The sequence below is a fragment of the Dreissena polymorpha genome, chromosome 3 (assembly GCF_020536995.1).
Source record: "Dreissena polymorpha isolate Duluth1 chromosome 3, UMN_Dpol_1.0, whole genome shotgun sequence".
Lineage (NCBI taxonomy): Eukaryota > Metazoa > Mollusca > Bivalvia > Myida > Dreissenidae > Dreissena > Dreissena polymorpha.
Window position 1 is genome coordinate 8,928,454 of NC_068357.1, and position 121,896 is coordinate 9,050,349.

Genomic DNA, 121,896 nt, shown 5'->3' on the forward strand with positions numbered 1-121,896 from the left:
CACAGATTCGAAACAGAAAACATTAGCTTGTGATGTATTATACGCTATGCTTGTGCATTGATGTGTCATGTAATTGGCTATACGGATGGTAGATCAGATTGACGTACATGTATTAGTGTATAAACCGTTTGTAATACATGGCAAAAGAAGGGATGAATACTGGTTTCACTGTTAGAAGGAAAATTGAAAACCAATACTTTATCAACTAAATATGTGTAATGAATATTAGTTTGCTTGAATATTTGCATTACAAATGAAGACGATCAAAGACATGTAAGCGACTAAATTCCCTTGGAGATAATATCTTTCATAAAGACTTACCATAAATGATCGAAAAAGTACCACGAACTTTTGCACATGCAAATCGTCCGCATAAGTCTTAAAAATAAGAATGAACGGGTAAAGAATTCCATGCATATTGCTGTGAAACGCAACAGTTTACTCACAAACGTAATAATCGCTAACGGAAATGTTAGAATATTTATCAATTGCATACATCATGAAAATTAACACGTTAACTAAAGCATGTTAGAATACTTCATGTTTTTTGTATTTTCATAATTCTATAAGCTCCCACAATATCTAAGTGCCAGCAGATATACTTTTCATGTTTTAATGTAAACACCTCTTCTTCTGTTGGTGTATAAACACGTGTTGGTTATTACGCTGATTTTGTCAGGCAGAAAATATAGCAAAACTGCGAATTATTTGAGAAATATTCATGTTCTTCAAAACTGTGAAATTATCAAATTTAAAGTTGTGCCTTTATTTTTTGACCAAATATACTGATAAACAGGTTTAGTTGCCATAGCACGCAATGTCACATAAGTGGTGCATTATCGCATGTAGTTTTCGTTATTTCCGTTAATAATAATTGATGTGTGTTTAACGATTTTGTTCAATTTTATGAACTTTAAATTCCGTCGAATTCCAGTTCAAACGCAGGCATCTATTACAGGTGATGAAGTATATAACGCTGTAAAATAATCCTAGTTAAAGGTGTGATAATAATCATGTGTTGCTGCTTTGATAGATAAGCGACACATTGAAAACATGTGTATAAGTTTGCGATTGTCTTGTTGTGTAACAGCATTTTTATCTGATGTAACAGATAACATATATAATATTCAAATTACAATTAATGTAATGATTCGTGTTTCGGTTCATAAAACGCACTAATGCTTTTGGTCTACTTTGCAAACTTTAAGGTAAGTGTTTTCTTGTATACGGAAATCAGCATGCGTATAGCCTGTGAAAGCTCTGGGCTTAACTTTCCCTATTTTTCACATTTTTGTTTTATTTCACCATTCCACAAGCACAGTATACTAAAAACGATACGTAGAAATATGGGTTATGTTTTCGGTAAATGTGTAAATTTAAACTAAATATAAGCTTCGATTTTTTTAATTTTGAGTTAATTTCTCTTGATCTGACGAAAACAAATATGTGTAAATATAGGCATGTTGATCGCCAAACTGTTGACACTCAGACAATTTGTATTACCAATTTATTGTTCAAAACTATCTATTTATGTATAATTACGTTATTCTGCGATTGAAAATGCCTCTTTATCCCACTTTTACAGCGAAATCGGTTGATCAAAGCCCCGTTGATTAAATTTCATCTATAATCAACGGCAAGGCTATAATCAATGGCACGAAATGACGTCATCAACTGCCGAACCGGGACTACTTTTTCCCACGCACCTCGTCACCTGTATTTGCCAAGTGCATCAATAATAAAAACAATCTCAAAAGTTTGTCAACCTTAATGACCTTAAAACCAAGAAAAGTAGCAATAAAAACGTGTTTTTTGTCATTTATTTTTATAAAAACCTATAGTACTAGGTAAATTTAACACTATGCAAAGAGGTTCTGTTGTTGTTGCTCCCCTTTGAAGAAGTCAGTTCGAGTTGCTCCCCTTTGACCGTAGAAAACAATCGTCTGGACCAAGAAATCCTGTGTTAATTTACAAGCTGTACTCGGATATGCGTCCATCTGATTTTTCTTCAAAGCATCTTTTCAACCTGGCAAATGACACTGCATCCCAGTGGTTCTTGCGTCGACAATTGGGTGTCAACAAGCTAGGTCAGATTCTGAAGGCCATGGCAAAAGACGCCGGCTTTCTCAAGCACAAGAGAATAACGAACCACTCAGTTCGCAAATTCCTGGTCCAAAAACTTCGAAATGCAAACATTCCACCCACTGAAACCATGGCCATAACAGGGCACAAAAATGTCCAGTCCATAACCAATTATTCCAACATATCTGTTGAACGGCAGCAAAAGTGTTCATTCTTGCTCAGTCCAGCCAGTAAATGCAACAATCCAACAGATTCCTCTTGTTCACCTTCATGCACCGAAACTATGGCCGAAATGCAGCCTAGACAACCACTGTCTACCGTCGAACAAGTTGATCTTGATGTTCGCCCCACCCAGTCACTTCACCAGCAAATGTCTTTCTCTAGTTCGTACAACCTTGCCTCACAATTCTTTGGTGCCACTTTAAACATTCAAAATGTATATTATTAGCTTAAATCCAAGTAATCTTTGTTATTTCGTCACGAAATAACCACCTATTATAACAAAGAAGCAAATATTGTGCACCTCGTGATCGACTTGATAGTTTGATATCGAAAGTGAATTGTGTGTGGTGTTAGGCTACGTTGTAAACAAATGTAGTTCCTTGTATATAACAACGTAATGTCATATTGATATCATAAAACTTTAAGATTTGCAATTCAATATGATTAAAATTGTAATTAATAACGCTCGACACTTTGTTACAGAACGATATTCTGATTAAAAAAATATATTATTTGATCAGCGGTTATTTTTGGAACGCGGAGTAATACACTGACCTTGGTTACACTACAGTCATTATCAAAGTACGACAAACACTCATGAAAACTTATTTTGTTTAAATAAAAAAAGTTTACTGAATAAAAAGTGGGATAAATAGAATAATAGGTCGCCAAGGCTCGTGCTTTTTGTTTTCTAAGCCTCGCATGATAAACCTGATCTATAATCAACACTAACCTATTATTCTCTATTTAATCGTACGTAAATATTAAAATTCCATATAAATTGGAATTTTACCTATGAATTATCCACCAACAATAATTGAATTGTGATGTTTTACTATTGAAAATGACGCAATATACGGTATACGCGTGAATTTTGTCAAATCATTATCTTAAACCATAAAATATTGTTAGAATAGACATTTCCTACATGAATAAACCTTTTTTTCAACTAAGTTATTATTCTTTCCTTTATACGAGTTTTTTTTCTATTTTGAACGCTAAAACCATTAAAACATACACCACAAACTACAACATAGAAAATTGTCAATATGGCCTGTAGTCGAGGTCTCCGCCTACCTTGAGCCATATCTGGAAGCAATAAACTATTCCGTGAACAAGCATACGATCTCATGATTTAAATATTTAATGACCATGGGGATGTGTCATACTTTGCGGAGCTATCTTGAGATCGTTATCAATCCGTAGGTCGGATTTGAGTCACTCATACCTCAGCACATATTTCTGCTGAAGCGAGAAAATGCTTCATACGGTGTAACCAGAATGTGAACATGAGCGCGCGTTTTTATTTGGTGTGAATGTATTTGACAAACCTCAGATACCAATTAGCAGCAAACAGCATTAACACTGAATATACTGCGAGTTACTCGAAGGCGTTTCTGGTGTTAGGATGTTTGCACACAGCCATTTTAACTTTGCTTCTGAGTGGGGCAGGGTTAAAAAAGAAAACTGCATCGATTTAACAAAACATTGAACATTGCATTATATATGCACTTTCTAATGTCAACCAATACATTTTATTTACAATTTAAAGCATTTAGCATGTATTCCAGACAAGCCACATAGCTTAGCATGTATCTGTCCGGAATCTGAACACGAATAATTATTTTTCTTACACAATGTAGTATATGTTTTATCTAAAACCCCAAGTAAAAAACTATTAAAACCTTTAAACATTGACTCAGTATGAAAATACAAGTACTTGTTTCATAAGATACCTTTTATCTGTAATTACAAGCATACAAAATATAGTTCACTTACTAATAGGCATTTGTGCACTCAATTATCAGTAATTCACGCTTAATCATTCAAATTATCAAATGTTGCATAATGTAACACAACAAAGTAAATTAAATCCAATATGTGACTACATTTTATTCACAATGAAAATCTTAACCATTTTCTCCATAGCGATGAAACCTGATTCGATTTTTAATACCAGAATCACAAATTCCGCATAATAGCACATGTATAACAATAATAAATACTGGTGTGTTTTTTTTACATACATTTGCTCCTATAATCAAACAAACATTTTGTTAACACAACTTCTACATATTTACAAAAACACACCACAAATATAAGATAGAGATATCAGCGCAGCTGATGCAAACTCTGTTAGCATAGTGCAGTGAACTTTTTGACGAACTGACGTTTAAACACGCCACCAAGATGTAGCTTTAACTTTAATTCAAACAGCATGAAACTTATTTGATAATAATAATTGGGGCAATAAACAAATACTATCAAACCATATCCTCCCTATATACTCGATTACTTATGCTTCTATAAAGCCTTTTAACGCCGTGCCTAAAATTTTGGTTATAGAAACAATAAATAATCGGATTGACTGCACTGTTAATCAGGTAAAACCTTAGGAAGAAATTGAAAGCCATTTTTCCAGCATTGTTCAGACCATCCTCAAAGCCGGGATCATATTGTCTTATACTGACTATCACTAAATATGGTATAAAACTTATTTCAAACACCGACGTCACTAAAAATAGCATACAGGTCATGCGTTTTGTTCGAAATGCTGCACCTCCATGACGACGCGTGAGACTCATTTCGTGACTAGAGAGTGTGCTCATAGACCGATTCAGTTTTATATTCGTTTTGCAATAATTGTTCATATCCGACTCGAACGATATATGGTATATTAGTTTGTACGACGTTGTCGTCAACTAAACACGTTTTCCCGTAAATTGTCACTTCGTCTTGTTGAAATCTGTAGGTAAACGGTCCATAACCAATAAACATGGGAATGGCAGAACAAACTGCGCACAAAGCTATAATAACACATATTACTTTGGCTTTGAGTGTAGAAATGCGAGGTTTAAGCGGCAAACATATTGAGCGGAAACGGTCAAACGCAATTGCTGCCAGTATAAAGGACGACGTGTTATTCATTGCGGCCGTAAGAAATCTAGAAAACTTGCACACAACTGGATGGTCAAATGTCCAAAACTGTGTAATCAACGCTATCTCAATCGGTAGACTTATGCAACAATTTATTAAATCGCTCATAGCAAGGGTGATGATGAAATACGCAGCAGTACTTCGCTTCATTTTTATTTGCGTACACTATGAGCGCAATTAAATTTCCTGGTATACCCAAAACCATTAAAACGACCACTAACACAAGTGACGGCAACAGTATATGAAACTGAGTAGAATTTAAGTCTTTAAGGAATGCACGAGAAATAATTTCTTCGTCCAAAGACACGTTTCCTGTTGTAACCAAAGGCCTACCCGTAGCTGCATGTTCACTGGTCATGTCGTTCGTTCCAATAAAGTTTGAAGGAGACACTATCGATTGCATCATGTTTAGATACGAATATGAGTAATTGTTCGATGTGTGAACAGCGGCGGATGAATTGTCAGTATGCTGGCCAATATATGGAGTCATGTCTTGATCTCGATGGCTAAATGAGTAATTTTGTATCGATTCTTACAGACGAAGGAGATTATTAACGCATTCTTCAGACTAGATGATTTTTGCTAATAAGTCGATGATTTTAAGTCCATTTTTCCTGAAATAAATGCCAACTATATGATTATGTGAATGTCCTTAAGTTAGACTACACATATTTATGACACGAAACAAATGCATAGGAATAACTCATTAATTTATTATTTACTCAGGAAAGTTATACATTTCCCTCATATGTTCGACACATTTGTGTTATTTTGCATATGTATGCAGCTTTCTTAAAGAGTACAAAAGATATATCATGAATAAAGACACACACTTGACATCAAAACATGTAATATATAGTAATTGTCTTAATAACCCGTGTTTGTATCACACACCCACCTATCCTCACGGCGAGTTGTAAATTTCCACTTCCTTTCTTCTGATGCAGTTCCCGAATTGATCTGAAAAATAGAAGGTAAACACGTGGAATTTAACAAAACAACTAACAAGATCAGCATAAGTTTTTTCAAATTGCAAAACATTGGTTAACTGGTAAATAGCCCTCCAGACAGAACTATCCACACATATCATGCAGTGGCCCTGCTGTGCTCTTTTGGTTTGATTGTTAAACCAGACATTTAAAGAAAATAAAACGATACTCTGATCACCTGGTTAATGTTATAGCAAATACACATTAAACACCATCATATTTTCAAACAGAATACTTATCGACTAGTTGTATATTGAATGCTAAATAATTGATATTTGTTCATGAAATGGATCATCGGGTTATCTCACAAATGTAGCCTGTTTTGAACTTTTATCGGTTTAACAGGATATCGTTTTGTTACATTCTAACATGATAAACAAAGAAACTCATCATGGTTGTAAAACTACTTATCCACAACAAGAACACTCATATTTCGGGAACCATACTTCAAGTGTAGAAGTCGGGTCGATCAGTTCTTGAAATATTGCTGATATAGTTCGACTTTTTACATACATTTATTAAAATTGTATCAAGGATTGTGTTTGGTATTTAAAATGCATTGGTGTCACTTTTAACTTTACAATGGTATAGTTTATTGCATTTTGCATTTCTTCCTTTTAATAACGAAGAGTTTTATATATGTGAAATATACGTAAAATATGTGAAATCGTAACTGAAATTTTCAGATACCCCATGGTTTCCATGCATTTATGTAATTTATGTGATTTTTAAATATATAGCTAAACCTGACAGTGAGTTGTTTTCTTTTCTTCCATTATACCTGAACGGAACATAATCCTAGATCTGTGTATAGTATACAGATGATTCGAGATTGAATAGGATCACTTGCGCCGATCCTAATAAAAAGACAGTTTCGCTCGGCTTAGAGGAGTGAGACAGTAATCTAAAATATCGAATAAAATACATATTTTTATAAACAACTGGTATAAAGGTGAGTTGCAGATAAATGGTCAGTAACCACATTTTAACTAACTGTTTTGAACTGTTAATTCTTTTCATCTTAATTCAACAGTGAAAGATTCCCATAATATCACTTTGATAAAAACAAAGACAGCAGGGAAGTAATTTAATAATTATTTTCATTACACAAACAAAGACTATTAAACCGTTTACTCCTAAATAGGGCTGTAACGATACATTCGAATATTCGAATTACTCTAATACGGCTGTGGACGAATCGTATTCGTTATTCGCCACCTCCAGAACCGAATATTTCACGAATACAACAACGTAGTTTCGAGTTTGAAAGTTTATGTTTAATCATCTTATCTTACCTTACTAATGAAGGTTCATACAATAAACCCCTATATTTAAATGTTGTTCTCCTTATTCTGGCGGTGTTCATCATGTCTACCCCACCTCTATGTTACACAGTGAGATTATAAACAAAAATGGCGGGCACCGGTTGAATATTTACGACATTGAATTTAAAAATATTTCGATGGTTGTTTATTGCAGTTTTTTTTCCTTCTTGGGACGGGTCCGGTAAACGGACCCGTTCCCAATGACTTACGGAGATGTTCCCATAATGAACCGGGCCCGTCCCAATTTCCGAAAAAATACAAAAAATCCCAATCAAAATAGAGTAAACAATCCCCGAAAACGCCATCGGCTTATATGGCCTTTTAAATGAGAAAAGCGAAATCCATTTCGCCCTCATTTTAAAGTAAATCCACAAACAATACCTGTAAAGCAACCTTCCATTTAAATTCCAGCAAAACACACAGTTGACTCTTAATTGTTCTACTCAAGGATTTAATTGGTACTAGTCATGTTTTCTCAAAAGTTTCAAAACTGTGTTCAAAGTTTAAGCAGTGCTAGTCAGTGTTTTGTTATTGCACAGTGTTATATTTCATATTTTCGGTTTGCAATTATACTAAATTAATCAAATTGACAGAAACTCATAGTTTCATACTATATAATGTCATGTCAAGTTGTCTGTTTTACTTGTGTTCATTTAAATTCATATTCGCGAATAAATATTTGTAATCGCCATCCTGTATTCGTGATACGTATCGTATTCGTCACCTAGTGTATTCGTTACATCCCTACTCTTAATATACTCGAGTGCATATGCTACTGAATAACTTTTTCACAACGTGCCTAAAATCGTGTTATATGAATAATAAATAATCGGATAAAGTGCAAAGCCAATCAGGTAAGAAATTTGGAAGAAATTGAAAGCAATTTTTCTCGCTGTTATCTGTCTTGTCCAATGACAGTGCCGTATGCTGTCACTAAATATGGTGTCAATCTTATTCCAAACACCGACATAACTAAAAATAACATAAATGCTAGAAATGGCCTTGCAGAGGCCGACGCGTATCCCCATGCCGCATAGATGTTATATCAACAGGCAATTTCGGGTGGGCAAAGCCTTTGTTTGTCGGGCCCCGCGGTGGGAAATGCGGACATTGATGGTCGAGATAGACCGTGCTGTCACCAGAAATGTTCAGTACTAATTTGAAGTCAATTGGTGAATAAATGAAGAAGTTATGTTTTAAACCAAGTTTACGGTGGGCGTGATCTATGTGGTTTTGGCGCCCAAGGGTTGGTAATGGGGACATGCATAGTTGAGATTGACCGTATTTTCAAAAGACATGTTCAGTATCAATTTGAAGTATATCGGTGGAGAAATGAAGAAGTTAATGTAAAATAACCTTAAAAAATGAGTGAAAATCTCTGACCCGGCCCCATCCAACCCCCATTGGCCACTATCTCCTTCTACACTGTTAGCAATCGAACCTTAAAACTTACACACACGTTAGCTATGAGCAGTTTATACCAGGTTGTTCATTAAGTAGATGATTATTCGGGCAGAAATTATATAGAAAACTTTGAAAACTCAGGAGAACTCAAAAACAGTATTGTTCCCCAAATCTATGAAATTGTTAATTTGAAATGATTGCATTCTTTTTTATTTGACCGAGGTACAAATAAACATACTAATTTTCTGTAAATGGTAATGCCAAAATCGCGATCCATAATAATTTGCAAACTTAAAATTAAAGTGCACAATTTGCGCGCAGCTGCACTCCGTATCAAAAATTAAAACACGTTTCAATGACTCGAGAAACATATACAAATATAACAAACAAAACGGTAGCAATATCAAAAACGTACAATAACATGAGGTAAAAATGACTTCATACATTTGAAACTAAATAATCACAAAAACAAATCAATTTTTTTAAACAGACCACAAACACACCTAACGCATAGACTTAGGATTAAAGTCCTACAAATGTTTATGAATGAATTGGGAATGAATTTGATGTTCTTTCATTGAGGACTAAACGCTCCCATATTGATCAGAGATAATAACGAACAGTTAGTTGTACATCAAGAAGACAAGAATAAAAGAGAATCCGATTGACCAATAAGCAATTACTCCTTATTTGTTAGATACAATTAAGAATAACATAATTCTATCTAACATTCTGAGACATACTGAACTGAAACAAAACAATAACTGTTCTTATATGATGTTTGTTAAGAGTTCTGCCTTTCATATCAGGAAAACGAGATATGCGTCCTTACATTTATTCACGACGGTTCTCTAAAACAAATTTAATACATATATAATGTAAACAGTCAATCAAACAAAACATTTTAAATGTGATGCAAATAAAATAATTCAAATAATCGCGCTCACATAATAATAATACATACAGAAATTCATATACAAAATAAATACCAACAATATACAAACCAACATATATCCTTCCATACTCGCTAAGGCACTCTTAAAAACAATTTCAATCTTAACGTTTATTTTCCTACATAGACAATAACAATAAATGACGTCAAAGTCAAACGTAAAAGTATTTTGCGCAAACGTTATAATTAACTTTCGCGTACATTAATGTCGTATTTAAATATGATTTATAACGGCGTTAACAATGTTCTTTTTTCATTTAGGTGCGTAAACTTATGTGTAACTATATTTAAATAACCACGCAGAATATTACTCATCATACGCAAAATAATGTTTAGATATCCATACATATAATTAATGCTTTACTATTTCCAGTCTTCAGGTGATGTCATCGAAAGAGTAATGTTTATTGTGTTACCGATGTCATTGTCCAGTTGGTCACTTGCAATATATAAAAAAAATCTACAGTGTATGATAATGTTTTCCCTCCTTCCGTTGCGGTTTAGGTTTCTATATTTTTCTAGTTGATTTCTAATTCAGTTTGATTTGTTCCTTGTTGATGCAGTAGTTTGTATACCCGTGCATAACATCAAAGTTGTCATATGTCCCGTCGTCAGAGACTGCAACCATCAGAATAACGTCTTATTGTGTTTTCGGTCCTTGTATTCTGTTAAGGACCGCATTGTATAATATGGGTTTTCTCAACTACAGTTGAAGATAAAGTTTCACCGTATGCGTGTTTGTATAGATCGATACGGAAATCGCAATGGTTATATTCAGAGATATCTGAATTAAAGTTTCCATTGCAATGTTAGCTAATATCCACCATTACACACAACAAAATAATGTACAACAATTCCAAGCAAGCTCTGTTATATTGTTCGGTACCACATATTTAGTGTGTATTATTTTAATTTAAGTTATTTGAGTATGTATTAATATTGTATTGAAAACTCGAAAATATTTTTTCTTTATATTTCTTTATTATTTGCAAAACAGTTGGCATTTGGAAACAAACAATACCCGTGTGTTATTATAAATTATATCTTATTAATAAGAAAAAAATAATGTATGTACGTTTGTCAAAGAAGATGCTTATTTGATTACTTGTGTATATTAAAGTTTCGTATTAATTGTGAATTATTTAGCAACAACATGACATATGTGATGTTTCAATATATGAAATGAGACCTTCTACATAGGAAACGTGTATCGTATTGCAGCATTCCAGTCTAAACAGTTTCTTAATGTTACACTTTGCCCTGCTTGCATGCAGCATTGTTCATGCTTAAAACACGGACTCCTACGCCACAAAATATATGATATGACTTTTTTTGTCTAGGTCCGCGCCTTGTAGAGGTCATATGTGGGAGCGAGTATTCACTGAACAAGCATGAAACGCACTACTTTAATAATTTCATGCCCATGGGCATTACTGGTTAGGCTCTCTTGAGAACATTTCCAATTTCCATTAGTCGGATTCTAGTTTCGCGCGTACCATGGCAAGTTTTGCTGCTTGAATGACAACACTTTGCAAACGTAACAACAGGCATGTTGACAATCATGCGCACGTCAATAACTTGTCTGGCATGTGTTCGAAATATTCGAACAAATTGTCCAATTGTTAGAAAAGTACATGAACAGTTGAACTTTTGTAATGCGAAACAAAATTTATTGCTGCTTAAGGGAAACACTACAAACACACTGTAGACCGGATTGAGAAATTGCGCGCCTGCATAGTTGTAGTCAAATTTCATTTAGACACTACCGGAGCTATGGATACGTTTTTAGAACAATTTACGATATGGTTTAATATGTTTGGCATGTAACTGAAACACGATTGCAACACCAATGATGACACTATATACGTTAGCATTAACAAATTTACCTAAAATTAATCTTGAGAGAGACTTAGGGTAATCCGTGTATCCGTGTATCCATATATTCAAATAATTATAACTTGTCTAGTGTTTAATCTAGCAGCGGGAATTACGATCGACTTAGATAGGGCTTGATACATTTAATTCGCCGATTAATATTTGATAATGATTTCACAAAATACATGTTCATTCGGTATACATTTAAATATTTACGATGAGAGGATTTAACAAAAATACACACTACTTATATATTACTATATTGACTGTTGGTGCAACATGTCCGTTCACTGAAGACGATATGGACACTATCATAACCGAATGTCAAGACGACCAGAACGAATTACAGCGCTATTTTGGTAACGTGAAAATAACAGAAATGACTCAAAATATAATAGGAGATGACGTAAATCGACTCATCACATTTTATTTCTCTATCGGAATAAATATTTGCAATATTGTTGTTTTGAGCACGACAATATTAAGATTGTATTGGTGGGGCAATGTTACGACGATATAAGCACTATAATGAAAAAATAATATTAACAAAACATTAATGACGGCATTGCAAGAAGAGTCTGCCTGTTGAGCAATGAAACTGAGAATTGTATCGAATGCAGGAATAATACTACTGGTTCGGGTACAAAGCATATATATTTTGAAAATAATAATGTATAAACCTGGATTAGGTTTCGCTATCCTAGTACTTTATTGCGCGCAATTTATTAAAGGACTGAAGCTTTCAATGATATATACGAAACTATATTCAATTCAAATCCGAAGTAATCACAACCTATACTTATAAAATTGTAATGCTGAAAAGTCGATAAGATTAGAATATATTAGACCGTAATTTGGGCATGAATAATGCATTTGCTAAAGAACATATTAGTATGTGTCTACTCTATACAAATACGTGCTTATAGTATATCCAAAAACAGTGGCAAATAATGCTCATTCATTTATTTTTTTCATACTATAATTGGCTTGATTACTTTCTGTCATATAACTCTGCCCTGCAAAAAAATTATATTTCAGTTGGACATCCTGGATTACATTTATGTCAGTTTGGAAGCTCTCATTTATCAGTAATGCAATCTTAATTTTTGGCTGATGATCACATGTTACAAAATTAAATTAAAAAAATAATGTTTGAGAACTTGATAATTAGTTTAAATCAGTATGGCATGTTTTATGTCGTTCTACTGCATATTTCGGCAATGCAAAATTCAAAACAAAGTGTAATATGCCATTTTCAAGGATGACACTAAGTAATTGATACTTGATTTGTTAAATGTTTACTTCCCATGTAACGTGTTGTTATTTATATTCTGCAATACACTATCTTTTATTGTAACACATTAAAGCAGATTTAAATTTAATTAAAAATTAGTGTAATTTCGTTATACTAATTACTACACTAACACAATCATAGCAAATCAGATCCTCCCTTTTTTATTCGATTTCCTATACTTATATATAAACTTTTCATATCGTGGACAAAATTCTGTTATAGAAACAGAAACAATAAACAACCGGATTGAGCACACTGTTAATCAAGAATAACATTGTGAAAAAATTGAAGTCAATTTTCCTATGTGTAGTCCACACTGCCTCAAAACCGGGATCATATTGTCGCATGACGACCATAAGTCAATATGGTAAAAATGTCAAAACGCTGCATTTCCACGACAACGTGGCAGACTTGTTTCTTGACAAGAGAGTGTGTTCATAGACCGATTCAGTTAAATATATATTTGCAAAAATTACAACCTTACGACTCCAACGACATATTTTATGATGACGTCGTAAATTGCACTCTACGTGACGTCATTTCATATATGCTTTGTTCCGTTGAACCAACCTTTTTTGAAGACACATGCCCTTGAAAGTAGATTTTCTAGCCAGACTATAATTTAAACACGAGTAGAGTAAAGCTAGAATCAAGAATCATTATAATAAATGATATATTTCTATTTACAACGCTTTCCGCGTACAATCATATCGTGGTGTCGAACAGTATATGTACATGCTCCAACGCAAATAATATTTTAACACATTTCGCAAATAGCTTTAAAACCGCAAATTAATTTGGCTTCTTATGTTGAAATCAGAGGCTTAAGTGGCAGACGTATTGACCGAAAGCTATAAGACGCAATGGTGTCAAGCATAAACACATATTTTTTTGTAATTGCAGCCGGCGGTAATTCAGAAACTGTGAATAACACGGGGATGTCGACAGTCCAAAACTGCGTTATCAACGCCATCTCTATTGTTAGAAAACAATTTATCACAACGTTAATGCCTAAGTGATAATGAAATACGCAGCAGTGTTGTTCTTAATTTTAGTCGCGAATGCGTTTTTCGTAAGCACGATGGAATTTCCAGGATTTAATATGACCATCTGAAATTTTACACACGTGACGAAACCAGTATATGGAACTTCATGGAATAAATGTATTTTACGAATGCACGAGAAAAAAGTCTCCATCAAGAGGCATGTTTACTGCTGTTACTTAGTCACAACCCGTAGCTGGATGTTCACTTGTAACGCCATTCGTTCTGTAACAGTTTGAAACCGCCATACTTCATACAAACATCGTTAGGTTCAATTATGAGTAATTGCACAATGTGTTAAAGGTTGGTATGCATTTTCGCATCATTACCATTGCATTGAGTATTTATTGATATCGATGGCATTGGCGACGTGAAGTCGCTTATTAATCATCGATCCATAAAGAAAGATTAGGTTATTTCCGGGTTCGTCTGAATGATGTAGATGAAGAAAAAAAATCTATAAGACCTGAAAATCATGTGTATCGAAGTCAAAACAGAAATCCATTAAGACGACTATGCTACATGTATTTAATTGATTAATTATTTGCTCTGAAAAGGAAAACCTTTCACTTATCTTTAGTAAAGGATCACGATATATTTGTATTTGTGTTTTTAAAGACTTGATTAAAACACATAAGGAATACACTTAAAATAAAATATATGTTAAGGAAATGTATTGCACGAACATACTGTCACTCATATTGCTTTAATAAAACCGTTCTCTTTCCTTTATTATGTGTGTTTGCATTAAAGCTTGAAAATAAGGGTATACACATTTGTGTTAAACAAAACACTTGCTTAAAGTCGATGACATATGTCCCTAAATAAGTTTCGTTAATTTGCTTGTTAGTAAAGTACACCCCCTTAACCGTCTACACCTTAATGTCATGCTCTGTTTGATGGGTTTAAGGGGAAAACAGGCATTTGTGAGCGTCAAAGATTCTCTGATCACCAGGTGAACGTTATTTCAGATACAAATAAATCGACGTTTCAAAATATATAACAAGGTCATCAAAGAGAATAATTTACTCCTAATTTCTACATGGAAGGACATCATTTGTTTGTTCCATCCGTTTCTTCCTGGATGGATCTTTCGCGTAATGTCTCTAAATGTACACTTTTAAAGGTTTAAGAGAAACTATTTTTGTTTTCAATACTCTGTGATCATTTGTAATTGACTTTTGATGATCCGCATTACAACGATCATAATAATGGTCGTCATAAAATTTGATGAAAAGCAGTTCAACCTAAAGTGTCCGAAAGCAGAAAGATTCTTGCAAATTATAGTTTTTATTATAATTCAACACACATATATATCGTCATATATAATTAAAAAACAAATACTTTTCATACCATTGTTATGACCGGTCGTTTAACAACTCTTTGTCCTTTAAAACGTGTCTTCCTCCTTGAAGTATATATTCATGCGTGATAGATTGACTGAAAAAAACGCAAAAGACCGAGAAAAAAAGTTATTTAATTTACAACTATTATTGAATGCAATTACGATTACACGCGCTTATTTCCTGTTTTGCTTTTTGTTCTCTATACAATTATTATAAATCGACGCATTTTTGTAATAAAATATTAACACGTATGGTCGATCAAGAGATTTTTCAGTAAATATAAAAGAAACACTAATTCACCATTAATAATTTAGTTTTCTTCAATAAAAGTACAAGAGAAACAAGTATACGGATTTGTCCTGAACGTGCGCAGTCTATAGTATAGCTTTGCCAAACAACAAAACCAACTCAATAAGAGATTCAAGACGGACCAGTGTTTTATCTACTTTTCATATAAAACACATTTGCTTCCCAATATACAGTACAATTGACGTGGGTATCTGCGAACAACATCTTAATTACACGAAACAAATAAGTCCATCTTTGGAAAAGTGTTGCTCGTGAAATGTGACATACAAACTATGAAATACCAGAAAACAACAAATAATGTACTAAACACAGTTACTGCAAATGTCTTAAGATGACATCAAATATTGTCATTTTTAAGTATGCAGTGTGGGACAAATTCCTCCTTATAACGCTTAAGTAAACACATTAATCGCGGTGTGTCCATTTTGACATGTAACAAACGTAATATTCATTGGAGGCAAATAAACGCAATCTGACACAATCTGATAAAATAAGACCACCCATCCAGTGTGCATGACATCGTATATTATTACCGCCCCGTTATATTCGGGATGATCTTCAATGGGTCTCTAACGTTTTATTACATTTTGTATGACAAACTGGATAAGTTCATCGACCACTCTTTGGAGGATTTATGAATGCAACATATATGTCTATCGCTATTATTATGATTCAATCATTCATTCAGAACGCACATACCAATTGCGCATAACAGGAGTCAATATCTTATAAAGGTTATCAAATCATTTGGATTTTATCCGATTCTGTTTTATGGAGCTCCAAACCACACAATATGAGATAGAGATAATTACAAACTATATACTAGTTAATGAAAAAATGAAAGAGGAATCGATTTGTCATATGCCCTAAAGTCAGAATTTGCTAGATGCGATCAAAAGTAACATAAATGTAACATTTTGAGACAAAATGAACTTACACAAATTAATTTGAACTGTGTAAACGCATGCGGGCCAACAACGTTTAAAATATAAATAAAATAACCACGTTACAAATAAAACAACTATGCCAAAATTGTCACAACCCAAAACATCAGTTCAAACATGGTCATTTTGAAAACAAAGTAGTAAATATGACTTTTTTAATATAAATATTTCCTTTATACCTAATGATAAAATATGACTGCAGTGAAATAACAGCAGTGAAAATAAACAAATTGTTATTGTCACCGGAGAAAATAACGTATTTCGGAACTACTTTTTCTATTTTTAGATAATCATATCAAGATCTACTTCAAGATTTATATATATATATATATATAATTACTCAGACGTGTACGATTACATGAGTTTAGTACAATGCTGCAAACAACAGCTGACGTTTTCTGTGAACAGTCGCACATTGGTGCCAAAATATGTATGTTGACATTCCAAAGCTAATGCACATGGAATACGTTGAACAAAGTAAAAGGCTATTATTGTGGTGTAAATTACTTAAAGTAACATTGCTAATCAAAATATACGGATATTTCGTAAACTATTTTGTTAAATAACGTTACCCAATAAAAAAGCATTGTTCCTTATAGCAATAGCCAAAATTTCAACGCTAGATGTGGTATGGTAACACAAATTTATCGACATAGAAAATGCTGGCTTAATATTTATTCCATTTTAATTTCCCCCAAAGATAACTATTTATACGACACACGAACACTAACTTGGTACGTGAACATGTTTTGTGCATATATTGTCCCACAAAAAGGAAAGATCAGCATGTTGTACCGTTTTAAATCTGTTATCAGACCACATCTAGTGTTGAAATTGTGGCTGTGGCTATAAGGACCATTGAGGTTTAATTGGTCAACTTTATTTTACGAAAATAATGTACGCATTATTCGTTAAAGTTGAGTGTGTATGGGCTTTTAAGCTTCTATTGTGGAAATCCGCGACTTATGTGACAGGCATATTGCTCGGTAGCGATCAATCGCAACGGTGTAAAGGATAAACAAGGACGTTTTGTCAATTTAAGCCAACGGAAATTTAGAAAGTTTGAATTCAAAATGTCAAAGTTCGAATCTGCTCTATCTGTATTGGTAAATTTTAGCAACGATTAATTACATTTTTATCACATCTCCATTTGCGTTGACTTATACAGCAATGGATAACATAATTTATGCCAGAGTGATCATGAAATACGCTGCAATACTGCGCGTACACTGTTAAACATGTATTGCTGAAATATCCATCACATCCCATGACCATCCATATTAACACTTGTATTGCTGAAATATCCATCACATCCCATGACCATCAATATTGACACTTGTATTGCTGAAATATCCATCGTATCCCATGACAATCAATATTAACACTTGTATTGCTGAAATATCCATCACATCCAATGACCATCAATATTAACACTTGTATTGCTGAAATATCCATCACATCCCATGACCATCAATATTAACACTTGTATTGCTGAAATATCCATCACATCCCATGACCATCAATATTAACACATGTATTGCTGAAATATCCATCACATCCCATGACCATCAATATTAACACTTGTCTTGCTGAAATATACATCACATCCCATGACCATCAATATTAACACTTGTATTGCTGAAATATCCATCACATCCCATGACCATCAATATTAACACTTGTCTTGCTGAAATATACATCACATCCCATGACCATCAATATTAACACGTGTATTGCTGAAATATCCATCACATCCCATGACCATCAATATTAACACTTACACACACGACAGTATTAGTGTGCGGAGCTTAGTGAAATTCAAGTATTTTATAGCTGCATAAAAAATAATCCCTTCGTCCAGAGACACGTTTAGTTTTTTTATCAAGCTCCAAGCCGTATTCTCATTTTCATTCCATATTAATTCCAATCGTTCCACAAACGACTGAAACGGTCAAAATCGATAAAATCATGATTAGATATGCGTATGATTAAATGTGTGCAAAGTGGCGGATAAATTGTAAGTATCATACAATAATATAGTGTCATGACTCAATATTGATGGAGTTGACAACGTTCATTATTTAAATAACTTATTGATCCATACAAACGATTGAAGATCAATTCCGAACTTTTAATCCTGGCTCATGTCTGTTAGTTAGTAGATGAACTCATTTTGACCTGAATACATACGGGCGCTTACATACAGTATTACATTTAATTCATGCAATGCATGTATTCAATGAAGTTGAAAGATGCGTATTTATAAGTAGCAGACGAATAAAATGGAATCACTTCATAATTAATTATGGACGAAAAATATTTCCTTTCACTCATCATCAATAAATGTTCGACATACTTTGGTGATTTATTATATATGTATATATATATATATATATATATATATATATATATATATATATATATATATATATATATATATATATATATAGATATATATATATATATATATATATATATATATATATATATATATATATATATATATATATATATATATATATATATTAAAGAACGAACTTCAAACGATGCCACTATAACGACACACACTTGCAATAAATACATGATATGGGAAACCAATCATCGTTAAGTTTTGTTTAGTATCCCACTTTCTCAATTTCTCTCACAGTGGTTAGTTAATTTCCTGCTTCTTGCTTCTGATGATGTTTGTTCATTTATCTGGAACATGAAAGGTGAAACATTGTATTGAACAACAAACTGATTGAAAACCAACAAAATATGCCCTTACATTAGTTGCAAAACAGTCATTGCCTGGTAAAACAACCTTTCATAAAAAACGTTTACATATATTATGCGAAAGGCCTGCTAAGCTTGATTGGCTAAAAGGAGGGCGAATCGAGGCATTTTGTGGATGTCAAATTACTTGGTAAACTTGTAAATGTTATACCAAAACCTTATACATAAACTAAAAAATGCTATAAGGTATTCAAAGATAATACTTGACTTCTATTATGTACATAAAACGATAAATAATTAATATGTTCTTCACATATTGGTTATTTGGTTATTTAACAGATTTGGTTGATTGAGCACTGATTTATTTCAATTAGTTTATTGTGTTTTTTCAAAGGTTTGATATTATAACAGTATTTAGTTTGTATTACTGAATGTTCATTATTATATGATTCTCGAACACAAAAATAAATAAGGCTTGTGAAAATTGCTGATACAATGACAGCTTTTACTTAATTGCAATTACCACCGACGATTTGTGTTGTGCTTTCTTATGTGTTTTTTTCGGTTATTATTACAAGGATTATTAATCAACACTTGTTTGTGTCAGGAATATGAACACTGAGAGTCAAACCGGCTATCTCCTCAAATTTAAAGTAAAAATAGTCTATCACATTCAATTCAGAAATAAGTACAACAGAAAGCTGTCTACGAATTCGTTCAATGCTTAGCTGTTCCAAACAATGCAAACAAGACCAAAAACGAGCTGTAAGTGAGAAGTGTTATTATGATAAATGTACCATGAAATAGTGTTTACAACGTTTGGGACAAAATTCTGCCTCTCCTGCTATTATAGACATTAATCTGTTTGTGTCCGTAGTTCTATGTCAGAAAGGTAATATTCCTAGGAGACAAACTAATGCTTTCTAAGACAGTAAGACCACTCATCCAATTTGCATAGCATAGTATATTATTACTGCCAAATAATGGTCTTCAACGTGTATCTAATTGTGTGGTAGCCGATGGGATAATGACGTTGTTATTGTTTTTGTAATATGAATTGGATGTGTTCAATAGCAGCCAATTTTTCTTACTTTTGCCACATATGAAATAAATGTTTGCTTCATCCCTATAATTATTATCTTGCAATTCAAATAGTGTGTTCACTTGAATTTATCTGATATAAATCTTGGTAAGTGACTTCGCCACAAGTTGCTGCTCACGAATAATTTCTATTTTAATAAACCGAAGATTTTAAAATGCAAAGCAATAAAATATTTTTTTTTTATTTAATATCACTAACAAAACAAACATTATACATGTATATACCTTGTAAACATGTTTTCCTTCAAGAAGAAAACAATTCAATTTATTGATGTATATGCATGTACAATAGAATGTTGTTGTTTTTTTTTTCTTTAAAATATACCTAACTTGCATGGATAATTAGTTATAATTGTGTTTAAACAATGGGTTATTATTTATGTTTTTTTGCAATATGAAAAGAAAACATAAAAATTAAAAGTAAAAAAAAAAGCTGGCAGCCAAAAACTGACCGTCAAGTAATCTCTGATAAATTGTATTAAATTGTTCGAGATTATCGTTTTTTAGGGTTATTTCTTGTTCTATATCTAAGCGTACTTTTAGGAATGTAAGGACTATTTTAAAATCAGAAGGTTGGTGCATTCTTTTCAATTTAAATATATAATATTTCATTAAATAAATGACGAAATTAATAGTCTGCATGTTTTTATTATCTCCCACCTGTCGAAAACAAATTAATTCGTAGTTAAAATATAATAAAATGCCTTTATCATACATGTAGTCCGCTATCTGTTCCATAAATGTTGTGCTTCCCGGCATTTCCAGAACAAGTGTTCAATATCTTCATCGTATTCATTGCACAGCTCACATAAGTTAGAGCTCGTTAGTTTGCACCGAAAGAGATATGTATTCGTAGCAGTTAGACGCATAATAAATTTATATTGGAAGCATCTTATTTGTATCCGAACAAGTTTTGAACACTAGCGTGTATATCTTTGCCCAATTTAACTCTTTATTTTGTTAACTATTTTGCCATCTATTTTCCGCATTCTACTTCGTATTTTTTATTTCAGACAGCTGAAGATTGTATAAAATTTAGTTGGTTTGTACGATGTTTTGATTATATCTAGTTCCTTGATCCTGTTCAAAAACGCTCGTCCACAAGTTCCAATATGTCTTTAAATATGTTATTTATAAGACTTTTGTATTTAAGAAAGTCATTGTCTGATGAATTATAGATATATTTGAAATCAGTAAAGCTATAAAATTTCTTCACGCGAAAGTCAATTAACTGATCAACAAATACGATTCCTTTGTCGTGCCAATCATTCCAGTGCAAAGTTTTATTTTCTATTTTTATTTTACTTTTATTCCATATAATATGTTTGCTGAAGTTGTGTTTATAGCAATTTTTGCACGTATTCCATCATTGAATTGTGTTTTTTAGAAATTCGTTGTCTTTACATATACGTTTAATATCTTGTGTTTGTAAATTTGATTCAAATAGTAATTCTCCTCCGTATTTTTGTAGGATTGTATCATGTATACACTTCCACATACTATTATTTTCTGTAAGTAGTCGTTTAACCCATGATCCCTTTATAGAATTTAGGAACATTTCAATGTCGTTTAATTTAAGGCATTCATTTGTATAATTCATTATTATTTTGCTACGTTTTATTTTGTCGGGTTTACCGTCCCATAAGAAGTTAAAAATGTCCTTAGTTATTTTTTGTATGGTTTGTTTAGGAGGGTTCGGTAATACAGTAAATGTATATACTAGTTTTGGTAAGGCGAATGTTTTCATTACTATAATTTTCCCTAGTAAGATCAATTTTCTGTGGTGCCATTGTTTAAGAAAATTACTGAATGCACATAATTTGGGTTCTAAGTTTATGCACATATTTTTTATTTTACAAATATAAAAGGATAACCCAAGAGTGTTTGCAGATTCCGATATCCAAATAAATTTGTGATCATTGCAAAACCGGAGTGTAGTATTCTTGAAAAGCCCTACTCTTAAAACTGTTGATTTTGAATTGTTAAGGGTTAATCCAGAAGTATGCCCCAATTGTGTTATTACATGGACCAAACTTTCAAAAGAATTGTGTGCACCGTTGTTGAAAAAGGTTGCGTCGTCTACGAAGAGCGACTGTTTTTTTTTTCTTCATTATTCACAACAATACCCCTAATGTTCTAGTCGTTTTCAAAATAATTAGACAGTATTTCGATACATATTACAAACAGTGACGATGAGAGAGGACAGCCTTGCCTAACGCCATTTTTTTTTAACTTTCCGACATTTAGCCATTGTTCATAATAATACTACTTATATCATGGTAAAACAGCTTTACCCAACGGATAAGATCATCGCCGAAATTAAAATGTTGTAAACACTTAAACATAAATTCATGACTTAAAGTAGCATATGCCTTTTCAAAATCTGAAAAAAATAAAGACCGGGCATTTGTTTGTTTTCAAGGTATTCGATTATTTCAAACGTTAGTCTGACATTCTCCCAAATATATCTCCCTTTTATGAAACTTGTTTGTGAAGGTGCTATTATTGAAGATATAGTTTTTTTTATTCTATTAGCGATGGCTTTTGCAGCTATTTTGTAGTCTACATTAAGTAGTGATATTGGTCGCCAATTTGTTAAAATGGTGGTATCCTTGTTAGGTTTAGGGATTAATGATATAATGCTTTGTTTTTGAAAGTCAGTAAGATATCCGTGTATAAATGAATAGTTTATTGATTCGATGAAGGTTTTTTTAAATGTCATCCCAAAAGGTTTTTATAAAATTCTACTGTAAGTCCATCTGAGCCAGGGCTCTTGTCATTTTTAATTTCTTTTAAGGCACCATAACATTCTTCTTCGGTTAAGATACCTTCACATATATTTTTATTGTTTTCACTAAGGCGTTTTATCGATGTGTTAAAAAATCAATATTTGATGTTTTATCATACTGTTTTTGAAATGTATTGATAGAATTTCACTTCTTCTGCTAATATTTATTTTTGATTTGTTATAAATTTGTCATTTACTTTTATACATTTAATTGTTTTCTTCTCTGCGTGTCTTTTTTCTAAGTTTGCGAAAAAAGCACTGTTTTTTCATTACTTTCAACGTTTATTGCCTTTGATCTCAGTAATATACCGTTGATTTGTTTGTCTCTTAAATTATCCAATAACATTTTTTTATTTGATGATTATTCTGTGTCTATATTATCCTTACATATCAAGTTTTGTTCAAGAGCTTCTATTTCTTAAATTAGTTCTTTTTCTTGTTGATTATCTTCTTTTTTCTTTTGACTAGCAAATTTTATAGTTACATTTCTAATATTTCCTTTTACCAATACCCATTTAGTGATTTCGTTTGAGTGCTTATTGATGTTTAAAACTTCTTGCGATGTTTTTTTAATTAGAGTTTTAAATTCTGTATTTAACAGAAGGCTGTTGTTTATTTTAAAGTAACCAGGTCCCCGTTTCTGTGATATGAAGTTCATTTTTAATATAACACTTGAATGATCTGTTTTATATCCTGTTTGAATATGACAACTTTGTGTTATATTGCATAATGTATCTGTGATCAGAAAAAAGTCAAGTCATCTGAAAATTGGTGGTTTACCGTTAGAAGAATTCTTAGAAGGATTATTAAATTACTATGCATTAAAGTTTATTTGATTTGGCTGTTGTTCTTTTGTGTTTTAACCTTTGGTGTTTTCCCATTGCATTAAAAGTTCAACGCCGCATTTATTCCAAATATATATTTACGCGTGCTTTTTTATATTAGTTTTTATATTGTGCTTTGTTTGATCATTGTATAATGACTGTTTCTGTTACTTTTGTGTCGTCGTTGTTTTTGGCTAAAGTTTTTGTCTTTCTTGTCTTTTGTTTGATTTTTGGATCAGGGTGGTATTTCAATTCCAGGAGATACGAATTCTGGTCTATGCTATCGCAATTGTTGGTTCACTGGTATTCCATGTAGAGATAAAATAACTGGATCTAATGTTTGTGTTAAATTAATTGCCGACGATGGTCTCTTTAACCGTTGCTCAAATGTATTTAGTTAGAATTAAAATACAACACAAAGATATATTTATTGTGATTTATTATATTAATCTTCATATCATCAGTACTTGAACAACAATTCTGATAACAAGTTGCGCTATTGCAAGTACTTTTTGTCCTTGTACTTATTGTTTTACCACAACTTCTATTACTGCTGCTCATTATACTGCTACTTCAACAAACAAACTTCTACTGCTACTTAAACAACTACTGAACGCTGGCGGAGGTCCTCTGTGTCGTCGTCTTTCATTTCCCCAAAGGGCAAGACCGGTAAAGGGGATGATGCCAATTACGATGAGGATTAAATTGTATGTCTCATGCTCATTAATTTTCGCATGTGAGAGATCGCCAATGGTCATAATCGCTATCGCATAAATGGGTATGTTCTAAATATAAACGCATTATCTCCTATTCCAAGCACGCCTGGGATCTGCGGATGTTGATATTAATCTTTAAAACTTCCATAATTTAGATAGTGTGTGACCAAAGGCGCGATTTACTGCCCCCGCGTGGAGCATATTGTGCTACGAAATGACATCAAAATATATTATATTAAATGTCTTCATCTAGATTGTATATGGGCCTCGCTCTGTGAAAAAGGGGTTAATGCATTTGCGTACAGTGTCGTCATAGATTAGCCTGTGCAATCCGCACAGGCTAATCAAGTACGACACTTTCCGCTTTAATGATATTTTTCGTGTAAAGAAAATCCCTTCTTAGCAAAAATTTAGTTAAGGCGGAATGTTTTGTCCCTGATTAGGCTGTGTGAACTGCAAAAGCTTATGTGGGAAAATACTTTACGCACATGCATTAAACCCCCTTTTCACAGAGCGAGGCTCGAATATCAATTTTATATATTTTTAACAATATTATTTTATTGATGAAGTCTTATCTAGCAACTGTTAACGTGCAACCACGTGGTACTATACATATTACAATAATAGCGACAACAAAAATATATCGTGATATCTTGAATGCGGATGATATTTCATATTAAGCTTACTTGCATTTTTTCAATACAAATTGTTGCGTGTGTCGTTTGTACTATATAGTCTCCATATTGTATGCTGAAATCACAGATTCAAAATAGAAAACATTAGCTTGTGATGTTTTATACGCTATGCTTGTGTATTGATGTGTCATGTAATTGGCCATACGGATGGTAGACCAGATGGACGTACAGGTATTAGTGTATGAAACGTTTGTAATACATGGCAAAAGAAGGCATGGATACTGGTTTAACTGTTGGAAGGAAAATTGAAAGCCAATACTTTATCATCTAAATATGTGCAATCAATATTAGCTTGCTTTAATAATTGCATAGCAAATGCAAACGATCAAAGAAATGTGAGCGACTAAATCCCTCGGAAAAATATATCGCATAAAGACTTACCATGAATTACCGAAATAGAACCACGAACTATTGCACATGAAAAACGTCCGCATAAATAAGAATCAATGGCTATTAGAATTTCGTGCATATTGCTGCGAAACGCAACAGTGTACTCACAAACGTACGGATCGTTTACGTCAATGTGAGAATATTGCTCAATTGCACGCAAAATTAAAATTAACACTACAGCTAAAGCATGTTGGAACACTTCATGTTTTTTGTTATTGCACATTTCTATAAGCTCACACGCGGCTCCCGCCATATCCTGGTGCCAGCAGAAATACTATGCCATTTTTAATGTACACGCCTCTGACTCGGTCGTTTTCTTAACACACGTTGTTAATTACGCTGTTTTGTTCAGACAGAAAGATAGCAAAACAACAAATTATTTGAGAAAAAATTATGTTCTTCAAAAATATGAAAATATCGAATAGAAAATTGCACCTTTATTTTTTTACCAACAATACAGATAAACGGATTTAGTTGCCATAGCACGCAATATCACATCACAAGTAGTGCATAATCGCATGTAGTTTTCGATATTTCTGTTTATAACAATTGATGTGTTTTTTACGATTTCGTTTATGAAAGTGTAATTCCGTCAAATTCAAGTTCAAACACAGGCTTCTAGTATCGATCATGAAGTAGATATAAAATAGTTTAAGGTGTGATTATAAGCATAGGTTGCTGCTTTGCTAGTTTAGCAAACACAGAAAGACATATATACATATTTTTATGTTTGCGATTGTCTCCATGTGTTACAGCATGTTTATCTGGTGTCACAGATAACAGATATATATATATAACGCACCTTGCTCTATTCATGGTTATTGAACTCAAAGTATACCCAGCGGACAATTTCTAGTTATATGTTCAAGGATCCAACGGTAATTTATTGGTTGCTTCAAATTACAATTAATATAATTATTCGTGTTTTGGTTCATGAAACGTACTAATGCTTTCGGTCTTTTTTGCAAACTTTAAGTTTAGTGAGTTTTTTTGGATACGAAAAGCAGCATGCTTATAGCCTATAAAAGCTCTGGGTTTAACTTTCCCACTTGTTCACAGTTTTGATTTATTTCACCATTCCGCAAGAATAGTATACTTTAAATGATACGTACAAATCTGGGTTATATTTTTCGGGAAAATGTTGCAATTAAAACAAAATATGTTCTTCGATTTTTTATATTATGAGTAAAATTCATCTTGATCTGACAGAAAAAAAATATGTGTAAATATAGGCATTTCGATTTCCATTCAAAACGTGTAGTGAAATAGACGACTGTTAGCACTCGAACAAGATTTATTACCTCTTTGTTGTTCAAAACTATCCATCATTGTATAATTCTGTTATTCTGCGATAAAAATGATTCTATACAGGCACGTTAATATTAAAATTCCATATTAATTGGAATTTTACCTATGAATTATTCGACAACAATATTGAATTGTGTTGTTTTACCATTGGAAATGACGCAATGTAAGGTATAAGCGTGAAGTTTCTAGAATCATTCTCTTGAAAACAGTGTTTTATTCTTAGAAGTGATATTTCATGCATAAAACATCTCTTTTTCCAATTCAGCTATTATTCTTTTTATTTATAAGAGTGTTTTTTATTTTGCACGCTAAAACCATTAAAACAAACGCTACAAACAATCAAATAGGACATTTCCATTATGGCCTGTAGTCGAGGTCTCCGCCTACCAGGAGCCATATGTGGGATCAATACACTAGTCCGTGAACAGGCATACAACATCATGATTTAAATATTTAATGACCATGGGGATGTGTCATACTTTCCGGAGCTATCTTAAGATCATGTTTTAATTCCGTAAGTCGGATTGGCGTCACGCGTACCTCAGCAAATATTTCTGCTGGAGACAAAAATGCTTCATACGTTGAATTCAGACGTCGATGTCGAAATGTCACGTTGCGTGCAGCATAACCGTGTAGAACACAACGAATTGTTTAACAAGAACACAAGTTTATTAAATAAAGTCATTCTTATGTTTTTCAAATTGCCATAGGTAGCATACAATTCTGTCTTTTATGCAACTAGTTGAAATTCTTAAGAAATTTGTATTTTAAAGTTATTTGAAAAAAGCACCACTCACTGGTGAGTTACATCCATTAACGTTTAATTGGGAACCCAATAAAGTCACGTGATCCTGAACCCTGTAGAAAATATTTAAAACAACAGTGCAAAGAAGGGCCATCCGTATGTTGTTGTCACTGCAAAATGAAAATCACAACAACTGTTCCCATAGCGATGAAACTTGATTCGATAAAAAATACCAGAACATCACATTCATTATTACAACACCAGTATAACAAATACAAATACTGGTGATTTGTTTACTTACATGTGCTCCTATAATCAAGCAAACATTTTGTATAAACAACTTTTACATGTTTACAAAAGCACACCACAAAGATGAAATAGCGAGATTAGTGAACGCACCTGATGCAAACACTGTAAGAATAGTCAAGTGGACATTTTTTCGGTTAAACGCGCCATCAATATGTAGCTTAAACTTTAATGCAAAACAGCAAGAAACTAATTTGATAATAACAATCGGAGCACTAAACAAATACTATCAAACCATATCCTCCCTATATACTCGATTACTTATGCTTCTATATAGCCTTTTAACACCGTGCCTAAAATTTTGGTTATAGAAACAATAAATAACCGGATTGACTGCACTGTTAATCAGGTAAAACCTTAGGAAGAAATTGAAAGCCATTTTGCCAGCATTGTTCAGTCCAGCCTCAAAGCCGGGATCATATTGTCGTATACTAACTATCACTAAATATGGTATGAAGCTTATTTCAAACACCGACGTGACTAAAAATAGCATACAGGTCATGCGTTTTGTTCGAAATGCTGCACCTCCATGACGACGCGTGAGACTCATTTCGTGGCTAGAAAGTGTGCTCATAGACCGATTCAGTTTTATATTCGTTTTGCAATAATTGTTCATATCCGACTCTAACGACATATTCCGTGATGGCGTCGTAAACTGCACAATAAATGACGTCATGGAATACGTGCTGTTGTTTCTCTGGAGCAACCCTTTCTTAAGAACTATTTCATTGCGTAAAAAATTTGATCCTCTAGTAAGACTATATCCAATGCATGAGTAAAGTACTACCAGAATGAAGAACACTGTGAGATGGCCTGTGAAAAAGTAAATCAGAATAATAAATGGTATATTAGTTTGTACGACGTTGTCATCAACTAAACACGTTTTCCCGTAAATTGTCACTTCGTCTTGTTGAAATCTGTAGGTAAACGTTCCATAGCCTATAAACATGGGAATTGCCGAACAAACTGCGCACAAAGTTATAATAATACATATTACTTTGGCTTTGAGCGTAGAAATGCGAGGTTTAAGCGGCAAACATATTGAGCGGAAACGGTCATACGCAATGGCTGCCAGTATAAAGGACGACGTGTTGTTCATTGCGGCCGTAAGAAATCTAGAAAACTTGCACACAACTGGATGGTCAAATGTCCAAAACTGTGAAATCAACGCTATTTCAATCGGTAGACTTATGCAACAATTTATTAAATCGCTCATCGCAAGGGTGATGATGAAATACGCCGCAGTACTTCGCTTCATTTTAGTTGCGTACACCATGAGCGCAATTAAATTTCCTGGTATACCCAAGACCATTAAGACGACCACTAACACAAGTGACGGCACCAGTATATGAAACTGTGTAGAATTTAAGTCTTTAAGGAATGCACGAGAAATAATTTCTTCGTCCAGAGACACGTTTCCTGTTGTAACTAAGTGCCAACCCGCAGCTGTATGTTCACTGGTCATGTCGTTCGTTCCAATAAAGTTTGAAGGAGACACCATCGATGGCATCATTTTTAGATTCGAATATGAGTAATTGTTCGATGTGTGAATAGCGGTGGATGAATTGTCAGTATGCTGGCCAATATATTGAGTCATGTCTTGATCTCGATGGCTGAATACGTAATTTTTTATCGATTCTTACAGACGAAGGCAGATTATTAACGCGTTCTTCCGACTAGATGATTTTTGCTAATAAGTCGATGATCCATTTTTCCTGAAATATATTACAACCATATGATTATGTGAATTTCCTTACGTAAGACTACACATATTTATGACGTGAAACATAGGGATATCTCATTAATTTACTATTTACTCAGGAAAATTATACATTTCCCTCATATTTAAAGAATATTCAACACATTTGTGTTATTTAGCATATGTATGTATCTTTCTAAAAGAGTACAAAAGACAAAACATGTATCAAGACACACACTAGACATCAATATATGTAATATATGTTACATAGTAATTATCTTAATAAACCGTGCTTGTATCGCACACCCACCTCTATTCACGACGAGTTGTAAATATCCACTCCTTTCTTCGTTTGCAGTTTCCTAATTGATCTGAAAATAGATGGTTAACACGTGGAATTTAACAATAAATCGTTTGAACAAGATCAGCATAAATAGTTTCAAATTGCAAAACATCGGTAAACTGGTAAATAATCCTCAACTCAGAACTATCCACACATATCATGCAGTTTCCCTGCCGTGCCTTTTGGTTTGATTGTTAAACCAGACATTTAATGGAAATAAAACGATACTTTCATCACCTGCGTTATGTTATAGCAAACACAAATAAAACACCATCATGTTTTCGAACAGAGTACTTATCGACTAGTTTTATATAGAATGCTAAATAATTTATGTTTCGTTCATGAAATAGATCATCGGGTTATCCCACAAATGTAGCTTGTTGTGAACTTGTATCGGTTTAACAGGATATCGTTTTGTTTTCGTTAAGTTGTTTCATTCTAATATGATAAACGAAGAAAAGCATCAAGGTTATAAAACCTACGTATCCACAGCAATAACAAACATATTTCAGGAACCATGATTCAAGTGTTGAAGTCGGGTCAAATATTGCTGACACAGTCTATTTTACATTTTTACATAAATTTATTTATACTAATCTCAAATGATTGTGATTGATATTTTAAATCCATTTGCGTCATTATTGTCTTTAAACTGGTATCGTGTATTGCATTTGCATTTCGTCTATTTAATAACGAAGATTTTTGTTAAAATATGTGAATTCGTAACTGAAATATTCAGATACCCCATTATTCTGGCTCCCATGCATTTATGTGATTTTGAAATTCATAGCTAAATCTGACATTTTGTTTTTGCTTTTCTAAAATTTTCAATGAACGGCACATAATCCTAGATCTGCGTTTAGTATACAGGTGATTCGAGATCGAATAGGACTATATACTAGTTGTTCACGTCGAGTCGCATATGGAAAAAACACGTTATTTAATAACAACATATTACCCACGTCTAGTTATCTAAGGCGACACAATATTTGTTAAACACTATAATTCACGACGAATTTATATGAACATAGAACTTTATTGCTATACAGTGGCTAGCTATTTACCAAAATTACAAACGTCGTGTTGCCTATAGACACATTTGCGGGCTAATGTTCGTCCACATAATTACCTAAGTGTAATCGTCAAAAATGAAAATTAAATCTACATTTACAGTGGCCAAAGACAACCAGACAAGTGTGTGTAGCACACCGGTTTTCTCCATATGGTGATCGCTCAAAGAAAAATTGTTGCTATGTTTACAAGAGACCCTTTGTATTTAAATGCCAGATGGGAAGCATCTAGAATTATGACAATTGACATATCCACTCAAACAAAACACGAGTTAGGGGAAAATGAAGATCAGGCGTCAGTGTGTGGGCTCTTACGTATACATAGGTTGTGCCTTAAGGTCATAATACACCAAATAGTTTCCCTATATAATTCAATGTAAAAGCGACAACTTTGAGCGAAAATAAATGCAACATTTTGCACATAGAGACCCCCATAACCATACCTTTTCTTAAAGGCCATTCTAAACGGAATCGATATATGCAATAAAAAAGAAATGGCATGTACAAAGCAAGAAAGAACTTGACACAAATCAAAATCGACTGTTTTTGCAACTTTTTTTTTTCGGCCGTTTTATAGTGAAATGTAACCTTTTCTACTGCAATGGTTTACTTTAGTCTTCAAGTGTATCATATTTCAGGGATTCAGTTGTGAACACCTATTCATGCCCTACCATTATCTCCGCAAGATAACACCCGAATAATGGTAAAAAGTGTAAAACATGCCTTCCTGTCAACTATGATATTTTTTTAGAGAGTACAGCACTACATGAAGCGATCATTTAGTGTATTGTAACCTTAACCCTTTGCATGCTGGGAAATTTGTCGTCTGCTAAAATGTCGTCTGCTGAATTTCTAAAATTAGCAGTTTCTTCGATTTTTTTTTCAAAGAATACTATCAGAATAGCAAACAGTTTGAATCCTGATGAGACGCCACAAAGGCCTTCAAAATCCGGTTCCAGCGCTCAAAGACACCCAACTACTGCAACCACAGATAACAAGCAATTGTGGATTTTGTGGTTATTTGAATATCCAACTTATGTCGCCTGCGAGGACTAGACGTGGTACAATAACGCTATTTCATAAGCCAACTTTAGCATAACAACGCCTACAATATCCATGGCACCATTTATTGTACGCTTATTGCAGTAATAACACTAGAAATGAAAAGAGTCCGCATTATCGAATTAAAATTGATTGTGTCAAATAGAATCATTATCTGTAACCATTAACACAAATCATTTATTGATACTGAGCAATTTTTATTCAGAGTCAATATTTTTTTATTAGTTGTGTAATTTTAATATGGTGTATTGCAGTTACGAATTAAAAGTTCATAGTTTATATTTAAATGAAACATAAAACATCTTGCGTATCAAATAGTCGACATGTCGAAAACGGAAAAGCAATTTAGTACAATAGAAACTATAACTAGTTGTTTTTAAGAAAGACATAGTTATTATACTAAGAATTAAATATCAATATTAACTGCATACTAATGGTAATACATTTTATTTTAATCGTTGTTAATTCACAATAATGGACTTTACACCCCTAAATAGAGAACGGTATTTCAAAAATTAAATATTTCAATTGAACAAATATATATCAAAACTTTTCAGTATTAAAATGCTTTATACAGAATTTGTATGTATTGGTCGTTGGATAAATGTTTGTCTTCCGCTAGTGAAGTGTATTTTTATTTGTATCAAAGGTAGTTGATGGTCAAACGAACATTAAAAGTAAAACCAAACATATCATTTCTGGCAATATGAAACAAAATAACTTTGTCAACCCAATAAAATGTTTTCTGTGCTTATTAACGTGCGGTAATATATATTGCTTCGTCTTTGCCGCTTTTATACAAAACTGATTCGTGTCTTTTATGCAATTTCCCGGCGAAATCAGAGAAACTGCAACTCATCTAATTGTTATGGCGTCGTATAGCATTATTACCAGATACTAATTGGAGGGTTTAGAATGTGATTCTTATTGTGCGGAATCCATGGCATATTATAACAATGTGATTTTTCTCCTATTAATGACAAATACTTCAATTAGTTTAACAGCCGCACTGTTCAGTCTTTACTTTTTTAAAAGACACTGCCATTTTCCTTTACACTCATTTTAATAAAGCACACTTATTTATACATGATGAGCGTTGGTTCTGCTGCAGCTACTACTACTACATCTTCTTCTTCATCAACAATAACAACAACTACTACTACTACTTCTACAACTACTACTACTACTTCTACTACTACTACTACAACTACTACTACTACTACTTCTACTACTACTACTACTACTACTACTACTACTACTACTACTACTACTACTACTACTACTACTACTACTTCTACTACTACTACTACTTCTTCTACTACGACGGACGACGACGACGACTACTACGACCGACGACCACGACGGCTACAGCGACGACGACGACGAGGACTACGAGTGACGATTCCTACGACGTCGACGACTTCTACTTCGCTGCGGCTTCGACGACTACGACTACGACTACGGCGACTACCTACTACTACTACTTCTTTTACTACTACTACACCTACTACAACTACTACTACTACTACTAATACTACTACTACTACTACTACTACTACTACTACTACTACTACTACTACGTCTTCTACTACTACTACTACTACTACTACTTCTACTACTACTACTACTACTACTTCTACTACTACAACTTGTTTTAATTGTATTTAAACATAATAAATACTATCAAAATATAATGTAGCTATTGAATTGCTTGTGCATGTTCGAGTTAGCCCATATATATTTAAAATAAACGAATAAAGAGAAGTCAAACCTCAACAAGAAATTGCTGCTTTTTTCAAATTTAATTAATCATAAAATCATTAAATCATTTAATCTGGTTATTTCATTAAAATTAATCTTCCTCTATAAAGCTACTGTCATAACTTAGCATATTCGAATTCAATTGCGAATACAAAATGCAAACCAAAATAGACATATATGTATCATGAAAACGTTTAAAATTGTAATGTTTATAATATTTTAGTATGTCTCATGAAGTAATTATTCATAAAAAAAATAAACCAAAAAATATAAGATTCGATATTACATTAAACCAAATTTTTAATAAAGCACAACGTTTAAATATAGTTTTAATTAAATTACAATTACTTTGATACATGAATATTGCATTTATGCACAAATCGTTCGGTTACCTTGCTTAGTTCGCTGGCTGTTATTCTATGAATTTTAATATTCAAACAGCGAATTGTTGAACGCATCTGACATAAAAATATAATTAATCCTCACTGAAAAATCTGAAATAAGACGTTCTTGTTTCCATACAATCACGAACTGCACAACACGTTTAATGACAAATTCACGAGACCACTTTTAAGAGTCCTGCTTATTTTAAATTAGGTAATTTAATCTTAATATTGACACACAAATAGATTTGTAAAATTGCAGGGCTTTCGCAATTCATTAATTTCAAAGATTTTTCAATTCATACGCATATTCCAGAACAGTTTGTACCATACTCAAACTTGTGTACACCGTTTATAACCGCAGCCCGCATGTGGCTTTTATACAGCGTGTTAATATCGGCTGTTATGAAGACTTATTCGGACTGGAAGTTATTAACGCTCCTGCGGTAACTTTATATCCTTCGAGACGACGATGCCCTTGGATATCGCTGAGACAATTCGACTCGAATGAGTAACTTGGCTGACGGTTACTTCTTTTTACGTCATATCATCGATATATTGGTATGAGGAACTTAGCATGAATGTTCATTGCAGTGCAACACAATGTTAACAGGTTGGTGTTAATAGAAAGCCCGGTAAGTTTAAAAACAAATTTAACCTTTCACTATCTGGCGTTAAAACATGCAGCACACTTTACACTCGTACCATTTTAATTATGATTCAATAATACAACGTAATTATATTAACGTGAGCATTATTGTGTCCGTTTTAAAACAAGTTTGTGTAAAGTCTTCGTTTTTCGCTAATTTACAAAAGGTTATGTATTCTCACGGATAGGTTTTGCGTTCGGAATTATATTGCATAACGAGGGGACGGCTAAACACGCTAGCAAACGTATGCACAACAGGCTAGATGGACTCGGCTTATCTACGCTACTGTGAGAGTCGCCGTTTTATTATTTTGACTGTAATTGTGTAATCGTCTTGCACAAATGAGATGATATATATATATTATTTGTATCTTGTCTTTACACATCTTTACATATATAAAGTACTTATTATATACCAATCGCCGATCAACGTACATGCCATCACAGGCATTATAATGCTAAGACGTAAACAAAAAGCATATTCTCCGAACCAAGACATCCCGTGTGTTGTTAAATTTCGTATGTCTCTCTCAGAGGACTGCAAAGTCAGTTAAAGGTTGATTTGTTTAATCCTCATAATCAACATCTTATTGCGTATAGACGCATTTGCAGTTATATATGTATGCGAAATTGGCACATGTTAATGTCCAACTTCAGTGTCAATCGAACACCAGAGAAGTGAGTGAAGTGGGATTCGTCCAAATGGTTATCGCCCCCATATTGTTCAAGGAAATCCTCAAATTACACATGACAAATCATTCGTTTTACCAAGGTCGCCTCTTTCAATTATCCAGTGTGACAACTAGCTTATTCTTGGACTTAACGGCGAAAAACAAATGAATCATTCGGATACTGTTTCACCTCTAATTTCACACTGATTTTGTGTCAATTGATAATAATCGTTGTCCCAATATGACGTCCATTGCTTAGAAACTGTTCATTTGCGGTCAATTATCATTATACATATTACGAAAATGATAACAAACAAGATAAGCTCGTAAAGCATAAAACCTCACTACACGAACATTCGCTGACACGCTTTTAATGCATATTCATGAAGTTTTAGATAGTTCAATTACGATAAACCCGAACGATAAATGTATCTCAGCACACAAGCGTTAATCAAAGTACAAAAAGTACTGGTGTGACGATGCTTTTGAAGAGGATGGATATAAAAGCCTCAATTAAAGTTCATCTACATTACTACCAGTGTGCATGTGGGTACGAAAGTTTTGATACGAAAACAAATTTGGGTACGAACATTTTGGGTACGAAACAGATATGCAAAAATCAATATGGGTTCGAAACAAAAATTGAGTACGAAAACAATTTTGGCAGGAAAAAAAATTGTTCGAATGTTTTTTTAAAGAATGTGTTAAAAATATGTTGTTCTTTAAATACAGGTGTATTTATGAGAAATGCGATTTTTGCCTAATTTTGTTTTAATAAGCTATTCAAACAAACATTAATAAAAAGACTTTCTTTCTCAGCTTTTCACTGTTCGTCTCATTCACTGCTTGAAAATAATTGATGGCATTTGCTTAGTTTGGTTAAACAGATTGCATTCTGGTTAGTATGGCTGTTTACAAAAACGAACTCATTAGGAATGATACGCTTATCAAAGTCGAATGATTGTTAGATCAACAATGACGCATCTAGCAAATTCTCAAAAGTAGCTTTTACACGAATAACAAGAATAATACGCTGAAAAACGATTTTTAGGAAAACACAAATTGAAGCCTCCGGCATGGAAGGATCTCCCAAACCTCGAACAGGTTGGCCTTCTCGAGTCCATACTTAACTATCTCCAGATCATTCCAAAAGACACCAAATACTGTAGTTTTCCAGAAGAAGGACTTAACAGTGTATAATTGATACATCGTTATATGACTTGGATCTTTAATACCAATGTTAACTGACAGTACATGTACATGCAAAATAATAAACAAACATCAGTAGTGTGTAAAGTTATGAGTACTGAAAATACACCGATACGAATAATTCGAGTTTATTATTTTAGAATCAGGTAATATCTTATGGGATATTGTTTAAAACAAAAATGTATGGATCGGCGTTTATATGGTAATAATTTTTGCATCAACAATATGTAATATAAAATAAGATCTAAATCTTCGATACTATAATATGTAAATACATATCGAAGCAATTGATGTTTGCACTGAATGACTTCCACTAGTGAGCACCGATCAGACCAATACAGATTCTGATGTAATCAATATGCAATAAAACAGCGTTGTTTTTCTCGAAATAAGAAAGCACATAAGTGCAATGCATTTTCTCATCCAAACAAACAGTACTGAAGGCTTAATTGGTTGTTCGAATGCGTTTTATGTCATTTATAATACATTCATCTGCCAAAGCATTTCATTACTAATAGTGCAATTGCATTTTATTTGTATTTATTTAGTATTATTAATATTTGCTCAAATAGGTTAGACATCATTTAATCACAAACATTATGCTTTTACTCGTTTGGTCGAAATAATTTAACTACTAGAAACGTTCGCATATTGCAAACATATGTAGAAAGAACCTCACTACTTGAACTACTTATGTTGTTTTGGTACATGCATGTTTTCACCTTGTTTAGATATCCGTCTTTGGACATAGGTTTAACTGTAAGATATTGCTATTGAACAAATATTCTCACACACTGTTGATCTTACATTGAATACGTCGACATTTCTTATTAAGAGCATATTCTCATAGTCTTAATTTCCCAAAGGAGGTATTTGATGTAATTATGCGCTACACTCCTTCACTTCTTATGACGTCTTCGAGTATCATGTGTCATAAATAGGGCATCAAAAAGTATACCAAAATGCCAATTATTGGTTTCCGTTGAGATACTGTCTAAACTGTCATTTCAAACGGTATTTATACATTAAAAATGTTAAAAACTACTTCTAACTGTCCATTCTGTTGTCGAGTGGTCGAAAGAGATATATCGTGCAAGAATGGTACGTTTTTGTGCTGTGTCGTTTTATGTATTTCGATTTTGTAAGATTATGTGCAATTTTCGTATCTTTAAATGAATATATAAACGTGCTCGGTGTATTAGTACATAGGACTTAAAGATTTTCATTTTGCACTAAACAAGCAGTTTTGCGTTAAGAATATCGATTAAATGTTAATGTAAACATGCACTGGTCGGTAATAAACATGTGTTTAATAATCTTCATTATATATAATAATAATAATAAAATGTATATTATGATTGGCAAGTTTAATCCGACACCAAACAAACTTATTTATAAGTCCATTTTTTAATGTTTTGAGTCTAGAATCATTCGCGTAAAGTTGCTTTTTATCAATATGCTTAAATTGCTGCATACAATTCCAAACAAATGTTTTCTTAATCCCATGCACCTGTCTACAAATAAAAGCATCAAATTAAATCGAAATAAAGAAAAACTGGAAATTAACGTGTATCAATGTGTGTTGATTAGATGGTTCAAATAAGAACACATGTGTACAACCACTCTTGTTCCTTGTAAATAATGAAGAAGTCTAAATCAATATCTCTTTTTTCATATCACAATTGGTAGCGTCATTGACTCATGGTTTTGTATATAACAAGCCTGTGATATAAAGAGTAAAGTGCATCTACCCTTGTTAAATTGTAAAACTTCTCTTGCAATTGAAAGTATACCCCAAAGGATTTTCAGATAATTGTCACGTGACGTTGTTATAGCGATATTGTTAGGATTCGTGTCGCATAGAAGCCATTCTAAAATTAAGAAGTTTAAACATGGAAAATTATGAAATTTTAGAAACGTCTTATAAAATTGTTTTTATATTAAACGATAACATAATTTCAAACAATGTGCAAGAAATGCACACCTGTTCGCCGATTTCGTTATTACTTAGGAAATACACCATCAATACCCCATCCAGACATGGCCATCACGATATTACTTTAACATTTTATATATGATTATATGTGTTTACATGCCTTTCAGGTTGATGATAATTGCATCACATGTTTAACACAGTTGAATGTTTTAACAATATATGTATCGATATGTCCATATACTTGTATATCAACATCAGCATAGCAATATGATGACATATTTCTTGATGACACAAACTAAAACAACGTTGTTTCAACAGACGACGTCAAATAATTAACTTAAATGACATATTGTACATTTGTTCGGATTATTATCAGTGTCTGTACCAGCCTCCCAGGAGTATTATGCTGTTAGTATAACTTCTCACCGACGCTCTGGCATATAATATTCAACCCACACGACGCCTATTCAGTTATCTATAATTCACAAATGGCATTGGCAACTTCAGGAAAAAATACTCATTAGTCTAATGCCTGCTGAAGGTTTGGTGCACAGTCATTGATACGCTATCAGCCGTTTATAAATAAAAATGCAAAATATGAGTGCATACGGTTTCACTCAAACTTCACAATATGTTTGTTCGTTGAAACATGCTTTTTTCAGTATTAACCCATTTTACAAGTACGGTTAGAGTAAATTTGAACAGCCCTCAATATAAACACATGTACTGGAAATGTTTCGAAAATGAAACAAGTTTTAAACGAACCAAATAATGACAAATCCATTATTTTATATAGTTTAATCACCCAGTAGTGCTTGAGTTGCCCTGAATTGCTCCGCACGAAAGATGTAAGTATTATTTCACCAAATGTACCCAGTGAATATAAAAGTCGCATCTAACAACGGAAACATTTCACAATGAATTGTGTTGCATCAAATAAATACTGTAAACAATAGTATTAACACATACCTAATAACAAAAACATCTTATTACTACACCTCATAGACTCGCTGCAAGTTGTCAGGATAGGTTATGTTACGATTAAGCTATTTTATTGTATTCTCATCCATGTGTTCTTTTATGATTGTTTACATCATGTTTTTAAATAATGATGCGCTGCAATTGCTTAAGTCGAGATAATATTATTATCATTTCAACATTCAACATTTGAAGTTTAATATTGTTTATACACATCAAGTATTAATCATAAAATTAAATAAATTATGAGAGATATAAACAAAAAGATTAAGTTGAATTTAAAGTGAAATATTCAAACACACACAACCAATTTTGAAATGTGAAATGACTTCGAGTCTGTATTATTTCGTGTGGCAAATTGCCCAACAATAAGACACAATAAAAACACAAATGAATAAAATTGTGGTCCACGCTTTTGTATTTTGAATGCAAACCACAGCATTGGTGGTATAAACCAATTTAGGCACCAAAACTTCATATTCCTAGATTTATTCACAAAGCACTAAAGTGTATATCAAATGAACATCGTAGCATCGCAACTCGAACTAATTAGCAGTTCAAAAAAAATACATTTCAATTGAATTTCCATTTAACTACTCAATGGCTGGATACAAACCAGAGTAACAGATTTGTAACTTTCGGATGTATGGTGAAAAGAAAAACAAATCTCAACAACACATCGTCAAATGTATGCAACTTTGTAAGTTATGAATATTACGCTACCAGTAGGAATCAATGAGCAAATCGATATGTAATTGATAAATAGTATTGCCTTTATAGAAGCAAACAAATCATACAAATATTTAACTTCAGCTATCAGTCTGATTTGTACAGTGTTTGCAGATGTACACTTGGAGACTTTTCTAAGGCAACACTTTCCAAACTTGAATATCTCTATTATGAGTTAAGATTTTGATTTAAAAAAAATGAATGTCTACATTTGAGCAAGCTAACGATCAAATCATTCATCCGGGAGGATTGAACGCTTAAGCAATTTGGGTATGTATAGTTTCATCCTTTTGAACATGGAAATGGTGAAACGCAATATTATTTTTAATTTATTTCAATTTCATCACTTACGGTGGGTCCTTACATCAGCGACCCAAACACCTTCACTAATAATTGCGAAATTCAAGTTTGAAAAGTGTTGCGTTAGAGAAGTCTCGAAAAGTATAGCAGGTTACGGATATTGTATCAGCAATATGGACTTTGGTTGAAAATGTTCATATTGTTTGATTTGTTGTTGCAAGATAAGCACTATACAATTGATCATTCAATTATCTGTATATTCGTAAATAAATAGCATCGGCATCCGCAATGTGTTATTATATTATTCAGTCTTGTTTGTATAAGGTAACTGAGGTGACCCTGTCACACGATACCGCATCATGTATGATAAAACTGTACGCTCACAAAAAAGGCAAAATTTATAATCAACCATTCTTTATAATAATTGCTTTAAAAAGTCATATATTTGTATATATCAACACAATGCGTTCACTTACAACTGGTCGCGGATTTGTCAAATGAAGAAAATAAATTTGATGTTTGATCTTGTGTACAGTATGTGTTTATAGTACAGTTTTAAGGTTCCCCGGTCTGATATGTAAGTAATTAAACCCTTTTTATATATGTATATAGACACTAATAGGTTGGTGACGTGGATGGAGAATGGTTATCTGGCAAGTCGGAGGAAATTATCGGGTGAGCCGAAGGCAAATCACATGTATTTATTTTTATTTTATTTTATTTCACTTTTTATTTACACTGCAAAAGAGTTTTACTGAGAGTTACGCTGGAATAATTGCGTAATTTCGTCAAACAAATGACGTTATTTTATAGTAAAACAGAGCGACTGACGGATATTCGAGGTCACTTGGTCATCTAGCCTTATATCTTTTGGGATATTAGGTTACCTGGTTATCGGGCTGATTTAAAGGCATGTGACAGGATTAACTCTTTTATAGTGTGCATTCAGTCGCGCTTTAAAAGAAAAACTGCATCAAATCTGTTTGTGTTTTTTTTTTCATTTTTGAATCGAGCAGAAGTGCGAATTTAAGAAATAATATATTAAATGCATGTTCCTTTAGAATATAATATGATATGATGGGTTATATTTTGCTAACGCATGAGGTTTTGTGTAGTTTGGCCGTGACATGCCTAATTAGTAAATGTAAGATTCAAAAGCGGATTTAAATATTGTTATAAACTACATTTTCATTTTACGTTGAATGTCTCTGGTAAGAACTGCCAAATCTATCAAAGGCGACAATGATAAAAAACACCGCATAACTTATATAATATCCACTATCTTCTGCATTTTATTTTTCAGCGCAATTAGAATATGATGAATGTCGGTTTCAATTGCAGCAGAGCCCGTGAATCGCCATATTGATTTCCCAACAGGATGCCGATGCTTAAAGATAAAATACCCCATATGTGGGTGTCTATCAAAGAAGATTTTATTTATATGCATTTTATCTCCAAAGATCGTAAATGTGTTGCAGTTTAATGTTCGTGTTATATAACACATACGATGCGCAGTATCAATTGTATTCAATTGATTACGCATTTATTCATTTGAAGGTTAAATAAGAACAAATTATTGTGTAAAGGATTTAAATTAACTACTTACACCTAACATAAGTTTTCAATGTCATATTTATGTTCTTATACAATACTTAGATACAAATAACAAAGGTTGTTCGTATTTACTCTATTTATAAAAGGAATTCGATTACTTATGCGTATAAATGTATATACAGTGTTATAAATGTATTTACAGTGTTATCACGTTTAAAACAAAAATACTATTGCCAATGCAGAGCGAAATCACACGCCTCATAAATGATTTACTAGGACAGCTAGATTTTCGCGCATCGTGTCACAGCATCAAACGGTTCGCTTAACAATAACTGTTAAGCGTCCTTCAATATGAGAGCTAATTAATTTCTACTCTTTTGCTTCATTGATTCTAATTGTATGAAACTCTCTTTCTTAACATGAGCATTCATATTGGAACACTTACAGTGTGTTTGTTAAAACGTAGTTCTAATAGCTTCGCTTCCTCTTGGACACCGCAATGTTTTCCATCGCATGATCGTTTCAGTACTTTACAATGCAGTTACATTAACCATGTCACATATTCCATCTAATTGTATCATTGTTATCATTAGTTTTTTCAATGTCCATGATTCATTTACGCCCAATTGTTAATATTTCTTTGTGTACAAACCTGATTTGATGTTACAACATAACTTACATCCTTATTAAATCAATTCACTGAATGCTATTATATTATATTGCAATCAATCGTTGTTGTTTTTATGTTTAATTGAGTTCGGGGGTTCGTACAATATGAGTATTTAGAAGGTTTTTTGTGATTAGAATTTCGATGAATATTTATGTCGACGTTACAGGTTAAAAAATATGGCCAAAAATGTAATGTATTTGTTACAGTAAACGTGTTATTGGAGATGTGTTGAACGCAGTTAGCAAGCTTCTATCCAATGACAAACCGTTAAGATTTATTAAGAACATCGACTTAATATCGTGCAAATAACAGATCAAACCCAACAGGTTTTCCAGTTTTGTTTGAGCTTAATAATTATATAAAATTACATCACACATGATATCAATTATATATATTATATGATAACAGAAGAGGAGGATCAACTAGAAAACAACTTACTCCAATTGAAAATCAGGATATGAAATGTAAACCAGCTCATTATAAACAAATTAATTTCATTTAACACTAGCCAAATATGAAAAAATACAGTGTACGTCATTTGCACATTAAAATCAGTATCAAATACCACGCGTTCTATATCGTCTAGAGAACATTTCATAAGATTATACTAGAATAGCTTGTTCCATACTTCATATTGTGTTCAGCACGCATGTGGTTGTGACTCGGCTACAGCTGTTAACTATTTGCGATTGGGTAGACTAATTCCAATTTTAACCCAAGTATGCCTAGCGTAAAGAAAAAAAAGGCCTTGGCATGATGCGGCGTCTCATCAGGGTCTGCGCTGTTTGCTTAAAGGAATTTCTGTAAGAAATATTCAAAATATAGAAATAAGTATACTAGACATCCCTAATTTTGGAAATAAATTGAACCAATTTAGAAGAATGGGAGACTCCAATAGGCACAAATGGGTTAAGTTATTAAAGCCTCTGTGCTATATTCCTGTTCGTGCACGATGACGATTCCTTTTGAAACTTATAGCTGAGATAATTTGACTACAATGGGTTACGTGCTTAACAGTTACTTGCTGTTACATCAAAACATCAAAATATTGGTATGATAAATTTAGTATGATTACTTTCATCGCAACATAATGTAAGCATTTGAGGGTAAAAACTATCGATGACGGAACAAACCTTTCTTTAAACAATGACTGATCACAAGCTGGCATTTAAACATTAAACACAATTTATCCACATATGAGTGCGATGATTATATTTACCAAAGAAATCATTTGAATGTGCTTGCTATTTTTAAGGTCGTTCAAAATTGTAACAACAACTGTGTCCAAAACTCTGTCAAATCGGGTTTTCTGCTATTTTTTAATGTGCAAGCGCGCATAATAAATACTTGTAGAGTTACTCTTTGGTTTTGTTGCGTTCTAACTGATACCGACTAATTGAAAAATGAGGAAAGGAATTAACCAATAAACCATAGCATGTGCAATTAAATAGAAGGCGTTAGTTGCTGTATATTCGTGTTTGCGTTGCCGTTCATTTTTGTTTACTTTCGTGTTATGATTATATTGAAAACGTGAGATTATATCACATATAATAATGAAATCGTGACTGCACACATATTTAATACATGAACCAAACCAATTGCCGTTTAACATCCAGGAGTTTCTTTTCATACACTTAATCAAGACGCGTATTCTCGTAATCTTAACGAACGCCCGTGTGGTTTCTTGACGTAATTTTCCATTAAACTCCTCAAAGCCTTCCTTACAATAAGTTTCTACCAAAGACGTCTTTTACAATCCTCAAACGACACAACTAGCTAGTGCTGGGACATAAAGCCGAAATACCAATTGATTAGTGTCATTGGGATTTAATTTCTTTACTCTTTCAGAATGAATTTGTTTTCAAAATGTAATAACCTACTTCCCACTCGTATTTCAAACGATTAAGTCTTATCTAGAAACAGTTACTTTGCCTCCAAGCTTAAATATCTATATTAAATATGTGATAACAATCTCATGTGATGTCTTAAACGCCCCTACACGTATAGTTACTGAGGAAGTTGGATTGTAGCGTCTGAAATATCAATGAAACCTAAAATAAATATATTTTAACGGTTTACACAACGCCTTTTTTCAGAATTTTGATAATCATTACAATTTCTGTATTATTCATTTTAATATAAAAATATATGAAAATATATTTCCATTTACAACATTAGATTGAGTAAGGTTAAGCATGTCTAAATTGAAGGGCAAATAAAAAAATGCGATAAAATTTCTATGAAAAGTAATGAATGGAAAACTTATGACATCAATTCCTATCGACGGATCGTGTTTAATATTGTTATTATCAGTGTACTTTATATTCGTATACACAATGCCAAACAGTCAACTGTACAATGACCTAACGTCGGTGGTCATTGCATACGTTGTTTTAATGCCGCCGAGGAGGGCATATAGTGATCGCACTGTCCGTCTGTCTAGTCGTCTGTCCGGCCGTCTGTGCGTCCGTTTGTCCGTCTGTCTTTCCGTATTTGGTATGTATATGGACAAGGCCTTTCCATACGCACAAACATGTTGACCCCTTTGACTTTCACCTTGAACTTAGGTCCGCGTTTTCGAAATCTGCGTTAAGGTTTCGAAAAAAGCGTTCATTCGGGGGCATATGTCTTCCGATAGAGACAGCTATTGTTTAGTTCGTATTTAAGTTGATTGTTGTGTGCCTTGCATAGTGTTTTGTGCTATGTAGGAGGAATGTCAATGAGTCGCTTGTCATATATAATGGATCCCGTGGTGATCAGCTAATGAACTCCTGTTGGTGTCCTAACTGGATTCATCAAGGGAAGGTTTATAGGAGAGAACAGGAGAGAACACACGACTCTTTTATCATATACTTTATTGCACCGATTAAAACGATATCCCGGGTCTCCTGTTGCAAATAAAATTTGAAAAGTCCTTTGACTCATAGTCATGGACATTTGTTAATAGAAATCTATAATCGTTCATTTGTCTTTATTCATTCTCTTAAGTGCACATGAATCTGTATAATTAAACAAGGAATGGAAACTGGATCAATAATGTTAATTGAATGATGTAATAAAAGAGTGAGAAAATGTGGCAGTCGTTATCCAAAAAATTCAAGATCAGGATCAAATTTAGTTTCAAGATAAAAAAATGGAAAGAAACATTTAAAGCATTTGTTAAACGGTGTAGAATAGATCCAACTATAAATAAGCGTTTGCTTCAAAATCTATCATTCTATAACCCTGACATAACAATTGGCAACAAAAGTGTATTTTTTAAATCATGGTTTAAAAACGACGTTCAGTTCGTAAGAGACCTTATGCACAATACTATGATTTTAATCATGTACACGTTTGATGAGTGGTTTAAAGTGTATTACTTAAATCCAAATTACGTATGTTTCTAGGAATTCTAAAGGCAGATTCAAGATACATTAAGCTCCGAAGCTATACTGACTATTGCTTTACGAAGCCGTTTATTCCAATTACAAAAATGTAGCCTACTTTCAATCCTAGAAAACACAAAGGGTACAACATCTATGTATGACATAATTTCCAAAAAAGAGTCTTTGCCAGTGTGTATAAACTTGTGGTCAACTATTTTAAATAATATTAAATCAAATGAATGGCGACATATTTTATATGCCTTTTCGTTCCATAAGGGATACCTATTTACAGTGGTTTCACTATATAATTGTACATATAATCATAGGTATAAACTCCATATTACTTTTAATTGGATATACTACTTCTTCCAACTGTACATTCTGTCAAACATATATTTTGGGAATGTAAGCATGTCACTCAGTTAATAACTAAATTATTATCTGGGTGTATTTAATTTTCGAATTTTCTAAATATGCCTTCCTTTATACTGTGGCATGCAAATACCAATTGACTTATACTTTGTACATTTGTTGTTATTAAAATATTTATATATAAATGTACAAAATGCGTAAACCAAGACCCACTCAAAAAGCATGAAAATCGTACGTTTGATTGCATGGCCATGTACTTATGTAATTAATTATGTTGATGATTTTCGTCAAAGTGAAGCATTATTGTGACCCCTATTCCAGTCGTTGTAATTAGGGACTTAAAAAGTTTTGTTTTGGTCAAGTATTACTTTAACAACTGCTGTTTATATACTTATGTAAAATATTGTAATGTTGATATGTTTGAAATGTAATTAAATATGCAGATATTGCCTGTAAATTTTGTACGGTGTGGAGTGGGATGTCCTCGACCCTAACCCGCCTATGTACGAGGAATTTCAAATATATTGAACAGAGAAAACTGTTTAAATTTGAACGAAATTATATGCGTTAAATACGTAAATATGAGGGCTGGATCTCGACGCCAAATGGTATTTGATTACTTAACTATTTAAGTACCGCTATTGTATCCGGTAGTCACTAACGAAACGTAGGTAAACTGTTGATAAGTTGTTTACACCATACGTTATTTTCATGGACGCGGGCTAGTCAGAACACGAGATTATGCTAATCCTTACGTAAGATATTTAGCTTTTAGAAAGATATAAAGCTACAGATTTACAAATTATTGTTAAATGTCATCGCAAAAAATATACCTGACAGTTAGCCAAGAATTGATCGTAAAAAGCATACAAAAGCATAAACCTAGGATCATTTAAGTCGAGAAATATGTAATTCGTTCACATGCAAGTACAACACACGATATGAATATTAAAATTTATCAAACTGTGTTTTAACTTGTATAAAAAAAAGTTGCGTTTGTGTGCATATATGATGCACATAATATATACCATACCCGATGTGCTTTCTTTCAGAATGTTTATATAAACGTCTTTATGTTCGGCTAGCCATCAACCGTTAGAATTTAGTATTGACATTTACCGTTCTAAAGCCATAACACCGAAATTCATTATTTAAGGTGAGTTGATTGTGTTCAATAATCAATATATTGTGAATTGTGGATGAGCGCTTTTTGAAATATTATTTCAGGACTAAGAGTAAGGTTTGAGTAACCTAATATCGGCTAAAATCCCTAATAGTTTGTTTCGAATCTCTATAGGACGACGTTTTACTCACTTACTTACTTATCGTAGAATTATATGTCCGACATAAAGATTCCACACATGTATGACGATTATGTATAAACTCAATCACAGCCATTCTTTTCACTATCCAGCGATTGTAAATAATGTTTGTATTTGTCTTAACCTAGAAGATTCAAACACTCCAATTAATAGTACGACTTCATTTAATGTACTTTAAATTCCGTTTTCCAATACACTAAGTGTGGGATTGAGAAATATATATAAATACATTTTATGTTTTCCTTGTCTCTTTCGCAGTCATGATTTCATATTTAAAAGTAAATCTTTCCGACCATGCGTTAGAGTTGTTAAAAACAGGTCACTAGTATGTATATAACGCACTTAAGTCTGTTTTTCGTTACATATTACAACTATAACTCAAAATGGTTGACCCCAGTTATTATTACCAATTACTGTGATATTCTAATTATATCTAAGTTAGATACTCTTAATGATACCAATATATCAATGTCTAAGACATTAATTAAGTTCAAATATATTACAATTATTTTTTTGCGTTTTTTCCATTCCTCGATATTGGATTCTATTTGTGTATATGTCACACTTTAGCGTTGAGGGAATGACTAACACATGTATGTGTAAAATCATATTATATACGCAAAAGCCAGGGTTGCTGTGAACAAACACGAGAACGTCGAGGCCTCAGGTCTTGTTTATACTATTTTACATACAATTTATTACAAATGTGTTAGTTGCTGAATGCAGAGCTCCATATCAAGGTCGTATTTTCGTAATTATGAATTATTTTCAAGTCCATTAAGTATTTATTTTTTAATCTGGTCGTACCATTAAGAATTACAAAATCAAGTTACGAATATTATTTTTACATCGGTTCGTATCGATTTTTATTGAGTTATTTTCGCATATTAAAGATCTTTTCGGTACTTATATAGCATTGTAATCGTTTTTTTAACGACGCGCATTTTTTCAAATAAAAGCGGCGTGTCTGTCAAAAAAAGGACTGCAGCCAGAGAATGTCCTAAAATACTGCAAAGCGTGCAAAAAACACGCTTTTAACATATTGTTCTCAAAGTGATCCGAAGTTGAATGTTAAGAGAGACATTATAGAAAAGATCTTATACGATGACACCCATTATTATTTATTGTAAGGTCATTTAGATTAGAAAAATTAAGAATTAATTTCCAAAACTTAGTAGTAACTAGTAACGTTAAGAAGAACATTTTAGAGTAAGAATTGTTTTTAAAATCTGTTAGTAACGTTAAGAATTTCACAAAACCTTCTCTGGAGCTCTGTGAATGTTAGCAATGGTCCTTATTAAATAACATAATTCGTAAATGGTGCTTGGGTTTATTTCACATTAACAATCTAGCGTACATTGGTATGATTAAATAAGAAATGGCTATATCATTTAACTGCATGTGTTTATTAAGTATCAATAACCTTCGTATAACCTTATTGAATACAACAAACACAGTATATAATACAGCAACGCGTGCTATGCATGTTTGTCTATAGCAGGAAACATTTCCTAATCAATTCACTTACGTTATAAGTTGAAGTTAAAATTTGCATTTCAAATGGTGTTATTCTTTTTGTCTAAATTGGCCTTTTCCAGGTCTTTCTTAAAACACGTTTTACTTGTACTTTCCTTAACCCTATACTAGTACTTTCCAATAACCTACACAGGCATTTCCCATAAACCCATAATAGTATTTCTTGATAACCTGTACCAAGTTATTCCCTGGGAAATGACCCAATGGTACGTATACTTGCCATATTGTTCGAATGCTTGAAGATTAAATGTCTAAGTTTCAAATTAAAGTACGCATCCATGTTAGTCTAAAAACAGATTTAATTCTAGAAAATAAAAATTGTAGCAACAACAGATTTCACACTGTTCCATATTTTAAACAGGAAACGATATGAAACCTTCAAATAAGATATGCGAATTTCGTTTTATTACAGTAATTGATCAAAAGGTGTTTGTATACATCATACTTTATAAATCGCTATTCCATGTTTAACTGATTTAAATGAGTTGGCATATAATTCTTAAATATTCATTGCTTTAAAATAACCCCGATGCTCACGGCTCATTGTACGCGAAGAACTATATATGAAATTACCGTTTGCACTATATGACTTTCCACAGTGAAAATCCATTAGACATATAAACGTTCTTTTTTCAAATAATGGATAAACGATTTATTGTTCGAGAAATACAGGTCTAATTAATAGCAATGTGTTCGTTGCCAAACAGCTAATAAAAACAACTATAACCGAAAGAATGGCTTTGTCAGATTTTGTTACGTTAGTCGAACGTTCTTCTGGAAAAACATTTGTTGGTTCAATATAGTGCGCTCGGGATAGTATAAATGTTTCCAGGAACGAGCTCGTGGGGAGTGACACATTTAACTAAAATATGATTTTTCGATGAATTTAGTACATTCAATCATATCCACAAAAGTAGCTTTCAAAAATAGAGAATGATTAATTGCAAAACGATTTGGAAGATTTGCGATTATTGGGCATTCGTATTAGAGGGTTTGTGTTCAAAGCCATTCATTTGAAGATATTAAAAAATAATATATTTAAAACTCCATGTTAAATAGGTTACGTGTTTTAATTGTTTACTTGTAACGGTGTCCATTTTCCATCCACACTAAGAGAGTTTTTGGCAGATCATAACAAAAACGTAAATTACTTTATTGCAAAATGACCAAACAATGTATTGGTAATACTACATGCATTTTTCGTTCGTCACATTTAAACTTAAATACCAGGTGTTAACTGAGTATATTTATAGTTGTCGACTAATGAATAAATACCATAAGTTTGTTTAGCTATGAGTATTAGAAACATACAGATAAAAACTTGTTCGATTGTGTATTTAAGCAGACGGTGAGAACTTTCATTGTATTATTGTTAACCAAACTTTATATGGATAGGCGGTCATATATTAATATTCCATGTTTGTGGCAGCAGATGCTATCATTAAGTGAACCTAAATCTCTAAGATTTGTATATGCAAAATCTTTTGAGGTTTGCACTGAGTTAAATTCACTAGTGAATTTCAGGAAGACAATCACATATCTTAATATAAACGATTTGCAACAACACAGCCTTGTTGTTCTCTTAATAAGGGAGCATGTAAGTGCACTGCACTGTTTGACACACTACTTTCTGCAAAGCGACATTTCATAACCTCTTTTAAGCTATAATTGAACAATAATTGTTTTTACTCTCCTTTATCAATATGTATATAAATCAGTTTGTTATCAGAAATAGTTGAAACAATATAAACGGTATATCTAAGTATGATTGGATTCTAGTTAACATCACATTGAATGTGAATGCCGTATGCGAAAGCCTGCTTTAGAACAAACCTTCATTTAGTGTATAGAAAACGAGCGCATCAAAATGCAACAATTTGTAGAAAGAAACCTCGGATCTCTAAGGGTTGTTTTATTTATGTTTTGCGCTTCAAAACTTCCGTTATTCGCTAACTTGTTTTAAAATTCTTAAAATAATTAAATGAATGTGTGAATGCAAGATTGCAATTGTACTAATTGTTTCAGCATATATATACATGATACATGATAAGATCAACGGCTATATATATATATATATATATATATATATATATATATATATATATATATATATATATATATATATATATATATATATATATATATATATATATATATATATATATATATATAAATATATATAGCCGTTGATCTTTCATAAAATCAATGTCATAAGTTCTATCTTATAGCAGATTATGTAAGTCATATTTTCCCAAAGGCTGTATTTGATGTGCTTATTCAAAGGCACTTCTTCACTTCTTATAACGTCTTCAATTATCATGTGTCATAAATTATGCATCAAAAAGTATACTAAAATGCCAATTAATGGTTTCAGTTGGGATACTGTCTTGACTGTCATTTCGGGTGCTAGTTATAATTTTGAAATGTTAACTTCTTTTCCCTTCTACCCACTCTGTTCTCTGGTGGTCGAAAGACATATATTATGTAAAATAGGCTCGTTTGCTGTAATGTATCGTTTTCAATAATTGAGAGGATTAAGCGACAAGATATGTTTATGTCTCAAACGCCCGATCCCTTAAATAATCTTATATTTAATTTCTAATTTAATTACCGCTCTTAACCGTGATGAGGTAGTCTCTGAGGAAATGTACGCTTTCTTTTCCGAAGTTGTTTATATATCACTTGTTATTCTCGTGGACGCGGGCTGACGCGGGCATGTCAGATGACGAGCTTATGCGTATTCTTATGTCAAATTGCCACCGGAAAAGATATAGCCCAGAATGCATCGCAAAAAACACAAAAGTGAAATCACATAAACCTTCGTTCCTTTTAAATCAAGAAATGTAATTGTTCACATTCTAGTTAACAAACGGTCCGCAGACTGAAATTCATAAAACTGTTTTTGAACTTGTATAAAAATGTATATCTGTGTGCTTATTTGTCACTTTGTTTATGCCTGAACAGGTGTGTTCACTTTCAAAACGGTCACATTGATTCGTCTTTAGGTTGGGTGACCCATAACTGTTTGCATCGCATCTCTATGGTACGACTCTTTGATCACCACCTCGTTGTGGACTTTCCAGTAATTGACAATAATGTTTGTATTGGCCTTTACTTGGAAGATTGAAAATAAACAAATAAATTTTACGCCTTTATTGACAAACCTTTAAGTGTTCTAAACAATAACCTACGTGTACTATAAGGATATAAATCAATATTTCACATATTTACTTGTGTTTATTATGATTATGAACCCATTTTTCAAATGTATGCTTTTTAACATGCTTACATTGGGTTAGCACAGGTAAATTATATCGACCTACACGCAATTAGCTAAATTTAGTTTTTCGTTAAATAGTAAAAAGCTTTATAACTCAATTTTTTTTACATCGATACTTATTTGCAATTTGTTAGATATATATTAGGTAACTTTATTCTAATGACTGAATGTTGCGTAATCTCCATTTTTCGATATCGTATTTTAAATGTTATTACTCTCAAAGTCACATTTAGAGAGTGACTTACAATTCAATTTGGATTGACTTTTTCTATACATAAAAGCCCGTAAAACTGTCAATTAAGACGAAGGCCTCGAGGCTTCATATATTAAAACAAGTAATTTATATATCAATAAATACAATGTATCAATCAATGAGTTCAATGTTCGCACTGCGTCACTTTTAACACTGAATATCCACCAGACATGTAACATTTTTTCGTTGTTTCGATAAATGCGTAAATTAAACGATATTATTCCTAAAATATAAGTGCATTTTAGAACTGTTCAAAATTTGTGGCTAATGAAACGCAACTATAGCTCAGAAACCTGCATTTTCATATGTTCATTGTTCGTCTGGCGTTCTTTTGGAAAGACATTAGCTGACATTTCTTCGGTTGGGTTAACATAGCGCTAAATGGGGTTAGATAATTAGAATGTTTACACAAACACATGTATAGAAAGAGATACCATAATCAAACATAACGCGTGTCCCATCATGCTCAATAGTATTCACAATACACCAAATACTAGTTCATAAAGACGAGCAAACAATATAAAAGTGATTACTTCTTGCAATTTGCGTTCCATGAATGCGATATTAAATACCGAAGGTTAACTTGAAGTATTTGTAGATGCATAATCATGAACGAATACCACACATTTACTTTTTTAAATTACGAGTATTGAAAACATACAGATACATATAATTCGTGTTTTGAGAATCCTGTTAGAACAGTATGTCTATGATATAAAACCAAATGTATATGCATCAGCGTGTATATATTAATGTTCCATTGTAGGCAGAAACATACATTAATACGTGTTCTGAAATATATTCTAAATGTCTGAGATGTATCAGTTAAACAATAAGGAAATCGATATTTGCACTGATCGACTTTAAATGAATACAAACCAGGCAAATATAGAATCTGCTGTACTGAAAATACAATAAGACAACGTTGTTGTTCTCAAAATCAGGGTGCATTGAAGTGCAATGCATTGTTTTGGCACTCATCAAATTTAAAACAAACAGTATTGAAGGATTCATCGGATTTTCAATTGTTATGATATGTACCATCTGATAGTTTTATCTTCATACGTATTTAATTACCATATGTAAACCATAATTATACTTTAATTGTACTTAGTTGGTGTGTGTTAAAATAGGTATGTTATTAGTTTGCAAAACACTAAGTGCTTTTTACACATTTGCAAAACAAAAATACCGCTTGATAACTTAGTATGATATGACACTAGTATATAGGAACAAAATAAAAACAGTATTTCGGAATCAGAGGAGCTTTGTGTTTAACGTTTGGCTGCCGTCTGCGTTCGTTTTTTATCTTGTTTAAATATTAATTTGGACATATTTTGGTTATTGCAAGACATTGCTATGAAACTATGCGTATGTTTTTAAGAATACCCACCGAACTGCTTCGTGATGATCATACATGCAATCGGTCATCATTTCTTATAAAGAGTATATTCTCCTTGTCCATAATTTCCCAAAGGACATATGTATTAATTGTGTTCATTTATTTATTATAAATGGGTGTAATTATTCAGCACACTCATTCACTTCTTATGAACTGTTTGAGTATTCACGTTTCATAGATAGTGCATCGAAAAGTATACCCAAATGCAAATTAATGGCTTCCTTTCGTTTACTATCTTAACTGTTCAGACTTTATTGATCCATTTAAAATGTTTACAACTATTTATCACTGCCCACTTTGTTGTCTGGTGGTCGAAGGACAACTCTTAAGGAAAAGTGTTGTTTTCTTCCCGTGATGCGTCTTTTTCAATTATGTTGATGGAAAGAGACGAGATAAGTTCGTGATGTCTAAAACGCCGGTGGCTTTGAATTATCTTACATATAAATCTGCGAATTTAAAGTAACAATGAAAACAATAGATTGATAGTTTAATATGTCCGAAGATGTGAGGTTGGATGAGTGGGTTGGTTTGCGGATGGGTAAGTTCTTGGCGCTAAGGCGGATGGGCTTTTGGGCTACCGGCGGTTTTGCGGTTGAACTTGATGAATGACTGCCCGGATGCATGAATTGCTTGATAAATGAATGCATGGATTCATGAATTGATGGATGGACGGGCGGATATATACACGGATGCATTGATGAAGGGGCGAAATGACGGAGAGATCAAAAGACGAAAGCAGTCGACGGAACGGATACGTTGATGGAACATTAGACGGTTACATAACACACAAACCGATGTGTGGGTAGTTGGAATAATAAGGAATATATATATATAATATTATATCAAATTAACCATGAGTTCAAGCGTAAATCGTTATGTGTTGAAAATGTACACTTGTAGATACGCAGTTTTGATAACTACCACGTAATCCTGCAATGTTTTCCACCGCAAGAATGCAAGGATTCCGGGAAATTTTATGGTGAAAACAATTATGAATAATATTTGATTATTGCAATGAAAACCACTGGATATATTGTTCAGAAACAAGTTCTTGGTTTTAATGAGTCCACAATATTCACATTACGAGTAATTCAAGTACCGTTTGTATATCAGAGTACAAATCAGATCGGGAGAACAAAGTATGAAAAGTTCGGGGACGAGGCAAGAGTTCGTCGAGAGCAGTTATATTAGATTCAATGCATCATTTTGCTCATTCAATGAATATATCAATGTTCTAGGGTAATGAGTAAAGAAGAACATTAAGATGTTCATATCTCAGCGAAGAAGTAGTGATGAATGTTAATGTAAACATATTAACCCGATGCACATATGTTTTTGAAGTTCTCTACGTATTGACCAATCCCCATAAAATGTTATAGTAAAGTTCATTATATTAAAATATATTTAAGTATGAATTGCAGTTGGCAGGTGTTAATCCCATTTCCCCTTAAACTGGATATGCTATCTTTATGCACATTATTTTTCGTGGAATATAATGATTCTAGAATCATGCGCATTGAGTTATGTCCCGTAAATATTAATACTGCATAATATTTTAAGATTATTTTGCTTAAACCCATTTACATTTCTACAAATGCAACTAATTAAAACAAATTCGAAAGAAAGTACTCTTCAAGAATAGGCTCTAAGCACAATCGGTTTTTAACCTTTCTATACGTTGCTATATAGTACAGCTTAATTATCTTCTCTGGAAACGAGCTGCAAAAACTCGAAATTAATGAGTATTAATGTGTAAACGATAAGGTGTTAAAATAAGAACTCATTTGTACAACCACTGATGTTTCATTTACATAATGAAGAAGCAGAAGCCAGTACATTTTGTTCATACCTACTTTGTGAGGTCAATTTAATCATTTGTTACATGTAATATGACACTCTTATGACTTTAAGAGTAAATTCCATCTACTCTTCTTAACGTTCTAAGGTTTCTTTTGCATTCGAACATATGTTCGAAAGGATGTTTCCTATGTTTGCCACGTGATATTGTATACGTATAGTATTGTAGTATTTTAAGCTTTTTATCGCTAAGATGTAATAATTGAACAAAGATAAGTTTAACATGAAAACTATGAAAGAAAACTAATTGTTTATTTAGAAACTGACACACAAAAATAACATTTAATAGATTTTCCAATAAAATCAAAACCAGTGCGGTGGATTATAACCAAAAAGCAGTGCCATCAAATTCGTCTCATCCATTACGATATTACATTTATATTTGTATATACAATGGTGTGTGTTTAAATTTCCGTCAGTCTTAAAGGGGCCTTTTCACAGATTTTGGCTTTTTTTAACTTATTCATTAAATGCTTTATATTGATAAATGTAAACATTGGATCGTAAAAGCTCCAGTAAAAAATCAAGAAAAAAAATAAAAAAAGGAAAAGAACATAGCCCGGAGCAGGTTTCGAACCAGTGACCCCTGGAGTCCTGCCAGAGTCCTGAAGTAAAAACGCTTTAGCCTACTGAGCTATTCCGCCGAGTACACATGCTTGACGTATTTTATACGTTATATAAGCAATCTTCGTAGCTTCACAAAATTTAACGACAAAAACAGAACTCGCCAAATTATTCAATCTCTTCGCGTTGCAACGCTTTATAATTTTTAGGTTTTAAAATCGTCAAAAGATGCATATAATGGCTATATTAGAGCATGGTTAATGTTCAGTATTACTGTTTCCTCACAAATATCATAACTAAAACGAAAACTTACGAATCTGAAACAACTGTTTTTCAATTTTGTCAATTTACCAAAGCGTGAAAAGATCCCTTTAAAATCATGGTACACGTATTTAAGACAGTTAAATAGTTTAAGCATATTTTATCGATTTTTACATGTATTTGTTAATTAATATCATTCGAGCAAACTGATGACACGTTACTTGATGTGGCAAACTATACACCGTGTTTTACAAGTTTCTACACATAACGTCAAATATTTGTTAAAATGACATTGCACAATTGTTTTGATTGTTATCGATGAACCAGCAAGTCTCTATTGTATTATGGTACTGCTAACCGACGCCCTGGAACATAACATACAACCCACACGACGCCTATTCAGTTGTCTATAATTCGCAAATGGCATTGGCAACTTTAGATATAACAAACTCATTAGGCCCATGTCTGCTGTAAGGTTTTGCAGGCAGTTATTGATGCGTCCTCATTTATTTATAAATGAACATACAATAAGTGAAAGCCTTACCGGTTTAATTCGCATTTAACCCTTTGCATGCTGGGAAATTTGTCGTCTGCTTTAATGTCGTCTGCTGAATTTGTAAAATAAGCATTTTCTTCGATTTTTTTTTCAAAGAATACTATCAGAATATCAAACAGTTTGGATCCTGATGAGACGCCACGTTCTGTGGCGTCTCATCTGGATCCAAACTGTTTGCAAAGGCCTTCAAAATTCGGTTCCCGCACTGAAAGGGTTTACCATACATTTGCTTTCGTTCAAGCATTCTAAAGTAAGCATCAACCCATTTTACAAGAACGTTACGAGTTAAGTTGAACAGCACGTCTCAATTGCTTTCGAAACAAAAATGTTTACAACATATTTACTTATGTCAGATCTAACAATCAGCACGGTTCAATCGTCCTAGAATATTCTTACTTTCGCTGTATTGCAAACAGACAATATTATTCGACTAAATGTACCGCATTAAACAACGGAATAGTTTTGCAATGTTGTAAGTTAATATAAAAAAAAAAGAAATTATGGCCCAAAATAGGATTTACGCATATTTCGCTAAAACGGGCAATCATATATTACGCCTTCCACTGAGAATCGATTAATTTTGTTAGGGTGGGTACTTTTATCATTGTGTTAATTAACCGAGATAACCTCAGAATTCTGTTTTATTACTTTTACATTTGCTTTAACATGCATGTGGCCTTTTTTATCTTCTTGTGAATTTTCCGAACAAGATCCGTTTCAGTACAAGAGTTGCAGTTTTAAGCTTGTGACCAATCGTCTTAACAAAAGACCAGGTTATAATTGTGTTAATGTATATCATGGCGACGTTTTGTCGAAATGTATAAATTTACAACAAACAAATTGTTCAGACCTTCGATTGGAGATAAACTCTACTCTCGACTCGTGTATAACCTTTTTTATACGTTGCTTTATGGTAAATCTTAATTCATTTATCTGAAAAAGAGTTGCAACAACTCGAAATTATTCGTAGTATTGTGTCGACGAGTAGATGGTTAAATTCATTTATTTCAACACATTTGTACAACCTCTCTATTCATGCACAATTAAGAAGTCACAGTTAATATATCATATCTTTTTTGTCATACCACACTTGGTAGAGATGCATGCTGATTAATATTTCAAGATTATGATATTACAAGTACAGTTAATCCCTCATTGTTAAGGTTGTAAAGTCTGTCCTGCATTCGAAAGTATGCTCTCAAATGATGTTTCAGATGATTGTCACTTGACATTTCAGACACAACTTATAGTGTTAATACTAGCGTTTTGAGTCGCGTACATGCCTTCATCAATATAGATTGGAAAAAAAATGAAAATAAGTACATTTTTATTGAGAAATTGGTATATTTAACTGTAATGTTTCGGACAATGACCAATAAAAGCTAACCAGTTCGATTCATGCGCCATCCAGACACGCCCCTTATGATATTTGATTACTGAACAGATCGTTTATTTACGACTTAAGCATATACAACTCATTGTCAAAATACAATAAATAAAGGAATAATAAATACACATGCGTAAAAAATAACAACAATTTTGTTTATGCATTTTACTTATATAGGGTTTTTGTGAGAATGTTATATGTAAGAGAAGGCTCTTTACTATTCCTTTAAATCAAGATACGTGAATGTTTAAAATCCGTTTATTGATTGAGAAAAAGATATGCAGTTAGATATCAAATACACACTTGCAATTCTGAGGAAAAATATGCTCTAAATATTTTCGGCTCTAAGTTTAAATGCTTTAATATAGAAATTGGCAAGGCGAATCAGTATAGATTTTATAGTCCCGTTCAATAATTATAAAAAATTAAACATACTTGGTCTTCTTCTGTGAACATCAGGTATAAGAGTATTTCTAAAATTTTCATATAAAGGACATATCAAAACACAAGATGGTAATTATCTCCAATTTCATTTAGTGTACACAATTTACAAATTCTTTCATGTCTTGGTGCCTACCAGTCTCTATAAATAAGACATGAGAAGAAAATCTTAATTTTGCTATAACGTTGGTAAATTTAGAATTTTCTATTTTGTCCAAGTAGATAGATCTTTCAAAAATGTGGTCAATTCCTTGTTAAAATATAGTGATGAAGTGTCATTAACATCAGATTGCCATTTTGACATAAACAGATCCTGTAATATATTGCGAAACATTACAACAAAGCAGATTATGGATATATCCATACGTCATAAAAACCGGTCTCTTGCAAACGTTTTCGAACATTCGATGCCCATGACTTGTTGTGAGGGTAATCACATGCATCTTTACATTTTCTACGAATGGTATTGCTATTACGATAATTACTATCCAAATATTACTATTTGGAAATGCGTTAGTTGTATACATGTGTTTCATGATGATTACGATTAGGCCAGTTAAAAATAATTGAATAAATAAAAATATATTAGAACAATAATGTTACATAGCTAAATGCCACAGACTAAAACAACAGGATTTCATTAGTCGTTTCAACAAACTACGTGAACTAATTAGCTGAGATTAAATTGTACATTTGTTTGGATTTGTATCAATAAACAAACAGTTCCTTCTAGAATATTATGTTTGCTTTTGACCAACGCTCTGGCAGATAATATTATACCCACACAAAGCGTAACCAGGTCACAAATATTACAGGAAACTTTCATAGGCAAACTCAGTAGGGAAATGCTTGCTGAAAGCTTTCGCGCCGAGTCTTTTAGACGCGTCCATTTATAATTGCACACGCAATATGTTGATTGTAGTACATACTACTAAAGTATGCGTAGTTTTCGATGAAACATGATTATTTAGGTTATAAACGGTGTAACAAGTACGGCTACAGTAAATTGAAACCTCTCTGCTAAAATAGTTTTCTAACAAAACAATAAGTATACAACACAACAAAAAATAGGCAATCGAATATTTAGTACGGTTCAATCATTAAGTATTAACGTGATTGCATCTTCAATCAGATGTACCAAATGAATAGCGTGTCCACTGCATTAAACGGAAACCGTTAGCAATATATTATGTTTACACAAATTAATATAGCCCACACTAGGAGTTGCACATACCTCAATAAATACGTCACTATAGTGTATTAGTACCACTGAGAATCGATGCAAGTCGTCAGGGAAGGTTATATTACCATACAGTTCTTAAAGTGTTACAGTAATTTATCCGCGTTTTATTTTATGAGTATTTAATATATTGTTTAACGTAAAAAGTTTGTTCATCTACTAATACATCTTTTTGTATTCATGATTTCCAAAAAGGAATCCTCACATGTCTTTAAATCGGTTTGAACCCCACTGCCTTGCCTTGGGTGTTTCACTACTGTAGCCACTGTAAACACGTTTATATTGAGGCTAATTGCTTTAAATAAAGATCCAGAGTATAATTTTATGAAGCTTTATATCGGGTAGATTATGTAGAAGTGTATAGTTAAAGTAATAATTGAAAATTTGTGTTTGCCTTGGCTAGATGATAATAATTTTTTGTTTAGTATAAATAACCAATTTTAAAGATATCCATGTGATTGCGAGTACACCTCTACGTTACATTGATCTATGCGTGATTTAATTAACAAAATATGTATTACTTTTTAAATAGCAAACTATGTAAAGTCTATCTGAGCTGCATGCTATATAATCTAGCCATCATTGAATCATTAATACGTGATTTAGACACAATTTAATTAAATAAATTACGTTTTACCAGTTTTTACGTTCTAATTCGAGTATAATCGACATTTTTGTTTCACGCAACAATCGAAAAATGAAACCTATGTTCAGAAATATCCCCTTGTGATGATCTAAATAACAATTTCGAATACAAATGGCAAGGTTTACAATAAATATAAAATACAAACAATCATCACTATTTTATGTGTAATGTTGTAGTTGTTGTTATGTTGTTCCAATTTTACTTCAGTTTTTCTTATTTCTCAACGTGTGCTTACATTCATATCCCAATAATCATATATACAGTAATAACACACCATAACACAAAGTTCAATATATGTTATATAACGCTGTATAATATTATTTTAATAACATACAATCTTTGTTTACGCATACATTAAACTGAATTTATATTTTTCCCAAGATGTTTAGACCAATATCATTATTAGCTTCCCTTGAATGGTAAATTAACTTACAATACGAGTTAAATATCACTTGTGGTGGGCCTCTTGCGACCATGCGATTGTGGTCCCTGGTTAATCCCTACTCTCGGAGCGGTCACAATATATATTGTTAAGCCAGTGTCACCCAGAAAACCGTCACAAACTTGCCATAGTATTTTGAAAAAAAGTGTTAATTGTGTTGGACATACATCCCAAAGTCATTATTAGAAACATACTGTTTCAACTTATAACGGTTTGTGTAGATAATGCGTCAAAATATATGCAAAGTTTTGGTGTAAGATTGCATCTTGTTATTAAATATCAACTTAAATGTTACTATCATTCATTATACAACTAAAATACAAGTAAAGATTGAATGCTGATTACGATTTAAACCCCATTGATATAAACAGGTCATCTGAATTTAAATACATATTAAGATAATTTAATGGAGATGTTCTTGCGCCATATCAAATAGATTACACACTTAGTCAATGTTTTATTTTTGGTCGCCAATTAAAATTAACCGTGCAAACGCATGTTCGCACATATTATTTTATAGTATATGTATATAATTATTTACAATTCTGTCTTGGATACACGATTAAGTAAGTTGTTGGATAATTGACTAATATATTAAACGAAGTTGACTTAAAATGGTTTTCAAGATGTTCATTTGTCATTACATTATCTTGAAGACGCAGAATTTTTGATGTTTGGTATTTGTTTTCGCCTTTATGAATAAGCTCAAGTTAGAAATATCTATTTAACTCAAATAGTAAGTAATACACTTTCACATTCATACAATACCATGCAGTTGAGATACTATAATATATCTTATATATACTTAAACTGAAATACAAATACAGGTTGAATGTTCAACAAGATTGAGATCCAATTGATAAAAAAAAGTCTTCTGAATATAAATACATATGAAGAGAAAGAGAATTTAAGTGAGATATTATTTTGTCATATGAAACTGATCACACACTTAATCAAATATCGCAATATTTTAAATTGAACACTTAAACTGATATAAATAATTATTGCTTTCCTAATAAATACAGCACATTAAGTTAATAGCATATAGAGTAACCAGCTATCAAGAAAACACGTATACACACACTTTAGTTTCATACGCTTATGAGAGTTCGTAAGAAAGACGCTTAATTATACGTAAGCGAGAAAAGTATCATGCTTAAATGATTGAACTCCAAATACATGTATACATATAATATCGCCATGTTTTGGGTAGTGTCTTTCCTTTAACATAAACCTTGCAAACAACTGTCCCGCACATATAACGTTATATAAAATGTATATAATTATTGTTTGTTTGGGGTTTATTTACAATGCTGTGTTGGATACACGATTAAGTTAGTTGTTGGATAATAAACTAATGAAATAAACGAAGTGGTTTATACCGTTGATTTAAAATGGTTTTCTTAACATGAAAGATGTTTATTTGTCATTTCATTATCTTAAATATTTTATGTTTGGTACTTGTTTTCACCTTTATGAATAAGCTCAAGTTCGATAACTTTCTGTAACTAAAACAGTAGGTTATACTCGTTCGCATTCATATAATACCATACAAATTGAGATACAATTATATATCGTATGTGTATCGTGTGCACGTATGCAATATTACAAATTAAGATATAGCCGATTATCCGACATAACATCGCATAAGCTTTAATGCTTAAAAGTAACAATAAGCTTTTAATCCATGTCCAGACCTTCGTATGCGATTTGTTGACGTTTTTGTTTCAAAAGTACTGTTGCTTACAGATTGTTTTTCCCAAGGACGCCTCTTTTATCACGTCTCCAGTGTGCACACTAGCTAGTGCGAGGCCATTACGCCAAAACACACATTAATTAGCGTCATTGGAATACTGTTTCATGTGTTAGTCCAGACCGAATTCTGTCAATTTCAAAATGAAACAAATTACTGCCAACTATGACGTAAATCAATAATATCTTATCTAGAAACTGTTTATTTGATGTCAAACATGATAATGCCTAAAACAAAGACGATGACAAACAAGAAATGTTCGTGATCGCTAAAATGACCTGACACGTACATTAGCAAAACCCGAACAATACATATTAGAGTCAGCAAGTTTGTGTAGCGTGTCAAATATGAATACATATTTATGTAAAAGGATAACACGCCTTTTTTAAGTTTTCAAATGTTCCAATTGTTAACAGTTTCTTTATTGTTCGTTAAAATATAATATATAAAGTTATACATTTCTTTTGGAATGTATGATTTGGTTATGCCAAACAAATCTAAATTGGAGGAAAGAGCATGGTGTTTATGCAGTTAACAATATAATACAATGCAGTGCTGATTTGCCATTTCAGGCATACCATCAATTAATATTGATATTGACTGAATGCTTTTAAATATTATGTGTACGTTATATTCGAATGCAACACTTAAAACAGTCTTGTTTTCAAATTACCAACATAGATGGCCAATCGATTGAGTTGTATTCGTTTTAGTTGATGTTTGATTTGAGTGCCTTGCCATGTAAATAGTTGTATGTCGGACAGACCTGCAAACGTGATGACAGTAAGCGTATTCTATCCTGCCTGTGTAGCTAAAAAATTTGCTTGATTTATATCTGATGTTGATATGCCCTTTCTATAATCTCGACCAAAAGTGTACGAACGACAAATACTTATTGATATTGTTGATTGATGCCAATATATTCACATAATATAACTTTATATTAGATGTTGATATGCCCTTTCTATACCCTTGATCAAATGTGTACGAACGACAAATACTAATTGATATTGTTGATTGATGCCAATAAAACAAATAATAAAACATGTTAAACATATTAAAAAGCAACATATATCCGATGTGTTGCCTTAACCTTGTCAAAACCTTTCGTGAAATCACAGATCCGAACAGTTTTCAGTTTAAGTACTTTTGAAAACTTTGAATGAAATGTTTAATAAATATTCGAAATGCTAATCAGAAAAGGTTTTAAGCCTTAAAAGAAACATAAAGCTTCTCGTGATTTTGATTTTCAAATGATTGTTATGTGAAACTGAAAATGGTATACCTGACACTTCGAACAAATAATAAAGGCCGGAATAAATCTTAAAACATGCAAGTGTAAATAACCATTAACCTAAAAATATCAATTCGAGAAATATGTCATTAGTTTACATGCATGATCAATACACCATACGAACACTTCAAAAATATATATAGTTTTAAATATTTAAAAGTTAATGTTATAGAAAATGTTTGCTGTATATGTTATCGTTTGGTTTATAATGTTCAAGCTATATTGAAATGTGTATGAAAATTTATTTTCGTGCGCATATTGTTCACATGTACATACTATAACCATAACCGATGTGCGCTCTGTTAGAATATTCAATTTAGACACTTCTATAACTTGTGCTAGACTTTAACCAGTTGAAACCTCTATTGTATTTTGTACAATTACCTTTCCCATGCGAGGATCCCAGAATGTATCATTTTGTAATATTTTGTGAATTTTGTTTATGGTGAGTAATCCATATGTTGTGATGTGTGTACGCTCGCTTTAAAAAAATATTTTGGAACAAAGAATGATGTTCGTCTAGATATAAATCGTTTTTAACCCCTCATTGTTTGCAAAGATTTGCTATAGCGCGACGTTTGAATCAGCACCATGCTGTGCATTTTAGTCCGACACACAGAAATTCACCGAGGAATGAAAAATATTTAACAAGTCAAGATGTAGCCTTTCTTTATAGCTATCCAGTGACTGTATATACGTATATTGGTTCAGCTATATTGTCTATTGTATCATACCAATGAACGCATGATTGCTAATGTTGATTGTAATGCAAGCAATACGGATCTTGAAAATGTAATAATGTAGAATTTCAGTAACCAACATATTCGAAATAACTATTATGTGAAATAGTATTTTTTCTTGAAAAACAAATAATGTAGAAATTCAGTAACCAATATAGTAGAATAATTAGAAAAATAATTAGAATAGAATATTTGAAATAGTTAAATCGAGACCTGATATCTCCGTGTCTTCGTGTTTGTTAACGGCATCCGGGCTTATGAATAAAACTGCTTTTATGGAAAAACGTATTTATACACTATACTTTCCAATACCCTTATACTCGTATTTTCCATAACTATATAAAAGTAATTCTCATTATACTATTAAAGTTCTTTCCATGAAACGTATACTGGAGTTATGTTTCGGGATATTCAAGATTTAATATCTGCATTTCAGCTTTAAGTGCGTGTCGTTGTCAATGTAAAAAAAGGACTTCATATTCTAAAATATTAAGAGTGAAAACATATTGCAAATTGTTAAGGATCTTAAGAAAGAAACCGATATGAACTCTTTTACGAAAATAATCAATATATCTGTACAGCACAGTTATCCAATATAAATTGTGTGTTTATGTCAGCTTTTAGATAGGATATTGTCATTTTCAGGTGTTTATAACATCTGATAACATATTAACGTATAGATATAAATAATATATTACAAAGCGCATGGATTGTTGATCGTAAAGTATTCCTTATAAAATTAATGTATGCGCTACATGAATTTAGAACGTGAATTATCATCGAACATATACAATTTCTGCTTCAATTAATGTGTACAAAACAACGTTCCCGAAAAAAGATTTACTTTAGAGCAGTGTGCTTTTCTGCCAAACATTTATTTAAACAGAAACATAACGGAAAGTCTTGCTGTGCCATATTTTCACCGTTTTAATTTGAAGTTATTAATGTGCAATTCAAAACAGCGTTGTTATTCTCGTAATCAGAGTACATTAATACACAATGCATTTTGTGGCACATATCAAATTCATAACAAAAGTATTGAAGCCTTTATCGGATGTTCAACTTTCACCGTATGTACATTCGGATATTTTGATCTGCAAAAACATTGCATTACCAATTGTAAACTATAATTGAATTATAACTGCATTATGTGGTGTTATCAATATTTAATAAAAAAAGTGTGTTGTGCCATACTTTATACGTTTACACGTTTGCACCGAACACACGGTATCACTTAACATCAACTAGTTTAGATTTAATGTAAAATGATGACTGACGTTTGGGGAAGAGTCTTTTTGAACAAACATTATATTGAAGTTTTTAGAAAATTCGCGCACTAAAATGCAATAATATGTAGAACAAATTTTCGGACACATGGGATCTTTGTTATTAATTATCTGCTGCAGTTTGCGTCCGTATTTGTTAACTTGTTTTGATATTCTTATTTGGACATAACAATTAATGTAACAAGTCAAGACTTTGTTATGCAAGACAATTAGCATGTTTGTTCACACGCACATAGAATAGTTCGCTGTTGATCTTACATGTAATCAGTCATCATTTCTAAATCGCATATTCTCCTAGTTCATAATTCCCAAAGGAGGTATTTGATGTAATTATTCGCTATACGTCTTCACTTCTTATGACGTCTTCGAGTATCAAGTGTCATAAATAGTGCATCGGAAAGTATACCAAAATGCCACTTAATGGTTTCCCTTGTGACATTTCTTAACTGTCATTCCAGACGGTATTTATCCATTAAAAACGTTTACAACTATATCTCACTGTCCCCCGCTGATGTCTTATAGTCGAAAGACTCTTATAATGGAAACGCGTTTTATTTGCGATGTATCGTTTTCAATAGTTTAGATGAAAGAGACGATATTCGTGATAATGTCTGAAACAAGCATACCATTAAGTTATCGACATTTAAGAAAAATGTTATTAATTCATTATAAAAATATTTTATTTTTAAATATGTAGTGAAATCCAATTACAGTGCTTGCTCCTAACAGTAAAATATTAGTGTTTGCATGTACCCGGTATACATATTGTGCTATCAATAAGCAGTTTTTTAAGTACGGGATGACCACATATTATAATATTGACGTATTTAGTACGTCTATCTATGGTCACACAAATTAAATGTGTTTGTTGTGTTTATGTGCAATGAAATATTATCTTGGCGCAGCATTCAATAAGGTCCGATAATATATTAATGAATAGTATGCAAGCGTTCATATCGTAATTCGTAAAGTGTTTTGTTGAAACGGATGTAGCTCATTTGTGATTTTATTATTTTGCAGATAAAGAATTTCTAATATACATTTTTGGTGTTGTGGGTATTGCTTTTGTCTTTATGAATGGACTCCAGTTAGCAATATTTATGTTCCAGAAATATATTTAAATACTTTTCCCTACGTTCACAAAACACACACCCCTTATCAGTAAAATAATATACATGCATACTTGGCTTAATGTGACTACATATCAATCGCGACGCAACATTTCGAAATGACGTGTATCTTATATCATTTTTCCATTACGAACAAAACGCAATTTCATCGAAACAATGACCAAACGTAATCTTGTAAAATTTGGCATTGGTTAGGTTTAAAACTATTCATTTTACATCGATTGCAACAAAGGCGTACGACTTATTAACATACTCTGGATTCTGCTTCAAGGGTAGATTCAAGCACATGAGAGGTTCTAACTCTTAACCTCCAATGATCGGTGACGTTCGGAGGTATTTCTTCAAATAAAAATGAATAAATAAAAAATGTTCGAAAATACATTTTTCATTTTAACCATACTCCGTTTAGGCGCAATACCACTTTATAACAAGTAAAAAAGTAATATAATAAACTAAAAACACATAACATCACTGGATAAATGTGTAATATACGGTCATCTAACATGTTTAAATACGCATTAATAATAAAAAACTTGACAATGAAAATTTGCATATAAACCAGAGGTTTAAAACAAAATGATTATATATTTCTTATTAATAGACATATGTAAATTGAAAAACAATATGTTGTTAGTAAAGACGATTTTGGCCTTGAATTTTTAGCGATAGCAAAATCATACTTTAAAATCAGCAATTAATACATATAATCAAGTGCTGGTAGCGATGGTTGAAGTATAATGTATATTGTCAATTCATGATAAAGCTATATTCAAAGAGTCGCAAAATTATGACACCAATTATTAGCGTATTGCAACACAAAGGGAAGACAAAACCCACATTCAAGAGTACAACGAATCTTCAAGGTTGAAACATAAATCGACCGTTTACTGCTCGTTTGTGCGTTGGCGTTGTTTTATTTTGATTACATTTGAAATGATATCGAAATAAAATATCATTTTACATGGAAAAAGACGCCCTATCCAGCGTTCGTGTGTCAAATAATACTAGTGAATGACACAAACCACAATTAGTGGGTGTCTGGGATAATGTTTTGTACTGAATTTAGAATGCATTTGTCCAATAAAAATACGTTTAGCTATGAATTATTGCTCTCTCTGACGCCAGACGTTAAAGTATACTTGCATGCATGCGTTGTGCCTTTGTGTTGTTATTGAGCTTGCGAGCTCACGGTAGAACGATCGAACAAACGGCCGACCGAATGAATATTGGTCGATCGGACGACGTAAAACTATGTTTTTAAAGATGAGTGCCAAGGTCAGCTTACAACATATTACTCTGAAATTTCAGGATAAGTTCAATGCAATTTCAGAAAAAATGAGTGTTATTAAGATTGCATAATCTTGAACGTTTGTTAGCATTTTGAAACAGTTGAATTTTATTTTTGACACAATGTAGTGTAAATAGCTGACACTTGGCTTCCGCAATGTTGCCATCCACAGTCTGCAAACTAGTATCCACATTTCGGTGTAGTTTTAACCCTGTTACATAAATCATCTAATCGTATAATGGTCACATGTATTCGACAGTTTAGATAATCCATGTATGTAAAAAAAGTTATATTTTTTTATACAAATATCAATTTAAAAGATAAGGAAGTCAGTCAAAATTCAATTTAAAACCAGCTCTGTAGTTCAGTAGAATTCAAAATGTACACGATCATAGAATATATATATATATATATATATATATATATATATATATATATATATATATATATATATATATACCCTGGTGAAAAGAGGTACAAAGTGTCTACTTATTTCAATGTCACACATGGTACCTTTTTGCACAAAATTGGCGATATACAGTTCAATTATTGAAAATTGCAAACTTGATTATGCACCGATATGAATCAATGCTAAGGTATTGTTTTTCCATTAAATTCACGTATTATTCAATATTGGCATATTGTAGCAGGATGTAAATAGCAAAACCTGAGTTGATCAAAACCATGCAACAGTTCCTTAAATTAAATTATATTAAATTAAATTCATTTTACTAAAATATTCAATGAATATTTGACGTTTTAGAGCTATGACAATAAATCCATTTTTGTAAGTTTATATCATCTCAATGAATAAGGATTGTTACTAAAATAATTTCGATTGCAATGACAGCAGGCATTTCAAAACGGAAAACAAAACTTCTCTCTGCAAGATTGAAGTATTGACCAATCCTATAGTGTTATTTAAGTGATGCTGTAAAAGACAGAATATTGGAAATAGACTGAACTATTTCTTGGCGCCTTGTACGCTTTGAAGTAGTTGCTGAGCTTTTTTGTAAAAGCATGAACATAAAAAAATCAGATACAAGTTCAAGAGATCAAACAAAACAAACATGCTGTTATAGCTATATTATGATATCGTATAATATTCTTTTTTCGTTTCTGTTGTGCTTGGGAATGATGATGATGATGATGAGGATGATGAGGATGAGGATGATGATGATGATGATGATGATGATGATGATGATGATGATGATGGTGATGGTGATGGTGGTGGTGGTGGTGGTGGTGATGATGATGATGATGATGATGATGATGATGATGATGATGATGATGATGATGATGATGATGATGATGATGATGATGATGATGATAATGATTATGATGATGATGATGATGATGATGATGATGATGATGATGATGATGATGATGATGATGATGATGATGATGATGATGATGATCATCATCATCATGATGATGATGATGATGATGATCATGATGATGATGATCATGATGATGATGATCATGATGATGATGATGATGATGATGATGATGATGATGATGATGATGATCATGCTGATGATGATGATCATGCTGTTAATGATGATCATGATGACGATGCCGTTGATGATGATCAATAAACAATATCATCATCATTATCATTAGCATCATCATCATCATCATCATCATCATCATCATCATCATCATCATCATATAAACGCGTTAATTACGATATCAAATAATACGCTGGGATTTTATTGCAAACGCGTTGTGTTTATTATTTGTGAATGAACAGGTACCTCTAGACTGCTATGTCAGTGCTCGCCAAAGCACTGAAACACGGCGTGTTTTCGCATTTCTGTATATTACTATCGGTGTTGGCGACTTCACCAGCAAAACTCATTAGCAAAATTACTGATGAAAGCTTTTTGCGTACAATAAATTGATATTTGATCATCCATTAATAAATTAACAAACGTACGAATGTGCGAGTGCGCGTAATTGATTTTACATAACTGAACAGACCAGAATATAAACAAATATGTTGCTGTTCATTATAGCGCTGAGAAAAACAGGATTTACCACGTGTACAAGTGTGGTTAGAGTCATGTTAAATAATAGGGACTAACTTACATACTGCAATAGCTTTCTTAAAAAAAATAGTATACCACGAATAACTTATAAAATATGTATAGGTTATTATATGGAGCAAGTGTGCCTTTAGTTATTATTGGCACACTTGGTGAGTTATTTGCACGAGGTCTTTAGTCACTAAAGGCACCATTGCACCATATAATGACCTGTTTATTGCATATGTTCATCATGTGTATACATATGTCGTCATAAAAACATAAGTTAATATAAACGACACGCCTAACTCAATGACAATTTTAAATCAATATTTTTAACAAATAAATTGAAATGACTTGCACTTAGGTCTACATTTTTTATTATTCCATCTCTTTATCGAAACTTATTTTAAACCACACTTTGTTATTGTATTTCAATCGAAGTTTACAATTACGCACGATAAACATGCAATGCAAAATACGTTTTGCATTTAGCCCGAGTGCAAATAAACACCAAGTGTGCCAATAACCTCTAAAGGCACACTTTCTCCATACAATGACCTGTTTATTGCATATGTTCATCATATACATATCAACCTTGTAGTTACTTCACTAAAATATATTACCGAACCAGCTTTCCGTACTTTTATTTTCATTCAATTGATTACGCAACATATGACGTATCTATATTGTATGACGTAATTTCTGTGACGCAAACACCAGTTTAAGCTTGACTCTCTGGGTTTTAACGACAACAATTTGTACGTTGTGATAAATCAATTTTAATTAACAGTAAAATATTTATTAAAAAAAGCATCGAACGAGTCCAAAACATATATCGGATTATGTGTTTTAATGTATAATTGGAAACTTCAAGAGGATTTTAAAAAATCACTCCGGCTTTTCAGTTATTTTAGGAGGCCAACTTGTGTTTATAAGTATTTGTAACAATGTGAATTATCTGCTCAAAACAATATGGATTTATAATTTGATGACCACCACGTATGTTTATATTTTGATATTATGATATAAGATAAAGTTAGACATTTAATAAATGCTTTCAAGCCAACTTTAAACCTGTAAATGTCCAATATTGTATTTTCTTTGTGTTTTTGTGTTTTGTGCATTGACAAATTCATATGTATTCGGTTCTGCTAAATTATCTCCATTATTTTCATGAATGCTGTCTAAATCTAGTAAACGATTCGATAGCGATTCCAAAACCCGTCCAGACGCCCGTAACGTCCTGATACGTAACGTCAACGCGTGCCGACGATCCGCCGTTACTGAACATTAGGTGCGAGATAATCGGAAGTTTACAAATAACCGATTTTGGCACAGTGTGCGAATAACCGGTTATTTGCACACTTGCTAAATACCGAGAATTTCACGAGTTATTCGCGAAAAAACGGCAAATTTGCTATTAAATAAAGTAACATATATTATGCAATGAAGCTCATATACACCTTGCCACAATATGTTACTGAACTTCGATGCACATCGCTCCAAAAAAAGGAGTGTAATGGAATTGTCAATGCAACAATTTCATGGCACAAATGTTCTGTTTAATCACTTTTTAATTTCTTGGTGAACGCTAAATGCTAATTCTGTATTGCATGCCCTTAAATCGGTTTTTAAACCGAGTGCTCTTCGTTGACCGTTCTTATACGATCGCCCCAGTTTTAGGCATTTTTATGTTGAGACCAAGCGCTTTTAAAATAATAATCAGTGTATAATTGTACGATGTTAAGCCCTGGCACTGATATGTGGAGTTATATGTATATACACAATATTTTACTTTGGCACGAACCATTATTTTGCTTTTGTTTCATTATTACTAGTATTGGTAAGGCAAAGAAGTAGTGAGGGCATCTGGATTACAACTTGTTACGATTTTTAAAGATAATAATTATAACATGATAAAATTAAAGTTTGTGCAAAAAAATAACATTATCAGTTATGATCATACAAAGACATTAAGATATTATGTTTACTATGTTTTTCCCCATTGCGAGAAACAATTGAAATGAGTGTGACTATAGAGAAATGTCGATAGAATTAACGTTTTTACTTCGAGGCCTTAAAACAGAAAGAGAAAAGCCATCATACATATATACTGAGGGGAAGGCGTAATTGATATTATGTAAATAGAGGATATTTGTTGGATTCGGGGGAATATCGATTTTATTTCACGAGTGATCATATAAAATAATATTTTCATCATGTATTTTTTATGATCACGAGTGAAATAAAATCGATATTTCATCGAATCCAACACATTTTCTTTTTATTTTATGCCTTTTTCACCGTTATTTACATCGTATAAGAGTTTAACTGTATAATTTCGCTGGATTTATGACGTCATTTCGTCGAAAAAATGACGTCATTTCACAGTAAACCAGTGAGAAATATCGATATTTTTAACGGTTATTTTTTATAAGGACGAGCTTATCAAGCGAGGTGAACATATTTTCATACTGCTGCAAAGGAATTTTGGGAGTATTTAATGATATTAGCACACATTTTTGTATTTAAGTGAAGTTTTATGATTATTCGCAGGCTATGTGTTACGTTTAAAAAAATCCACTTTGTTGATAAAATTTATTTTAAACAACTTAAACAAACATAAACATAGTTACCTACACATGATGTTTTGGAGCCTTGAGAATTGTTTTTAAAAGAACTAGCATACGGATGCAAAAAAAATAAACAGACCAGGTTAATGAACGTTCAACGTTATTTGCACTTCGTTCGCAGTCTGTTTGTGTTTCTATAGGAGAAATGCCTGCTCCTCTCAATTACATATTTGAAAGTGCATGTTTTGTCGTCCATTAGCAGTTTTCGAAGCCTCGAGAAATACGCCGTATATTGTCGTATGTTATGAAATTTCTAGCATTCAAAATATGCAAATATGATTCAGGCACAAAGATAACGTGCGAAACCTACGCATATTTTTGCAGTTTATACAAATTAGTACTGTCTGTTAGTCACAAGAATGTGCATGCGTAATGGTTCAAATCGTCGTATATAATTACGTACTTTAATTCAACATAAGTAGCGTATGTATATATAGAGGTTCTTAAAACGTCAATCTTCCGTCGCGAGAGGCATTTCTATAAGTTTCGCTTTTTTTCCTAATAAATGAATGTACAAGAATCGGCGTGATATAAGTATATACAGCTGCAACAATAGCTCATCGTATTATGAGTTCCTATCTTACGTTCTCAAACACGTGCAACTATCGATAAAAGAATATATATGTTGAACGTGGCAACCAGGATATTACCAGAGCCACATAATGTGTCGAAATGCCATGTAGTAAATATCATTTTTCCTAATGGAAATCTATGAAAAACAATGTAATTTGAGAACGAAACGAACGCAATCATGCAGAGTATAGCATTTCTTAATTGTTCTTGAGTTGTATAAGCCATTGTTTGTTGGCAGTTAAATGCCAGTGCATTACTAATTGATGCCAACGTATTCGCGTTTTCAACAATAACGTATTATACAAAAAAAATCCAGGACAGAATAGCCTGAACAATATCTTGCACTCCAAAGCTTATCATCGCAATGAAGTTTGCATATTGACCATGCAAGCCAAAACAATGCACACAAGATTACGATAATTGTAAAACGCACTTTTATAGTTTTCAAATGTTAGTTCATAGTATGAAATAACCAACGCCAAATTATTTCCAATACTTTTTGTAAGGATTTGTATTTCGTTTTTGCTTCATAATACATGTTATGCTTTCTCTATGCAATATGCCTCGTTGAGACTAAACATGAACAATACTCATCAATCATATCTCAATTTAGAAGTGATCAATACGAATCACATTATTTTCCCTCGGATTTATAAAGTACTTTTAAACCGTTTAATCATTAAAATAAAGCGGTGATGTACATGCGTCCCAACCTCAAAAGCAGCCCTGCATTTAATAAGCCACATTTCGCATGTTTTGTAAATTATCGCATGTACCACCGTAAGTGAAAGATGTGCGTTTTATTGAAGCTATTTCAATGGCTCATGCAAAATTGCTTAACGCATAGTAAGGCGACAGAGTTTATTTTTACTTGAAATGTATGAATTTGAATACAGGAATATTGAAGCCCAAATGCCAAAGACAACAGTTCTTGGAAACATCCATTTATAGTATGTTTGATGAAATTTGCCATTTAAGACACAAGTGGCAACAGCGACCACGAAATGCTATGGGAGACAAACGCGGCAATGGAGGTTACAAGTGGCAATATGAGACACAAATAGCTTACATTTTACATATCATTTATTACTAACTAATATAGATTTTCTTATTCATTTATGGATTTACTGTCATCCTATCATATATTAACAAGTATTGTATTATAATTCTTGAGACAATACTTATTGCACATACGCGTATTTGTAAAGAGTCACTGTGTCACTCGCTAGAATTTCTCAACGAGGACACAAGTCGGTTACAGCGTAAGAATAAGAGTTTAACAAAATAACATTAAATATATTCTATTTCAAAGCTGTATGACTTTTGTATTGTGTTGTGTTTCACAATAACTTTATCCTGTTTTAGAGTCCCACTGTCTTAACCACAGCAATTCGATTTTTTCAACATAACGTGGATTATGAATCAATTATATCAATGTATTTATCAGACTTGAAGTAAACTCGCATTGGATAGTATATTAATTATTTATATTAACCAAAGGTAATAACAGACATACTAGGTATCTATAAATGTATTTACTATGCACCAATTCAATACATAGCATATGAACTACGCCATTACAACACACGGTTAGGTGAATACATTACCTTAGCACTTAGTAGCAATGAGATTAAATCTGTGATTGGACTATTTTTGAACCACAAAAATGCAAACAATACACAAGTTGTCGGTCCAGAGACTTTTTATAGTCGTCGATTTATTATTTATTAACATATTTAAGTTAATTATGATCCATCGTACGAGGAAAACAACCGTAAATTGAAATTATAATGTATATCCCATACTCTTACCGTTCACTTGCGAAACATACTTAAAAATGATGAATCTGCATTTCAACATCCATTGACAACAGTCATGTTATTGTGTTTCTAAATGGTTTGTAAAAAAGTATAAATTATTATTTTTACATTAACTATAAAAAGATCTTCGTGATATTTTGACAAACCGCTTTCTAGTGCCATTATCGTTAAATGTTAATGACATCAATACAGCATAGGTTGGAAAACATTATTTGCCAAGTTGTTACTACCATGAATGTTCAGCTCTAGGTGGTCACTATTCAATTTCATGTTCATGAGAATTTCATTACAGTACAGATTTGTTTATATTATTTATATTTTAATTTATTCTTGTCGTTATCGAATAAGGGAACTACATCTTTAATCATATTAAGACCAAACACAAAGGAAATAATATAGAAAAAAATAAACAACTGAGGAAACTCTGCAACCTATGTATAGCAAATCATGTACATCACTTGACGAAATGTTGGCCATTTCATTTTATTTTATCTGTAAGGTCTGAAGAAAATGAAGATCGATTTCAAATAATAGCATTATCTTCCATACCTTTGAACGTCCTCATTGACAAATTCCCTGCATCGAGTTCCATAACAGGGACACGAAAATTAATCCGAGACATTTATCTGTGAAACACCTGCAGGGCTTGAAATTAAATTTTTTTCTACTTGCAAAACATTGCGAGCAGCTTTAATACCAACTCGCAAAATCAAAAACAGTCTCGCAAATTTTGCAGGAAACATAAAAAAGTTTGGACATTAATTTAGTACTAATAAAACAAAATAAAAAGTACTTTACATACACATTTTATTTCTGCAATCATACAAAGATATCAGTTCCTTGGACCATAAGGGTATTGCAAATATAAGTGTGTCATGTTCACACAGAAAACAAAGTTTAAGTGTCAGTTTTGGATATTTTTAATGGGTTTTCAAATATTGAAATAAATCAGCTATGATTTCGTGTGTTGAGTGCGACGTCACCAAAATACAAATCAACGGTTAACTTTGCTTTATCTTTCGTATTTTTATTTCAGTCTGTAGGCAAAAAGAAACTAATTATGTTTGGCTTCGACGCCATGTCTGTTCAAGTTCAATGAACAAATGTGAATAGTCGACTGTTTCACGTTCTTTGTACCAATACTATCCGCATACAGGTATTCAGACGTTCTATAAATTGACCTACGGTTTAGCGTTCATGACGTAGAGTGCATTTATATTACTAGTGTTTTTTCCACTATTTCTTTACTCGCAAAAAAATACTAGTGGCTTAACACTTAACTCGCAATCAGTATTTTGTTTTCACTCGCATTTTGCGAGTGAGCGAGTGTTAATTTCGAGCCCTGACCTGTCAGCATTTGAACATCATTTAGAATCAAATAACACTGAACTATTCAATAATAATTCAAGTAGTAATTACAAGGTTAATCAGATTAAACTAACTTCATTGTTAAACCAGACCGTATTATTTCTTAAACCAACAATACATTAACGCATTATAGCATGCTTAAAATACGCTTACTTAAAGACACACTGTCGTTTTAAACGACATTTACTTAAAGGCCCTATAAAGGTGACACATCCAATTATTATGCATATAAACTGGTCTAATTTTTACCGGGTTTCAGTTATTCTCGCATAAAAAATGCTAATAACACAGCTTAGGTGCAACGTTGTCAAGAGTTATGGAAGATATACCCGTTTCATAATTGGAAGAAATGTTTACATTTTTGCAACTAACGTGGTATGTAGCCTCAAAGCAATAACATATGCTAAAAATAGCCGAACGAAAATTCAATTGTAATACTATTTTAAACAACTTTTTACCAGCAGAAGGTAAGTTATTAGATCACAACAAACGTTTTAACCATTTAGAAGAGACCTACTTTGTGAGTGATACCGGAAAACGTTGAAAATCAACAATATATTTTTGGTGACCAGAGTCACTTTCACTTTCACTTTCCCGAATAAACAGCGATGTAAATAAACTGATTGTTTGTTAACACAATTGACTTGGAGGACACTGTATTTTGAGCTCAAAACAAGTTGTATTGCTGGTTTTTTATGGTAATGTCCAATAACATATATATATTGTTTTTTGATAACCTTTATTAAAAAAATATGAAAAAAATATTTTAAAATGGGTAAATAATTATGGACCGTCACCTTTATAGAGCCTTTAAAGGGACATTTCGTATTCAATGGTTACATGCCATATCAAAATCTTCCCTTGTGCAACGGTGGGTCTTACTTTTGATAATGTTTGTTTTACAATTTCTGAATTCAATCGTTTATTGATATCGAATGTGTTTGTGTGAAACTATCTTCTCAACTAGTCAAGGAATTAAATGAAAGACACACTTCAATTTATGTTTAGTAGTTGATATTAATGCATATGACTTTATATAAATATCCAGAATAAAGCAATGTGATACATGCATGTTTATTTATGGCCTGATAAGCTAAAAAACATATGTGTTAATGCATTTATCCGTACATGAAGGTTATTGTTAATAGCTGGATCGTAGCTTCAAAACATGCTTGCAATTGCTGCGAACTGTCGATTGATCTTGAAATCCTACACTTTAACTTCGTAATGGGGACTTCATTTTAGAAAAACGGGTCTTTAAAATAGCGAAACTTGCGAACAAAACATCGATGGAATTTTATATAAACAAAAATATCTTTGAAATAAACGATTTTTAACAGCCTGCTCTGCTCAAAAAAGACTTAAAGAGGTGCCCGTTAGAAAGTGAAACACTGCTTCAATTTATTGGGAAAGAATGTCCATAAATATTGCTTCAAATGAATGTTCAACTTGCACGACGGGTGTTACACCGCATTTCAATTCGTATGAAGATGAGATCTTAATACATTTGTCGTCTAAATGGAAAGTGTCATATATCAACAGTTACACCAGAATCTCATATTTAAAGTGACATTTGAACATATTAGCGCATGTGATTTGGCAACACTTTCGGATAGTTATGTTATGAAATTTTTTGTCAAAATGAAATAAGACCAAATATTATATCAAACTTAATCCTAAATTTAACAAAGAATCAATCATCATCACGTTTGTAATAATGACAGCAGCTTTTAAGCTCGGTTCAGCTTTGTCGGTTCAGGTACTCCTTAAAAGACTTGCGGGTACTATTAAGTATACTAAAAAGTACCCGGAGTAAGACAAATATGCTTAAAGGTACCCCGGAGTATTTCAGGATGTCTTTTAGCTTGTTTCCGTACCCGCGCTACAGTGAAGTAATCGTAAAATCATATTTATAAAAAAATACACGCCGCATGTTCTATTGGTGCACCTTTGAAATTGTGTGTAAATGATGATGAGTGTATATGCTTCATTCAAAATACACTTTTAGTGTTCAATCACTTCTTCATTCAACACCTGTATTTCCACCTTGTTTATACAACTTTATTATTAACTTTTTAATTAATTATTATGACAAAGATAAAAGAGATTAGTTGAATTTCAATTTAAATATATATTTAAACTCACTACGTCAATTTTGAAAAATAACGGGTCAACTTGACACATTACCAAGACAAATGAATGACATTGTAGTCACCGCCAAATAACTTTCAATGCAAACCCCAGCATTCATGGTATTTACCTATTCGAGGCACCCTAACCTCATGTTCCTTAATATATTCACAAATCATTTAGAGCATATAACATTAACCTCATAGTAAAGTTAAACCGACTGATTGATATGTGTGTATATCAAAAAGATGATATTTCAGATCATAAAATACAATAAAAGCGTTTACGATAATGTGTAATTAAATATGATGACGTGTTGAAGCATGTATTCGTCTTGAAATCCAAAGATAAAAACATATTGCATTATGAAAAGCCGTGAATAACTTGAAAAGATAAACATAAAATTGCCGATGCAAAACGCACTCAAGCTGCTTGGAATAGAGCAATCAGAGCAGCTAGTGGTTCGTGCATCGTGCTGCAGCCTGCTGTGAGAAGTTTATTGAGATTGCTATTAATTTTATACAACACTTTCAAACGCATTATGGCATATGGAAGTACTTGTATCGTGTTTGTTAAAACGTAGTTCTAATAGACACTTCATGGTTCCCGCAAGGTTTCCCACTGCAATATATGTTTAATAGTTTATAAGTACCACTGGGGGCTGACGAGGTCAAATCGTAGTCCGTTTCGCTACGACGTCGGGTATAGGTTTTACTACGAAAACATTGTGTAAATACACTACTTAATCAGGCGAGTTTCATCTTTTCTGGTGTTTATGGATTAGAGAACGGAACATCCAGTAATAGTAGGTACTTATTTTCAATAACAAACTAATAACAAATACGCGTAATTGCAACCTTTAAGTTTATTTTAAGCTAAAATCGAAATATTTTGATTTGAAGCAATGCATAAGGTGGTTATTCTGTTAAAATAGCTAATTACGGTTACTTAAATAAAATAAAACTACATGTTTCTTTAATTCAGTGTACATTACACATTTTAAAGTGCGAAACAGGTAACGAACATATTTTTTAATTATTCAAATGCTTTTTTTCGAAGGAAATTACAAGTCACTTTATGTATAGGTTTCGCACAGAGTAGGTATTGGTTGCGCAACGAAGTACAAATATAATGTATAGGTTGCTCAACGAAGTTTCTGTATCCATTTCAGGACAAATCACATGCAGTTTGCAGTTACTGCAGACTGCCATTTCCCAGTGCAAAAGATGCCGTGCTTCACTGTGCGCATGAACATCCAAACGAAAAGGTTGAACCCGGTGAAAGCCGGCAGAGTCCCGGCAGAGTCCTGGTATACCGTCACTACGCCGGCACTCACCGGGACTATACCGGCATCAGACCACGGCAGAGCTGCGGCAACGCCCCGGTTTAACCGGGGACAACCGGGACTCCACCGGGAAAGTATTCAAATGTTTCATACCGGTTGTTCCCGATACAGTCCCGGTTGTTCCCGGTGCCAAGCCGGTCGTTGCCGGTCCTACCCGGTGACTTCCGGTTCATACCGGAGGTATTAAACATTTTAATACTTTCCCGGTGGAGCCCTGGTGGAGCCCCGGTTGTCCCCGGTCGTCCACGGTTCATCCCGCTGGAGCACCGGTTCATCCCGGTAGGGCCCCGGTTCAACCCGGTAGATGCCTGATCACGCACTGGGGCTCCGCCGGCATCATAGTGAGACTGGGCCTTAACCGCATTGCAACACGAGGTAAATTTACCGGCTGTCATGTACGCAGTAAACAATAACCTGTGACAGAACCCACTGCCACACCTTTACAACAATATATTGGTTATGCAATTGCGGATTTGTGCCATTGGGGTCCTACTTTCCACACCTTACGGCTGTTACAGGTGTGGATTTTACAGGTAAAATCATGTATACGAACATGAAATTCATCTCAAAATTAGTTGACGATAACCGATTTTCAAGAAAATCGCTTTGATATATATTAGGGATGGCAGCGAATACCGATTTCGGTATTCGAATATTCGGTCACCCTTCCGAACGAATATTCGGATATTCGGTCAACATCTGTTGGAAAAAAGTCAACTTTGTTAACCGTACCATTACTCCATGAATTCTACTTTCGTTTTTACCGGAAGTTCACCGGAAGTGTTTAAATATTGACACAGCTTTGCCGTCGTTAATTCGAAGCTGATGTTGTTGATTACTTTTTATTGTTAAAATTGAATGACAAAAACTGTTTTTAAACTATTAATATCGTACATCAACAATAGAACGAGAAACATAATATTACATGACGACAAAATAATTACATGACAAAACAGTTAGATCTACATATAATTAAAGCTGAACTTAAACGAATTACTTAGTATGTACATAGCCACAACACACTTTGAACCTGTTTAACAGACTAAACAGTCAGTCTTTTAAAGTTGCCACGTTTAAAAGACACTTGGATCGGCGACTTCTTATCGGATGATGTCGTGAAATACTTCCAAGCAGCGGAAGGCGTAGGTGGCATTTTGCTTGGACAGATATTTACTTTATGCGTGTAGCAATTATAATATTTTCAATTAAATGAGCGTGAAATACCAAAAACAGTTCTTTAAGTATAATACTTGATTGAATATTGAGTAATTAATTAATGTTTGGACCAAACGATACGCAAATACTCATTAGAGGTTGAGTAAATTATTTTCTAAAAGCTTTTTTGAATGGACAACGTGATTATAACCATACGATCTGTTTTGTTTTTCACACCAAGTCGGCTCTTTCTTTACTCATTTAATCTTTGATCATTTTTAATGTAATTCGAGTTATTAGATCAATACGGGTCGGTGTTTTACTTGCCATACGGTCTTATTTGTTTTTACACAAAGTTTGCTTTTCCTTTACTCATTTAATCTTTGATAATTTTAAATGTAATTCAAGTCATTGGATCAAGTGCATGTCGGTGTTTTGATTGCCGACGCGATTTGCACCTATCATAATTTTGACACAAAGTGTCTGGCTTTGTTAGCGGGATTTACGAACGGTATACTGTCATCACCATAGCGACGCATTAACGCGCCTACCGGAATAAACATTATGACACGAGGAACAACTTTTTTGACAATGTTTGAAGCAAATTTTACGAATACAAAGTCTGTGAAATAACTCGATTTTTTATTTTTCTTCCGAATATTCGATTCGGAAAACAGTATCCGAATATTCGGTCCGGGACCGAATATTCTGATATTCTGATATTCGTTGACATCCCTAATATATATACAATGTAAAAATCAAATTCCGTATGAGATAAATAATGATCGAAGTTGGGACATGGGATTTACTTTGACATAAGCAGAGTTTTGAGATAAGCGAGTTGGGGATAACGAGAATCGAATGTTATTTGATAAAGAGTACCGTATGCTGAAAATCTATCGTCGGTCTGTATCAAAATGAACGTATAAGGGATTTCACGAGGTAAAGATGCGTCATTTTTATTGAGACCGACGACATTAGGTTATCGACTCTCAACTGTCATCTTATATTATATGGATTTTCGAGTTTAATCGTTTCATTTGGCCTAGTCGTGAATTTAATTATATCATAATAATGTGCAATACAATGTCGACTGTGCGCTTCGAATCATGTTGTGCCGTTGTTACTACCTCCACTGGGGGCTGACGAGGTCAAATCGTAGTCCGTTTCGCTACGACGTCGGGTATAGGTTTTACTACGAAAACATTGTGTAAATACACTACTTAATCAGGCGAGTTTCATCTTTTCTGGTGTTTATGGATTAGAGAACGGAACATCCAGTAATAGTAGGTACTTATTTTCAATAACAAACTAATAACAAATACGCGTAATTGCAACCTTTAAGTTTATTTTAAGCTAAAATCGAAATATTTTGATTTGAAGCAATGCATAAGGTGGTTATTCTGTTAAAATAGCTAATTACGGTTACTTAAATAAAATAAAACTACATGTTTCTTTAATTCAGTGTACATTACACATTTTAAAGTGCGAAACAGGTAACGAACATATTTTTTAATTATTCAAATGCTTTTTTTCGAAGGAAATTACAAGTCACTTTATGTATAGGTTTCGCACAGAGTAGGTATTGGTTGCGCAACGAAGTACAAATATAATGTATAGGTTGCTCAACGAAGTTTCTGTATCCATTTCAGGACAAATCACATGCAGTTTGCAGTTACTGCAGACTGCCATTTCCCAGTGCAAAAGATGCCGTGCTTCACTGTGCGCATGAACATCCAAACGAAAAGGTTGAACCCGGTGAAAGCCGGCAGAGTCCCGGCAGAGTCCTGGTATACCGTCACTACGCCGGCACTCACCGGGACTATACCGGCATCAGACCACGGCAGAGCTGCGGCAACGCCCCGGTTTAACCGGGGACAACCGGGACTCCACCGGGAAAGTATTCAAATGTTTCATACCGGTTGTTCCCGATACAGTCCCGGTTGTTCCCGGTGCCAAGCCGGTCGTTGCCGGTCCTACCCGGTGACTTCCGGTTCATACCGGAGGTATTAAACATTTTAATACTTTCCCGGTGGAGCCCTGGTGGAGCCCCGGTTGTCCCCGGTCGTCCACGGTTCATCCCGCTGGAGCACCGGTTCATCCCGGTAGGGCCCCGGTTCAACCCGGTAGATGCCTGATCACGCACTGGGGCTCCGCCGGCATCATAGTGAGACTGGGCCTTAACCGCATTGCAACACGAGGTAAATTTACCGGCTGTCATGTACGCAGTAAACAATAACCTGTGACAGAACCCACTGCCACACCTTTACAACAATATATTGGTTATGCAATTGCGGATTTGTGCCATTGGGGTCCTACTTTCCACACCTTACGGCTGTTACAGGTGTGGATTTTACAGGTAAAATCATGTATACGAACATGAAATTCATCTCAAAATTAGTTGACGATAACCGATTTTCAAGAAAATCGCTTTGATATATATTAGGGATGGCAGCGAATACCGATTTCGGTATTCGAATATTCGGTCACCCTTCCGAACGAATATTCGGATATTCGGTCAACATCTGTTGGAAAAAAGTCAACTTTGTTAACCGTACCATTACTCCATGAATTCTACTTTCGTTTTTACCGGAAGTTCACCGGAAGTGTTTAAATATTGACACAGCTTTGCCGTCGTTAATTCGAAGCTGATGTTGTTGATTACTTTTTATTGTTAAAATTGAATGACAAAAACTGTTTTTAAACTATTAATATCGTACATCAACAATAGAACGAGAAACATAATATTACATGACGACAAAATAATTACATGACAAAACAGTTAGATCTACATATAATTAAAGCTGAACTTAAACGAATTACTTAGTATGTACATAGCCACAACACACTTTGAACCTGTTTAACAGACTAAACAGTCAGTCTTTTAAAGTTGCCACGTTTAAAAGACACTTGGATCGGCGACTTCTTATCGGATGATGTCGTGAAATACTTCCAAGCAGCGGAAGGCGTAGGTGGCATTTTGCTTGGACAGATATTTACTTTATGCGTGTAGCAATTATAATATTTTCAATTAAATGAGCGTGAAATACCAAAAACAGTTCTTTAAGTATAATACTTGATTGAATATTGAGTAATTAATTAATGTTTGGACCAAACGATACGCAAATACTCATTAGAGGTTGAGTAAATTATTTTCTAAAAGCTTTTTTGAATGGACAACGTGATTATAACCATACGATCTGTTTTGTTTTTCACACCAAGTCGGCTCTTTCTTTACTCATTTAATCTTTGATCATTTTTAATGTAATTCGAGTTATTAGATCAATACGGGTCGGTGTTTTACTTGCCATACGGTCTTATTTGTTTTTACACAAAGTTTGCTTTTCCTTTACTCATTTAATCTTTGATAATTTTAAATGTAATTCAAGTCATTGGATCAAGTGCATGTCGGTGTTTTGATTGCCGACGCGATTTGCACCTATCATAATTTTGACACAAAGTGTCTGGCTTTGTTAGCGGGATTTACGAACGGTATACTGTCATCACCATAGCGACGCATTAACGCGCCTACCGGAATAAACATTATGACACGAGGAACAACTTTTTTGACAATGTTTGAAGCAAATTTTACGAATACAAAGTCTGTGAAATAACTCGATTTTTTATTTTTCTTCCGAATATTCGATTCGGAAAACAGTATCCGAATATTCGGTCCGGGACCGAATATTCTGATATTCTGATATTCGTTGACATCCCTAATATATATACAATGTAAAAATCAAATTCCGTATGAGATAAATAATGATCGAAGTTGGGACATGGGATTTACTTTGACATAAGCAGAGTTTTGAGATAAGCGAGTTGGGGATAACGAGAATCGAATGTTATTTGATAAAGAGTACCGTATGCTGAAAATCTATCGTCGGTCTGTATCAAAATGAACGTATAAGGGATTTCACGAGGTAAAGATGCGTCATTTTTATTGAGACCGACGACATTAGGTTATCGACTCTCAACTGTCATCTTATATTATATGGATTTTCGAGTTTAATCGTTTCATTTGGCCTAGTCGTGAATTTAATTATATCATAATAATGTGCAATACAATGTCGACTGTGCGCTTCGAATCATGTTGTGCCGTTGTTACTACCTCGTCCTCAAAGGAAACATCCAGCCACTCCATGACTCTGTATTAACTTTTTTTCTTTATTTTGCCTTCGAGAGATAACCAATACGTCTTCTGTGAGAAACGCATACACGCTAAAGCGTTGTCGTAGCGAGGCTTATACGTATACTGTCAGAGACATGATCATGCCTAATACTAATATTTAGCCTTTATTTCTGATAACTGAGTCACCCTACACATTTCTAAACACACCAGTGGCTTAACGATACATAGATCAATATGGAAATTGTAAAATTGTGTCAATTAAACACAGTTGTAAACCTTAATTGCATTTTTAAAAGTGAAACTTGACTTCGCTTTGAAAATCAGCGGTATATTTCATGTTTAACTGCATAAACCAGACACATCTTGGATTATAATTTGATGTAACAAACCTATGAAATGCCATTATGCTTAAATTCAGAGTTTTGTTATTAGAAAAGCATGATCTTACATGTTTAAAACACAATTTTCGACTAATCCGTTCTCGATGTCATATGTTTTTAAACAATGTTTTCGTAGTAAAACATATACCCGACGTCGTAGCGAAACGGACTACGCTTTGACCTCGTCAGCCCCCAGTGACCTCGTCCTCAAAGGAAACATCCAGCCACTCCATGACTCTGTATTAACTTTTTTTCTTTATTTTGCCTTCGAGAGATAACCAATACGTCTTCTGTGAGAAACGCATACACGCTAAAGCGTTGTCGTAGCGAGGCTTATACGTATACTGTCAGAGACATGATCATGCCTAATACTAATATTTAGCCTTTATTTCTGATAACTGAGTCACCCTACACATTTCTAAACACACCAGTGGCTTAACGATACATAGATCAATATGGAAATTGTAAAATTGTGTCAATTAAACACAGTTGTAAACCTTAATTGCATTTTTAAAAGTGAAACTTGACTTCGCTTTGAAAATCAGCGGTATATTTCATGTTTAACTGCATAAACCAGACACATCTTGGATTATAATTTGATGTAACAAACCTATGAAATGCCATTATGCTTAAATTCAGAGTTTTGTTATTAGAAAAGCATGATCTTACATGTTTAAAACACAATTTTCGACTAATCCGTTCTCGATGTCATATGTTTTTAAACAATGTTTTCGTAGTAAAACATATACCCGACGTCGTAGCGAAACGGACTACGCTTTGACCTCGTCAGCCCCCAGTGAGTACGGCGCAGTTACTTTAATATTGTCACATTTTCTATTAACTTAATTGAGTGCATCATTATATTTACAAATTATATTATTCATATACGCCACAGTGTCTATATTATTTAAACAAAAATTAGTTTGATATTACAAAATGATGTACGCCGGTAAGAAATCTATGTAAACATTAAATACTATTGTTCGGTATATATAAAACCTTAAGAATGTATACAAATTAACACGCATATAAACGCATGTTATGATTTTTACAAGATCGGTACCGACCTTTACCTATGCAATGGTCGTATAATGCATTGACAATTCAAAATTATTCAGATAACCTCTAAGTTAACCGTTGGTATTGAAGAGCAGATATAATATCGAGATAGTTAAAGATGAATAGTTAAAGGACACGACAGCAGTTCACTGAAAGCAATTATATAAACGATTCGTTGCATTTTGATAATTCAATGAAGTCAAAGATAATTACTATTAGGCATGAACATAAAGAATATGAAGAAATATTGTTGTGTTTATAATTACGATGAGAATTAATGTAGAAGTTTCAAAATGTCGTTTGACGTTTTGAAAATTTGGTCAATTATGCTATGTATTTGTTTATCCTTACACGTATAATTGGAGATTTGTTGAAAGCAGTTAGCAAGTTTCGATTCCTATCCAGAACGAATGCTTATGGTAAATAACACGGTGCCTATACCACGTGACTTTTTCGGATCTGTGTTGGGAGAATAAAGCGCGACCCAGTTAACATTTTTGAGGATCTCTTTTTAAATTATTCACTATTTTTAATGGGATATAGTGGAGAGGCCGCTCATTCGTGAGAGTTGTCTATAGGTATCATGATCTTTTTAAACAAATAAGTATTTTTTCAGTAAAGTGCTACCGCGCGTTTGAACGGTTAGAAAAATGTCGGATCAGTGTGGGGACCTCATATTACAAACGCGCGGTTGCACTCTACTGAAAAAAAATACTTATTCGTTTAAAAAGATCATGATACCTATAAACAACTCTCACGAATGAGCGGGCTCTCCTCTTTATCCCATTAAAAATGGTAAAATATTTAAACAGACATCATTAAAAATGTTAACTGGGTCGCGCTTTATTCTCCCAACACGGATCTTAAAAAGTCACGTGGTATAGGCACTGTGAAATTAAGAAGGATAATCTTATATGATGCTAACAGTGGTGACACGCATACAGGTTAGATATTTGGTTGAGCTTAATCTAAATATAAAATCACAATATAAATAATTCATAGTAAAGAATACATGCTCATTTAAAAGATCAATATCTATTGTTCCGGTTACTGTTGTTGTTGATGATGATTATATTGATGATAAAGGTGGTGGTGTTGATGATAATAATAAATAATAATAAATATTTGACTTTGACACGAATCATTATTTTGTTGTTGTTTCATTATTTCTAGTAATTCTTATGCAAAGAAGTAGTGGGGACATTCGGATTACAACTTGTTACGATTTTTAAAGAGAATAAAGAGAATAGGACATGAACAACTAACGTTTTGTGCAAAAAATAACTTTTATGTAACAATTAATATTATCGGTTATGAACAAGAAAAAGATATTAAGATAATGTGTATACTAGTTTTTTCCCATTGCGAGAAACAATTGAAATGAGTGTAAACATAGAGAAATGTCGATATAATTAACGTTTTATACTTCGAGGCCTTAAAGGGATCTTTTCACAGTTTGGTAAATTGACAAAATTGAAAAAAATTGTTTCAGAATCGCAAATATTTGGTTTAGTTATGATATTTGTGAGGAAACTGTATAACTGAACATTTGCTATGGTCTAATATAGCCATTTTATGCATCTTTTGACGATTTAAAAACCTAAAAATTATAAAGCGTTGCAACGCGAAACGATTGCATAATTTGGAGAGTTCTGTTGTTGTCGTTTTGTGAAACTACGAAGATTGCTTATATAACGTATAAAATACGCTTCTTATGTATGCTTGGCAGGATAGCTCAGTTGGCTATTGCGTTTTTACATCAGGAATTCGCGGGTCACTGGTTCGATCCCTGCTGCGGGCTCCTTTTTTTCCTTTTTTAAATTTTATTTTTGATCTTTTACTGCAGCTTTTAAAATTTTATGTTTACATTTTTCAATATAAAGCATTTAATTACAAACTTCAAAACATGCCAAAATCTGTGAAAAGGCCCCTTTAAAGCAGAACAAGAAAAATCATCATACATATATGCTGATGGGAAGGCGTAATTGATATGTAAAACATAATTATTTTCATTCCCGAAATTCCCGGGTGCTTCACCGCTCGTTGGATTGTTTTGTTTTGGCACACACTATATAAAAGAAAAATAACTCAAAGCATGCTTGATCAGGTTGAATTTCGTCTTGTATACTTTAAAACATTATTGCTAATGTTTGGTTGATTGATTTAACAATTTACCCTAGGGATAATATAAACGAATACTAGCACGAACCTGTCAAGCGAGGTGAACATATTTACGTACTGCTGCAAAGGCATTCTAGGAGTATTTAATAACATTAGCACACATTTTTAATTAAGTGAAGTCTTACGATTATACCAAGGCTATGTTTTACGTAGTAATAGACTGCATATATCACAATTATATTACAGTTAATACTAAATCATCACATAAATTTAATACTTTGACTGGTATAAATTGTGTGTGTGTCCATATTAACACGATATTGAAGTACTTGAGCCCGTTACAATGAATACTTCGAAGCAAATAATCTTTTTATAAATCTTTACTTTTGAGTACATCATAGAAACAACATTAAACGTACAAAAGCAGGTTATCATCGTTTATTGAGTTACGTCGAAATACATGTAAAAAGGTGCAACTCCATGAGTATTATGTTATGATTTCTTTTCTTCGGGAACACGTGATTCTTACAAACGCAAATTTGACTGACGTTCCTTAAAATCAGATTAAAACATGTTCATTATTTATCGTTAAAATCCTTTTCATTTGACGAATAATCCTTATTCAAAAGGACTATCTGGCCTTTCAAGCAGGTATATTATGTCTCTTAGCCAAAAAAATTTCGTTTTTTTCTCTGCTCCAAAGTTCCTTAGCAGACTAAGCAATTGCTGAATTCGCCGCTTTCCATAAAGCATAATATTGCTTTTAGCTGACCATATTATGCCTACAATACATAAAAAACTCAACAGTTTCAAATGTTTTGGTCAAACAAAGAATGGTATATTCAAATAGGCCTTTTAGCAATTCCCATAAATCTCGTACAACAAATGAGAAGAAGTAGTGTGAGTATAATAAACTAAGAAGGATGCACTATTGTTTCTGTATTTAGTAACACTGCATGCATAACATGTAAACATTGATATTCACGTTGAAACTAATGCAGGCTAAGGTTTATAAATTAACTGTTGCGAAAAAAAGCGTTAATAGTTCTATAAAAACATGGATTCAATTTGGTGAAAGGAATTTGATAAAAACTTACACAAACATTATACATAGGTACCTACACGTGGTGTTTAGGAGCATTGAGATTTTTTCTAAAAAAGATTCGCACACGGATCCAAAAATAAACAGACTAGGTTTATGACCGGTCGACGTCCTTCGTACTTCCTTCGCAGTTAGTTTTTGTTTTTGTTAATAAAAATTTCTGCTCCTCACAATGAGATATTTGATATCGCAATTTGCTTCGTCAAAGACTCGAGAAATAAGCCTTATAGTGTCGCATGTAGTATGTTATTGAATGTCTCCCGTTCAAAATATGCAAACATGTTTCAGGCACAAAGAAAATGTGCGACCACTACGCATATTTTTGCAGGTTGTATCATTTTTTCTTGTCTGATAGTCACAAGAAAGTGTATGCGTAGCGGTTCAAATCGTCGTATATACGTGCAAAATTACGTACTTTAATTCAACATAAAAGCGTATTTATTAGAGCATTGCTTCGCATATGCAGGGTTTCTTAAAACGTCAATCTTCCGCGAGATGCATTTCATTAATTTTCGCCTTTTCCCTAATTCCTTAATGCACAGGAGTCAGCATTATAAGCTTATTTAGCTCCAACAATAGCTGATCAACTTATGTATTCCAATCCTACGTTCTCAAACACGTGACATTATAGATAAAAGAATAAACATGTTGAAGTGGCTATCAGGGTATTACAGGCGTCACATAATATGTCAAAATGCCATATAGCAAACATCATTTTCCCTAATACAAAACAATGAAACATAATGTCATCGAAGAACAATATGAACCCAAACATGCAAAATATAAGATTTATTCATTGTTCCGGAATTTTTTAAGCAATTGTCTGTTGGCATTTTAATGCCACTGCATTACTAATTGATACCAACGTATTTGCGATTGCAACAACGATGCATTTCATTTAAATCCACGACAAATGATGTTTGAAACACACCTTACAAACCAAAGCTAGGTCACGCAATAATGTTTGAAGCTTGAGAAAAATAGCTCAATTCGATTCTGAGTTTTATAATACGTACAGAAGTTTATTATGTTTTATCCAAGTGACATATTGACCAAGCAAGCCAAAAACAACATACACAAGATAACGATAACTTTAAAACGCACTTTATAGTTTTGAAATGTCGATTCATAGTTTGAAATAACCAATGACATTTTTTTTTCGAATACTTGCTATTGCCAAGATTTGTGTTTCGTTTTCATTTTATAATACTTTTAGTTTTCTTTATATTATATGCCTCTTTGAGACTAAACATGAAAAATATGTTTCAAACATATATCAATTTGGAAGTAATAAAATCGTATAACATTATTATCCCTCGGATTTATAAATTACTTTTAAACCGTTTAATTATTACTTTAAATCCAGTGGTGATGTATCCCACCCTCAAAAGCAGCACTGCATATAACAAGCCACATTTCGCCTGTTTTCAAATGCATAGCATATACATTGTAAGTGAAATATATGCGCAGGAATATTGAAGCCCATTAGCCCAAGAAATAAATTATTCAATGGCTTTAATTTCACATACAACTAACTACTAACTACTATAGATATTCATTATCAAATAGAGAATCACTGTCAGTATCTCATATATTTACAATTATTGTATTATAATTCTCGAGACAATACTTTATGCACATACGCGTATTTGTAAAGAGTCACTGTGTCACTCGCTAGAATTTCTCAACGAGGACACAAGTCGGTTACAGCGTAAGAATAAAAGTTTTACAAAATAATATTAAATATATTATCTTTCAAAGCTGTATGACTTTTGCATTGCTTTGTGTTTCATAATTACTGTATCGTCTTTTAAAGTTCCATTGTCTTAACCACAGCAATTTGACTGTTTTAACATAACGTATATTATGAATCAATTATCACACTGTATTTATCAGACTTGACGTGAACTCGCATTGGATAGTATATTAATAAATCATATATATCAAAGGTAATAACAGACATAATAGGTATCCATAAATGTATTTACTATGCACCATTCAAATAAATAGCATATGAACTACGCCATTACAACACACGGTTAAGTCTATACTTTACCTTAACACTAAGCCGCAATATAATGTAATCTGCGAATGAACTATTTTTGAACCACATACATGCAAAAAATACACAATTTGTCGGTCCCGAGACTTTATATAGTCGTTGATTTAGTATTTATTAACATATTTAAGTTAATCATGATCCGTTGTACAAGGAAAACAACAGTAAATTGAAATTATAATGTATATCCCATACACTTACCGTTCACTTGCGAAACATACTTAAAAATGATGAATCTGCATTTCAACATCCATTGACAACAGTCATGATATTGTGTTTCTAAATGGTTTGTAAAAAAGTATAAATGACAATTATTTTTATAGTAACTATAAAAAGATCTTCGTGATATATTGACAAACCGCTGTCTAATACAATTATCGTTAAATGTTAATGCCATCAATACAGCATAGGATAGTAAACATTTTTTTCCAAGTTGTTAATGCCACGAATGTACAGCTCTAGGTCGTCACTGTTTAATTTCATGTTCAGGAGTATTTCATTACAGTACATATTAGTTTATATCATTGTAATTAATATATTATTGTCGTTATCGTATCAAGTCACTACAACTTTAATCATATCGAGACCAAACACAATGGAAATAATATTGAATAATATATATATATATAAACTTAGGAAAGTCAGCAACCTAAAAAAACAAGACAGGTACATAACTTCACGAAATGTTTGCTATTGTATGTGTTAGGTTTGATGAAAATGAATGTTTTCAAATAATGGCATTATCTTCCATACCTTTGAACGTCCTTAATTGACAAATCCCCTGCGTCGAGTTGCACAACACGGACACGACGATTAATCCGAGACATAGATCTGTGAAACACCATTCAGCATTTGAACATCATTTAGAATCAAATAACACTGAACTATTTAAGAATAATTCTAGTAGTTACTACAAGGTTCATCAGATTAAACTAACTTCATTGTTAAACCAGATCGTATTATTTCTTAAACCAACAATCCATTAACGCATTATAGCATGCTGAAAATACACTTAAAGGCACACTGTCGTTTTAAACGACATTTACTAAAAGGGACATTTTATATTAAACGGCTACATGCAATATCAAAAGGTTCCTTGATGCAACGGTGGGTCTTACTTTTGATAATGTTTGTTTTATAAAACAATTCTGAATTCAATCCTTGATCGATATCGAATGTGTTTGTATGTAATAACCTTCTAAACTAGTAAAGGAATTAAATGAAAGACACACTTCAATTTATGTTTATTAGTTGATATTAATACATGTGACTTTATATACCTATCCGATAGCTAATAAATACCCAGAATAAAGAAATGTGATACATGTATGTTTATTTATGGTCTGATAAGCCGAAAAACATATGTGTTAATGAATTTACCCGTACAGATACGTCAACATAATCGAATAATGAACATCAGTAATAATGATAAAGTATACATTGAAAAATATGCATAATCGCGATCTTTCGAATAGCTTTAATCTGTTTTACAGATTTCGCCTTTTGATTGGCATTCTACAGATCTGATACGAAATTTCGCTATTGTAAATAGCTGGTTCGTAGCTTCAAAACATGCTTTAAAATGATGAGAACCATCGAACTCGAGATCTTACACGTTAACTTCATAATGGGGACTTCATTTAACAAAATTGGGTCTTTAAAATAGCGAAACTTTTGAAAAAAACATCGATAGAAATTTATATAAACAAAAACACACGATTGATTGATAGTTGTGCAAACCAATTTTAAGTTGACGATTATGTAAAATAATCAGAGAAAAAATATTTGCAAAGCAAAGTTTTGATATAGAAGTACAACTCTCTGAAATAAACGACTTTTTAACAGCCTGCTATGCTTAAAACAAACTTAATAAAGCGGTGCACGTTAGAAAGTGGAACACTTCTTCAATGTTTTGGGAAAGAATGTCACTAAATATTGCATCAAATGAAGTTTAAACTTGCACAACGGGCGATACACCGCATTTCACTTCGTCTGCATATGAGATTTTAATAAATCTGTCGTCTAAATGGCAAGTGTCGTATATCAACAGTTAAACCCAAAATGCATATTTAAAGAGACATATGAACATATCAGCGCATGTGATTTGGCAACACTTACGGACAGTTTTTTAATAAGATTTATAGTCGAAATAAAAACAGACCAACTAAAAAAACTTAAATCCTAAATAAACTAAAGAATCAAGCATCACGTGTATAGTATTGACAGCTGCTTTTGAGCTCGATTGTCGGCTCTGGTACTGTTTAAAAGAATTGCGGGTACTATAAAGTAAACTTAAAAGTACCCAGAGTAAGGGAAATATGCTAAAAATTACCCCGGAGTATTTCAGGGAGCATTTTAGCATTTTTCCGTACCCGCGCTACAGGGTAATATTCGTTAAAACATATTTATAAAAAAAACACATGTTCTATTGATGTACCTTTGAAATTGTGCATGCTTTGTACTTATTTCAAACGCATGTTAGATATTATTATGTATGCGTGTAAATAATGATGAGTGTAAATGCTTCATTCAACGTAAACTTTACATTTTCAATCACTTCTGCATGCAACACATGTATTTCCACCTTGTTTATATAACTTTAGTATTAACTATTTAATTAATTATTATGACAAAGATAAAAGAGATTTAGTTGAATTTTAATTTAAATATTTAAACTCACTACGTTAATTTTGAAATCTGAAATAACAACGGGTCAACTTGACACATTACCAAGACAAATGAATGACATTGTAGTCACCGCCAAATAACTTTCAATTCAAACCCCAGCATTAATTGTATTTACCTATTCGAAGCACCCTAACCTCATGTTCCTTAATATATTCACGAATCATTAGAGCCACACACCTTGAAATGAAATACACGTTAATCAATACATATAGATGAAATTTTAAAGTAAGCAAAATTGTCATTAAATCTATAGCCTAGTTAGCAAGTTCTTTATTTTTTATTTAGTATTAAGTAGGATTTCTATATGTATACGTCCATTTTGACAAACGCGATTATTTTTAAGTGCAAAAAAGACGACGTATTACTACATTGTAGCTATCAGATATATTCTAATTGGCATAGATACAATTAAATCTAACGCCTAGTTAGCCAGTAATTTATTATTTTTCAAACGGTGACGCTTTTAAAACCGAAAGTAGGATTTCTAGACGTATACATCAATTTCAAGAAAAGCGATTATTGTTAAGTTTTAAAGCGCAAAAAAGGCGGATTTCTACCTTGTAACCACCAGCTTAATTCTAATTGGCATAGATAAAAGATGTTATTTATTTATACTTAAATTTACTTTCATGTCAAGGTATGTGGCTTTAAGAGCATATAACATTAAACTCACAGTAAAGGGAAACCGACTCATTGATATTTTTGTATATCAACAAGATGATATTTCAGATCATAAAATACAATAAAAGCGTGTACGCTAATGTGTAATTAAATATGATGACGTGTGGAAGCATGCATTCGTCGTGCAATCCTAGGAAAAAAAATATTGCATTATGAAAAGCCGTGAATAACTTGAAAAGATAAACATAAAATTGCCGGTGCAAAACGCACTCAAGCTTCTTGGAATAGAGCAATCAGAGCAGCTATTGTTTCGTGCATCGTGCTGCAGCCTGCTGTGGGAAGTTTATTGAGATTGCTATTAATTTTATACAACACTTTCAAAAGCATTATGGCATATGGAAATACTTGTATCGTGTTTGTTAAACTGTGTTTGTTTGCTTAGTGCATATTATGATTAATTCTGATCAAAGAATGACACAAGCATGCCCTTATTTCGAGTTTAATCCCAGTGCTTTGCGTGACCATTCCAATACGATAGCCTCAGTTGAAGGCATATTAATGTTGAGACCAAGTGCCTTTAAAAAAGAATCAGCTTATCGACGATGATGAGTTTTACATAATACAAAATATTTGACTTTGGCCAAATTTTGTTGTTGTTTCATTATTACTAGTACTTGTCAGGCAAAGAAGTAGGGGGGACATTCGGATTACAACTTGTTACGATTTTTTAAGAGAATAAAGAGAATATGACATGAAGAATTCAAGTTAATTTTTGCACAAACATGAACTTTTATGTAACAATTGACATTATCGGTAATGAACAAGAAACAGATATTAAGATAACATGTGTACTAGGTTTTATCCCATTGCGAGAAACAATTTAAATGAGTGTGAATATAGAGAAATGTTGATAGAATAAACATTTACTTCGAGACCTTAAAGCAGAAAGACAAAACCCATCATACATATTGACTGAGGGGGAGGCGTAATTGATATGTAAAACATAATTATTTTCATTGCCGAAATTAAAGTGCTTTTCCGCTCGTTGGATTGTTTTGGCACACGCTATATAAAAGAAAAATAACACAAAGCATGCTTGATCAGATCGAATTTCCTCTTCTATACGTTTAAACATTATTGCTGATGTTTTGTTGATTGATTTAACAATTACCATAGGGAGAATATATACGGAATATTACGCTTGTCAATTGTTCCAAGAGTTTGTATCACTCGAGTGGCTTGTGTGATGACGTATCACACGAGAGGCGGAGCCTCGAGTGTGATGCGAAATAGCACACGCCACGAGAGTGGTATAAACTCTTGAAACAATTGACTAGCGTAATATTCATTTTATTATATACAACAACTAACGAAAACAGTTAACAAATGTATTTTTTACTTTAACAAAACTGACAAAACAATGACTACAACGGTACGCCATAGTTTATTTAAGACGGGTATAAATACAGTTTATGTAAATTAACGTGTAAACATTCGAACCGGGAAAACACAGGTTTCCGACACGCTTACCTTATTGCCATCGTTAATCCAATTTTTATCAAAATTAAGTTGACAACTTAAATCCGATGACGATGAACGTTGAAACGATATATCTCCCATTTCTTTATCGAAACTAAGTTTAAACCACACTATTTTATTGTATTCCTATCGAAATATACATTTATGCATGATAAACACACACTCCAAAATACGTTTTTAACACATAGTTTACTGCTAAAAAAACACCACCTCCTACATGTCCTTACAGAGTTTAGATAAAACTATTGTGTTTTGTCACAGAAATGACGTCACACGATGTACTACGTAAAATATTTCGTAAAATAAAATATTTCTAGTTTCGGTGCGTGTAATGTGACGTCATTAAATGGGTCGAAGTAGTCCGGCTAGTCTGGTAATACGGAATTGGAAACAGCGAGTAGCGTAATACGGGATTTTTATTTCAACGATTGATACAACCTGTATTTTGTTAAAAGCATTAAACAGGTATATAATTAAAACGAATACTAGGACGAGCCTATCGAGCCAGGTGAACGTATATACGTACTGCTGCAAAGGAATTCTAGGAGTATTTAATGACATTAGAACACATTTTTGTAATTAAGTTAAGTCTTACGATTATACATACCTAGGCTATGTTTTACATAGTAAAAAACTGCATATATCATAATAATATTACAGATAATAAAAATTCATAACATAAATTTAAGCAAGTCCCATTGATCTTATACAACAAATCAGCAATAGTAGTGTGAGTATAATAAACTTAGTAGGATGCACAATTGTTTCTGTATTTTGTAACACTGCATGCATAACATGTAAAAATTGATTTCCACGTTCAAATAAATGCAGGCAAAGGATTATAAATAAACTGTGGCGAACAAAAGCAGGCATAGTTCTATTAAAATATGGATTCAATTTGATGAAAGGAATTTGATAAAAACTTACACAAACATTATACATAGGCACCTACACATGGTGTTTAGGAGCCTTGAGCATTTTTCTTAAAAGGACTCGCACATGTATCAAAAAATGAACATACTAGATTAATAAACGGTCAACGTCCTTCGTCCTTCGTTCGCAGTTTGTTTTTGTTTTGTTTTTGTAGGAGAAATGCCTGCTTCTCACAATTAGATATTTGATATTGCGTGTTTTGTCATACATAAGCAGTTTTCGCATAATACATTGCAAAGCAAAGCTAGGCCTCGCAATCATGTTTGAAGATTAATAAAAATAGCTTAAGTCGATTCTGACTTTTATATTACGTACAGAAGTATAATTATTATGTTTTATTTAAGTGACATATTGACCATGCAAGCCAAAACAATGCAAACAAGATAACAGTAAATGTAAAACGCACTTTATAGTTTTGAAACGTTGATTCATACTGTGAAATAACCAATGACATTATCGAATACTTGCTATTGCCAAGATTTGTGTTTCGTTTTCATTATATGATACATTTAGTTTGCTAAATAGTATATGCCACTTTGAGATTAAGGTAGTGCACCTCTAATGGGCACATATCCAAATATAATCTAATTAATTATTTTCTTAATCAGCATCATTTCACTGAACTACATGCAAATTTGTAGGTAGACTTTCCGTGCTTTTTAAAAAAATATACCGTTTTTTTTCAAAACCACCCCCACGCTCAGCTTTTGTACAGTTTATTTTCACCCCTGGGGTATATAAAAGTTCCATAATTCATTCAAATTTCTAAATATGGGCATGCTGTTGGTGTGTATAGATGCAGTAAAGGTGTTTAAAATTTAAACAAGATTAAATAAGTATTCTTTTACAGACATTTATTTTTTACAAATTTTTATCTATGGAAGAGCGCCATGAAATGTAAGTGATTTCAGCCAAGTAAAAATTGGGTCGGTTAAAAACAAAGTGTCATAAAATTCAAAATAGTACCATTTAAGTTATATTTTAAACATAGTTTTTATTGAAACACTAAATACAGCAAAAATACCAAGAAATAGACAAATTTACCGTTTACTTTTTGAAATAAAAATAAAAATTCAACATGCATCATCCGTATTTTCAGCAGTAAATCCCCCAATTTAGCCATAACGTTGTTTTAATTTAAAAAATTGAAGGATGTGCATAAAAATTTCAACATATTAACAACAAAACATAGCATATATGCATCATTAAAGGGATCTTTTCACGCTTTGGTAAATTGACAAAATTGAAAAAAGTTGTTTCAGATTCGTAAGTTTTCGTTTTAGTTATGATATTTGTGAGGAAACAATAATACTGAACATTAACCATGCTCTATTATAGCCATTATATGCATCTTTTGACGATTTTAAAACCTAAAAATTATAAAGCGTTGCAACGCGAAACGATTGAATAATTTGGAGAGTTCTGTTTTTGTCGTTAAATTTTGTGAAACTACGAAGATTGCTTATATAAGGTATAAAATACGTCATGAATATGTACTCGGCGGAATAGCTCAGTAGGCTAGAGCGTTTTTACTTCAGGACTCTAGCAGGACTCCAGGGGTCACTGGTTCGAAACCTGCTCTGGGCAATGTTCTTTTCCTTTTTTTATTTTTTTTCTTGATTTTTTACTGGAGCTTTTATGATCCAATGTTTCCATTTATCAATATAAAGCATTTAATGAATAAGTTAAAAAAATGACAAAATCTGTGAAAAGGCCCCTTTAAATCAAATTACGTTAGAAAAGAAATAAAACGTGTCGCAAAAACTATGCGATGTCGGTAGGATTCGATCCTGCGCGGGAAGATCCCAAAAGATTTATAGTCCATCGCCTTAACCACTAGGCCACGACAACTTCACATTTGCGCAAGCTTAAATTAGATATGCATACGTAAACAGGTAAAAAGGCTCGCCAATCTTTGAAGAAATCGCGAAATCGTATTTTTTCAGATGATATTTGGATCAAAGTCAATATTTATTGTGAAAATAATGTATTCTAAAGGAATTAAGTAAACATATAACAAAATTCGAACTTTGAAAAAAATAAAATGCATCTCTCGGAAATAACCGATCATTGAAGATCGACAATGATCGTAAAATAAATCGCGGGAAATCATTAGAGGTGCACTACCTTAACATGAAAAATATGTTTCATTCATATCTCAATGTGGAAGTGATCGAAACGTATAACATTATTATCCATCGGACTTATACATTACTTTTAAACCGTTTAATTATTACTTTTAATCCAGTAGTGATATACATGTAGCCACCCTCAAAAGCAGCACTGCATATAATAAGCCACATTTCGGCTAATTTAAAATTCATCGCATATACATTGTAAGTGAAAGATGTGCGTTTTCTTTATACAATTACGATGGATCGTGCAAAATTGCTTAACAAATAGTTTGGCGAAAGAGTTTATTTTTTGTTTGAAATGTATGAATATGAATACAGGAATATTGAAGCCCCTAAGCCCAAGAAATAAATTATTCGAAACTTCCGCCTATCGTATGTTTGAGAACATTTGCAATTCGGGACACAAGTTGCAACAAAGACCACACACTGCTATGGATTAAAAAAGTGCCAATAGAGGATACAAGTGACAATGTGAGACACACATGGCTTTAATTTCACATAAAACTAGCTACTAACTAATATATATATTCCTTATCAAATAGGGATTCACTGTCAGTTTATCATATATTTACAATTATTGTTATATAATTCTCGAGACAATACTTTATGCACATACGCGTATTTGTAAAGAGTCACTGTTTCACTCGCTAGAATTTCTCAACGAGGACACAAGTCGGTTACAGCGTAAGAATAAGAGTTTTACAAAATAATATGATATATATTCTCTCTTAAAGCTGTATGAATTTTGTATTGTGTTGTGATTCATAATAACTTGATAGTTTATTTAGAGGTCCACTGTCTTGACCATAGCAATATGACCTTTGTCCGTTCGGATAATATATGTATTAATCATGTATTTCAAAGATAATACCAGACATAAAGTGTATCCTTAAATATTTTCACCATAAAATAATCACAGGAAGTACCTGACATAACTGTTCTCCATGGACGTATTCACGATGCGCCATTACAGCGACGGTTAGGTCAATACTTTACCTTAACACTAAGCCGCCCTGAGATTAAATCTGTGATTGAACTATTGTTTACCCATAAAGCATGCAAACACCACACGTTGTGGGTAAGGAGACTTTTATAGTCGTTGTTGTTCTATTATTTATTAATATATTTGAGTTTAACATGATATGTCGTTTAAAGCAGACGACCGTAGATTCAAATTATCATGCATATCCCTTACTCTTAACCTTCACTTGCGAAACATACAGAAAAAAAATATATGTTTATTTAAACATCTTATCCATTCACAAAAATTATGTTTATGTTTTTCTAAAGGGTTTGTAAAAAGTATGACAATTATTGTTAAAGGAACTTTACAAATATATTCGTGTGATAAATTGGCAAGCGGCTTTCTAGTGCAATTGTCTTTAAATGTTAATTCCATCAATACCGCATAGGTTAGGAAACATTATTTGTCAAAGCTGTTACGATAGTTGTATGTCAAGCTCAATGTCGTCAGATTTAAGTTTCATGTTCAAGAGTATTTCATTACTGTATAGATTTGTTTATATTATTTATAATTAATGTATTATTGTCGTTCTTGTATTTGGTGACTACATCTTTACGCGTATTCAGACCAATGCAATGAAAATAATATTGAAAAAAATATAATCAGCTGAGGAAACTCAGTGAACTATGCAAACAGGGCATGACCGTAACTTCACGAAATGTTGGCATTTTTTATATGTACGGTTTGCAAAATATTTAGATTATTTTCAAATAATAAAATTATCTTCCATACCTTTAAACGTCCTCAGTTGACAAATTTCCTTCGTCGCGTTTCCTCACACGGACATGGAGATTAATCCGAGACATTTATCTGCGAAACACCGTTAAGCATTTAAACATCATTTGCTATTAAATTATACTGAAATATTCAAGAATAATTCAAGTAGTTACTACAAGGATCATCGGATTAACGTAACTAAATTGTTATACCAGATGTTATCATTTCTTAAACCAACAATCCATTGACGCATTATAGCATGGTTAAAATACACTAACTAAAAGGCACACTGTCGTTTTTAAACGACATTTACTTAAAGGGACACTTCGTATTCCATGGTTACATGCCATATCAAAAGGTTCCCTGATGCAACGGGCATCTTACATTTGATAATGTATAATGTATGTTTTACAATTTCTGAATTCAATCGTGTGTCGATATCGAATGTGTTTGTATGAAATTAACTTCAAACTAGTCAAGGATTTAAATCAAAGACACGAACACTTGCATGTATGTTTATTAGTTGATATTAGTACATGTCACTTTATTTAATTATCCGTAAGCTATGTAATACCCAGAATAAAAAAATAGATACACGACCCATGTTTGTTTATGGCCGGATATGCTGAAAAACATACGTGCTACATGCAACGCATTTACCAGTACATGTACGTCAAATATAATCGAATAATAAACATCAGTAATAAATGTAAATTATAAAATTTAAAAAGATCCAATGCATAAGCGCGATCTCTCGAATATTCGTAAGTCAAATTTAAAAAATTTGCCTTTCAATTGCCATTCAACAGATTAAATGCTAAGTTGCGTTATTGTAAATAGCTGGTTCGTAGCTTCAAAACATGCTTCAGATGCTGCGAACCATCGAGTGAGCTTGAGATCCTACATGTTAACTTCGTAATGGGGACTTTAAAGAGAAAAGGGTCTTTAAGATAGTGAAACTTGCAAAAAATACATCGGTGAAAATTTCTATATACAAAAAGAAAACAATTGATTGAAGATTGAGCAAATTTTAAGTCGACGATTATGTGAAATAAACAGAGTAACACTATTTGCACGGCACACTTTTGATATTGAAGTACAGCTCTAAGAAATAAACGACTTTTTAAAAACTGTTCTGCTTAAAACAGACTTTATCAAGCGGGACCCGTTAGAAAGTGGAACACTACTTCTTTAATGTATTGCGAAAGAATGTCCATACATATTGCATCAAATGAATGTTAAACTTGCACAACGGGTGGAACACCGCATTCCACTTCGTCTGAATATGAGATCTTAATGCATTTGTCGCCTAAATGGCAAGTGTCGTATATCAACCGTTAAACCTAATATGCATATTTAAAGAGACATTCAAACATATTAGCGCATGCGAATTGTCAACACTTTCGGATAGTTTTTTTGTAAGATTTATAGTCGAAATGAAAACAGATAAAATAAAATAACGAACTAAATCCTACATTTATTAAATAATTGTATAATCAATCATCACCACGTGTGTAGTTATGACAGCAGCTATTTTATCTCGATTATCGGCTCAGGTAATTCTTAAAGGTATTGCGAGTACTCTTAAAAAGTATAATAACAAGTACCCGGGGTAAGATAAATGTATTAAAAAGTATAATAACAAGTACCCGGGGTAAGATAAATGTATTAAAAAGTATAATAACAAGTACCCGGGGTAAGATAAATGTATTAAAAAGTATAATAACAAGTACCCGGGGTAAGATAAATGTATTAAAAAGTATAATAACAAGTACCCGGGGTAAGATAAATGTATTAAAAAGTATAATAACAAGTACCCGGGGTAAGATAAATGTATTAAAAAGTATAATAACAAGTACCCGGGGTAAGATAAATGTATTAAAAAGTATAATAACAAGTACCCGGGGTAAGATAAATGTATTAAAAAGTATAATAACAAGTACCCGGGGTAAGATAAATGTATTAAAAAGTATAATAACAAGTACCCGGGGTAAGATAAATGTATTAAAAAGTATAATAACAAGTACCCGGGGTAAGATAAATGTATTAAAAAGTATAATAACAAGTACCCGGGGTAAGATAAATGTATTAAAAAGTATAATAACAAGTACCCGGGGTAAGATAAATGTATTAAAAAGTATAATAACAAGTACCCGGGGTAAGATAAATGTATTAAAAAGTATAATAACAAGTACCCGGGGTAAGATAAATGTATTAAAAAGTATAATAACAAGTACCCGGGGTAAGATAAATGTATTAAAAAGTATCCCGGAGTGTTGCGCTTTTAGCTTTTTTCCGTACCCGGGCTATTTTTTAGTATTCGTAAGAGTACCCAGGGTAATTGTAGGAAGTTCCTGAGCCGACAACGACCTACTGAGACAACAGCGATGTTACGACGCTGATTTATAGAAATAATCTTAATTATAAACAGATTCAAGATATTGCTATAAAATATCGCGTTATTGTTGTAAAAACAATTCCGAGATAATATTTAAAAACGTATATGATGCAACTTGCTTATATTATTAATTATTGTGGTAACTAGATCGTGTGCGTTTCAAAGATTGTTTTATTTTATTTTTTTCTATTTGTATTCGTATGGTTCAACAAGTGCGAAGTGTATGTTTGAAGTTGATGCGTGTTAATTCCCATTGATGTGTCTTTAAATTCATATGGTTCTGTAAAACGTATTAGCCCGTTTCAACAACACCTGGAAAAAATATACGTGTTAACGTACGTACCAGTAAATGTATTTGCGTTTTTGGTTAGTTGTAAATTAGCAATTGAGAAACACTAAAGCATTCTGGAAAACACTCGCATTATCCACGCAATATAGTAGTGAGTATATAATTCTTTGTACAATGCAACCCATTTCACGCATTTTAACATTATTATTTAATGTAAAGGCAGTCAAACTTACTTAAGGGACGTAACATGCGTGTGTAGGAATTGCCGTTTATAGTTAAAAGCTAATCGGAAAATTAGGCCCTGTTAAACACTCCAAGAAAACGGAATATGTCTTGTGCTAGAAGAAAACAGCATTTACGAGCAGACTAAAACCACGGGTATATATCTTTAAACTCCTACCCACGCGTCCGGAATGAGGATAAATTACTGGGCACCTCTTTTGTCAACAAAGGCATGTAATATTATGCGTATAGCGCAATTGCACATCCATATAGCAGTATGAGTGTATGCTATTTGGTCGATAGAAACATGAACGTTCGATAATTATTGAAGTTTAAAAGTTATTGGTTGAGCTTGCAGTGGTAAAATAAAACACCCGCTTGTTTATTACAGTAAATCAGATACACTCTTTTAAAACTACAAGCACTTAAACTTAAAGGGGCCTTTCACGGTTTGGTAAATTGACCAAATTTTAAAAAATGTTTCAGATTCGCAAGTTTTCGTTTAGGTTCCGATATTTCTGAGGTAACAGTAATACTGAACATTTACCATGCTCTAAAATATCCAATATATGCATCTTTTCACGATTTTAAAACCTGAAAATTATAAAGTGTTGCAACGCGTAACGATTGAATAATTTGGAGAGTTCTGTTGTTGTCGTTATATGTTGTGATACTACGAGGATTGCTTTCATAAAGCATAAAATAAAACACTCATGGTTTGAGCACGGATGGCTGAGTGGTCTTAGTGACAGACTTTTACTGAAGGGGTCGGTGGTTCGAGCCCAGTTGAGGGTAAAAAATATTATTTTCGTTAATTTTATTTTTGTGTTTTTCCTGGAGCTTTTAGATCCAATATTTATAATCTAATAGGAACTTTACAAATATATTCGTGTGATAAATTGGCAAGCGGCTTTCTAGTGCAATTGTCTTTAAATGTTAATTCCATCAATACCGCATAGGTTAGGAAACATTATTTGTCAAAGCTGTTACGATAGTTGTATGTCAAGCTCAATGTCGTCAGATTTAAGTTTCATGTTCAAGAGTATTTCATTACTGTATAGATTTGTTTATATTATTTATAATTAATGTATTATTGTCGTTCTTGTATTTGGTGACTACATCTTTACGCGTATTCAGACCAATGCAATGAAAATAATATTGAAAAAAATATAATCAGCTGAGGAAACTCAGTGAACTATGCAAACAGGGCATGACCGTAACTTCACGAAATGTTGGCATTTTTTATATGTACGGTTTGCAAAATATTTAGATTATTTTCAAATAATAAAATTATCTTCCATACCTTTAAACGTCCTCAGTTGACAAATTTCCTTCGTCGCGTTTCCTCACACGGACATGGAGATTAATCCGAGACATTTATCTGCGAAACACCGTTAAGCATTTAAACATCATTTGCTATTAAATTATACTGAAATATTCAAGAATAATTCAAGTAGTTACTACAAGGATCATCGGATTAACGTAACTAAATTGTTATACCAGATGTTATCATTTCTTAAACCAACAATCCATTGACGCATTATAGCATGGTTAAAATACACTAACTAAAAGGCACACTGTCGTTTTTAAACGACATTTACTTAAAGGGACACTTCGTATTCCATGGTTACATGCCATATCAAAAGGTTCCCTGATGCAACGGGCATCTTACATTTGATAATGTATAATGTATGTTTTACAATTTCTGAATTCAATCGTGTGTCGATATCGAATGTGTTTGTATGAAATTAACTTCAAACTAGTCAAGGATTTAAATCAAAGACACGAACACTTGCATGTATGTTTATTAGTTGATATTAGTACATGTCACTTTATTTAATTATCCGTAAGCTATGTAATACCCAGAATAAAAAAATAGATACACGACCCATGTTTGTTTATGGCCGGATATGCTGAAAAACATACGTGCTACATGCAACGCATTTACCAGTACATGTACGTCAAATATAATCGAATAATAAACATCAGTAATAAATGTAAATTATAAAATTTAAAAAGATCCAATGCATAAGCGCGATCTCTCGAATATTCGTAAGTCAAATTTAAAAAATTTGCCTTTCAATTGCCATTCAACAGATTAAATGCTAAGTTGCGTTATTGTAAATAGCTGGTTCGTAGCTTCAAAACATGCTTCAGATGCTGCGAACCATCGAGTGAGCTTGAGATCCTACATGTTAACTTCGTAATGGGGACTTTAAAGAGAAAAGGGTCTTTAAGATAGTGAAACTTGCAAAAAATACATCGGTGAAAATTTCTATATACAAAAAGAAAACAATTGATTGAAGATTGAGCAAATTTTAAGTCGACGATTATGTGAAATAAACAGAGTAACACTATTTGCACGGCACACTTTTGATATTGAAGTACAGCTCTAAGAAATAAACGACTTTTTAAAAACTGTTCTGCTTAAAACAGACTTTATCAAGCGGGACCCGTTAGAAAGTGGAACACTACTTCTTTAATGTATTGCGAAAGAATGTCCATACATATTGCATCAAATGAATGTTAAACTTGCACAACGGGTGGAACACCGCATTCCACTTCGTCTGAATATGAGATCTTAATGCATTTGTCGCCTAAATGGCAAGTGTCGTATATCAACCGTTAAACCTAATATGCATATTTAAAGAGACATTCAAACATATTAGCGCATGCGAATTGTCAACACTTTCGGATAGTTTTTTTGTAAGATTTATAGTCGAAATGAAAACAGATAAAATAAAATAACGAACTAAATCCTACATTTATTAAATAATTGTATAATCAATCATCACCACGTGTGTAGTTATGACAGCAGCTATTTTATCTCGATTATCGGCTCAGGTAATTCTTAAAGGTATTGCGAGTACTCTTAAAAAGTATAATAACAAGTACCCGGGGTAAGATAAATGTATTAAAAAGTATAATAACAAGTACCCGGGGTAAGATAAATGTATTAAAAAGTATAATAACAAGTACCCGGGGTAAGATAAATGTATTAAAAAGTATAATAACAAGTACCCGGGGTAAGATAAATGTATTAAAAAGTATAATAACAAGTACCCGGGGTAAGATAAATGTATTAAAAAGTATAATAACAAGTACCCGGGGTAAGATAAATGTATTAAAAAGTATAATAACAAGTACCCGGGGTAAGATAAATGTATTAAAAAGTATAATAACAAGTACCCGGGGTAAGATAAATGTATTAAAAAGTATAATAACAAGTACCCGGGGTAAGATAAATGTATTAAAAAGTATAATAACAAGTACCCGGGGTAAGATAAATGTATTAAAAAGTATAATAACAAGTACCCGGGGTAAGATAAATGTATTAAAAAGTATAATAACAAGTACCCGGGGTAAGATAAATGTATTAAAAAGTATAATAACAAGTACCCGGGGTAAGATAAATGTATTAAAAAGTATAATAACAAGTACCCGGGGTAAGATAAATGTATTAAAAAGTATAATAACAAGTACCCGGGGTAAGATAAATGTATTAAAAAGTATAATAACAAGTACCCGGGGTAAGATAAATGTATTAAAAAGTATCCCGGAGTGTTGCGCTTTTAGCTTTTTTCCGTACCCGGGCTATTTTTTAGTATTCGTAAGAGTACCCAGGGTAATTGTAGGAAGTTCCTGAGCCGACAACGACCTACTGAGACAACAGCGATGTTACGACGCTGATTTATAGAAATAATCTTAATTATAAACAGATTCAAGATATTGCTATAAAATATCGCGTTATTGTTGTAAAAACAATTCCGAGATAATATTTAAAAACGTATATGATGCAACTTGCTTATATTATTAATTATTGTGGTAACTAGATCGTGTGCGTTTCAAAGATTGTTTTATTTTATTTTTTTCTATTTGTATTCGTATGGTTCAACAAGTGCGAAGTGTATGTTTGAAGTTGATGCGTGTTAATTCCCATTGATGTGTCTTTAAATTCATATGGTTCTGTAAAACGTATTAGCCCGTTTCAACAACACCTGGAAAAAATATACGTGTTAACGTACGTACCAGTAAATGTATTTGCGTTTTTGGTTAGTTGTAAATTAGCAATTGAGAAACACTAAAGCATTCTGGAAAACACTCGCATTATCCACGCAATATAGTAGTGAGTATATAATTCTTTGTACAATGCAACCCATTTCACGCATTTTAACATTATTATTTAATGTAAAGGCAGTCAAACTTACTTAAGGGACGTAACATGCGTGTGTAGGAATTGCCGTTTATAGTTAAAAGCTAATCGGAAAATTAGGCCCTGTTAAACACTCCAAGAAAACGGAATATGTCTTGTGCTAGAAGAAAACAGCATTTACGAGCAGACTAAAACCACGGGTATATATCTTTAAACTCCTACCCACGCGTCCGGAATGAGGATAAATTACTGGGCACCTCTTTTGTCAACAAAGGCATGTAATATTATGCGTATAGCGCAATTGCACATCCATATAGCAGTATGAGTGTATGCTATTTGGTCGATAGAAACATGAACGTTCGATAATTATTGAAGTTTAAAAGTTATTGGTTGAGCTTGCAGTGGTAAAATAAAACACCCGCTTGTTTATTACAGTAAATCAGATACACTCTTTTAAAACTACAAGCACTTAAACTTAAAGGGGCCTTTCACGGTTTGGTAAATTGACCAAATTTTAAAAAATGTTTCAGATTCGCAAGTTTTCGTTTAGGTTCCGATATTTCTGAGGTAACAGTAATACTGAACATTTACCATGCTCTAAAATATCCAATATATGCATCTTTTCACGATTTTAAAACCTGAAAATTATAAAGTGTTGCAACGCGTAACGATTGAATAATTTGGAGAGTTCTGTTGTTGTCGTTATATGTTGTGATACTACGAGGATTGCTTTCATAAAGCATAAAATAAAACACTCATGGTTTGAGCACGGATGGCTGAGTGGTCTTAGTGACAGACTTTTACTGAAGGGGTCGGTGGTTCGAGCCCAGTTGAGGGTAAAAAATATTATTTTCGTTAATTTTATTTTTGTGTTTTTCCTGGAGCTTTTAGATCCAATATTTACATTTAGCAATATAACTCATTTAGTGACTAACTTCAATACATACCAAAATCTGTGAAAAGGCCCCTTTCAAGAAAAGAGTTTCATCATAATCATTGGCGTCGCCCTGAAGGGCGGCGATTAGTATGTAATGCATTTTTTTTTCGCTTATAGGAGGAGAGGTTATGTTACGGATCAATGTATATATTTTTGTTTTAAGAATATCTTGCATAGTGGTGATTTTTGTGTAAATTAGTGTAAATAAGTACTGCATTAGTGCCTATAACATTTATTACAACATTTGTTGCCAATAATGCAAAGCTAATTGTTTTAATTAATAACTGATCCACAACTGATCACAGGGGAAAGATCACAGGGACTGGGCAAACACGCGAAACTTTCTGATTTTGTATAAAAATAAATGATGTTTTGTATAAAAACAAAACATAATCAAAATATATTTATTTTGTGGTTTTTCTAATTTGCTTATTTCGTGGAGAATCAATGTAGTACGATATTTGACGACCTATCGTGCAAGCAAGTTTATTGGAAGGCGTAGTGGTACGAAAACGTACAATGTATTAGTTTATTAATAGACATATAATAACGATCGCTATACACAACTTTACCAAATAGCAGTACATAAGTGAATGTCAGCCGGAATAGCTCAGTAGGGAGAGCGTTAGACTGAAGTTGTTTACGCAACAGTCATCTAAAGGCTCCCGGTTCAATCCCGGATTCCGGCACGAACGGAACAGTTCGGCGGCTGACAATTTGTTCAGTCAGGTAAATAAATATAATAAAGCTTTATTTTATGTAGACATTTTAAAATCCATTTTACTACAATTGAACATTTTTATTAAAATTAATGGGTGCAACGTGGTGACAACGTTAATTAAAATTACTTACATCACTTAAATATCTTATAAAATATACACGTGTTTTATGTTATCAAATAAATGCAAACAACACATCAATTATGTATTTTTATGGTTGTCTATCATAGGCCTATCCTACCACAAATAGAGCGCGAAGCGCGACACGTATTATTAATTGTAACAATGAGTTGCGATAAAGAAAGCAGCCGCTTAGAAGGAGGAGCTGTGTCCTAGCAACCCGTTTCCCTAGAGTCAACCACTCCTCAGAGTTTTTTTAAGAACCACATATAGAGCGTGAAGCGCGACACGTATTACTATCCAGGTGGTATGGGCCCTTTAGCATTATCCGACCATTACGTCCATAGTTATCTTCCTTAGAATTTGAGAAATTTTGAAATCCTTGTTCGAAGTCCAAAAATTTCATCCGATTGTTCACAAACTTTCACATGTTTTTTTTTATCAATAAGGACCCAACCCAAACTCTATATGAGCAATACCGGACCATAAGTCCAGTATTATGTCTCGTTGAATTTAAAAATAAAAGTGAAAAAACTGCTTGGTTAGGTGATTATGTCAACATTTTTCATCAGATTATTTCCAAACTTACAGTGTCTTCATATCAATGAGCATTTTACCTCATTTAAAAGTTAGAATCATCGGTCCAGATTTTTTTTCTATTAAATTTGACAAAATAAACAATTTCCACTTGTTTAAAAGATTTCACAACTTTCGTCTGAATCTTTCCAAACTTGTTAAGTGTTTTTATATCAGTATTACTCGAACCCTATTGAAAATGATGAATAACGGAGCAATAAATCTATTATGATATTTTACTGAATTTCAAAGCATTGTGAAATGCAGCTTCTTTATACAATTTACAGTTTTCATTCATTTTTTTTTTCAAACTTTTACAGTGTTTTCATATCAATGAGTACTGAACCACTATCGTAAATGAGCAACGTAAGAATAAGTTCAGAATCATCTCCCCAAGAAGTTGAGAAAAATATGAAATAACGCTTACAAGATGAAGTAGATTTTTTAAAACCTACACAGTTCTGTTCCATTAAGGAAAATTGCACAGTGATACCAGTAAAAAAGGAAACCAATGTAAATAAAATGAACTATGAAATGTTTGGGTGTTACAAAACAGCATCATAAATAATGGTTATTTGGGGGTTATAACACAAAATCATAGATAATGGTTATACAAGTATCTTTTTTTATTTTGCTTAAAATAATCGGCCAATATATTAATATTTACACTCATAATACAGTAGAAAAAAATCGTTCCATGTAACTTCATTGAGTGCCTTTTACACTGATATTCCCGACGCCCTTTGATGCTTTGCATCAATACTTATCTTGTAACGTGCTTTAAATGATACTTCATTCATAACGGGTGTATTTTTTCCTGATTACAAATGGCTCTTTACCAAAAATAAAACTGACGAGTTGTATAGTGTTTTAGGTATTCGATTTCAAATAATTAGCCAAAATGACATTGCAAATGTACTGAGATATTTATTTGTAAATCGCCTAATCTCCCCAGTGTAATATGTAAACTGCTCAATAAAGCACTGAAACAGATTGTTCCATAAGCACGGCGCGTATGCAAATTTTGATATTTCACAAATGGTCTGGCAAATCACTTGGAAAACTCATTAGCCAAATGTGTGATAAAAGCTTTATGCATGCAATCGACTGATATATAAAATATGTGTGCGTTATTCATTTTACATATTAATAACTGGTATAACTAAACATGTTGTTCCGTTAAAGCATGTTTAACAATTAAGTATTTACCACTGTACCTGTTCAGTAAAGGTTTCATTTAAAACAAAAGTACCAACATACTGCAATAATTTGCGTTGAAAAAAATACAGCCAACGAAACAATGGAATATATAACATATCGAACACCATAACCTAACAGACCTATAGTATTGCCCTAAATTGCCACTGGTGTAAATATAAAAAGTATTCCACCAAATGTAAACAATTTATGTAATATCCACATTAAACAACGGAAACATTACTCAATAATTCATGTTGAAACAAATTAATATTACCTTCATTTGATTATACTTCAGTAAATACCTTCCCAGCATGTGTTAGTGAAGACAGATGAACATCAGCTTCTATAAGAGTGAGGAGTGATAAAAAGTGTGTTTAATAGTGCATACATTGTGATAATTTGTGGTCATCAAGAAAGGTCCAGCATCACTTTAAACCGGTCCAGACGACAAATTTCCCAGCATGCAAAGGGTTAACACTGAAACTCCAAATAAGATGCAAACTTGCCTAGTTACGCATACAAACTTTCTTAATACGCGTCGAAAAAAGTGAGGTTAAAAGTATGTATTCTTGCACTTTGGGTACGCGTACATTTTGTCGGTATGTTCTTTCCAACATTTTGTTCAAAAAGCCGTGAGTAAGTATAGTCTCTTGGTCTATTTTAATAATTCAAAAACAAGTATCATTTTGAGTGTATTCAATGATTATTTAGTCTTAATTCTATGAGTATGCATCTTACACTGTCAACTTATTAAATATTTACCTTGCGCATATCAATAACCATAGCTATAGCAATTACTTGCGTTTACGAATCCTAAATATGACATTTATCAATTGTATTTCTGACATTGTGATTTAATATCATTTGCATGGCAAAACAAATAGGTAAGAGATATAAGGTGCGTTAAATGTTATCTGGAGCTTTAGCCAAGACATAGTTGTTTGCACTTGCATATAAAGCCATTAATATTTATCTTAGTGAATAAATGTCGTCGCTATTTACAATTTAATGTCAGAGCATTGTAGCAAGCATTGTTTAACGAAAACAAATGCACATTATAAAAGCTATATTTTGGAGAGAAAATACAATTGTTATTGGACAAAAACTAATAATATAATAATAATGTACTTTTTTGTAAATTGTGGAAACACATAAAATTACGCGTGTGGCATTTATGGCATTTAATGTAAAATGCATGTCCCTTTATTTATAGAATGAGTACAGTTTAAGTATCTCTTGCGCATGAGGACACTAAGGGAACACCTGACATTGACTTACGAATATGTTTGATTGAAGTGCCTAAAAATCAGATTTTAAAAATATAAATTATATTCGATTACTTACTTTCCGTTTGACTTATAAGCCCTATTAAAATGGCTCTGGCATGATCTGGCATATAAGAAATGTGAGGCAAATATGAGTATGTTTGCAGGTTTTGAAATGTGTTTTGTCAGCTGGATATAAGAATGTTTTAAAACACTATCTTTATCAGTTTCAAATCATCTTAAGATTTCCTATCATATGCTCTTCTCAAACACATCACATTATCAATTAAATAAAACACATTTCGAACATGGAAACAAGGCTATTTCCAGCGCAAAATAATAACAATTTTTACTAATTGACAAAAATAAAAGGCAATCTCCTCTGTCAACAAAACAGAGCGGAATCATTCCCAATATCTAATGTTTGAGTTGTTCCTGAATTGTTAAAGCCATGACTGTCGGCATTTTCATGACAGCGCATTAATATTTGATACTAACTTATTCTCGTGGGCCACAATAATGTATTACTCTACATTATCCACTACAACAACCTCTTTAAAACATGCCTTGCAAACCTAAGCGAGATCTCACAATGCATCTTTGAAACACGCCATGGAACATGTTTATACTATTATATCTAAATTTAGAAATGATCAATAAAGATAACATTATAAACCTTCGCATTTCTAAAGTACTTGTTAAACCGTTTAAATTAATAAATACAAGGCTGTCGTTATATAAAGTGTCTACGTGTATCCCATCCTCAAACGTAGCACTCACTGTATGTAATAAGAACATCATTTCAATGGCTTATGTAAAATAGCTGAACAACCACATGTATATAGGCGACATCGTCTTTATTTTTATATATATGTGCATCTTATCAAAGAAATAATTTAACATCTAAGCACAAGAAAAGTATGCTTAGAAATATGCGCATGTCATTTTTGAGGCAATTGGCATTTGAGGACATCCAAAGCAACAGAGAACCCAAGTGGCAATAGAGGACACACTTGGTATAAGAGAGTAGAAGATGCAGTAGAGAACACGATTGGCACCAAGTGGCAATAGAGGACACACTTGGTATAAGAGAGCAGAAGATGCAGTAGAGAACACGATTGGCACCAAGTGGCAATAGAGGACACACTTGGTATAAGAGAGCAGAAGATGCAGTAGAGAACACGATTGGCACCAAGTGGCAATAGAGGACACACTTGGTATAAGAGAGCAGAAGATGCAGTAGAGAACACGATTGGCACCAAGTGGCAATAGAGGACACACTTGGTATAAGAGAGCAGAAGATGCAGTAGAGAACACGATTGGCACCAAGTGGCAATAGAGGACACACTTGGTATAAGAGAGCAGAAGATGCAGTAGAGAACACGATTGGCACCAAGTGGCAATAGAGGACACACTTGGTATAAGAGAGCAGAAGATGCAGTAGAGAACCCAAGTGGCAATAGAGGACACACTTGGTATAAGAGAGCAGAAGATGCAGTAGAGAACCCAAGTGGCAATAGAGGACACACTTGGTATAAGAGAGCAGAAGATGCAGTAGAGAACCCAAGTGGCAATAGAGGACACACTTGGTATAAGAGAGCAGAAGATGCAGTAGAGAACCCAAGTGGCAATAGAGGACACACTTGGTATAAGAGAGCAGAAGATGCAGTAGAGAACCCAAGTGGCAATAGAGGACACACTTGGTATAAGAGAGCAGAAGATGCAGTAGAGAACCCAAGTGGCAATAGAGGACACACTTGGTATAAGAGAGCAGAAGATGCAGTAGAGAACCCAAGTGGCAATAGAGGACACACTTGGTATAAGAGAGCAGAAGATGCAGTAGAGAACCCAAGTGGCAATAGAGGACACACTTGGTATAAGAGAGCAGAAGATGCAGTAGAGAACCCAAGTGGCAATAGAGGACACACTTGGTATAAGAGAGCAGAAGATGCAGTAGAGAACCCAAGTGGCAATAGAGGACACACTTGGTATAAGAGAGCAGAAGATGCAGTAGAGAACCCAAGTGGCAATAGAGGACACACTTGGTATAAGAGAGCAGAAGATGCAGTAGAGAACCCAAGTGGCAATAGAGGACACACTTGGTATAAGAGAGCAGAAGATGCAGTAGAGAACCCAAGTGGCAATAGAGGACACACTTGGTATAAGAGAGCAGAAGATGCAGTAGAGAACCCAAGTGGCAATAGAGGACACACTTGGTATAAGAGAGCAGAAGATGCAGTAGAGAACCCAAGTGGCAATAGAGGACACACTTGGTATAAGAGAGCAGAAGATGCAGTAGAGAACCCAAGTGGCAATAGAGGACACACTTGGTATAAGAGAGCAGAAGATGCAGTAGAGAACCCAAGTGGCAATAGAGGACACACTTGGTATAAGAGAGCAGAAGATGCAGTAGAGAACCCAAGTGGCAATAGAGGACACACTTGGTATAAGAGAGCAGAAGATGCAGTAGAGAACCCAAGTGGCAATAGAGGACACACTTGGTATAAGAGAGCAGAAGATGCAGTAGAGAACCCAAGTGGCAATAGAGGACACACTTGGTATAAGAGAGCAGAAGATGCAGTAGAGAACCCAAGTGGCAATAGAGGACACACTTGGTATAAGAGAGCAGAAGATGCAGTAGAGAACCCAAGTGGCAATAGAGGACACACTTGGTATAAGAGAGCAGAAGATGCAGTAGATAACCCAAGTGGCAATAGAGGACACACTTGGTATAAGAGAGCAGAAGATGCAGTAGAGAACCCAAGTGGCAATAGAGGACACACTTGGTATAAGTGAGCAGAAGATGCAGTAGAGAACCCAAGTGGCAATAGAGGACACACTTGGTATAAGAGAGCAGAAGATGCAGTAGAGAACCCAAGTGGCAATCGAGGACACACTTGGTATAAGAGAGCAGAAGATGCAGTAGAGAACACGATTGGCAATAGAGGATATGAGTGGCAAGAGAGAAAGGAAGTGCCGATACATTACACGAGGATATGAGTGGCAAGAGAGAAAGGAAGTGCCGATACATTACACGAGGATATGAGTGGCAAGAGAGAAAGGAAGTGCCGATACATTACACGAGGATATGAGTGGCAAGAGAGAAAGGAAGTGCCGATACATTACACGAGGATATGAGTGGCAAGAGAGAAAGGAAGTGCCGATACATTACACAAGCGGCACGAGAGGAAAACAAATCCACCACTAAACAAGCATTTGCTATTCAATGACTAGCGTTTAGTATTCAGTAACTAGTTTTTAGTATTCAGTTACTTATTTAAATCACATTTGTTTCAAATATATCCAGAATATATCTTGAAATTCTATGTGCGCCAGCTGGAGAGAACGTAAATTGTCAACGCAAAGTCATTTCATTTACTGAAAGATGTGACCCAGCTAGAAAAGTCCCCGACCACCATTGGGATCGAACCCGGTTCCAAATTAGACAGACACTCTACCGCGTCCAGTATAAGTTTTACTTATACCGAACCCTGCTACACACATCCCCTCCATTTGTGAAATTCTTCCACAAATTTCCTATGGCCGTGACATCTGTAGGAAGTCTGACTTACATGGTGGGTTTATTATGTTGGGAACCAATGTAACCCAGCCTGAAAATTCCCCGACCACCATGGGGTCGGTACTCGGGACCTCCCGGTTCAAAATCAGGCAGACAATCTACCGCGTCGCTATTAAGGCTAGCTCATATAGCAAGGCAGTATAAGTTCTACTTATACCCGAACCCTGCTACACAGATATACAAGAAACTCAAACACGTAAACCAATACAATGAAAACAATGGCTCTGTTTTGTATAGTTCAATAAGTAGCGACTCCAAATTCATGCAAATTACAGGTTTTATAAAAGAGATTTTCCGTTAAAACAATGTGCAGGAAGCTGTTATGTAGACCTTCCTTGAGATTGGATTATTATTTAAAATGAACAATAAGCAATTGGTAAAACGATTGAAATATATTGTTTAGGCATGACCATTTTATAATAATTTGACTTTTCACGTTGCATATTTCACGTAACTTACCATGTAACTAATATTGATATGCACCTTCAAATATGTCTCTACTGTCATTATATCATATCTTTACTACTATTGCTAGATGATTCCCAGACGATGCGCAGTCGCGTATTATTTAAAGTCCCATAGTTTCACTCGCTTTCAAGAACTACTCCACAGGGACACAAGTCGGTAAATGCGTATGAATAATGGTTTCACAATAAAATAAGATAGAACTAACATTAATTATTATCTACTTCAAAGCATTTATATGTTTGTAATTGCATTGTGATTAATAATAACTTTACCATTAAGTTTAGGGTTTCCACTGCTCTTGCCATAGAAATATGACTTTATTAACAGAAATTGCTTTTATAATATGTACCTTAAACGTATTCACTCTGCGCCATTACAGTTCGCAGTTATGTTAACACTCTAACTTAACACTACGCCGACAATCAATATTTGGATATGACCTTGTGTTAGTTGCGGCTAACCGTCAATTGGACTGTGTTTGATCTACAACGAATGCAGGAAAACCACACGTTGTTCATCGGCATCGACATCCTTTTTATATTCGTTTTCTTTTTTTATTAACAAATCTAAGCTTACTATGTCCTACCAGACGGCCTTTGATTGAAACAACCGTGTGCATTCCTTACTCATTAACGTTCTGTTTTACTCGTGCTAACAAATAATTAATATGCATTTCAACATATTATCCATTAAAAACGCCGGATAAAAATTATATGTATCTAACTTGTTAGTAAACGTGTATAAATTACAACTATAGTTATAGAAACTATAAACATATCTTTGTTTGCTGTATCGACAGACGGCTTCCCAGTTCAATTATCATTAAACTTTAATGCCATCCATACAATATAGGTTAGGAAACACGATAGATGCCAAGCTCTATTTGGTCGATGTTTAATGTCATGACCTAGAGTATGGCAGTACTGTTAAGGTTGATTGGTCTATAGCATTTATACTTGATTGTCGTAATCGTATTTGGCAACTACATCTTTACTCGTATTGAGGCCAAACGCAATGAAAATTAAATTTAAAAAATATATAATCAACTGAGAAAACTCAGTTAACTATATAAACAAGGTATCTAAATTCACGAAATGTTGGCAATTTTATATGTTAGGTGTGAAGAAAACAATATTAATTTTAAATAACAGCTTAATGTTCCATACCTTTGAACGTCCTCAATTGACAAATCTTCGTCGAGTTGCATAACACTATCGCGGAGATAAATCCGATTCATTCATCTGTGAAACACCTTTCAGCATTTTAACGTCATTTACTATCAAATAATACTGAAATATTCAAGACTTGTTCAAGTCTTTAATACAATATTCCTCAGATTAAATTTCCTTTATTTTTAAAGCAGATGTTATAATTTCGTGAACCAACAATCCATTCACGTATTATCGCTTGGTTAAAATACATTAACTTAAAGGTAGACTGTCGTTTTACAACGCCTTTACGTAAAGGGGCATTTCCTGTTAAATGCTATTAACATACCATATTAAAATGCGGTGGTTTTGCGATTTACCTTAAATTTAATTATTGTTTGTAATAATTGCGTATTCAATCTTACATCTATATCGAATGCATTTGTGTGAAATTAGATTCAAAGCTATTCAATGAGTTAAGTAAGAGGCATGAACACCTAGATGCATTTTTATAAGATGGTGTTCATACAAGTCACTTTAATACTTATCCGTAAGCTATATATTGCTCATGATAAAAAACGTGATACATGCACGTTTGTAGATGCTAAATTAAATTTACTCTCGACTCTTAGTTTTCGGTCACCTGTATATTGTGAATATTCTTCGTATCTAAGTTTTCGGACACGAAACAAAATAATTATTTTTAAGTGTCCGAAAACATAGAGTAATTACGGTAATCAGTTACCATATATTAGTGACGCGCTTTTTGTTGATTTAAGTTGACGTCCAGTCACAATCTCTGAAATAGCCTTAAAGCTTTTAACAGGATTAAAGCTTAAAAGGATTCCAGAATTTGTCAAATTGCAATTTAGTGTGCAAACAGTATATTTTGAAACAAGTAAGAAGCTATAAATGAAAAGAACCATTTCAAATCAATGTAAGTCATTTTTTGTCTTTCATTAGGTATTCACTGTACATTGCATTTCGTGGCAGGTTGTTTTTTAATTTGCCTGGTAACATTAGGTTCTTCTAAATGTATATTCACGTCGTGTTTTTGAAATATCTGGAATAACTTTACTGGTGAATATAATCCGACGTAGTACTCATGCATCTAAACATGCTGAATCTCTAAATATATCTCGTTTCACAAGTGTAAAACATGAAAAGAAATACCTTTGATGGAAAAAGCTCCCTGCAGTTTTATACGGAAAGCTCCGAAAACAGGCCAGAAAAAATGCAATAAAACACCCATTCGTGTTAAGATAAATTTTGATCTTGTATCAATGAGCATTTTACTGCGTTTATTTACAAACCAATGCTATTAATTTACAGGTTTTAGCATCTTTTAAGTTAAACCACGTGTAAATGACTTCTTACGCAATATTGTCATTACAGCAGCCATTAATCACGCAGTTACGTCATGCACATGGCAGATTTCACCTGACAGATTAGACGTAGCTCATGTTTCTGTTCATGTTTTTATAAAATAACGATACGTAAATTTGCCTTTCGATT

General features: G+C 33.0%; 1 protein-coding gene and 1 pseudogene across 5 annotated transcripts; both read right to left on the minus strand.

Moving 5' to 3' along the window:
* Nucleotides 1-4,344: 4,344 nt before the first annotated feature.
* LOC127871403 (G-protein coupled receptor 83-like) lies at nucleotides 4,345-10,028 on the minus strand (annotated as a pseudogene).
* A 17,806-nt stretch (nucleotides 10,029-27,834) lies between these two features.
* LOC127874062 (cholecystokinin receptor type A-like) lies at nucleotides 27,835-120,632 on the minus strand. Of its 5 annotated transcripts, XM_052418175.1 has the most exons (4): nucleotides 98,489-98,681; nucleotides 94,403-94,480; nucleotides 30,320-30,380; nucleotides 27,835-30,025 (listed from the first exon to the last, which is right to left on the minus strand). In XM_052418175.1, exon 4 carries the CDS (start codon nucleotides 29,905-29,907, stop codon nucleotides 28,540-28,542), a length of 1,368 nt encoding a protein of 455 aa, XP_052274135.1. In that variant the 5' UTR covers nucleotides 29,908-30,025; nucleotides 30,320-30,380; nucleotides 94,403-94,480; nucleotides 98,489-98,681; the 3' UTR covers nucleotides 27,835-28,539. The 5 variants fall into 5 exon arrangements, with proteins under 5 accessions (XP_052274135.1, XP_052274131.1, XP_052274133.1 ...); XM_052418171.1 differs by lacking the exons at nucleotides 94,403-94,480; nucleotides 98,489-98,681 and adding an exon at nucleotides 120,400-120,632; XM_052418173.1 differs by lacking the exons at nucleotides 94,403-94,480; nucleotides 98,489-98,681 and adding an exon at nucleotides 107,519-107,767.
* Nucleotides 120,633-121,896: the final 1,264 nt, after the last annotated feature.

What these genes read in the sequence shown, in the direction of transcription:
- LOC127874062 (XM_052418171.1), bottom strand. Translation starts at nt 29,907, where the DNA reads ATGACTCAATATATTGGCCAGCATACTGACAATTCATCCACCGCTATT.